Source organism: Carcharhinus amblyrhynchos, chromosome 15 (genome assembly GCF_965287045.1).
Source record: "Carcharhinus amblyrhynchos chromosome 15, sCarAmb.v2.hapA, whole genome shotgun sequence".
Lineage (NCBI taxonomy): Eukaryota > Metazoa > Chordata > Chondrichthyes > Carcharhiniformes > Carcharhinidae > Carcharhinus > Carcharhinus amblyrhynchos.
Genome location: NC_137338.1, coordinates 26,612,846 through 26,757,024, shown reverse-complemented (window position 1 = coordinate 26,757,024; position 144,179 = coordinate 26,612,846).

The window sequence follows — 144,179 nt, the reverse complement described above, 5'->3', positions numbered from 1 at the left end:
TGGAGTCGCTGAAAAATTCATACAATCCTTGAAACGCTCGTTGTAGCTGCAAAAGACCAAGATTCATTATCACATCACGTGAAAATTTTTTGATATCTTATAGAAACATGGCACTTGCAACTACCCAAAATTCATCTGCATTGCTACTCTTAAAAAAAAGTTGAGAAATATGTTTGATTAATTGTTGCCTCCAGACACTTTGGAGAGACTAGACCAACAATCCCCAGGTGCTAGATGAGATATGAGAGTAAAACAACACTCATTGCAGTAAGGAGATCGAGTGTTAGCATGTATTGATGCTATGAGCAGGAAATAGATAGCAGCCATAATTAGTACAAATGTATAGCCTGAGCGATGGTGGCTATAGTTACTCCCAGCACCATGTCCTGCAGGGGGTAAGAAAATGCAACAGTAAATTACTCATGCTGATTTTGAAGTTAACATTTATTTATTATTGTAACATGTAGGCTTATATTAATACTGCAATGAAGTTAATGTGAAAATCTCCTAGTCACCACACTCCGGTGTCTGTCTGGGTACACTGAGGGAGAATTCAGTATTGCCAATGCACCTAAACAGCATGTCTTCAAACTGTGGGAGGAAACTGGAACACCCACGCAGCCACAGGGAGAACTTGCAGTCTCTGCACAGACAGTGACCCAAGCCGGGAATCGAACCCGAGTCCCTGGTGCTGAGGCAGCTGTGCTAACCACTGTGCCATGAGCCTGGGAAGCAATTGTCTGGGCTCACTTGCACTAACGGCCTTGCACGTGGAGGTCCTTACTGGTCCCCAGGAATGGGGACCCATGGTCCCCAGGAATGGGAAAACCTGACATGATGGCTTCGCAAGTGGGGCCAGAGGCGACTGAATAACTTCGGTGGTTGGGGACAGAGTTGGGCAATTGGTTGGGGGCTGTAATTGGGGATACATGACGGGGGGGGTCATGAAGAGGGGAACCACGATTGGGGAGTGATTGTGGGTTGGAGAGATGATGTTTGGGGGAGTTGTGGAGCAATAATTTCCCAATGCATTTTGTATTATTGTACTTGGTGCATTAAGCAATCAGGTACCTGCACAATAGTGCCCTCTAGCAGTCAGCTGCCGGCTTCCCAATGTGAATACACTCTGTCCAGTTCCCTAACTGGCGAGAATCACATTTCGCCTCTTCTTTTGTTTAAATGTTATTAAATTAATCTGACAGCTCGCCCAAAAAATGGGTGTGATTCTCTCCTGTTTTTATGCTCATTCAGCACTTAAAATTCTTTTAGAAAAATGGCTCCCCGATAGTTTGAGAGGGAATAGTAGAACTTAGGCCCTTGACAAACTCCAATGTTCACCCAATCACAGAGTCAGTCACAACAGAACAGAATACTAAGATGGAAGATGGCTGCCAATATATTTCCTCAATAGGTGAAACCCCTTCCTGGGAATAGGCAATTAGGGAACCAAATACGCCATTTGAGCTAATCATGCATTCAATGTAAAACCATGGTGGTGAAATGGTTAACCAGGACCGAATTTCGTTCAAAAGCAGAAGCTTTGTGTCGCACCGGAATGTTGGTGGCTTAAACGCCAACAATATTGAAAGTGCAAAAGTTCAAAACTTTTTGATTTGATAACTGTAGCTACCAACAGTGAACATGAGCTCGCCTTCAGGATGCTTGTAAACAAGTTTTATTTTTAACTGATAATGTAATCAACGTAGATTAAAAATCAGACTGAAAGCAACAGAAGTGTGAAACATTTATTTGGGTCTTGAAGACATTTTAATAATATAATCCCAATTAAACTGAACTGAATTCAACGAGATTTTTAAGCACTCAGTCTGGTTTACCAAGAATGCCAAAGCCTCGACTTTAGATCGTGGGCACGATTTTTCTGGCCTGCTGTGTTGCTTGAGTGGAGGGGGAGGATCGAGGCCAGCGATGGGTAGAGGAGGTTTGGGGCCAGTGATCATGGGGGGGGATTGGTGGGGGCCTGCGATCAGGAAGATTCAGACCTGGCGATTGGGGGGTGGCAGGGTGCATCTAGGCCGGTGATGTCCAGGGAAGTTGTAGGCTGGCGACACTCAGTGGGAGAGGCACATGTCACGCGATCTCCCAGTACACTGGGAAATCGGTGACATGCGCACTGGCTCCCTCAACACTCTGCTGCTTGTCTCTCAGGTGGGATTAGATGCCACCCCATCCTACAGGCTTAAATCTCCTGATGGCCTCTAAGCTGCACAGACCGCCATAAATTAATTTTACTAAAGTCGCCCAGAAAAAGGGCAGGGTAAACTCCCCTATTCCTGCCTCCAGGGCACTTAATTTTTTGGGGGAAATCTCACCCTATCTTTATGAGACACACAAAAAGCAGGCTGTAGTAAAAAAAAGATTGCACAGAATATTTCAGTAGCTTTTTCTGTTACAAATGCAGTCATACTTTTAAGATTTAATGATCACAATATATCAGAGAGCATTTGGTGAGAGGTGGAGGCAATATAGTGAAGGTTCACTAGGTTGGTGTCTTGGATAAAGGGGTTTCCTGTGTATTCTGTGGAATTTAGAAAAATGGGAGGCAACTTCACTGAACCCTAAACAATTTTGATTTCAAGAAGAAATTGGATTTGGTTCTGAGGGTTAAAAGAATCAGGGATATGGGAGGAAGGAGAGGGATCAGGATATTAAATCCAATGATTGGCCATGATCAAGATGAATGACAGAGCAGGCTCAAAGAGCTAAATGGCTTACTCTTACTCCAAGTTTCTACGTTTCCATGTTTTCTGTTCTGCAGAGGTTTGATGGGGTGGATGCTGAGAGATTCCCCTCACAGCTGGGGAATCTAAATCAGTCTCAGGATGAGGAACTGAAATGATGCAGAATTACCTCATTCAAAGGTCTGTTAATCTTTGGAATTCTCTGTCACACGCACCCAGTTTCGCTCAGCAAGTGGCTAAGGTTTGGAATGCACTGCACGTGAGCGTGGTGGAAGCAGGTTCAATTGAAGTACTCTAAAGGGAATTCAATTGTTACCTATAAGGAAACAATTTGCAGGGTCACGGGGAGAAGGCGGAGGAATGGCACTATCTGAATGCTTAGTCGAAGAACCAGTGTAGACACAATGAGCCGAATGGCCTTCGTCTGTGCTGTAGGAATTCTGTGATTGTGTGATTCGTCACAAAATACATTGAAGGCTGGAACAGACAGATTTTTGGTCTCTCAAGGAACCAGCAAGGATCATTGTCTAAATAGCTAAGCCAATTCTTGATGGCATACAGGAATACATTCAACAATCCGGAGTATATAAGCGGCCAGTTTAGATAGATAAACATGATCGGTGCAGGCTCAGAGGGCAGAAGGGTCTGTTCCTGTGCTATACTGTTATTTGTTCTTTACGAGCAAGAAAGTGGAGTGAAGATCAACCATGATTTTGTTGAATTGTGGAGCACTGGTGTAATGGTGTTATTACTGGACTGGTAATCCAGGGGAATGTTCTGGGGACCCAATTTCAAATCCCACAATGGCAGATGGTGAAATCTGAATTCAATAAAAATCTGGAATTAAAAGCCGAACGGTGACCGTGAAACATTGCCGATTGTCTGAAAAACCCATCTGGTACAATGATGACGGGTATCCATCCCTCACTGGTGGTATAGCTATTTGTCAACACTTGCTGATCTTTCTGAAAGACATGGGGTTTAGCCCCATTCTTGCGTTCCAAAATCTATCTTTGTTGTTTCCTCTTAACAATTTCTCTTAGGCGGCTTCAACAAATCAAATGCTGTGCATAGCTGATGTTTTAACATGAGTAATGGTGAACAAACAAAGAACAAATAACAGTATAGCACAGGAACAGGCCCTTCTGCCCTCTGAGCCTGCATGTTTACCTATCTAAACTGGCCACTTATATACTCCAGATTGTCGAATATATTCCTGTATGCCATCAAGAATTGGCTTAGCTGTTTAGACAATGATCCTTGCTCATGTGTTTCCTTCAACGAATGCTTCATTGTCTGAATAAACCTTTCAGCCTGCCTAACTGTGACAGGGTGATAAGGGGTGGATCGGGTAGTTTGATTGCGTGCTCCTTTAGAGCATTTGTGATCATTTCTTGCAAAATGAATTGTGGCTGATTGTCGCTCACAAGTTGTTCAGAGTAACAGAATCTTGAAGGAATCTCACCCAGTCTTTCTATTGTTCTCTTCAAGGACATAATCTTCATAGTGGCAGATTTAAGCCATTTCGGGTGCGCGTCTAACACAATGAGAAACATATGCCCTACAAATGGTCTGGCATCATCTATATGAACACTTTGCCAAGGCCCCTCTGGTCACGATGTGGAGGTGCCGGCATCGGACTGGGGTAAACACAGTAAGAAGTCTCACAAGTCTCACCTGACGAAGGAACAGCCAGTCCCGAAAGCTAGTGGTGTTTGCCACAAATAAACCTGTTGGACTTTAACCTGGTGTTGTGAGACTTTACTCTGATCACACCCAGGGCTCTAATGGTATTGATGGCAGCAAGTTTCGGACTTTTGTACAAGCTGAACAAATAGGCGTCCACTCCTCGATTTTGCTATTGAGCCCTGGCCACCAAAAATAGCTGCTGGCTATCTCCTTCATCCTTACTGGTCTAGCGTACATGTGATTCCAGATGCACAGCAGTGTAGTTGTTTCTTAAATGTCCTTGAGAATGGGCAATAAATGTTGACCCAGCCAGTGATGCCCACGTCCCATGATCAAACAGAACAGGCTGGACGGGCCACGCGGTCTATTCCTGCTCCTAATTCTTGCGTTCTTGAGCTGTGTGATTCAGTGGGTATATTGTACAGCTTCTCTGCCGATCAGACAGTATTTCTTAAGCTTGAAACATCTGCCTACAGGATACGGCTTTCACCTGGCAGAGTGGTGAAGGGTTACACCAAGATCTCCCTCAAGCTCAGGTCTCTAGCACTATTCTGCTTACATCTTACATCTTTTCCACTCTCTCACACATTCACTCACTCACAGCCGTGCCATTCACCACAAAACCACTTCACACAATATATCACGAGTCTGGTGTACTTAGTAAGCACTATGTGAAAGTCTGCTTTGCAGACAGAATTATAATCCATGTCTCTCTATCTCCTGTTTTCAGAGGCCTGAAAGAACACTTTCCAGCATGAGTGATCTATAAAGCCATTACCTCATAGCTTGCTTATTTCTTCAGTTGCACTGTCTAGAGATTCACAGACCTCACAAGAATCTGCACATAAAAAGGAGATTGTTATCTAAGCACGGGAGTCACTTTAGTTTATCCAGGCTACTCAACAAGGTCAGGATATTGGTCCAGGGAAGCCAATGAGGCACATTGTGAAGGAAGACTTTTCAATACTGCAATTTGCCATGGTGTACATTTAACAAGCCCAGGGTCACTTGCCCTCAGTGAAATAGCCGTTGGTGTAGTCCTCAGTCTTATTGACATATCACCCATTAATGCCCTAACAGCTATTGAAGCGGCCCTGGGCTCCAGTGTACCAGAGTCTCTCTTGCCTTAATTGAATATAACCAAGGTGCAATCCTTGAAGCTCCTTTCCACAAGGTTCACTGTCTCCCTAGGTGTGCTCATGCTTTCTGTGGTCACATTGAGAGCATTTTCGGCATCAGCGGGACAGTTAAAAGGTGGCACAGTGGCACAGTCGTTGGCACTGCTGCCTCACAGCACCTGGGACCTGGGTTCGATTCCCAGCTGGGGTCACTGTCTGTGTGGAATCTGCATGTTGGCCCCATGCCTGTATGGGTTTCTTCCGGTTTCCTCTCACAATCCGAAAGGTACGCCGGATGGGTACATTGACCATGCTAAATTCTCCCTCAGTGTGCCTAAACAGGCGCCGGTGTGTGGTGACTGGGGGATTTTCATAACAATTTCATTGCAGTGTTAACGTAAGCCTATTTGTGACACTAATGAATAAACTTTAGACTGTTTTTACACTCTTCACTGAGCTATCACATTCCACCCTTTGTAAACTTGGTGTCATTGAAATTCTCCTGCATATAGTCTGACCTGCCCCAAGTCACCTCTGTAGCGACTGACATATCGATTTTAAAATTCTTATAATTGTTTGCAAATTTCTCAATGGTTCCTTATCTCTCCCCCGTCTGTATCTTTGTAATCACCCCTAGTCACAGCCCTTTCACATATCAGTGCTCCATTAATTCTGGCCTCTTGAGCAACTACTATTTTAATGGGCCTATTTTCCCATTTTGATTCGAAGTGCTGGGTGGACTTGAAACTGGGAGTGTTTCAGATCCGACTTTTCGAACCGTTCTCAGGTGCCCCCACATGTACTCTGCCTGCAAAATATCAGTGATTCCGAATCATGCTGCACAGGCTGTAGGTGGGGCTTAACATGCCCGAAACCCTGCAGCTCCGCTGAGCACCTCCGACTGCACATGCACAGAAAAAAAAGATAGAATTCTGTTCCCCTGCCGCATTCCTTCCAAGCTGGATAATGCCTCCCCTTGGCTCCCACAGACATTGCTCCACTCCCACATTACTGGCCCCCTCAACCCCAGATCAATCGTGTGCCCCTTCTTTCCCCTCCCCCCCACCACTGATATCAAGCAGAGTGGCACCTTAATGCCTTTCACCCCCACTGATCGCAGGCAGAGTGGCAGCAGACCCACCTTCCCCGTCTCAAACTCCACCCATCTCAAACAGTGGGCCGTTGGACACTTGACACTTACCTCCTCACTAACTGGAGCACCCGAATCGGTGTCATATGGAACATGTCTGTTTCACGCCGATTCTGGATAGGCGAACGCAGTGGTAAAGGGGGAAGTGTTGGTAAAATTGGGCCTGCAGCCCATTAAGTGAATTTAAATGCATGCAAATACATTTCAATGGCTGTTGCGCCTGTTTCAGGTGCGGTTCCGGTAAAGGGGGAATGGATGGCAGGCATGGATCATGCTATTTGTCTCACAGCCAACTCTACCAAGTTTTCGCGCCCGAAAACGGGCACAACGCAAAGGAAAAATCAGGCCCAATGTCTCCACCATTGGTGGCAGCATTTCCAGCTAGACGGTAAACTCTGAACTTCCTTCCCTAAACCTTTCCACCCTTCCATCTCTATCCCTCCATCTCTTCCTTTAAGACAATCCTTAAAACCTTGTATTTGACAAAGTTTTGGTCACCTGTCCTGGTATCCCCTACGTGACTCCGTGTCATGTATTGTTTTCCAAAGAAGCAACTTGGGACTATTGTGTTAAAGGCCCTTTATAAATGCAGGTTGTTGTTGTTGACTGTTTTTCAGTTTGTATCTCAGTCTGCTGTGAAAGCGTACAATCAGCTGTTAATAGGGGAACCGGAGAAATACCTGTGTCCTTGCACCATGGTAGGAAAAGTGAGCACTTCTAATGGCCATTTAGAGCTTGCACACTTGTCTCCTAATCGGAAGGGAATCTTTCAAGGCTTAGCTGTTCTTTCATTTTAAAGGCAAATTACTGAAGATGCTGGAATCTGAAACAAAAATAGAAAATGCTGGAGAATCTCAGCAGGTCTGACAGCATCTGTGGAGACAGGGTAGAGCCAAAACGTCAAGTCTGACACAAAACCAGACTGGCCCACGGCAGGGAGTTTTCCTGCCACAGGAATCATAGCAGGCGGTGGGGGTGGGAGAGGAGGTGATGCAAAGGTCCATTAAACTTGGCTGGAATATTCTGTGTTTTTGCCATAAAATCCCACCCGATAAAGCAGCAAGCAAGAATCGCGGCTTCCAGTTTCAAAGAAAGCTGGGTCAAGTTGCATCGTGGAGTCAGTCAATGTGAGCATGACACTTTAGTTCAATAGTTTCACATTTTTCAGGCTGGTGCAGGCGGCATCAATGGAATATCTTGCCAGTGCACCCAACATTTAATCTCCTTTTCCTACTCAGGCAGAGTGATTGAGCTGCCTCATGCCACTGTTCAGCTTGTTTGGAATAGAAAAGCCTTCATCTCTATCAGAATGAACTGAAGGGTGTTAAATTCTTTCGGAGTACCTTTGAGAACTCATTCCACACCCAGGTGTCAGGGAACACAGCTTACTCACTCCCACACTCCAAACTATAACTCCCCTCTCGGGGCGGTTCCCGGGCAGATCACCCCACACCCCGGGTCACCCCAATTTGTGGGAGGGAACTGGAGCACCCGGAGGAAACCCACGCAGGCACGTGGGAAACGTGCAGACTTCACAAGCTGGGAATTGAAGCGGGATCCCTGACGCTGTGAGGCAGCAACGCTAATCACTGTGCCACCCCTGGTCAAGTGTACAGGTAACAATGCCATGGATCCTGATTTCAACAACAGGCGAGTTAAATCAGGGGCAGTGTTACAGACACTGAGTTGAGCAGCCTTTCTGACAGTGAGGGTATGTGGTCAGAAACTCATCTCAGGGTCAAATATAGCACAAACTTCGGAACAGACAGGTTCAGCCTCAGACAGTCCCCAGAGAGAGGGAAGGAAACTAAGCTCACTAACCATGATCAAAACGAGTGGCGAGAGCAGGTTCAAAGGGCTGAATAGCCTAACCCTGCTTCTAGTTTCTATGTTAAGTGAATGCACTTGTAACTTCCTGTCTCCTCTCCCACACCACCACTCTTAATCTCGACTCTCACTTATTCTAACCCTGCCTCAACTGAATATAAGACAAACTGATGAAAGATTAAGCAAGAATGCTATTGCCAAGAAGGAGGCTATCACACGTCCTAGCTTCCAGACATACAGGACATGTTCTAAATATGAAATGGACACAGTTGCTAGTTTTATGGGTGGCATGGTGGCACCATGGTTAGCATTGCTGCCTCAACGCCAGGGACCCGGGCTCAATTCCCAGCCTTGGCTGACTGTTTGTGTGGAGTTGCACGTTCTTCCCATGTCTGCGTGGGTTTCCTATGGGTGCTCTGGTTTCCTCTCACACTCCAAAGATGTATGAAATCGGTAGATTGACCATGCTAAATTGCCCCTTAGTGTCAGAGGAATCACAAAGAATAAAGAACAATTACAGCACAGGAACAGGCCCTTCAGCCCTCCAAGCCTGCACCAACCCTGCTGCCTGACTTAACTAAAGCCCCCTATCTTTCCAGGGATCATATCCCTCTAAAGAACGAAGATAAAATTAGTGGGTAAAATACTTGGTGTTATGGGGATAGAGCCTAAGTGGGATTGTTGTTGATGCAGGTTCGACGGGCCGAATGGCTTCCTCCTACACTGTAGGGATTCAATGATCTTATTCTCAGAGCTCTATGGCTATCACTGATGTGTTTGAGACTCTTTACTCTAATAGTTCATAAGTCAGGAGATACCACTTTCCACTCGCACTGTTTGGTCAGTTCATCGCAGAAAGTATTTACAGAGCATTTAGTGTCTGCGGTCTCATCAGTGGCATCGAGGAGATGGTGTTGTGTTTTTTTTTTGTAGGTTAGCGGTTCAGGAAGGTTAGGAATGATCAATACGCAGTATCACTATCTGCTCTCATCCAATTACTCTGAATATAGAATCCCATACCGGATAACTCCACAATCAGATTTTAACTGAATATTCATCAGTGGGATTAGCCATAAGGTTAAGTGTTTAGTATTTACACCTTTTGGAAGTTTGCAAACCTCTGGAACGAGGGAGAGAAAGAAAAGCAAACTGCTGCAAACATAACAGGAAATATGAAAACTGAAGAGTGAGATCATTAGTCCTATTTACCTAGCCTCTCAGTGGTGTTAATTCTTGTGGGATGGATAGAATTTCACTGAGTTTTTGCTTTCCACTGCGTATAATGAAATCACCATGAAATGCTTTCACCCCTCTGCTGCACTTTTTGCTCTATGTCCTGGTTTCGATATCAAGCCTATTTTTCGACCACAGTTCCTGTTTTAAGAATGCGCAAAGCTGAAACCTTAAAAAAAAGAGACCTAGTTTGTATTTAACGTTCCCTGGCTTGTGATAAAGACGACTTTCTTTTTGTTTCTGCCACATTTGCATTCTGCTTGCAGAGCAAAGAAGAATCGTTATTCATTTTCTCTTTTGATTTGCATCAGCCCAAGGAAGGCAAGTACAAATGACGGAACCAAATGCAAATGTCTTCTTAGAAATGCATTAAAAAAAATTGACACTGACCAACGCTCTTGATTTTTAACACTTTAATTAAATCTTTTAAGGGATTTGTATTGGGGAATTTGATGGTTTTTCATCAACAATTTTCTCACCTGTTGTGACATATAAAATTGTTTTCCATTCATTCTTTCTTTATTAAATGCACATATTGGCTATTATTTCTTCTGACATTTATTAAAGTTAATTTATTAGGGTCATGAGCAGGCTTACATTTACACTGCAATGAAGCTACTGTGAAAATCCCCTAGTCCCCACACTCTGGTGCCTGTTCGAGTATGCTGAGGGAGAATTTAACATAGCCAAATGCACCTAACCAGCACGTCTTTCAGACTGTGGGAGGAAACCGAAGCACCCGGAGGGAACCCACGCAGACACGAGGAGAACGTGCGGACTCCACACTGACAGTGACCCAAGCCAGAAACCCGAACCTGGGTCCCTGGCACTGTGAATCAGCAGTGCTAATCACTGTGCCACTGTGCTGCCCAGTAATATTTATTAGTGATTTTTCATCTGTTTTGCCAATGCCATTTTTCATTTGCTTTTCAGGCGATGAAGAGTAACACAGAGAACTTTGCATTTTCCCCAAATATCTAATCCCCATCTGATCCACATTTCTCCACAGCCATTGTGCTACAACTGTCGACATCTGATTATCCCACTGTTATGATGGCTACAGGGAATCGCCAATAGATCTCCCCATGGACCTCTTACAGTACGAGCTCTCCTATTAAGCGATTGGAGGATCACCCAACAGAGGAGGAATGGGGTCAGGCAGGGGGATGGGGGGAACGGGTTTGAAAGCAGCTGTCCCTACCCTGGCAGCCAAAGGAGTCCTGGGATTGACCTGTGTACCGTAGCTGCAGAAGGAATGCTTTATGCACTATGGAAATAAAGGATGTTGGTGATGGGGGACTGGCCTTGTGAGAGTATTATATCTGTGCAGCAATAAATTACATTTATATAGCACCTTTAAAAATATCTCTAGGTGCTTCATGGGAGTGTTAGAATCATAGAATCCCTACAATGCAGAAGGAGACCATTTGGCCCATCAAGCCAACACCAACAACAATCCCACCTTGGCCCTATCCCCATGTACTTATCCTGCTAATCTCCCTGATACTAAAGGGTAATTTAGCATGGTCAATCAACCTAACCCGCACGTCTTTGGACTGTGGGAGGAAACTGGAGCACCCAGAGGAAAGCCAGGCAGACACAAGGAGGACATGCAAATTCCACACTGACAGTCATCCAAGGCTGGAATCGAACCCGGCCCCCCAGCGCTGAGGCAGCAGTGCTAACCACTGCGCCATTGTCCAGCTTTGTTGTCAAAAAAAAAGTTGACGCTAAGCCACCTGAGGAACTGTTGGGACAGTTAACCAAACACTTGGTCAAAGAAGTAGGTTTTAAGGAGTGCATCTGTGGTAGAGATGGACAGAAGTTGAGGGAGGAACTTTAAGACCTGTTTTGATCTAGTCTCAGTTGGAACATACTGGAGGCAACCAATTAACTGGCAACTCCACTGCACTCATCAGAAATGCAGCAAACAAACTCTTATTAGTTGAGTACTGTCTTCAACTGGAGCCATAGCACCTGTTGTACATTTTACCAGAGGAACTCAGCACCATTTGCAACCATGTACATTTTCCAGCATGATCTATTGAACAACAGTGGCTGATTTTGTGTCTTCTTAGTCCAAGACATGGAGGTGAATTGTTACACTCCCTTATTTCTGCCTGACTGAGTGGAGGTAGGTCATTGCAGACTGAGAATCGAACCCTGGAACCTCCCGGTCTATGTGGCAAGAAGAAAAAGATCATTGAACCATTGAGACAAAGAACGAAAAACAGTACAGTGCAGGAACAGGCCCTTCGGCCCTCCAAGCCTGTGCCGATCATGATGCCTGCCTAAACTAAAACCATATGCGCTTACGGAGTCCGTATTCTTCCATTCCCATCCTATTCATTTATTCATCTAGTTGCGCCTTAAATGCCGCTATCGTACCTGCTCCCACCACCTTCCCAGGCATCATGTTCCAGATATTCACCACTCTCTATGTCAAAAAACCTCCCTCGCACATCTCCTCTAAACTTTTCCCTGCTCACCTTAAACTTACGTCCTCTAGGAAACAGCATCTGACTATCCGCTCTGTCCATGCCACTCATAATCTTGGAAACCTTGCAGACATTGGTGATCTTCATCAGATTTTAATTTGGCTAATATTTTGACTTGTCAAAATTTGAACAGGTTGTCATTAGACTTTTGGTCGCAACTCCCAGCTTGAGGCACCACCTTGTGCTAAAAGCATACTCAAGTAAACTCTCGAGGAATTTGCAAGTAATGGTTTCTGATTTAACTCGAACTTAGAACCCCGATACAACTGATGAAACCGCATCTGACAACTATTTCCTTCAGTTGCTGTTGGAGTAACCAAGTTGCGTCTCCTGGTAGCTAAAAGAAAAAAATGTCTCAGCTAGAAAGATAAACTCAGAACAGAAAGAACCATTGATCAGAATCAAAAAAACAGCTGGTGCAAAGACCAGTGACTTCTCAATGATTGAAAAGTGCTGACTTTGTTATGAGCTGCTTTCAATCATTAAATGGTGTCAGTTGGGGTAGTGTTGCACCTTCAGATGTGTTGGCTTACAGACAAGACATCAAACCAAGACTGCCCTGTCAGCTGCATGTCAAAAGAGTCTGCTATTTCAATGAAAAACAGGGGACTTCTCCCTATATATATTGATTGAAATAACTCCCACGAGGCCGCTGTCCTTTCACCAAATCCAGACTTATTTACAAAAGTAATACTCAGACAGGTACTTCCCAGTTTCAAGTGTACATGCAGAGTGTCAGTAATCTGGATACTGCACATTATATATAGTTCTGCAGAGCTCCCGGATTGGACAGCATTAACTGCCTCAATCAGGGAGCTCATATTCAAACCTGTAGATCTCATTAAAGTCATTACATTTATTATTTAACCAACATCACAATCAAATGGGATAAAGGGTGAACTAGCTAGATGGATTCAGAACTGGCTTGGCCATAGAAGACAGAGGGTAGTGGTGGAAAAGTGTTTTTCTGAATGAAGGTCTACAACTAGTTGTGTTCTGCAGGAATTAGTGCTGGGACCTCTGCTGTTTCTATTATATATATGGAAGAAAATGTAGCTGGTCTGATTAACAAGTTTGCGGATGATACTAAGATTGCAGGAGTAGCGGACAATGATGAAGATTCTCAGGGAATACAGCGGGTTATCGATAGGTAGGAAAATTGGGTGGAGAAATGGCAAATGGAATTTAATCCAGACAAATGCAAGCTGATGAATTTTGGTGGATTCAATTCATGCGGGAGCTACAAAATAAATCATCAGGAACATAGACAGACAGAGAGATCTGGGAGTACAGGTCCTCAGATCCTTAAAAGAGGCAGCACAGGTAGAAAAGCTGGTAAAGAAAGCATATGGCATGCTTGCCTTCATCGAATGGGGCATTGAGTATAAAAGTAAGCAAATTATGTTACTGTTACATAAAACATTGGTTAGGCCACATTTGGAATATTGTGTACAATTCTGGTCGTCACACTATCAAAAGGATGTGGAGGCTTTGGAGACAGTACAGAAAAGGTTTACCAGGATGTCGCCTGATATGGACATAGCTATGAAAAGAGATTGAATAAACTGGGACTGTTCTCCCTGGAAAGATGGAGGCTGAGAGGCGTCCTGATAGAAGCTTATAAATTAAGAGGGGCATAAATAAGGTGAACAGTTGGAAGATTTTTCCCAGGGCAGAAATGACTAATATAAGGGGGTACAAGTTCAGGGAAAGGGGGGAAAGGCTCAGTGGAGATGTGCAGGGGAAGTTTTTTTATGATGTGGATGTGCCAGCGTTGGACTGGGGTAAACACAGTAAAAAGTCTGACAACACCAGGTTTTAACCGATTTATTTGTTAGTAAACTCACAAGCTTTCGAGGGGACTGCCTCTTCGTCAGGTGAATGGAGAGTTCTGGCCTCGGACAGAGCATATAAAACACAGACAGTTTACAGATTACTGATTAGAATGCGAATCTTTACACCTAACCTGTTGTTCAAGTCCTAAAGTGGCTGACAGTGTGAGTGGAAGGAGCACTGATCACAGGTTTAAGAAATGTGTATTGTCTCCAGACAGTACAGTGAGTGAGGTTTTGCAAACCCAGGCAAGTCACAGGGGTTACAGATAGTGCGACATGAACCCAAGATCCCTGTTGAGACCGTCCTCATATGTGCGGAACTTGGCTATCAGTCTCTGCTCAGCGACTCTGCGCTGTCGTGTGTCGTGAAGGCCGCTACGACAACGGATGAATGAACATCGCTCGACAATCACCAGGCAAGACTGTTCCCTTCCTGTTGGCGAACACTTCAGTGGTCACGGGCATTCAGCCTCTGACCTTCGGGTAAGCATTCTCCAAGACGGCCCTCACGACACACGACAGCGCAGAGTCGCTGAGCAGAGACTGATAGCCAAGTTCCGCACACATGAGGACGGTCTCAACAGGGATCTTGGGTTCATGTCGCACTATCTGTAACCCCCATGACTTGCCTGGGTTTGCAAAACCTCACTTACTGTACTGTCTGGAGACAATACACATCTCTGTAACCTGTGATCAGTGCTCCTTCCACTCACATTGTCGGCCACTTTAGGACTTGAACAACAGGTCAGGTGTAAAGATTCGCATTCTAATCAGTAATCTGTAAACTGTCTGTATTTTATATGCTCTGTCTGAGGCTAGAACTCTCCATTCACCTGACGAAGAGGCAGTCCCCTCGAAAGCTTGTGAGTATATTATCAAATAAATCGGTTGGACGAAAACCCGGTGTTGTCAGACTTTTTACGAAGTTTTTTTACACAGAGGGTGGTGGGAGCCTGGAATGAACTGTCAAGTAAGGTGGTTGAAGCAGACACTAGAGATATTTAAGACTTATCTGGATTGATACATGAATAGACGGGGTGAGGGATACATGCGGTTGGTCTAGATAGGACAACGTGATCGACGCAGGCTTGGTGGGCCGAAGGGCCTGTTCCTGTGCTGTACTGTTCTTTGTTCTTTATCCTAAATGATGGAAACAGATTTATCTGGCCAGAATTCATAAAATCGTAGAATCCCTATAGTGCAGAGGGAGGCCATTCTTCCCATTGAGCCTGCACTGACAACAATCCCACCCAGGCCCTGGAGGAAACCCATGCAGGACGGGGAAACGTGCAAACTCCATACAGTTAACTGAGACCAGAATTGAACCCGGGTTCCTGGCACTGTGAGGCAGTAGTGCTAACCACTGTGCCACTATGCCACCCCAATAGCATTTGTATTTGTGGAGTCTTGCTGTGCATGTTACGTTTCGCTGCATTTTCTGCATTAAAACAGTAACTGCATTTCATAAGCACTTCATTGGCTGCAATTGGGGTGACATAGTGGCACAGTGGTTAGCACTACTGCCTCACAGTGCCAGGAACCCGGGTTCAATTCTGGTCTCAGTTAACTGTATGGAGTTTGCACGTTTCCCCGTCCTGCATGGGTTTCCTCCAGGGCCTGGATGGGATTGTTGTCAGTGCAGGCTCAATGGGAAGAAAGGCCTCCCTCTGCACTATAGGGATTCTATGATTTTATGAATTCTGGCCAGATAAATCTGTTTCCATCATTTAGAATAAAGAACAAAGAACAGTACAACACAGGATCAGGCCCTTCAGCCCACCAAGCCTGCGTCGATCACGTTGTCCTATCTAGACCAACCGCACGTACCCCTCACCTCGTCTATTCATGAGTCGATCCAGATAAGTCTTAAATATGTGGACCATCCCGGGGTTGTGAAAGGCAAAATCCTGCAATACTGAAGAATGCTTTGCGCTGACACTGGCAGTGAGGATTACAATGACCAAGACATGCACACTATTTGAAGACCAATACTTACTGATGCTGATGGAATGGGACTTCACTGCAGCAGACAAAAGCTGAGATGGTGGCGCTGTGCCGAGGAAGAGTAATGAGGGGTAGACAGCTGCAGGAGGGGAAAGATGGGAATGTGAGATCTCCAACACCTTATAACAAATAACTAACACACTTTGTGTTAAAGTAAGAGGGTCTGTAAATTAGAATGGAGAGAGTTTCATAATGACAGGAGGATTCGTTATGAGTTTGCCGATTGTTATTCATCCGAGTCAGTGGGTAAAATCAGAGAGTGTATGTTGCAATCATGTTCTCGATGGCGATTAGCCACATGCATGAGATCAACACTTTAACCAGAAAAGGCTGTCTGTAGTTCCGTTAATCATTATACAGAACCTGTGTCTGTGTGTGAACAAAATAACATTTAAACAAATGTAAAAAAAAGGGAACCATGGTCAGAGATGACGGCTGGTTCCAACTTTTAGTGTATTCATCTATGGTAACCAAATGGTCTTCCTGTTAATGTTAAACTCCAAGTGAAGACTACCTGTGCAAAGGGGCGAATTTTCCCATTCTGTCTGCTGAGGGGCAGACCATGGAAAGGTCTGTTGACCTCGGGGGGGATTTTCCGGTTTCAGGGTGAGTGCGACCGGAAAATTTTGCCCAACGTGTCAGAAAACACACTGCATATTGAACTAATCAATCAATGAGCTTTTCATAGATCCAACTGCTAAAGTATTTACATGGATAAATAGCAGTTATTTTTAAAGGGAATACATGCTGCTTTGTGTAAGTATTTGCATGGCATTCATTTCAGAACACAGTTAAATCTATTCGAAATATCATTGAAACACCTGATCTTAAGCTGAATTCAGACTTCCCTTTTGTTTTCTTGGAAGAGGTAAATATAGACAATATCTCACCATTATTTAGATTGAGGTTAGACAAGGGACACATTTGACTGATCATTAGCCTAACAGCAAAAAAGATTCTAATTACAACAGGTTTATTGGAACAACATGTAATTTTCATACCTCACGGTCTTTTTTCCTTTTGAGTTAATTATTTTACAATTGAGAGGTAGTACTATATTGATTTCATAACATAAGAACATAAGAAATAGGAGCAGGAGTAGGCCATCTAGCCCTTCGAGCCTGCCCCGCCATTCAATAAGATCATGGCTGATCTGTCGTGGCTCAGTTCCACTTTCCCGCCCTCTCCCCATAACCCTTAATCCCCTCTCTTATCAAAAACCCATCAACCCGTGTCTTAAAAACATTTAGCGAGGCAGCCTCCACCACTTCAACGGGCAGAGATTTCCAGAGATTCACCACCCTTTGAGTGAAGAAGTTCCTCCTCAACTCCGTTCTAAACCACCCCCCCCTTTATCATGAGGCTGTGCCTCCTAGTCCTACTGTCCTTTCTGAGTGGGAAGAGTCTCTCCACCTCTATCCTATCCATCCCATTCATCATCTTATATGTCTCAATGAGATCTCCCCTCATTCTTCTAAACTCTAACGAGTACAAGCCTAGTTTATTCAGCCTCTCCTCATAGCTCAACCCCCTCAACTCCGGCATCAGCCTAGTAAACCTCCTCTGCACTCCCTCCAAGGCCAAAATATCCTTTCCAATTGGTCTTGCAGTGATTAAGTTGAGCAGCAAACATCCTGGCCTAGATGTTGTTTGACACCCAACCTGCTGGGGAGCACTGGCTGTGGGGAGCAACATTTGTATTGGAAGGTCCATTGGATATTGGCCTTCAGGCCTGTGAACTGCAGAGAGCCCCAGACAGCTCCTTAGAGAGTTTACCCAACCCCTAGTTGCTAGCTTATCCAACAGTGTCATTGGCAGTGACCATCAGGTAAGGTGGTGAGAGAAAGGGAGGGAACAATGGGGATGGAGAGGGCTAAATGGGAGAGGCAATCAGGACAACATAAGCAATTCAGCCCCTCCACCATTCGTCAACCATCCATGGCTGATCTCACCTCAGCCTCACTTCATTATTGTCAGATGTATTGATATACAGTGAGAAGTATTGTTTTCTATGCACGCTAGAGGTATCATGTACATAGTGGGAGAAAGACACTAATAAATAAACTAAACTAATAGGATAATTTTGTAAATAAAGGGAATCTGGTGAAGGGACACCGGCCTCTGAGGAGTTATTTCACAAGGAACAAGAGTGAAGGAGTCCCACCAGCTATGGAAAGTGAGGAAGGCGGTATTGTCACTAACTGGCAATCTGGGGACCTGATTTGAATGCCAACATGGCAGCTGAAATGTGAATTCAATAAAAACCTGGAATTAAAAGTCTAATGATGACTGTGAAACCATTGATGATTGTTGTAAAACCCATCTGTTCATTAACACCTTTTAGAGATGGAAATCTGCCGTCCTCACCTGGTCTGCCCTACATGTGACTCCAGACCTACAGCAATGTGGTTGATTCTCAAAACACTCTCTCAAATTGCCGAGCAATTTCCAATCCCTGCTTTCTATTGGTTAGCCAATCCTCTGTCCAAGCTAATATATTACTCCCTGCCCGGTGGGATCTTACCTTGTGTATTAACCTTTTGTGCAGCACCTTATCTTGAAGTCGAGATACACAACACCCACTGAATCCCCATTATCCACTTTGCTTGTTACATCTTCGAATTTCACAATAACTTCATTGCAGTGTTGATGGAAGCCTACTTGTTGAAGAGCAATAAATGCTAGCCTAACTGTCAATGGATGAATAATATGAAAGATTTGATGAAGAAAGTAAGAAAATAAAAGGTAGAAAGGAAATGTCATATTTTTAAGTCTCCAAGAAGAATTTACTAGATGCAAGAATGAGAATGAAAAGTTTAAATAGTTTCCCTGTTAGGTCAGAGAGGTTTTTTAAAGTTTATTTATTAGTCACAAGTAGGCTTCCATCAACACTGCAATGAAGTTATTGTGAAATTCCCCTAGTCGCCACACTCCGGCGCCTATTTAGGTACACTGAGGGAGAATTTAGCATGGCCAATGCACCAGACCAGCACATTTTTGGAGATTGATAGACATTGCATGAGCAATTATCACATCATTAAAAGGGCATGTGCTTTCATAATTACCTTAATCACCAGCCTAAACATTCTGTGTTGAGTTTAATGGCCAATTAATATGCAAATCCAGCAGTTATTAAAAATACCAAGGAGATTAATGGTGAGATGCAGTTCTTGCAAAGAATAAAGCAGGGTTGTGTAAATTGATTCACAATCCCTGTAAGTTTTCAATTTATTTCATATCGTTTAATTTTTTGAATTTGCTGGGCAATTTGCACATTACTCATGTCACTAACGTACTATCATTCATCCAGTAAAATTCAGCTCATTATTACAAAATCTAATGGTATATGACAAGATAAAGTAAAACTTATTTATTAGTCACAAGTAGGCTTACATTAACACTGCAATGAAGTTACTGTGAAAATCCCCGAGTCCCCATAGTCGAGCGCCTGTTTGGATACACTGAGAGAAAATTTAACACGGCCAATTCACCTACCCAGCACATCTTTCCAACTGAGGGAAGAAACAGAGTACCTGGAGTAAACCCACACAGACACGGGGAGAACATGCAGATTCCACACAGACAGTGACCAAGCCAGGAATCAAACCCAGGTCCCTGGCGCTGTGAGGCGACAGTGCTAACCACTGTGCCACCATGCTGCAAGTAAACCTTTTAATAAAAAAGGTCAAAAACTGCATGATGTTGACCTGGGTGTGGCCAAATGATTTGTACAAAAACTCTTTATTTAACCAGCAAATAAAGGTGCAGGAAAGACTACATTGAAAATAAATTATGATACCACCATGCTTTAGCAAGTTGTCAGGATTTTGTGCCATTGAACTATGCTTTGGAATATTCACAAACTGAGCAAAGAACATTCATGAAGTCTAATGTGGAATTGTGGTCAACGCTCTGAGAAATCCATTGAAGACACACCAACTACCTGACACCAGAAACATCCATGGAATGATCATCTTACACCCTGTCTAGTCCAGAATTCCCTCTCCACTGAGGTTAAATCTATACACTCATTATTCCAAGTAAACATTGCATTCCAAATCTCTCACCTTACCTGTCAAATTGGCATGGTGGCACAGTGGTTAGCAATGCTGCCGCACAGCGCCAGGAACACTGGTTCAATTCCAGCCTCGGGTGATTGTGTGGAGTCTGCACATTCTCCCCATGTCTATTTTGGTTTCCTCCGGGTGCCTGCTTTCTTCTCACACTCCAAAGGTGTGCAGGTTAGGTGGATTGGCTGAATTGCCTCTTTATGTCCAAAAGTTAGGGGATTAGCGGGGTAAATATGTGCGGCAGAGGGAATGGGGCAGTGGGTGGCCCTGAGTAAGATGCTCTGTCCGAGAGTTGGTGCAGATTTGATCTGCTGAATCTCCTCCTTCTGCACTGTGGGGTTTCTATGAAATGTGTAGTTATCTGGTTAGGGAATGTGCACCACATTTGATCGAGTCAGCAATAGCGATGCCTGGTGCTACCCTATAATCCTGTTGCCATTTGCCAAATGAGCTGGTAATAAGGACCCAGTCCATTGGTCAAGTATTAATGTGAATGTGAGAGGAGACCCATTTTCATGCTGTTAAGATAAATAAGACATAATTCGGGTTGGATTTGATATCGATTTCAAACAGGTCCAAGTGTTTTTTTTTATTCATTCTTGGACATGGGCATCACTGGCTGGCCAGCATTTATTGTCCATCCCTAGTTGCCCTTGTTCAGAGACCAGTTGAAAGTCAACAACATTGTTAAGGCTCTGGGGTCACATGTATATAAGACCAGGTAAAGATGGCAAATTTTCTTCTCTAAAAGACCAGCTAGATTTTTCTGAGAATTGACAATGTTTTCATGATCATCAGTAGATTCTTAATTCTAGATTTATTTTTATTGAACTCAAATTTCACCATCTGCCATGGTGGGATTTGTACAAAGAACAAAGAACAACCCGGCACAAGAAACAGGCCCTTCGGCCCAACGAGCCCACGCCACCATTTTAAAGCATTTTCCTACACCTACACCTACTCAGGTCACCAGAATATTAGTTGAGTTTCTTGATTAATAGTCTAATGGTAATACCGCTAGGCTATCACCTCCCCATTTGTATTTCTTCAACATGCATATACACAAAGATTTAGACAAATCCCAATAATTGGGCTACCATTTATGAAAATCATATGCTGGAATTTTACCACCTCGCCCATTGGAGGCTCATAACATCCCACCCAAGGCTAATGGAGAATGCCGTTCTGCGAGCCTTGATATCGGGGCGAACATGCCAGTAAAATTCCACCCCTAAGTTCCACATTACAGAAACTGGTCCATTGGCATTGGTGCCAGCCATCAAGCACCTATCTATTCCAATTATCATTTGTAAAAACTTTAATTATTTGTGTCACAAATAAGCTTACATAAACACTGCAATGAAATTACTGTGAAAGTCCCTGAGTTGCCACACTGCGGCGCCTGTTCAGGTACACTGAGGGAGAATTTAGCATAGCCAATGCATCTAACCAGCATGTCTTTCGGACTGTGGGAGGAAACAAGTGCACCTGGAGGAAACCCACGCAGACATGGGGAGAATGTGCAAACTTCATAAAGACAGTGATGCAAGGCAGGAATTGAATCCGGGTCCCTGGCACTGGGAGGCAGCAGTGCTAACCATTGTGCCACTGTGTTGCCCGCGAATTATTGAGGAGGGACAGGTGCTGCCAAAGTCAGCGTGGTCTGAACCATGGCTAACGTCAAGGCTTTGAAACTAACGGCAGAGCAGAAAACTCAGAACACTTTTTTAAAAAGAGGTTTCGCTTCATCCTTCATCCTTTTTCTAAATGCTTTCAATGTGTTCCAATCCATCTTCTAGATAAGAACTGACTTGTTAGTTGGGTGCACGGAAGCTGTTCGTCCATCAGTATTCTTTAGCTGCGAGTGTCAGCAGGAAAGCATCAGTGCCAAGTGCCATTCTGTTCCCTTACCCACTATCCCTGCACCAGGTCTCAGCCATGGCCACTGGGTAGCAATCAGGAGCAGGAACTCAGGCTGATTTTCTCTTCCTTACCCCTGGGGCATGGAAGCCAGCTACAGCACAGAGAGGCTGAGATCAATTAACGTTGCACAGAACAAGGTTCCTTTCTAGGAATTCCTTATCAATTCCCTTACATTTAATCAGCAGGAAAGCAGTGTAGGCAAGAGGTTAAAATGAATATATAATAGTACGTTTTGTTATTTTTCAAATCTGAGGGACGCCAATTTAAGATAAATTTAAGAACCAAAGGGGACATGAGAAGAATTCTTTCATATAGCGGAGTTGTTTTGATCTGTCGTGCAATATTTGAGGGGCCTGGGAGAGGGAATGCATGAAAGCAGGTTCCATCGTAACTGTCAAGAGGGAATTGGATATTTGAAAGGGAAGGAAAAAAGAAGCATGCCTATGGGGGGAGAGTAGGGGGGAGTTGGACTAACTTTTGCGAAGAACTGGCACAGTTATGTGGAGCTGAATGGCTTCCTCAGTGTTGAATGTTTCCATGATGCTGATATTCACAGGAAGGTTGGGAAGAGAAGGGGAATGAGGACATGCAGTTGTGGGATAGAAACCTGTGGATATGGAAGTGGGTGGGAGGGCCGGGGAGGGGTGACAAATGGAGAGGAGGGTTTGGGGTGGGGCCCTGACTGACAATTTTATGGGAGAGGACCAAAGAGATCTCAGCTTGAGCAGTTCAGCAACCAGGAGAGAGGGGTTCAGGGGGAAATCACTAGGTGCTAAAGGATTAGAGTCAGTCTGTCGGTCGGACAAATAAGGGGACAAGGAGAGTGCTCTACTTAGCCTCCATGACTCTCTCCTGCCCATTGTTGGGTGAGGAGTTTCAAATCTCCATCTTATTAACACGCCAGGAGTTGGCTTTAAAGGAAACTTGCTTTTATTGCACAAAATAACATAAACAAAAATCACAACTGCATGGTGAATTCAACAGGTCCCAATCGGGACCAAAAGATAATGGACCCACTCAGGGTCCTGCTTTACACAGAGCTCAATATACAAGCTCCACCTGGTTGGTCAGTTAGTGATTCCCCATGCAAGGCCTGAGGGTTATCACACACCTCCACGAGTTTAGCCGTATTTAACCACTTGATGGAACATCTATGAGAGATTGCATACTATCTTCATCAATGAATACTTAGGTACCTTCAATTTAACTTAATGATGGAAAATAACAGCTGGAAGGTTCATGGGGTATCAGGTGAGTGTACTATGTGGTGGAAGGTCTGTGTGTATTCAGGAACTGAAAAGTGACTGGACAGGAAAGGAGTAATTCTTGAATACTAGTGAACAGCTCATTGAACCAGCTGGAAAACCGTGTTATGGAGTCTGTGTAGTAAGTTGTCGCTTGGTCTTCTGACCAAGAGAATTTGATTAGAAAATAGTAGAAAGGCACCAAATATATACCTCATTTTGCATGCTTGTCTGAGAGTCCAGGGATGCGTAGGTTAGAGGGATTAGTGGGTATAATATGTAGAGATATGGGGGTAGAGACTGGGTGGAATTGGGTTCGGTGCAGACTCGATGGGCCAAAGGGCCTCTTTCTGCACTGTAGGATTCTATGATTCAATGATTCTAGACCCTCAGAGGAGCCAATAGCCTAGTAGCGTTGTCGCTGGACTATTAATCCAGAAACTGAACTAATGTCCTGGGACCCAGGTTCTGATCGCACCATGGCAGATGGCGGAATTTGAGTTCAATAAAAAAATCTGGGAATACGAATCTACTGATGACCATAAAACCATTGCTGATTGCCAGAAAAACACATCTGGTTCGCTAATGTCTTTTGGGGAGGAAATCTGCTGTCCTTACTTGGTCTGACCCACATGTAACTCCAGAGCCATAGCAATGTGGTTGACTCTCAACTTGCCCTTCAAGGGCAACTAGCGATGGGTAATAAATGCTGGCCAGCCAGCAATGCCGTGTCCCATGAATGAATAAAAAGCTTCGATGAAGAGACTCCGGTGATAAAGAAAAGGGATAACCAGCCATGGATAACTAAGGAAATAAAGGAGAGTGTTAAATTAAAAGCCGATGCACACGGAGTGGCCAAAACTAGTGGGGAATTAGGAGATTGGGAAAGCTTAAAAAAAACAACAAAGAACGACTAAGAAAGCAATAAAGAAAGGAAAGATAGATTATGAAACTAAACTAGCACAAAATATAAAAACCGATAGTAAAAGTTTTTACAAATATATAAAAAGGAAAAGAGTGGCTAAAGTAAATGTTGAACTCTTAGAAGATGAGAAGGGGGATTTAATAATGGGAAATGGGGAAATGGATGAGGCCTTAAACAAGATTTTTGTGTCGGCCTCCACAGTAGAGGACACATTAACGGTCATGGGGCTATAGGGGGTGAGGACCTAAAACGATTACTGTTACCAAAGAGGTAGTGCTTGGTAGGCTAATGGGACTAAAGGTAGACAAGTCCCCGGGCCCGGATGGAATGCATCCCAGGGTACTAAAAGAAATGGCAGAAGTAATAGCATATGCATTAGTTATAATTTATCAAAATTCGCCAGACTCTGGGGAGGTGCCAGCTGATTGGAAAACAATTAATGTTATGCCACTGTTTAAAAAAGGGGGTAGACGAAAGGCGGGTAACTACAGGCCAGTTAGTTTAACATCCATAGTTGGGAAAATGCTGGAATCCATCATTAAAGAAGAAATAGCAGGAACCTGGAAAAGAATGGTTCAATCAAGCAGACACAGCATGGATTCATGGAGGGAAAGTCGTGTTTGACGAATTTACTGGATTTTTATGAAGATGTAACGAGTGCGGTTGACAGAGGGGAACCGGTGGTTGTGGTGTTTTTAGATTTCCAGAAGGCGTTCGATAAGGTGCCTCACAAAATGTTGCTGCAAAAGATTAAGGTACATGGAGTTGGGGGTAAAGTGTTAGCTTGGGTTGAGGATTGGCTATCTAACGGGAAGCAGGAAGTTGGAATAAATGGGTGCTTTTCCAGTTGGCAGTTGGTGACTAGTGGAGTGCCGCAAGGATCGGTGCTGGGGCCTCAACTGTTTACCATATACATAGACGATCTGGAGGAGGGGACCGAGTGTAGGGTAACAAAGTTTACTGATGACACGAAGATGAGTGGGAAAGCGAATTACATGGAGGATGCAGAAAGTCTGCAGAAAGATTTAGATAGGCTAAGTGAGTGGGTGAGGATCTGGCAGATGGAGTATAATGTTGGCAAGTGTGAGGCTATCCACTTTGGAAGGAATAATAGTAAAATGGACTATTATTTAAATGGTGAAAAGCTGCAGCATGCTACTGTGCAGAGGGACCTGGGGGTCCTTGTGCATGAATTGCAAAAACTCAGTTTGTAGGTGCAGCAGGTGATCAAGAAGGCAAATGGAATGTTGGCCTTTATCGCGAGGGGGATGGAATATAAAAGCAGGGAGGTCTTGCTGCAATTGTACAAGGTACTAGTCAGGCTGCGACTGGAGTACTGTGTGCAATTTTGGTCCCTTATTTGTGAAAGGATATATTGGCCTTGGAGGGAGTGCAGAGAAAGTTCACCAGGTTGATACCAGAGATGAGGGGGTTAGCTTATGAGAACATAAGAACATAAGAACATAAGAAATAGGAGCAGGAGTAGGCCTTCTAGCCCTTCGAGCCTGCCCCGCCATTCAATAAGATCATGGCTGATCTGTCGTGGCTCAGTTCCACTTTCCCGCCCTCTCCCCATAACCCTTAATCCCCTCGCTTATCAAAAACAGAAATGAGGAGGAATTTCTTCAGCCAGAGAGTGCTGAATCTATGGAACTCTTTGCCGCAGAAGGCTGTGGAGGGCCAGGCCATTGAGTGTCTTTAAGACAGGGATAGATAGGTTCTTGATTAATAAGGGGATCAGAGGTTATGGGGAAAAAGCAGGAGAATGGAGATGAGAAAAGTATCAGCCAGGATTGAATGGCAGAGCAGACTCGGTGGGCTGAGTGGTCCAATTCTGCTCCTATGTCTTATAGTCTTATGAACACCTCAGTAATTTGTCATTGTGGCCCTGAAGTAAGGAGGAAAGGATGTTACATATAGTAGGGATAGTTGGTCCCTTTTAGGAGAAAGATTGTGCGGTCACCCCAGGACATCATCAGGCCTTCCGCTTGTTACTGTGGATAGTCGAGAGATTGAGTAGATTGGGCCTGTACTCGTTGGAGTTTAGAAAGCTGAGGGGAGATCTTATAGAGACATATAAGACTATGAAGGGGCTAGACAGGGTAGAGGCAGAGAGAGTGTTTCCACTTAGAAAGGAAACAAGAACTAGAGGGCACAGCCTCAAAATAAGGGGAAGTCAATTTAGAACAGAGTTGAGGAGGAACTTCTTCTCTCAGAGGGTAGTGAATCTTTGGAATTCTCTGCCCATTGAAGCAGTGGAGGCTACCTCGTTAAATGTGTTTAAGTCACAGATAGATAGATTTCTGATCAATAAGGGAATTAAGGGTTTTGGGGAGCAGGCGGGTAAGTGGAACTGAAGCACTTTCAGATCAGCCATGATCTTATTGAATGGCGGGGCAGGCTCGAGGGGCTAGATGGCCTACTCCTGGTCCTATTTCTTACGTTCTTATGTTCTTATGACTCTGTTCTGTCTCCACATTTGCTGTCAGACTTTCTGAGATTTTCCAGCTTCTGGAGTTTTAAATGGTTTCAGACACCAGCTAATTGCCCATTGAAAGTTGAAAGTTCTCAGTCAATTCGCGCTCACTTCTTACATAGGAATTCCAGAGGCTCCCCCAGTGCATCCTCCTGATGTGTGACCCCCTGCTGCCCCTCTCACATCTCCCCAGGAATGGAATATCTGGGCCACTGTGAGACTGGGTTAAAAAGTCGCTGACAATCACACGGTGCTTACTCTTGGGTTTCCCTCCTGCTATCAGACCCAACATCCACCAACAAACTTGTCAACAACTGAAACCATCCCAACATATTTTATTAAAATAATGGATACACATGCAGAGAAAGCTGAACAATCCTGAAATAAAGATTTAATACATAAAACAAATATCAACTAAAAAGCAACTAGAACACAGTGCATTGCAGACAACATCTGCACAAATGCTTGTTGACTGCTTTACAAATTAAGTTAAATGTACACTTTGCACTATTATGCTAAAGGCATTTCCTACAATTACAAATGACTTAAATTATCACTTGCTTCTTCACTGTGTAATATACAGTGAAGAGGATTTAATCAGTATGTGTGGTCCAAGTTTTTGGGATTGCTATTCCTTAGGGCCTACAGTTCTGTGCATTGACCTGCTTTGAGCAGGTAGGTTAGAATACAGCCAGAACATGCTGAGCTGCTACTGGTGAAAGGGGCTAGGACATCAATACTGGATCAAGATGCAAGTGCCAAAGACTCTTAAAGTGTTGTCAATTACCCTCAGCAGGGGGCAACTGGAGCCAGTCCATGGAGATACTCAGACCCTGGATATAATATTGGAGGTTCCTCTGAATTATGAAAAGGAGACCAATCCTTTGTTAGAGTTAAGGCGCCTCCTCATAAAGTGCAGCTTTACAGTAGCCTGGCTAAAAAATTATTCATTCAAAGAATTATTCATTCATTCACTGGCCAGGGCAGCATTTACTGCTCATTCCTAATTGCCCTTTAGAAGTTGGCGGTGAGTTGCCTTCATGAACCGTTGCATTCCTCGTGGTGTAAGTAACCCATAGTTAGGGAAGGAGTTCCAGGATTTTGACCCAGCAACAGCGAAGGAACAGCGATATATTTCAAGACAGGCTGTTGAGTGACAAGGAGGGGAACTCCCGTATGTTGTGCTCCCCTGTATCTACTATTCTTGTCCTTCTAGATGGTACTGGTTGTGATTTTGGAAGCTGCAGTCTAAGAATGCTATCATAATAAATAATCTTACTGGTATCCAAATGGTTGCCAAGTTAAATGTCCTCACTTTTGCTTGGTACCATAATCTTGCCTTAGAATGCATCTCAGCAACTGTTCACTGCAAGCCCATGGAGAATGTACAGCATTATGACAAATGTTCAGGTACTTTCATCCCTATCTCTTTCCCATATATGCTCAAACAAAGTGGCTGAGATATTGTTTTCTATTCTTTTGTTTCTCCCTGGAGATTACATAGAGAGGAACAAAAGAACAAAGAACAATATTTTAACTACTTGACAAAATGCTTCAGAAAAATCCTTTACGGCCTTCCCAAAGGCATATGCTACCAACATCTGTTTACAGGAGAAGACTACCCATAACAGGTGGCAATGAATGTAGAACAGATGATGCTTGCTTCGGATAAAATCTTTTCCTCATTGGGAGGAGAATGCACTGGAGATTCTGGGTCTGGCAATAGAAGAGGGAGTGGGGTGAGAGTGAGGTCAGAAGCGTTCCCAGGTCTCATGGCTAGTGTTATTTGTAATTCTTTATCACCTAACTCACTCATTTGTCCATTCCCTCACATAAAACACACAAAATACTGCAACCTAAGATATTAAAATGTCTTGCCATGAAAATTGTGTTTCAGTGTATCTTACTCCCAATATTCTCGCATATGATTGTCTTCTGTTTCTCTGTATGTCCATTGTGAGGAAGTGTCAAAGATCAGTATCTACTCTTGACCTCAAACTTCACCGCATCTCGTGCATCCACTCTTACACAAGGACCAGCTGATTTAACAGGTTAAGTAACTGAGACATCCCTTGACTCCCAGAAAGCAGATTGCATTTCCTGACTTCACTCCTCCTCACTTGTGTTCTCTGCACTTCCACTAACTAATGCTAAATGCTAACTAATGACAACTTCCTTTAGTCCTGACCCTCAAACTTTTAAAACTTAATTTTCACTTGTCTTCCATCCTATCTCCAATCTCTTATTTAGTTCTTTTTCTGCCCTTTCCCCTTTCACTCGCTTAAAACCAGAATCCCTGAACTCTAGATGATGCCAGAGCGTGCCGACTTCTTGTGAGCTGATCCCAGCACACCCCCTCATTCTATGCTTTTAAAACTCTACTCTAGCTCTTATAACCTCTCTAAAAATGCTCGATTTCAATGTCTCATAGATTTGACAACCCTGAAGCCCTGCAGCCATCAGGCTTTTGAATGGACCTACCTTATTTTAAGTTGATCTTTCTCTACAACCTAGCTATGACTGTAACACTACATTCCACACCCTCTCCTTTCCTCCTCCCCTATGTGCTCTATGAACAGTATGCTTTGTCTGCACAGCACACAAGAAATGGTACTTTTAACTGTACCCCAGTACATGTGACAAAAACAAATCAAATCAAATCAGATCTAATGTTTCCCAGTCCTAATGGAAGGTCATTGAGCGAAACTTTGGGCAGAATTTTACAGCCTTCTTATGGCAGAGGTGGGGCCAGGAAAGCCAGTGGGATGTTCAGTGGGCTTCGGTGGGATTAGAAAATCCTGCTGATGGGCTGGGCTGTAAAATTCCACCCATTAACTCTGTCTCCTGACCACAGATGCTGTCTGACTAGGTGGGTATTTCCAATATTTCTGATTTTACAATGAATAGCCCACCCCAGAACTTTTGCTCCAGTTTTTGATCTCATTCATCATAACTCTGTTAAATGCTAAGTACTCTTTTTACTCATGTTTTGAGAATGACATTCTTTAACCAAATATCCAGCATACAACTGTCCTGCAAAATCTGTGATTCCCTGTGATCAGAATCGCTAATCATGGAGTGGCATGGTTAGCCCAGTGCCAGGGATCCGGATTCAAATCCCAGCATGGGTCCCTCTCTATGTGGCATTCTCCCCATGTCAGTGTAGGTTTCCTCCCACAGTCAAAAGACGTGCTAGTTAAGTGCATTGGCCATGCTAGATTCTCCCTCAATGTATCTGAGCAGATGCTGGAGTGCAGCAACTAGGGGGTTTTCACAGTAACTTCATTGCAGTGTTAATGTAAGCCTACTTGTATCTAATAATAAATATTGAATGAATCAAATTTTGTTCTTAACCCATAGGATTCCATCATATTTCTTGATAGATTTAGAATAATATTTTGCAATTCTATCAGTTTTACTGTGAAAATCAAAAACTAGTGATCTTAACAATACTTCATGTTTACATGATATTTTTTAACATTCAGACCTCACTGTGCTCCTTCTCTCAAATTCTCAGAACTTCATGCTATCAGCCTCAATCTAGATCAATTCAAATGTCAGTGAATATGAGATACCTAAGATATTGTAGATCATTATAAAGCTTATTTATTAGCGTCACAAGTAGGCTTACATCAACACTGCAATGAAATTACTGTGAAAATCCTCTAGCCGCCACACTCTGACATTTGTTCAGGCACACTGAGGGAGAATTTAGCATGGCCAATGCGTCTAACCAGCACATCTTTCCAACTGTGGGAGGAAACCGGAGCACCCGGAGGAAACCCACGCAGACATGGGGGAACATGCAGACTTCACACAGACACCCAAGCCAGGAACTGAACCCTGGCACTGTGAGGCAGCAGTGCCAACCATTGTGCCACTGTTGTACCACTACACATTTTGCAGAAAGTAAACACAATGTAAATCACAAATTCTGCAATGAACTCTTGTAAAATATTGCACAGAAAGTATTAACAGCAATTAATAATGTGAACCACTGAACCATGACCGGCTTCACTTATTCTGTTTAGCCGTTCCTTTAACTTTACTCGTAAATGATATACAATCCTGGTGCAAAATCTCATAAATGTCCACCTTGTTTATATCAGGGGAGGTTAGCTCGAATGTATAAGAACTTATTAATGTTATCAATGGCATGATGGAGAGTATTGACTCTGTGAGCATTTGTTAACAAATTTAAAGTTGGCTTCTCTGAATCTGGGCATCGCCTTATCGGATTGAGATACTGAGTGAGGCAAAGCAGTTCTTCCCATGCAGCAGCAGGGAGGGGGAGAATGGATTAGCTGCTCTTAGAGGTGGGATTAGGGAAGGTCAGCGGGGAAGGTGGAAACCTGCCCTATTAGCTGTGGAGAAGAGAAAGTTAAGATTATTATACTTAATGTGCTCTAAGCAAACTGTTTGAGACAGAACTATAGAGCGATGCCTTGAAAATATTTTGAATATTAGGTAACTGAAACTTGTCCATCTGCCAGGTGGGAGTTAAAATCCACACTCTGGCCAAACCTCTTTTCAGTGTGTGTGAGTTCCTGCTTAGGACGGTATTTGACTTGGATATGGAAAAGTTAGTGCTTTTTGTTACTTGTCACCTTGGCTTGTTTCCAAGCAGGTCATCACTCATCTACATAAAACCAATTAGGCCTTAGTGAGACAAGCTATCTTGTGATATGATCACACATACATTTAGACTACATTTCAGCCTGAATGGGAGTTGGTGAACTCCTTGGCTGAAGCTTGTATCAGAGGAATCCCTACAGTACAGAAGGAGGCCATTTGGCCCATAAATCTCCGACAGAGCATCTTACCCAGATCTTATCACCGTAACCTACGTACTTAACCTGCTAATCCCTCTAACTTACACATCTTGGGACATGAAGGGGTAATTTAGCATAACCAACCCACCTAACCTGCACATCTTTGGAGTACCTCTAGAGCATCGGTTAGGCCACAGCTGGAGTGCCATGTGCAGTTCTAATTACCTAACTACAGGAAGGATGTGTTTATACTAGAGGAGGTACGTAAGAGATTCATCAGGATATTGCCTGGGATGGAGCATTTGAGCTATAAGGAGAGACTATTTAAGCTTGAATTGTTTTCTCTAGAGCAGAGAAGACTGAGGGAGGACATGATTGAGGTGTATAAGATTATGACAGGCATGAATAGGGTGAATAGGAAGCAGCTGTTCTCCTTGGTTGAGGATTCAATCACGTGGAGGTATAGTTTTAGGGTAAGGAGCAGAGATTCAATGGGAGTTTGAAGGGAAAAAAAATTATCGCAAATGTGGGGTAGGAATGCACTGCCTGGGAAGATGGAGAAAACCAAAAAATTTACAACTTAGTTGGATAGACATTTGAAATATCATGACATTCAAGGATGTGGGATAAGCACTGGAAAATGGGAATAGTGCACTTTTAATGGTAGCTGCTGTTGGTGCAGACTTGATGGGCCAAAGGGTCTTTTCTGTACTGTACCACTCTATGACAATGACAAGTGATGAAGGAGAAATGGGAAAGACATATTCAGCATTAATGTGGCCATCTGCAATTCAATGCTGATATACAATAATTAATCAATTATCAAGGCCTTAAAAATAGTCCAAGGGACAGTGTTGGTTTAGCGCTATTTTAGATCAATTCTTGCAGTTTCTTCACTAGTCGGTAATGACATCCATAATGATGCGAGAAGCCTTTCTCCCAGTTTGTACCAAAAATGGAAATGATGTAAGCTTCTTTGAGCTGTTGTCTTTGCCCAATTCCTGCATGTCTTACATTATTGAATGTCTTACATTACTGAACAATCTGATGTTGGGCAATATCACAGCTTTTCCTCCTTGTTCAAAGTTATCTATTCATGCCTGACCAATCGTTCTGCTGGATGATAATTCAGGATTACCTCAGTCACAACAAATCATTCTTCACGTGCATCGCTTACAATCAAGAGTCAACCTGACTGACATACGGCACTGGCCAAGATATATTTCTGGAGATGCTGGGACACCCACTTGGCAAAAACAGTTTCCTCATGATCTTAATCAGCAAAGAGGAAGGTGGAGACTTGTTCAACCTCCTTCAAGCACGCCTGCAGATTTTTTAAAAAATTCATCAGAGGGACATGGACCTCACTGGCTGGGCCAGCATTTATTGCCCATTCCTAAGGTGATGGTAGGTTTCCTCCTTGAACTGTGGAAATCCATGTGGTGTAGGTGTACCTACACCCAAAATGCTGTCAGGGAGGGAATTCCAGGATTTTGACCCAATGACAGTGAAGGAACGACAAAATATTTCTAAGTGACTGAGTGACCTGGAGAGGAACTTCCAAGTGGTGATGTTCCCAGGAATTTGTTGCTCTTCTCTTTCTAAACGGTAGTGGTTGTGGGTTTGAAAGGTGCTGTCTAAGGAGCCTCGAAGAGTTCCTGTGGTGCATCTTGTAGATGGTATATTCTGCTGCTACTGCACATGGTGGTGGAGGGAGTGAATGGAAGGGGTAGCAATCAAGCAGGCTGCTTTTTCTTGGAAACTTTCCTGAAAGTTTCTTTAGTGTGATTGGAATTGCAACCATCCAGGCAAGTGGAGAGTGTTCCATCACACACATGACTTTTGCTTTATGGATGGTGGATAGGCTTTGGGCAGTCAGAAGATGAGTTTATTGCCACAGGATTCCTAGCCTCTGACCTGCTCTTGCAGCCACGGTATTTTATGGTTAGTCCTGTTAAGTTTCTGGTCACTAGGGACAGAATCCGCCAATCTTATCTGCTCTGGCCTACATGTGACTCCAGACCCACAGCAGTGAGATTGACTATGAACTGCCTCCCTGAAATGGTGTAGCAAGCCACTCAGCTCCAGGGGAAATTAGGTATGAGCATCAAGAATAACATATTGAAAACAATTGCAATATCCCCACACCTCCCTGATAGGTGTCATACAATCACTGGATTCGCTCCTTTAATGTGATGAAAATCACCACAACGATCTAGGGCTGGTATTTCGTGTCGTAAGGACACAGGTAATGATTTGATTTACGGTCCTGTTATGAAACTTGGGCTTGGTGACCCAGAAAGGAAATGAACGGAACTGGACTCTGACTCCCGCAGGTAGTGAAATGTTTCCTCAAGATTTTTCAAACTTTGTAATCTTGTCTTGGCAGTAATTTCACTGCTGGCCTGGACCCCACACTCCACTAATACTTTTCAGGTTGCAATGCTTCAACACTCAGCAAATTAGGGTGGATTTACTTCAGAAAAGAGCGTTTTGGAAAACAACATGGAAGTAATTTGAAACCAAGCATAATCCCAACAAGACTGTTGGGAGGAAAATCGTGACTTTCGTTTCCAGTTTGCAGCTTTGGGAGGCAACAAAGAAACTGAAGCTTTGTTGAAAAATTAAAATAGGACAGACTGTGAGGATGAACATGGGGATACGTCACAACCAGCTCCAGAGACCACAGGGTAAGTCAACGTTGGTAAACTCGCCAACATTTCCTCATGAAAGACCACTAATTAAAGTTGAAGCTGTGGGGATTCCATGTTAGTCTTACGTTTGAATAAGAAGTTAGCAGAAGGGTTGAAAACAAAAGGTACTGACTAGGCGCGTAATGTCACAATCGGAGGAAATATTAAGTGGGGTGCTCCAGGGCTCAGTCGTGGGCCCACTGCTGTTTCTAATTTCCATCAATGAATTCAACAAGTTAGCCTAAACTTGTCACACCTGCAGACAATACTAAGAGAAGTCATTGAACTGAAGGAAGTAGTACAGACCATACAGAATGAGTCATCTGACTGGGCACAGCAATGGCAGGTGAAATTGCAATTAAACTGATCATTGTTTCAGAGGGAGGAATCAGTGACATCGATCGTGGAATCTTGGGGTCAAACTGAGGTTAATGGCAGTTCAAGGGGACAGTTAAAGGGGGTGAGTGAGAGTACATCGCTGGTGACTGAAGGGCCTCTTAGTTTTTTCTGGATGGAAAGTGGGTGCAAATCTTAGTTTTGGGCAAGACAAGGATGGGCAACGTGATGGTGGCTCGGATGGATCTGTCTGGGTGGAGGGGTGGGGGCCTGTCACCGGCTGATGGTGGGGCTTCCAAGGCCGATTGCCTCTTTGTCCAGCTCACTAAATGCTGGCTGGGAGAATGGTCATTGGGTTATTGAGTGGGATGGAGCTGCTGGCCAACTCAACTGCACGACTCAAGGGCAACCCCAACTTTTCCTGTCAAGGGAAAGATGTTTGAATAGAATATGCAACCCAGGACAAGGGAATAGCATGCAAGGGAGGCTTCTCGCAAATGCCTTGCAAGTTCAGTGGCAGAGTTCAATGCCTAGATTCAGGGTGGGCAGAACTCCTGCCTCGGGTGGCCCCTTGAATTTTGAGGGTGCATTTAGACGTTAACATTAACTGAAGAAATAAAAGCTGAGATATCAGTTTTGTGCAAATTTATGTACAGGAATGCAGTAACCATGATGAATAAAGAGCTCATCCATGCCACCAGAGTGAACTCAGAATTCCTTAATTGGACTTTGTTGGCCATTGCGTTTAGGTGGTTCCCTGATTCTCCCTGCAGGAATGGAGGTTGCCTGCTGACCACTGTATGCTCTTGTCACTGGTGATTTTGGTTGATATCTTCTGAAGGCTCGAAGCCTGGGAGGCCTGGGCTTTGTATCGGTCTCCTGCTCTGGGACAGCTGCACCCTAATTGGTTCCTCAGGGGGGGTGGGAGGGGGTGGGGAGAGAGAGTGGAGAGAGCTGGTAGGGTATTCGGCAGAAAGGGCTTGGAATGTTTGGACACCTTTGGAGAGCCCAGAGTGGAGGTCCTGCTGGTGACCACCTGGCATCCAGAGGACCCCTCCCAGAGCATTTGATAGAAAATGGCACCTAGAGAGAAGTCAAAGTGCCCCTCATGACCACTGAAAAAAACTCACCCATGGCTATAGCGATCTAGTGTAGGTCTGTGCGCATCTCCAGCAGAAACTGAGCATTCTGCTGGACCAGGTTGCCCACAGCATCCACCATCCTTTCCCTTGGGGCCTCCATGCACTCACATCTTGATGCCACGGTACAATAGAGCAGGCAGAAGAACTCCTTCGCCTCACGTGCCACCCAGTTGAAGGCCCCTGGCACCCTGGCCTCTCGCTCCATCTCTGGCATCCTGTCTAGGCCAACACCCAGAGGCTTATCATCAGCTTTGGACATAACAGGGACCTTTTCCCCGGGCCACCCTCCTAGCGCTGGTGAGCTTGGATTTCCCTGTCCATGCAGTGAGACCTGCCTAAGCTAGATCTAAACCTAAGGAAGGTGATAGCATAGTGGTATTATCACTAGGCTATTAATCCAGAAACTCAACTAATGTCCTGGGGATCCAGGTTCTATTCCTGCCATGGCAGATGGCGGGATTTAGAATTCAATAAAAAACATCTGGAACTACAATCTACTGATGACGATGTAACTATTGCCAATGTTGGAAAACTCATCTCAGTCACTATTGTCCTTTAGGAAAGGAAATCTGCAGTCCTTACCTGGTCTGGCCTACACGTGACTCCAGAGCCACAGCAATGTGGTTGACTCTCAATTGCCCTCAGGCAACTAGCGATGGGCAATAAATGCTGGCCAGCCGTGACACCCATGTCCCACAAATTAATAATTTTAAAAACCTACCATATTTGTGCCTTTGAGCTGGTGGAGGGTGCAGTGGCAGCTGTGATGGCTCTACAGGTAAGGATTTATCACCCTCATCATCCTCCTGTCTCCTCTTTGGGTTGGAGCTGTTTTGGACTCAGGTTCAGGGTCTCACCCTCTTACTGCTCACACCGGTGATGGAAAGAGGATAGTTGCCCTCTCTGCTAACGTATCCTCCCTCAAAACATTTGAGCCCTCGGTGTCGGATCAGGGGCCCACACTCGACTCCCTACCTGCAGACTGCAGGGACTGCACTGGGGCAATGAGGCAGAACCCAGAAGATTAATGTTTTATAAATGGGCAGCGCAGATGATGGCCTTGCCACTGAGGCCTAGCCCCTAGTTCCATTCAGTGAGGTAACTACGGGGAGTAAAAGGGGCGCTTATCAGGGCTGTGCAGATGAGATCATTTATCCCTTTCCTGCACTGCAGGGTGGTCCTCCTATGCATGGATTTGGCCCTCACCACCTTGGCGTCTGCCTCCCATGCACTGGTGGAAAAACAGATGGGCCTCTTCCTCCCATTCCTTGGGTAAAGTATGTCCCTTCTCTCCTCCAGTGAGTTTAAAAGTGAGACCAGCAACGCTGAACCTTGAGGCTGGTGCTGTTTGGCTCCTACCTGCCTTTTTCAATTCAAATTCCAGTGTGCGCGATGCATTTTCCCACTCAGCTCTGGGACACAAAACACTCACATTTCCTGCCCTGCCACAGAACTTAGGTCTCAAGAGGATGGTTCCAGCCAGTGTGTGTGACCACTGGCTTCTATACATTAATCAGGCACCCACCAGAAATAGCTGGGTATTCTTGACTCAGTTGGTTAAAATGGCAGACAGATGTTCCTGGCAGCACTGCAGTTAAAATGGCATGATGTGGAGATGCCATCATTGGACTGGGGTAAACACAGTAAGAAGTCTCACAACACCAGGTTAAAGCCCAACAGGTTTATTTGGTAACAAAAGCCACTAGCTTTCGGAGTGCTGGGTGCCCCTTCATCAGGTGAGTGGGAGTTCTAATCACAAACACGGCATATAAAGTCACAAACTCAATTTACAGAATAATGATTGGGTCTTTACAGGTAATCAAGTCTTAAAGGTGCAGACAATGTGAGTGGAGAGAGCGTTAAGCACAGGTTAAAGAGATGTGTATTGCCTCCAGACAGGACAGTAAGTGAGATTTTGCAAGTCCAGTCAAGTCGTGGGAGTTACAGACAGTGTGACATGAACCCAAGATCCTGGTTGAGGCCGTCCTCATGTGTGGGGAACTTGGTTATCAGTCTCTGTGGTTAGTCTCTGAGACTGATAGTCAAGTTCTGCACACATGAGGACGGCCTCAACCAGGATCTTGGGTTCATGTCACACTGTCTGTAACTCCCACGACTTGACTGGACTTGCAAAATCTCACTTACTGTCCTGTCTGGAGGCAATACACATCTCTTTAACCTGTGCTTAACGCTATCTCCACTCACATTGTCTGCACCTTTAAGACTTGATTACCTGTAAAGACCCAATCATTATTCTGTAAATTGAGTTTGTGACTTTATATGCCGTGTTTGTGATTAGAACTCCCACTCACCTGATGAAGGGGCACCCAGCACTCCGAAAGCTAGTGGCTTTTGTTACCAAATAAACCTGTTGGGCTTTAACCTGGTGTTGTGAGGCTTCTTACTGTGTTAAAATGGCAGACAGATGTTCCTGACACCGCTATAGTTAAAATGGTAGACAGTGAGTTCCCAGCTGTAACAGAGTGGCAGAACTATTTTTGCAGTTTGTGTAGATAGAATTAAAATTTATTCCTCGGGAATGTAAAAAGAGTCACAAAAGTTATGCCATATTCTCACTTTAACCTGCCTGAGTAGATTCAGGGAGCTAAGCTTCAAATTAATAAGAGTTAATTAACGACAGGACAGATATCAGGCTTCACAGAAACTGGTTAACATTTGGAATTGACAGCCACACTGAGAAACGATGAGGTAGTGAAACAGAATTTTCCCCCAAAATGAATCACATTTCCCTTTTTAATGTTCACTTTTCACCGATGCCATGTTTAATGAGTGTCTCCATAACAGTGGCACCCTAATCAGTGCCACAGACTAAACCACAAAGGTGACAGAGAAAGTTCATTCACAGGTTCGAAGCGGATCACATGATCTGGCCAGGGACCTCTGCTTCATGCTGATTACAGTGTTTGTGGCTGAGTTCTGGGAAGACTCTAACCACAGTTGTGATAATGGTGCGTTAAAGCTGGCCTGTGCTTATCATCCCTTCGATCATCTTGACTTCTTCCTGAGCATTTAGGCACGTACAGCTACCATTCCGGATCTTCAAAGAAGGGCACATTGCTGCGAGAATATGAATGGGTTTGACAATTATTAACTGACTAAATAGAGCTGCAACTTAAGTTTTAAGTTTATTTATTATTAGTGTCACAGGTAGGCTTACATTAACACTGTTATAGTGAAAATACCTTAGTCACCACACTCGGGTGCCTGTTCAGGTAGACTGAGGGAGAATTTAGCATGGCCAATGCACCTAACCAGCAAAACTTTCAGACGGTAGAAATTGGAGCACCCAGAGAAAACATACGCAGATACATGCAGAATGTGCAGGTTCCACACAGACAGTCACCCAAGCTGGGAATCAAACCTGGGTACCTGGCGTTGTGAGGCAGCAGTGCTAACCACTGTGCCACCATGTTGCCCTACATTAATGATGAGACAGAATTTGCTGGCAAAATAATGGGCACCTTTAACCATTTTTAATGTGCTAATCATCCAACAGCGTGCGGTGAAGGAGAGATGCTCCATGTGTGAAGAATTACCACAAATTACTGGGCCAATTTAATTTTTTTTGTTTGCTTTCCTTTTTCTCCTTTTTTCTCTCACTTCAATCTTCCTTCCTCACCCACTTCACCCAAGCCAGTCTTCCCCTTCCATTTTCATGTTTTCATAAACCTAAAACTGTTGTCTGGAAAGCCACATCAGTGTCAGGATGAAGGGGGAGACACCATCACTTCATCGAACACTTGCTGGGCAGCTCAGTGGCGCAGTAGTTAGCACTGCTGCCTCACAGCACCAGGGACCCGAACTCGATTCCCAGCTCAGGCCACTGTCTGTGTGGAGTTTGCATGTTCTCCCCGTATCTGCGTGGGTTTCTTCCAGGTGCTCCGGTTTCCTCCCACAGTCTGAAAGACGTGCTGGTTAAGTTAATGATACATCCACGTTGTGATGGGAAAATTGTTTCAGTGGAAGCAGAGCCTCACAATCTGCCCTCTCACAATGCAACCAGTTACACAGGGCCCACGATAACTCTTTCTCCTGTTCCTCCTCATCCTCTTCCCAACATGGCATCCATGTCTTGAAGGTAATGACTGCATGTTCAAAGTACTAGGAGGAAACCCACGGAGACACTGGGAGAACATGCAAATTCCACACAGTCACCCAAGGCCAGAGGTGAACCTGGGTCCCTGGTACTGTGAGGCAGCAGTATCACCCAGGTTTGAAGCCACATTGTGGTGTGCCCCAATATCCTCCAGGGGGACACCTTCTAGTTGCACCGGACTAGGGTCAGTATCCTAACTCTGTGTCTGTGTTTTAAATTAACATACACACATGATGAGGGTGATTTCCCCTAGCCTGTTGTGCTGATCTAACAGCGCCAGCAAGCCAGGAGACATAAGTGAAGGCCATGGAGCAGGCTTCCCGCTGAGCGCGTCACGACCTCCACACGTCTCCAGCTGCCGGAATTCCAGAAATCGGCAAGGAGCTGATTAAAATATTTAAATTAGAATTTGCACTTCATTACTGGGCCTGGGACTGAAGCTGGCCTCTTCCTCCCACCTGGTGTCATTCACTCCAGTGAGGTGTCAAACAGGCCTACACTAATGGGAAGCTGGCGGTCCGACCCCGCTGGAGTGAAGGGGGGCTATGGAGAGCCCCCAGGAGGTCAGGGATAAGGGGGGGGTGCCCCTGCACATTGCCAGATTGGCAGTGCCAGCCTGGCACCCTAGCACTGCCCAATGGTTGTGGTGAGGGGGCCTGCTGCCACTCTGCAGCCAGGATCGTAATTGGACCTGGCCATTGGGATGGGGGGTGGGGTTTGGCCTGCCAGCGGGTGGCAGGGGTGGGGGGTGGTGGGAGAAGGGTGGAGGAGTGAACGGGCGATCGAGACTGCGAGAGGTGGAGGGGGTGTGAGATCGAGGCAGGCTGTGAGGGGACAGGGGGGTTGTGTGTTGGGGCAGGCCCAGACATATCCAGGAGGCCAGCAATCAGAGGTTGGTTGGGGGGGGCGGTGGTCGCACAGCCAGTGATGCTGGGTCGTGGGGTTGGCCAGTGATCGGGAGACTGGCAGTGTGGGGCTACTATATGTGTGCCGATCTCCGCTATGACAGATTGACGCATGCACAGCGACTCGCTCAACGCCATGCTGCCGGCCCCTCCAACGGGAATAGGCCCTGCCCCCTGATTTTCATTCTGATTCACTGTGGTGCCTTCTGCAGTGCACAGAGTGCGGGAGATTCATTTTGAAATGCCCACTGAGAAAAAACCAACGGGATTTACTCCAATCCTCACGCAAGTTCGGCGCTTAGAATTTTTTTGGGAGAATCCCACCCGATGTATTTCCAGTGTGAATACTCCCTAGGATTTGGAGCAGTAATTATTTTGAATGTACTTGGAGATATTAAACCCATTTGAATGCCTACAGTAATAGCAGATATCTTTCAGACAGGTACAGATTGGCTGTTGTTGTGAGGTTTGATTACCACACCCCCACAGCAGACACTATCATCCCTCTTGCTGCAATGTTATAGGCATCCTGCCAGGTGATATATGAAAGAAACATTAATATATGTTCCTCATGTTAATTTAAGGGACAGGACGTGCAGCAGCCTGATAATAACTGTCTAGACATACATTGGCTGGGGAAACAATGTTGACCCCTTTGTTTCCAGATGGGCTGCATCGGCTCTGGTACAGGAACTCCTTAAGAAATTTAAGCAGTATAAATTTTGTTGTCGTTGTATGTACCATTGGCCTTGTTATTATTTCCGGGGTTGCAGTTACTGTGTTCCTAACACTGAGGAGTTTTTCATCTCAGTTAATTCACAGAAAAAAAGCTTGTTCTAAAGTGGAAATCAATCTTTGAATGACAAAGTGTTGAGTGCAGTTGCTGATAATCAGACAGTCATTCAAGAGGTTAATGGCAAGGAGAGGAAACAGTTGCTTGTTGTTCGACAGGTAGGGTTGTTGGGACTGAATGAGGTATAAATTAAACAACAGCGAAAAGCCACTAAGCTACTGAAAGGAAAGGAAAAAAATGAGTAAATCCCTGTGAGTGGTCCTGAGAGGGACTCTACAAGGCTCTTTAGCTGCCCAACGTTAACAATAAGGCTTATGTACTTACTGGATGGGTGTCTCTCTCACTGCCTGAGAATGCAGCAAGACACTCGCACTGACTCTGAGGAGGAAGGCCCCTCCATGTCTACCGCCCATCAGCCCTTCCTCCTGACTCAGTATCCCGGAAGACAACATACTGCCCCATCCAAGATGCACCGGTCAAGCTGAGACCGGGCAGCTCTTGCACTTGGCAGTACCACGGAGGAAGCTTATGCCAGGACAACACCCAGAGTACCAGGATAGCGAAGCGGCCAAGGAGGAGAAAGTCGGGCTGGGGGGTGACAGGGAGAAGCAGGTGAGTGGTGGGGGAGGGGTGGGTAACAGTAGCAAGGCTGTCAGTGGCCCCACCCTATCTCATATCCATGCCCTTGATCGTGTATGGATTACTGCAGATCAAGAGACCCCCAAGCTGACGTGCAGAGTTTTGGCAGTTGTTCAGGCTGCAAGTTGGGAAGATTGCAGAGGAGGTAGGAAGAGGCCCTCAAGAGGTTGTTAACTGGCCACTTAAGGGGCTCAAGTGGAGTCAAGATGGAATGGTGAACCATGGGTCTTCCTGCACAGAACTGACTCCCAGTGGAGACGGGAATGTGGTGAGTTTCACTCCCATTGTAAACCTGCCAAATGTTCAGGCCTGGCCATCACTTTTCTTGCCTGTTGGCAGGAGTAGAAAATTCCAGCCATTGCCTAATATGGCCTAATATAGGAAATGATCTAATAAAGTCAACCTAATCGCAGGAAGCCATTAAGAGATGGACTTCAAAAATTTGGTCAAAGCTAAAAGCAAATTATTACAGATGCTGGAATCTGAAACAAAAACAAAAAATGCTAGAAAATCTCAGCAGGTCTGACAGAATCTGAGACAGAATAGTGCCAATGTTTCACATCTGGATGACCCTTCATCAGAGTTGAAGAAAACTGGAAATAGGATGAGATTTATATTTTTGTCGGGGAGTAGGGGTGGGGGGAGAGAGAGGCAGGGACAGAGCAATAGGAACTGCGTAGAGGGTAAGCGATAGGTGAGGACTAGGGAGAGATTGACAAAGATGTCATGGGCAAAAGGACAAAAGTTCTGTAAATGGTGGTGGTCATGGCTAAGAAGGGTGCTGATTGCGGCACATTGAGAGATCAGAAAGGAAGAACCAAATGTGTTGAAGGACAACCTGGGACAGGTACAGATGGCCCCAGTAGGGTGGGGTAGGTGGTCATGGCTATTTGGCCATGGCCAGAATGCACCTGAAGTACAGGAGAGCAAATTGTTGTCACAATGGAGACTGGCAGAGATGGGGCAAAATCACCTGGGTGTGTCGCACATAAATTCAACATTGGCTCAGCTTTTGTTTTCTTGCCTGGTTCACGGCTGATCAAATTAGTGAGTTTAATCCGCTTATTAAACTGAATGGTTAACCTGAGCTGTGGTTACTCACCTCAGCATTCTAACCCATAGCAAAGTATTTTCCCAAAGAGACCATCAACCATAGTATAGATGACAATGTCTTTAACTGATTACTATTGTCAATATTGGCATAAATAAATGAAAGCTCAGGACAAATTCAATTCAATAAAAGTATTGCATTACAGAGAAACCCTGAGACCCTGAGCTTGTGATCATTGGCAATGGAGATGAATATTTGTGGCATTAACTGGCTGATTCTTGCATATTAACTTTATCCCATTATATGTTGCAGAACGGCACAACTGAACCAGAAAAATAATTACTTGAAATTTTAATGTTGCCTGTTTCTATAGCGATAGTAGGAAGTCCACTGGTGTTGATTATTGTGGTGTTAATTAGATAGTCACTGTGGAATTTGAACTTCTGATGAGTTAATTTGCTGCACCCAAGCCCTTCCATTGAGCTCGGTGTTGAGACTTCAGCAAGATATGTGATACTTATCAGAATATTTGCCCTGGAAATACTAAACTCTTTAATCTCCAGTGTAACACTGATTAACAGTGTAACTGAACCCACCATCCCAGTTGAACCACAATTACCCGCCCACCACTATTCGCCCTACAACCATCACCCCGCAACCTACCAGACACTCCACCAACCTGATTGTTTACACAACCGACATCTCCACAACCTGGCTGCCCAGCTCCAACCCAACCACACATCCCCAAACTGTGACCTGCTGATCCACCCACCCACTAACTCATCCACTCAATTCCCTACTCACCCCTCACTCATACATGCACCCAATCGTGTACAGACTCACTCGCACACTCACTCACACACTCCCTCATTCATGCAGTTACTCACTTACGCACCCTCTCGTTCATAGAACCATTCACTCACACAGCCATGCATTCACTCACGTAATGGAATAGGACTTGAACCCATAACCTTGTGATTCAGGGGGCAAGGGATGCCTTAGGGTTGGCTGTATTCCAAATACAGTTTTAAAGAAGTAGGATATGTCTCCTCAGTGTATAGATTTGTCACATTAGATGAGTCATATTCCAGTCGAAACGTAATTAATTTTCTCTCTCCACAGATGTTACCCGATCTGCTGAATATTTCCAGCATTTTGTGTTTTTGTTTTTGACCTCCTGCATCCGCAGTATTTTATTTTTATTTACAGTTTTAATGAATCACTAACAAGCAAGGGATTCATTCTTCTGGTAGTACTACTTTAATGGGTCTGGGGAAGGAGGGGATAGGTGGAGATGGAATGGACGCCCTGTTCAGTAGCATTGATGCCAAAGGCTAGATTTTTTAAAATAAAAAATGTTTATTTCTTTATGGTAACAATGGTGGACTTGAACACTGCCTGTAACTCTCTCTGGAGGTATTTTCCACAGGTATCGATACTTTTAAAGTTGTGGTCCACAATAGCTCACATGTTAAAATACCTTTACATCCCTAGATAGCTGATAAATGACATCTCTTGAATAATGATTTCATACTTTTACCTATAATAGTGATAAAGCTTTCACGTGGCACGTCACCTGCGCTTTGCATTCGCAGTTCATGGATTTGCACATTTCATCTCACAAATCTTGGGTAGAATTTTCCCATTCCATCCATCCCAGGAATCATAGCGGGCGGGACAGAACCATGCAGAGGTCCATTAACCTCAGGCGGGATGCTCTAGCCTTGGGGTGAACACAGCCGGAAAGATTGGCTCAGCGATTGCCTGGAATCCAAGAGGGAGAGGAGGTGTGAGGAATCTGATAGCATTCAAGAATCATAGAATTCCTACAATGCAGGATGTTATTCAGCCCATCAGGTGTGCACCAACCACAATCCCACCCAGGCCCCATTCCCATAAACCCACATATTTACCCTGCTAATCCCATTGACACTAAGGATCAATTTAGTGTGGCCAGTCAACCTAATCCACACATCTTTGGACTGTGGGAGGAAACTGGAGCATCCAGAGGAAACCCGTGCAGGAGAATGTGCAAACTCCACAAGACAGTGACCCAAGCCAGGAATTGAACCCGCGTCCCTGGCCCTGTGAGGCAGCAGTTCTAACCACTGTGCCACTGTGCCTATGGATTAATCATGGAGGACTTCATCATGGAGGAAACATGCAGAAAATTTCAACTTCCTGAGCAACTATTTATGATTGTGTGAATAAAAGGTGGACAGATCAAGGGCCAAGCGGACTTTCTCAATCAAACATGTAAATAATCAACACCAAGGAAAAGAAAAAGATTGTCTTTCAAAAGGTTTCTTGATTAAAACTAAAACGAAGTGCATTTTTTAAATCTCACTTATTTTATTGTTGTAATGGTATTTAATATTTTGTCAAGCTCTGTACCTCAGATCTTTCTGTGAAATTTTTAATGTACTTTGCCAAAGTCCAGTAGATACTTTGCCTTCATCATTTTGGGCAGAAATGAGAATGGTTTTGATTGCTGTAAGTACCTATATTGTTTTACAGGAAGTTTTTTTTACTAAATCATTTGGTTGCAACAGCTTCAAAGGTTGATGCTGTGATCTGCTGATACCAGTGAGGTGCTGCGTCTATATAGGATGTGGTTCGGAGACCGGGGCCTAGCTATATCTTTCCCATACATCCTGCAATTACTGTCCCCCACTGAGAGAGCGCAATCACAGAATGATGTCTCAGTGGATTCAATTACAGGATTGAATGCATTTGAGTACAGGAATACAATTGTTTTATGGCAACTGTATAAGGCATTGATGAGGCCACACCAAGAATATTGTGTGTAGTTTTGGTGTACTTATCTGAAGAGCAATGTCCTTGCTATGGAGGGAGTACAGTGAATGTTTACCAGGCTGATTCCTCGTCTGTCATATGAGGAGAGACTAAGTTAGTTAGGATTATCTTCATTGGAGTTTAGCGGAGTGAGAGGGGATCTCATACAAACAAATAAAGTTCTAACAGGATTAGACAGAGCAGATTAAGAAAGAATGTTCTCGATGATGGAGGAGTCCTGAACTATGGGGTCATTGTTTTTTTTATTAGTGTCACAAGTAGGCTTACATTAATACTGCAATGAAATTACTGTGAAAATCCCCTGCCACCCTTTTCGAACTGAGGGGAGGACAAATTTCTTCACCCAAAGAGTGGTGAATCTGTGGAATTCATTACCTTAGAAAGTAGTTGAGAGGCCAAGAAACTGATTTCCAAGAAGAAATTAGATACAGCTTTTGGGGCTAAAGAGATCGAGGGATATGGGGGGAAGGGGAACAGGATATTGAATTTGATTATTATAATGAATGGCAGAGTAGGCTAAAAGGGCCAAATGGCCTACTCCTGCTTCTAGTTTCTATGTTTCTGAGCTTAGTGAGTGAACTTTGAGTTCATAAACAACAGAGAAACTGTTCCAATCGGTACCTGTATGACTGCAAAATTTACTCTTGAAGAGTTTCATGTTGTGTCAACAACAACTCCTTATATTTGTATAGCACCTTTAGCATGCCAGGACATCCCAAGATGCTTCAGAGGAGCGTTATAAAACAAAATGTGACAGCCAGAAACACAAGGATAAGTGATCCTTAGATCCATAGAACCTTTGATAAAAGATCCTTAGAATAAATGATCCGAAGTTTGGACAAAGAGGTAAATAATGTTTTAAAGGAGGTCAAGAGATGGAAAGGCATAGGGAGGAAATTCCACAGCTTGGGGTCCAGGCAACTAAAGGCTTGGTCACCAATGGTGAAGCAATTCACGTGGGATTTGAGCAAGAGGCCAGAATTAGATCAATGTGAATGCCTCAGAGGGTTGTGAAAATAGGTTACAGAGTTAGAGGGGGGGTGAAGTCATGAAGTAATCTGAATTATGGAACTATTCAATGCTTGCACAATGTTGTGTCCATGCAGGCTCTGTACAAGAATAACTCAGCTGGTCCGATGTAGCATCAACTTGAAAATGCTGGGGAAAGCAAGGATGACAATTTTAAAATAAAAATCTTGCTTGGGCAGGGACCAATGTAGGGTCAGCGAGCTCAGAGGTGAGAGGTGAGCCGGACCTGCTAGAGTTAAGACACAGGCAGCGGAGTTCTGGATGAAGTTTACAAAGGGTAGAATGTGGGAGACCAGCAAAGGGAGCATTGGAATAGTCAAGTCTCAAGGTAAAGGAGCCATGAATGAGGGATTCAGCAGCAGAGGAGCTGATGGGGCAAAGCTGAACAATGTTAGAGAGATTGAAATAGGTTATCTTAGTGATATAGCACTATGTCAACAGAAGCTCATCACAAGGTCAAACATATCACTGTTCCACCACTCTCACTGCAACAAAATCCTTGAACTGTCTCCCCAACAGCAATGTGAGTGTACCCATACCACATGATCTGTAGTGGTTCAAGAAAGTAGCACATCACCACCCTCTTCAGGGTAATTAGGGATTGGCAATAAATGCTGGCCTAGATAGCAAAACCCACACCCCTTCAATGGATGAGAAAGAGAACTGGGGAAAAACTCTCCACTGGTTGGACTCATACTGAGCACAAAGGAAGATGGTTGTGGTTGTCGAAGGTCAATCATGTCAACCCAAGACATCACTGCAGGGGTTACTCAAGGTAGAGACACAACCATCTTCAGTTGCTCCATCAATGACCTTTCCTCCATTATAAGGTCTGTCATATGATTGCACAATATTCAGTAACATTCACCATTCCTCATACATCAGTTATATAAATAGCGTGGCCACAAGAGCAGGTCAGAGGCTGGAAATTGTACAGAGAGTGACTCACTTAATTACCGCCGTCTTAGTTGGCTGTATGCGCAGCCATTGATTATTTTGTACAATGAATGTGGTAACCTCACTTAGCCATCAGACAAACATTTCTTCATAGCTTTAAACAGAAGTGAATAAAACTAACATTTTTGAAATGTCAGAAAATATGCTCTAAAACATTTTAAGAGTTGAGACCATCTTAACACAGATGAAAATGGAGAGTTGTGAATAATGCGATTGTTGATATAAAATTGTTGGACTCTGTGGGCCCGATTTTACCATGTGGGGTGAGTAGTGCAATCCACAATCCTTGCCAGTTCCCCCTTTACCTTACGGGGGAGAGGGGTCCGCTGCCACTCTGTGTGAGATCAGTGAGGGGGGAGGGGGGTCCACTGCCAATCTGCCTGAGATCAGTGAGAGGGAAGGGGGACCGCGATCAGTCTGCACGGCAGAGGGGATGGGGGGGGATAAAGGGGTCAGTAATGTTGTGGGGGTGGGGCAATGTCTGTGGGAGCCGGGGGGAGGCATTATCCAGCCCAGGGAGGATGTGGCAGGGGAGTTGCATTCTGTCATTTATTTATCTGCACATGCGCAGTTGGAAGTACCGATCGGAGCTGTAGGATTTCGGGTGTGTTAAGCCCTGCCCACAGCCTTGTGCAGTGTGATTTGGAATCACTGATATTTTTGCAAGCAGATTGCGTATGGGGACACCTGAGAATGGGTCTGAGAGTCAGATCTGAAACACTCCGCCCAGCACTTAGAATCAAACTGATAAAATAGGGCCCTGTGACTGTATTAAGTCTCCTGTTCAATAATGTTGATGTAGGGGACAAAAACACATAATTTTATATAAGGTTGAAGAGAATATAGATTTTGTTGCTCAACGAATCAGAGCATTGCTTTGCCCTTGTAAGGAAAGATAACACCCCAATATTTACAGAATTGGGTGGGGGGTGGGAAGGGGGGGAGCTGGAATCTGAAATTTGCTGAAAACCTGGGACAATGGCAACAAAGATGTCGATATGCCGGCATTGGACTGGGGTAAACACAGTAAGAAATCTCACAACACCAGGTTAAAGTCCAACAGGTTTATTTGATAGTAAATGCCACAATCTTTTGGAACACTGTTCCTTCGTCAGGTGAGTCTCAATACATCTCGGAGTACATGGACGAAACTTACGCAGACATGGGGAGAACGCGTAGACTCCACACAGACAGTGACCAAGTCAGGGAACGAATCCAGGTCCCTGACGTTGTGAAGTGGCAACTAACCACTGTGCCACTGTGATATTGGCATTAATTGCCAGTCTTATTCAAAAGAGACCATCAGGATTCACTGGTGCTGAGGTTGTTAGTCACTAGGGGCATTTTGAATTTCTGATTTCAATCTTTCCCAAAAAAATCCTTAAAATTTATCATGAGCTGTTAGTGGCATTTTAAATATACTGTACTGTACATTCCTAGAGAATTAATTGTATCGGTAATCCTCTACAGTACAGTCACTCTTGGGCACATAGAGATTAACAAGTAGACAAAAACTTTATTTGAAAGTATAAATTATTCAGTGTATATTTCATGCAATTACGAGTTGTTGTGAGTGAGCTCAAGGCTGCAATTCAGTCCCAGGTTTGTTCTGCTGCTGTACAGCACTCAACTGAATAATGGCATAATGGTACTAAACTGCATTGTGTCATATTCCAAGCTGCCCAATGCTTGCATTTAAATATTGGAACATGCTCCTGTATTATCGAAAGCATGAGTGTCTATCTTATATTGCTGTTGTTTCTCTTCCCGCACCACATTGTACACAAGGCAGGTTCTCATCTGTTCCCATAGTGAGGATTTTCCTGCAACAGGTTGCTAGCCTGTCGCCAGAGGCTTATAGTTTTAGGAGCACCAGTCTGCATCAAGCATGGCTGACCAGGAGCCTCTCCCACTCTTACTGCTAGCCATTGGTGCATTGGAGGGATTACGCAAATTGATACTTAACCTGTTGGCCACACCTTCCTTAGCTGTCAAGTCCTGAGGTGGAATTCAAAACCAAAGTGTTAGCAGTAATATATTGTTGAAAGCAGGGATCCAGATTTTCGCAATCTCTGATAAACGACTGAAAACTTTACACAGAAATCAAGAGAGTCATTTCAACTTCCCTGTTGGAAAACCCACAGGATCAGGTGCTATATCGGATTTGCACCGTGTGCTTGCCCCCTGACGATGCTCCCCGTTAAAGTAAAGTTTGTTTATTAGCCACAAGTAAGGCTTACATTAACGTTGCAATGAAGTTACTATGAAATTCACCTAGATGCCAGTCAGCACCTGTTCGGGTCAATGCATCTAACCAGCATGTCTTTCAGACTGTGGGAGGAAACTGGAGCACCCGGAAGGGACTCACGCAGACACGGGGAGAATGTACAAACTCCACACAGACAGTGACCCAAGCCAAAAATTGAACCTGGGTCCCTGACACTGTGAGATAACGGCGCTGACCACTGTGCCTCCATGCCACCCGCAATTCTAAACTCTAACCCAAAGGATAGGTTAGGGTTAAATTGCTTTCTGTGTCCTTGAAGCATTTGCATGTCAACTATTCAAAGTCCAAACTTATTCTAGAATAATTTCCAAAATTAGAATCTAAATTTAAAAAGATCATCTTGGTGAAAATCTTATCCTCCCAGTTTCATTCTTAAAAGATTTCTGTCTTGTGTCAGCTTGTGAACTCTCTGCACTTGATAGTTGTGGCTGTGTTGATGCAAACTGCATGAACTCCCCAAGATTCCTTCACTTCAGTATAACCAGAGATTAATCTACATCACTTGCAAAGAAAGATGTGTTTGAGAAAGATCATAATACAACAAGTCTGCAGAGATGGGAATGTAAAGCAAAACTGTCCAGGCTGTAGAGTATTTCACCTGTTGGGCAGAGGGGCAACTGATATTCTAAAATGAGGGAGCAACTCACCTATGGTTGTTACTGTAACCAATAAGGATAGTTCAGAAACAGAAAATTCTGGAAAATCTCAGCAGATCTGATAGCATCTGTGGAGAGAGAACAGAGCCAATGTTTCGAGTCTGGTTGAATCTTTGGCAGAGATTTGCCAGCATCTTCCTTTTTTTTTCAGATGCCAGCACCCATTGTAAGTTGCTTTTATCTGAGAATACTTGGCTCTTTGATGCATCAAGTTCCCCTATTGGCTAAATAGTCACAGCTCGTGGCTGCAAGGGGGATCCAAACACATTTTAAATTTTACAACACAACATTCCCAAATTCTTCCCATGGAAACATCATCAGGAAGTGTAGTGGGGGATGAAATTTCTAGGTACCCAGCTGACCAACAACCTGTCCTGGTCCTCTCATGCAGACGCTATAGTTAAGAAAGCCCACTAATACACCTACTTTCTCAGAAGACTAAGGAAATTCGGCATGTCTGCTATGGCTCTCACCAACTTGTAAAGATGTACCATAGAAGATATTCTTACTGGTTGTATCACTCTTGGTATGACTCCTGCTCTGTCCAAGACTGCAAGAAGCTACAAAGGATTGTAAATGAAGTCCAGTCCATCATGCAAACCAGCCTCCCTCGACTGACTCAATCTACATTTCCCACTGCCTCAGAAAAGCAGCATTATTAAAGCACCCCAGATATACTCTCTTCCACCTTCTTCTGTCGGGAAAAAGATATAAAAGCCTGAGGTCAAGTAGCAACCGACTCAAGAACAGCTTCATCCCTGCTGCCATCAGGCTTTTGAATGGAACTACCTTGCATTAAGTTGATCTTTCTCTATACCCTTACAGTAACTGTAATACCACATTCTATACTCTCTCCTTTCCTTCTCTATGAATGATCTGCTTTGTAACCCTACATTCTATACTCTCTTCTTTCCTTCTCTATGAATGGTATGCTTTGTCTGTATAGCATACAAGAAACAATACTTTTCACTGTATCCCAATGCATATGACAATAATAAATCAAATGAAATCAGAATCAAAAGTCAAAATTCCCAAAATGTGGAAGTGCCATCAGTTTCTCAATAGTGCCAGACTCCAGTCTATGCAGGGAAAGAAGAGGGGGTTTGCATTAAACAATGGGAAATAGTGAAAGTAAAATTATATAAAATTTCTGATGTTGGAGATGGGAAATCTGTTCTCTGAAAACCAAAAGAGATCAAAAGAGATAGTTCCTTCTGGTTGCAGTTTCATCTGAGACTCATAGACAATACAGGAACTAAAGGAACACTGGGAATTCCAGATCTCTTGACGAAACCACAGGAAATTTTGCCAACACATCAATTGACAGCGGATAATCCCAAAAAGCTAACAACTGACAGAGTGGAACTGGGAATCCCACATCATTTTCATCTTATCTAAAGATTTTATTTAGATTTTAATCTATCAACAACGGATACCCATCAGGCCTAAGAATGCAGGGTAAGTAATAGAGCAAAATAAGTAGATTTAATACAGTGCTGCATGTATTAGGAGAGATCAGAAAACAGAAGGGATGGCATGGTGGTACAGTGGTTAGCACTACTGCCTCATATCGCCAGGGGCCTGGATTTAATTCCTGTCTTGGGTGACTGTCCGTGTGGAGTTTGCACATTCGCCCTGTGTCTGTGTGGGTTTTCTCTAGGTGCTCTGGTTGCATCCCACAGTCCAAAGATGTGCAGGTTAGGTGGATTAGCCATGGTAGATTGTCCCTCAGTGTCAGGGGGATTAGCAGAGTGAACACAAGGAGTTATGAGGATAGGGCCTGGATGGGATAGTTGTCAGAGCAGGCTCGATGGGCCGAATGGCCTCTCTCTGCACTGTAGGATTCTATGAGAATCAAATGGCAGACCCCCAGAGTGAGGGTTGAGACCTGAGAGTCGAGGTTTCTGCCTGGTGATATTGCAACAACCTCAACCAAGTGGCTTTTGCCATCTCTTGGTTAGGCCACTGGATCAATTGAGCACAAGCCACTATCAAGTCATTCCCAATCTAGCAGAGTGAAAAAGGCTGACAGATGCCACCCACAAACTGAACTGTTTCTGCTGTTACCTAAACGCCCAGCACCATTTCTGGCACTCTGTTTGAAATCTGCTGCCATCTTGGTCTCATGCAAATCACCATTCCCAACACTTACCCCACCCCCCCCGATGTCTGGCCCTCTCCCATCCCCATCCACCACCTTCCCCCCAGCCTTGTTACGTAAAGAAGTACAGGGCAAGTGTTTTGCATGGGCGGGGGCAGGAAGAAATGGCTTAAAAGAAAAGTTATGATGATTATTGTTGAAGTTCAAGAACAAGAATTCAATCATATATTCAGAATGAGGAAGAATTGTGTATTTCTGAGAGACAGAACTCCATTGCTCTACTGAGGAGCCAAGTTCATGTTCCCAGGAAAAAAATGGAATTCTTCCATAAACAGTTGCCTAGCAAATAAGTTAATCCGGTGAGTTTGTGATTGGTCTTAGATATTGGAGTCCAGCGCAAGTGAGTCTTTTATTGCCTGCGAAGTGTTCAGACAGGCACCGTGAACACTGCCTGCATCTTCAGTTCAGGTTGACTGCACTCTCTGTCAGGACAGTAAGACTTTACACCAGTCTCCTGTCCCCTGGTGCCGCACTTTTCACGTTTTTCACTATCTCGGCCCTGTCATCACTGCTCCCTTTTGGCTCATTTGTGTAGGATGAATCCTCCTGAAATCAGCGATGGAGAAATGCACTGTGACAAGCCTCCCATACCTAGGACGTTTCTGCCAGGCCGCCCTGTCACAACGGCTACACAGCGTAAAATCCTATGTGAGGATGAACAAAACTGAGTCCAAGGAGAGATGAAAAAATGTCACTCTGCCGAATTAGGCTCTGCTAGTTATTTTTTCTGTGCCGCGTTTGGGTCTGGATCACTTAGGGAAAATGGCCGCCACCAGTGAGTACAATGAGTATAACCATAGCTACTTACATATACCTGCAAAAAGCCACACTATTTACCTTTTAAATACTTGCCCCAGTTGTTTCTTAGCTTAGTAACAACAGCTAATAACTCTTATTTCGTAAATTTTAAACACATCTCTATGAAAAAACAAAGGAAGCAAATTTAAAATAACTTCTACATATAAAGGTGTGGGGTGGGATTTTACGGCCTTGTTCAAGCGAGATTGGAAATTCACGCCCGAGGTCAACAGAGATTTCCGATATTGGATCCGCTCCAATTCCGGTGATTTCAGTTCATCAGCTTTTTACTTTAGAACCATAGAGTCCCAACAGTACAGAAGGGGGCCATTTGGCCCGTCAAGCCTGTACTGACAACAATCCCACCCAGGCCCTATCTCTGTAAACTCACGTATTTATCCTGCTAATCCCCCTGACCCTCAGGGATAATTTAACATGACCAATCGATCTTTGGACTGTGGGAGGAAGCCGGAGCACCCAGACGAAACCCACGCAGGCATGGGCAGAATATGGGAAGGGCCTGAGTAAGATGTTCTGTCAGAGAGTCAGTGCAGGCTCGATGGGTTGAATAGTTTCTTGTGCACTGTAGAGATTCTATGATATGATTCTGATGGCAGTGCCGGGCTTGAGCACGTCTTTCAATTTTTTTCTCTACAAAATTTACATTCAGTTTATAATATGTAACATTAAGACCTCACAACATTCATCACCTCAGAAACTATGTCAACAAGAAATCGAATGTTGTTGCCCAGTAGCTAAGGCGATGGACTAGATATCCATTGGTTCCCCAGTGCAGATTCGAATCCAGCCGACTATGTGCTTCTTTCTAGGGTGGCATGGTAGCGCAGTGGTTAGCACTGATTCTTCACAGCACCAGGGACCTGTGTTCGATTCCTGGCTTGGGGCACTGTCTGTGCGGAGTTTGCACATTCTCCCCGTGTCTGCATGGGTTTCCTCCAGGTGATCCCATGTCTTCCCACATACTGAAAGGCATGCTAGTTAAATGCATTGACCCAAACAGGTGCCAGACTATGTCGACTAGGGAAATTTCGAAGTAACTTCATTGCAGTGTTAACGTAAGCCTTATTTGTGACTAACAAATAAAAACAAGACTCTCCCCTTCACTTTTCCCTTGAGTTTGTTGTGGAGTTGTTTATTTCCATCTCCAAGTAATGTTTAGCTTAAGGGTTTAACTTTTAAATGAGAATGCGATAAAAATTTGGAGGGATGTAAAAAGTCCATGTATGAAATATATTTCCAGACATTTACTTCCGCACACTTCCTCAGGCTTTTATTTGAACAGAAGGCCCGGGATGATAAATATTCAATGATACCATTTTCTATCCAGTTAAATACATTTGTGAATAATCTTATCTGCAAAAAGTTCATTAAAAAATTATAAATGATTGACTTGAAGCCATTGTAAGAAATTTATATTGACCAATAATGGCCAATAATCAATTCCTTGATGACAGCTCATGAATGTATTCATGATTCAGGAGCTGTAATGTGCATTATCTGTAATCAAGTGATTTCTAGAAAGTGCTTGATGGTTTAAAGCTCTGGCTTGCCTTGCTTCAAACTCCACCCAATGATCATTCCAAAATGACATCTCCTGTACAACGGGTGTAATCTTACTGGCAATGTTATCACACAAAAGGCTTGCTATTTTTGTGAAAAAGAAATCTGTTTGCGATTTCAATGGCGGCATCAAGCCTTTGAAATAAACCTGCTGAAATCGAGCAGATTGACATTGGATATAAGCATGTTGTATGTTTCTAAGATGATGTCAGCATGAGTCTTCGAATAACTTTAAAGGTCATTGCAGCTCATGAGGCAGGTTTTCCTTATTTGGGCATGGGAAGCTTCAAATTACCCCATTGGAGAATCATAGAATCCCTACCATGCAGAAGGAGGCCATTTGGCCCATCGAGCCTGCACTGACAACAATCCCACTCAGGCCCTATCCCTGTCACCCAACAAATTTACCATGCTGATCCCCCTTAAAGGGTAACTTAGCATGGCTAATCAAACCTAACCCGCACATGAGAAGAAACCGGAGCACGCAGAGGAAACCCACGCTGACACGGGGAGAATGCGCAAAGTCCACACAGACAGCAATCCAAGGCAGGAATTGAACCCAGGCCCCTGGCGCTGTGAGGCAGCAGTGCTAACCACTTGTGCCACTGTGCTGCCCAGAACTCGGGAGAAAACCAATTCAAGAGAAATGAAAACATGTAATAAAGCCCAGTGGAGTTTATGTCCATTTAAATGAATGGTTAATGATAAATCGTGCAGATTGAGTAATGAATGTGTGACCCAACTTCTTTTGCTTCATGGAATCTTCCAGAATGATTACTTAACAGTGCCATCCTTTGTTCAGTGGTGATGTCAGTAACACACTTACTTCTGAGTCTGGATGTTGTGGATTCAGTCCCCATTTTGTCGAATTGTTCACATAATCTGACACTCCAGAGTACAATTAAGGAAGTGCTGCACTGTCGGGGGGTGTCATCTGTTTGCTGAGAGATTAAACGTCCATCCTCTCAGCAAAGTGTAAGAGAACTCACAATGAAGAGCAAGGTCATCCTCTCCAGTCTCCTGGCCAATACTTATCCCTCAAGCAACTTCAGTAAAACCGATTATCTGGTTATTAAGAGTAAGTAAAATACCTTGCAGATCAAACATTATCTGTGGAGAGAGAGAGACAGAGATAATGCCTGAAATATTGTGCAAAATTCTCCCATTTTGAGATGAAATGCCAGGGTGCGGTTGGGAATGTGGAGTGTTTCCCACTGTGCAGACTGGCGGGAGAACATGTCAAATCTTACTGCCCCGACCTCATTGATTACGGAATGGGGTGTCTTACACCATATTCAGTGGCGGGGCAGATCTGGAGGGCAGGTAGTCCGCCATTCAGGTATCATATTGAAAAGGTGCCAGCCCACTATTGAAGAAAGGAGGTGGTCTTCCTGGAAATGAACATGGACCTGTGGGAGCACTGAGCAACAGAAGATGGAACTCCTGGGAATGAAGGTGGATCTTCAGGAAGATTATGTGGCTGGAAGATGGACCCTATCCAGGACACTAAATCTGGAAAATCCACCTGCAACTGCACCCTCTCCCTACCTCCACCCCCACCCACTGATGTGGTGTTCTGGGGTCCAGGTTTGTGGACTGCCTCTATCTCAAACTCTGGAGGCTGCCCCAGGCATTGCTCAGATGAATCCTGGAAGCCGCACACCATGTTGCTCCAAATGTGTTTCACACCGGTGTGGCGTCCCACCAGCATCGTGGAAATTCTGGTGTGGGTAGGTGACTTGGTGGGGGAGAGGGAGCGTTCAGGACTTCACCTGCATCCCATTAATGGGTTACAAATGTGGTTCACAATGACCTCTGGTGGGTTTTCCAACACATCATGGCGGGTACCAGTGAAAAACCCCATTGTAAATTCATGCCAGCATGATTACTGGCTTTCCAGCCATTTTCTCCCCCCCACCATCCCCCTCTCCCATGTCCGCCATTGAACACACAGGCAGGAGCTTGGGAGAATTCCACCAATTAACTCCCCAGATGCTGCCTGATCAAATGAGTGTTTTCATCATTTTTTTTCTGTTTCAGATTTCCAGCAGCATTTTTCTTTTGTGTTACTCTCATTGCGATTTGCTTTATGAATCACATTAGCACAAGAATGTTTTGAAGTATGGCTGAACCATGATTTTGCCAGTGGATAATCTATCCTAATGCATTTGAGGTAAAACTGCTTTGAAAGGTAAATTACAAAAGTTGTTGCCCACTTCACATGTCATGTTTATGGCATAAGTTGTATCTGTTTTTATTACAGTGACCGATGATAGTGATTTGATTTGTAAAGGTAAATGACCATTAAATAATGTGGATATCGAGTTTTTACTTCTGATAAAAGGAAAGGAACAGCATTTTGAAAATGGAAAGTCTTTTCATATGCACGAGAGTAGGCTCGATATAGTATTATGTGCATTTGGAAGGCTAAACCAGTTTGAAATCCATATAGTATTCCAAAAGGTTCCATTGCTTTCCTTTCCTTCCTTGAAGGTCGGCCATTTGTTTAGCTGTTTCAAAGGATTGATAAATGGCTGAGCTTCTGGCTTCTTCAAAGGTGCGGATGGGTTCTCCTCAGAATATTTATGAAATGTGATTTGAATGATTGGCTATCTTTCCAACCACTAATGGATAGTGCTCAGGAGGGTTTATTTTAAACACAGTTGTTCACAAAAATGTCATTATGAATGCTTGGCTACCTTTAAAACCAACATTTGATTATCCTCAGCAAGGGAATGTGAACTTATTTATTTTGACAACTTAATAGGCTTCTGAAGAGGATGATTTCTTTCAATGTCTCTTCAAGCAATGCTTTGTTTATTTTGACAGATTTCTGAGCTTCTGAAGAGGATAATTCCTGTGGTACTTTCTCAAGGAATGGCTGCTTATTTTAACAGATGTATGAACTTTTGAAGTAGATAATTGTTTTTTTTTTACCTGGCTATCAAGTGATATCTGTTCATTTTAACAGATTAATGAGCTTTTGAAGATTTGCAAATGTTATCATGGAGCTGGTGTTATTTTCCTTTACAGTAGAGAATAGCTGGAAGGAAGGGACAGTGGAGGGGGAGTGAGGAGGTAAGTGAGATGAGGAGATAAGGTGAGTGAGAGGGTGTGAGGAGATGAGGAGGGGTAGTCACAAAGGGCGGCAAGTGGAGAGGTGATAACAATTGGGGAGGTGCTCATACTAATTTTCAGAACTAGATCAATGTCTCCTCAGATGGATGTAGGCCTTTTAGCCTGGTCACATTGTCATCAGCTCACCTCCGTCTCCACTGCCCCTTTCTATCAGATTGAAAATCCCACCAGTTGGCACCCCCCAGGCAGCAAGTAGGATTGTGGCGCAGTGATATTTCCTGACTTCTGCCTAAAACAGACCTATGACATTTCATCAGAACCAAAATTACTTTATTGACTGCAAAATGCCTTCAGAAAGTCCTTAGATCACATAAGGCATTAAATAAAGTTATTTCTAATTCTAATATCCAATTTCTAAAGAGGAAGACCTGTCCTAGTCCTTTTATTGAGAAATTGCAACGGAAGGAGAAATGGATTAATTGTTAATGTTAATGAGATCTGGTCATTCTAATTATTAATATAGCCCTGAATCACATTATCTTATAATTTAGGAGTGACACAGTGGTTAGCACTGCTGCCTCGCAGTGCCAGGGACCTGGGATCGATTTCCGGCTTGCGTCACTGCCTGCACATTCTCCCTGCGTCAATACGGGTTTCCTTCGAGTGCTCCAATTTCCTCCCACAATCTGAAAGAATTGCTGATTAGGTGCTAAATTCTTCCTCAGTGTACCTGAGCAGGTGCCGGAGTGTGGTGACTAAGGGATTTTCGCATCGCAATAGTAATGTCAGCCTACTTGTGACACTAATAATGAAACTTTAAAAATGTAAACCTTTTAAGTATTGGATGGTAAACAAAGTAGAGGCAAAATCTACCTCATTGCTGGTTACAGAATACTACAGGGGTAATTTTGAGCTTGCATTAGCCGTTAGCGTAAATGGTGACAGAGGTCCAGACTCCAGTGGAAGTCAGAAAATGAGAATCCCGCTGACAGGAATTGTTGTGTGCAAAGATTTCAGAGAGAAAGGGCAAAAGAGACTAGATCACAGAATGAGACCTCATTAAAGGCTGCCATTATCGACCTATTCTTAACTATTAGTCCAATTATGTTTGTACCCCTTGTATAATTTGACAATACTTGCACCCAAAGGGTGTTATCATCCAAACCTTGAAGGCATTCGTACTGATTTGCCCTCAAGAATGTTATCATTGAATTTATCAACTCTTAACTCAGCTCCCATGTCATTTCAATAGGCTATAATTTGTGTTTTGATATAACTCTGCTAAGTAACCCTAAATCTCTCACACACCAGGACATGACTTTTTGGGAAAAGTGTGTTTTTCAAACCTTTCCCTAAGCACCCCTGTGCCAGCTGCCTCCTGCGTATTATGTATGCATAATATCAAACACTTGACAGATATAATTGCTATGTTTGTATAATGTGGGAGCTAAATTAGACTCCCAAATGAATTCTGAACGACAGTTTGTCTTCATTCAGACTGTGGTTTATGTGCACTACATGACCTTCTGAAGTGGTTGCACGCACAACAACAGCGTCAAATGTAGTGGGTGTTCTAAGTGAAACTACTACCTGATGTCTAACCACACCATTTGTGTAAATGAAGATTATTCTGCATAAGCACAGCTAGCTCGATTTCAATCCTCTCTGGACCATTCCTTCTTTTCACTTATGAATGGATAAGAGCAGGGTAAGATTGGAGGGTGAAGGGTAAGTATGAAAGCATTCATACAATGTCTATGTAAGACAACATGGCACATATATTGAATTATAGAATCCGTACAGTGCAGGAGGAGGCCACTCGGCCCATCGAGTCTGCACCAGCAATGATCCCAACCAGGCTCTATCCCCATGGCCCTACTTATTTACACTATTAACCCTGATACTAGGGTTCAGCGCTATGGAGCTTGCCCATATCCAAGGGATTGGTCCTCAATGTGATCCATTGATATCTGCCATGCCTGTGCAGACAGCTTACCTAATGGCAGTAATCAATTTACGCCCATCATCTTTGTTGTTACCAGATCTCAGATAATCCTGTGAGAGGGTTGAGGGTAGAAGCAATAGATTGCAATGACTGTGAGATCAGCTAACAATCTTTTCCTTCTTGTTCCATAGAAAGGTTTTTTCCCAAAAAAAAAACCTCTTGGTTATGATATCCTTTTTCCACACACTGCAAAGAAAAAGTCCATTGCCCAATTTTTGGTGGAACAGTGGTTAGTACTGCTTCGTCACAGCACAAGAGATCTGGGTTCAATTACTGCCTCAGACGGCCATCAGTGTGGAATTTACATGTTCTCCTTGTGTGTCTGCGTGGGTTTCCTCTAGGTGCTCTGGTTTCCACCCACAATCCAAAGATGTGTATGTTAGGCGGGTTGGCCATACTAAACTGTCCCTTTTTATCAGGGGATTATCAGGGTAAATATATGGGGTTACAGGAATAGGACCTGGGTGGGATTGTTGTTGGTGCAGGCTCAATGGCCCACATGGCCTCCTTCTGCACAGCAGGGATTCTAACTTACCAGAATCAATACCTTCCTCAATAGACTCACTGCAATTGATTTTTGTGTAACTTGGGCAAAGATTAGATGCAGTAAGGACATTTCTATTATTTTCTGAGCCTGCTGCTTCAGAAAGAATTGATAAAATGCCTGTAATAATGGAATTCAATGATGAAGTAACTATGACCTGTGAAATAAATCAGTGGCTAAGTTGTCGCTGTAGTAATAAGTCTCCAATGGATTTTTTTTTCCTTTTTTTGAATTGTCCCATGGGATGATGATGCAAGGAATGGGGAGACGGTGATTTAGTGGTTTGTTACTGGACTAGAGATCCAGGGTAATGCTCTGGGGACCGGGTTCAAGCCCCACCATGGCAGATGTTGAAATTTGAATTCAATCAAATTTTGATGACCATGAAATCATTGTCAATGATTGTAAAAACCCATCTGGTTCACTCATAACCGTTGGGGAAGGAAACCTGTCATCCTAACCTGGTCTGACCTACATGTGACTCCAGATCCGTAGGAGTGCAGCTGACTCTTAAATGCCCTCTGGGATGGGCAATAAATGCCATCAGCCAGCGTCGTCCACATCCCATGAATGGATTAAAAAAATGTAGCAATGTTTGACTTTTTTCTATCACCTCATTCCTCTATCCTATTTACAGGATGCAATTCAGTAATAACTGCATCAAATGTGTCCATGTAGTTCATGCCAGTATTTATGCTCTGTAAATGCCTCCTCCTAACCTCTGAAGTACCCGTATCTCTGCAGTTTGTTTTATGCTTCTCATCCCCAGCCGTTTAGAAGGCAGACATTGCAGATTCAGGCCACTACAAGGAAATTCAAATTACTGTAAAGCGTATCTGGCTGAGAGACACTGTACCAATGATCACTGGTGAACAAAATTAACTTCACTGTTCACACAGCGCTCCTTCAAATCTAGTCGATATTGGAAACATATAGCCTACATCATTCAAATCAGCCTGCCTTATGAAAGAATCTCACACTAGTGAGCACTCAATAAGTGGAATTTTGATAGTCTGTAGGCCATCAACAGTTTAGAGTATTTATCCAGTGAATAGACCAGGCAGGTAGCTGATTTATCCAGCATCCAATCTGCTGAGGTAGGTAATCTCAGCCAGGTCAGCCACAAGGGATGCAGTTGGTCTATGCATCCATTGGTTACAAAGAAATAATTGACCAATGCTCACTTCCCTAATCATATATATGAACAAGGGACAGGGATAGGCACCTCAAACCTGCTCCATCATTTAACAAAATCATGGCTGATCTGAGAGTAATCTCAAATCTGCATCCCATCCAGCCCCAATACCCATCACCTTCTTGTTTACCAAGAATCTATCCACCTCTGCCTTAAAAATATTCAAAGGCTGTGCTTCTGTTTACGAAGAGAGTCTCACGACCCTGTGAAAGAAAGAAAGAATTTTGCCAAACCTCCTTTTTAAATTGGTGATCTCTTATTTTTAAAAAGTGACCCCTGGTTCTAGATTTTCTCACAAGAGGAGACATCCTCTCCTCATCTTTGATTCATTGATCCTGTGTCAGGTGACGATGGAATCTTGCCAAGATATGATGCCTGCTGTGTTGAATAGCACGCCGTCAAAGATAAAACAGAAATATTGGTCATTTAGATGAGGTAATATACAGTGCCTGAAGCCTTTGGAGCTGTGCTCCAGCAAAGAGATAACAGCTTCAAAATGGTAAGGAAACTTCCCCTCAATGTCAACAAAATGAAGGAGATTGTCATTGACTTCAGGAAGCATAGAGGAAAACATCCCCCGGCCAAAAAAACAGGGACAAAGTAGAAAGGGTCAAGAGCTTCAGGTTTTTAGGTATCCAGACCTCTAACAATCTGTTCTGGTCCCCCCATGCTGACACTATAGTTAAGAAAGCCCACCAATGCCTCTACTTTCTAAGAAGACTAAGGAAATTTGCATGACCACTGCGGCTCTCACCAATTTTTACAGGTGTACCATAGAAAGTATTCTTTCTGGTTGAATTATAGTTTGGTCTGGCTCTTTTTGCACCCAAGGCTGCAAGAAACTACAAAAGGTCGTGAATATAGCCCAATCCATCACGCAAACCAGCCTCTCATCCATTAACTCTGACTACACATCCCGCTGCCTCAGCAAAGCAGCCAGAATTATTAAGGACCCCATGCACCCCAGACATTCACTGTCCCACCTTCTTCCATCGGGAAAAAGATACAAAAGTCTGAGTCATATACCAACAGACTGAAGAACAGCATCTCCCCTGCTGCCATCAGACCATTGCACCTACCTTGCATTAAGTTGAACTTTCTCTACATCTTAGCTATGACTGTAAACTACATTCTGCACCCTCTCAGTTTCTTCCCAATGAATGGTATGCTTTGCCTGTGTAGTGCACAATAACATTTTTCACTGTATACTAATACACGTGACAATAATAAATCAAATCAAATCAAAGAAACCAGTGAAACATATTTTAAACCTAACTTAGAATGATGCAAGGTCACATCGGGGTGAATTTTACTGTCCCGCCTGCCACTGGAATTAGAGTGGGCAAGGGGCAGACCATGAAAAAGTTTTGTTAACCTCGGGCAGGATAATCCAGTTTTGGGGTGAGTGACACTGAAAACTCTTGCCCACTATGTCCATCAGTGTTTGAAAAGACATAGTTGAGGCCATCACAAAAGTAACAAGTATATGGAGTTAATGATAAAGAGCAAGCTTCACTGGAAGCATCTCACGCCATGCAACCTATCTCTTTTCCAGTGAAGACCTAGATATCGGGTAATGAAAGGTTAGATGGGTGAGTGTTGACATAGATGATCAAATATTGTATGAAGTAATTTGTTTCAGTTATAACATCATAGAGTCACGACAGAGACCATTCAGCCCATCAAACCTGCACCAATAACAGTCCCACCCAGGCCCCATTCCTGTAATCCCATGTATTTACCCCACTAATCCCACAACACTAAGAGGTCGTTAAGTATGGTCAATCATGCTCAAACCCATGCAGACCATGTTTGGGGCATGCTCAAGACTGATTAATGCTTAACAGATCCCATTATTATTGTTTTTCCCTCATCTCAATATTATAGTCTTTCTGATTAAGAGCTAATTATGGTAATTTACTGTTAATTGATAGCAGTTATAATCAGTCTTATAATCGGGACATGGGCATGCTGAGGTTGGAGTTCCAACTGTCCAGTTCCATTTCATTTGGACTGTTCCAGTTGGTGGAGGGAGTGGATTAGCCTCACTTTAGCCCTGGGCTGATTTCCTTACATGAGGAGGGATGTAGCTTCATTGGAAGCAGTTCAGAGGAGGTTCACTAGATTGATTCCAGAGATGAGGGGTTTGTCTTACGAAGAGAGATTGGGCAAAAAAACAAAAAATGGGCGGCACAGTGGTACAGTGGTTAGCACCGCTGCCTCAAAGCTCCAGGGACCTGGGATTGGTTCCCAGCTTGGGTCACTGTCTGTGTAGAGTTTGCACATTCTTCCTGTGTCTGTGTGGGTTTCTTCCAGGTGCTCCAGTTTCCTCCCACACTTCAATTTTGTGCGGGTTAGGTTGATTGGCCATGCTAAATTGCTCATACTGTCCTGGAATGTATAGGTAAGATAGATTAGTTGGTAAATGTGTGGCGATAGGGCTTGGGGTGGAATTGTTGTCGGTGCAGTCTCAATGGGCCAAATGGCCTCCTTCCACACAATAGTGTTTCTATGATTCTAACTGCAGGTTCAAGAACTGAAGGGACTGCATACTAAAATTGTGAGCCCTGCCTCCCTCCCTCCCCACACTCTTTAAAACTGCAGTGAAGGCAGCGGGGGCAACTATTCATCATGCAGAATATTCCTCCAGTGCTGAGTCACAGTGGCGCCTGCTTTAGAAGGGCTTTGCCATTGCATAACATTTGGGTGGGAATGTGATGTTTCATATAGTTCCACTATATGAAGAAATAGACTACTTTATAATTGCAGCCCCTGAACTAGTCTGGGTTCATCTGTCAAAGTTACAAATCTCTATTGTGTTCTTTTAGCATAACGCAACATACATAATAGCACCAAGATTGTGACTTATTTTGGACAATGAATCAAACATGGTTATCAGTATGGAGACATGTGTATATATTATCCAACATTCCCCTTTACCGGTCAGAGAAACTGGCAGTGGAATTTTACCAAGATTTGTCAGGGTGCCAGGTGAACAGCCAAGTTTTCACACCAGATATTCTGGCCCCTACACACGAAAAATCTGGAAATCAGTCTGGCAGGGCTGGGCCTGATAGACCACCATCTTTAAAGGGAACCAGATCAGCGCTAAAAATAAACTCCCTCACACTCCTCCACAGACACAGAGGAGTTTCCACAAACAACAGGGGGGGATTTCCCCTCCCACTACCACCACCACCACAGAAGTATCAGGAGCACTCTGCTTCCCACCATTACACGCATAAAGGATCACCCCACCACAGGCCTCTGCAGAGGGTCCACTCCTGGCACTGCCAATCTGGCAAAGGGCATGTCCCTCTCCCCAGTAGGACTACTCTGACCGTGGCGCTCTTAACGGGATCCCCGTGACTGATTCCTTTTCTAGCAGGGGTGGGGAAAATCGCAAGACGAGATGTCACCAGCGCGAATCTCATTTTTCCAACTCTTGTGGGAGTTTGGGCCCGCATTGCAATTAATGCTGTCGGCAAGTGGGGGCTCAAAATTGTTCCCTGTATCGCCACCTTTCCACAGCCCAGTCAATCCAGTTCATTTCAGTAGGCAACAACGTCTATTTCATTTCAATGTCTATCTGGATTCACCATGTGAAACACGCAGGGCGGAATTTTCCCTTTCGGCCGCAGAGTGTGACAGTGGGCGGGTAAAGCATAGAATCATACAGTACAAAAGGAGGCCAATCAGCCCATCAAGTCTGCACTGACCACAATCCCACTCAGGCCCTGTCCTCATAACCCATGCATTTTCCCTAGCTAGTCCACCTGACACTAAGGAGCAATTTAGCCTGGCCAATCCACCTAACACACACATCTTTGGACTGTGGGAGGAAACTGAAGCAGCTGGAGGAAACCCAAGCAGACATGGGGAAAATGTGCAAACTCCACACAGAGAGTGATCTAAGCCAGGAATTGAACCGGGGTACCTGGCACTATGAGACAGCAGTACTAACCCATTGTGCCACCGTGCCACCCAAGCAGCTTTGGAGCTACTAGCCACAGTGATGACTGTCTCTGCTGTATGCTTGGGACTTAATCGAAACAAATTGAAGGGATGGATCGCATGAAATCATGCTGTCCCACCAGCAAATTCATTTCTTAAAGGTCAGGTCACCCTTTCTAAAGGACACTCCAGTGCACAAATGTGAAAATAGAACAACCCCCACACATACTTCCCCCCCCCGCAACACCCATCCTCAAGCAACATACCTCTGGCACTGCCCCCTGCACGTTCCCCTGAGCACTTCCTCCCAGCACTGCCCAGGCAGTGCCATAGAGCAGTGCCAGGGGACATTACTCGGAACTGCCCAGACATGACTCTCTCCTGCTGAGTAATGCACATACTTCAATCTCACTGGCCGATCTGCCCGCCAGGTCTACGCCATGGGAGACCAGTCATAATTCATGTCAACACGGGGGATTGGATAGTCTAGTTTCATCAGGTCAGAAGTGGGAATGTTTGCCGATGATTGCACAATGTTCAGCATCATTTGTGGCTTCTCAGGTACTAAAGCAGTCCATGCTCAAATGCAACAAGATCTGCACAATCTCCAGACTTGGGTAGACAAGTGACAAGTAATATTTATGCCACATAAGTGCCAGGCAACGACCATTACCAATAAGAGACCCTCTAACCACCACCCCTTGATGTTCAATGTGTTATGATCACTGAATCCCACACTGTCAACATCCTTGGGTTACCATTGACCAGAAATTTAATGGCCTCACCACATAAACACAGTGGCTAAAAGAGTAGGTGAGAGGCTTTGGATACTGCGGCAAGTAACTCACCTCCTGACTCCCCAAAGCCTATCCACCATCTACAAGGCACAAGTCAGGAGTGTGATGGAATCCTCTCCAAAAACCTGGATGGGTGCAGCTCCAACAACATTCAAGAACTTGACACCATCCAGGACAAAACAGCCCACTGGACTGGCACCACATCCACAAACATGCACTCCCTCTTGTTCAGTAGCAGCAGTCTGTAGTTTCTACAAGATGCATTGCAGCAAGTCACCAAAGGTCGTTAGATCACGCCTTCCAAACTCACAACCACTTCCAGCTAGAAGGACAAGGGCAGCGGATACATGGGAATATCATCTGCAAGTTCCCCTCCAAGCCACTGACCATCCTGACTTGGAAATATATCGCAATTCCTTTGCAGCTGCTGGATCAAAATCCTGGAATTCCCTCCCTAACGGCACCCACAGCACGAGGACTGCAGCGATTCAAGGAAGCAGCTCACCATCTCAAGGGCAGCTAGGGATGGACAATAACTGTTGGCCAGCCAGCGACGTCCGTGTCCCATGAATGAATAATAAAAAAAACTTAGAGGCCTATCAATCGGATTCAAATTTATTAAAATGGTGTCTGGCTATGTTTACACCAGCGTGAAACACAATTTAGATATTTCCCGTTACCAATCCCGCCTGACAAAAATAGGGCCAGAAAATTCACCCTTTTGAGACATTACAACATTTCGGGCAGAGTTTTACGGCCCTTTCCACTGGCAGGATTTTCTGGTCCTGCTGAAGTCAGTAAAAGTCTCAGCACTTTTTGTGGCCCTGCCCTGCTATGACAGATTCATTTAAATTCCACCTCACGAGGAAGTGCTGTGTAACTGCAATGTTTTACTGTGGTCCTATTAAGCTGAATGTCTTTTCAAGCATTGTCATAGTTCGAGCTCCATTCATCCTTCTGGGCTGAAAGCTTATCTCAGTGAAAGTTACAGCATCAGTATCAATGTCCATCAAAATATTAAGGATTTTTTTTTAAGTTACACATCCTATTTTTTTTTTTGAATTTTGGAAAACTTTTGATTGAATAGTGGGTGTTGAGCTTTTCACTGATGCAGGAAAGAATCTTACGTGTGAGAGTACTCAGCCTGACAGTGTGAGAGAGAGGGATTAATAAATTAACAGTTTGCTGAAAGAACATGGAACCTATCAAATTGTCTCTTCCAGAGGGTTACATAGAAATGACACTCATACATTTTTCTGAGTTATTTTATGTAATTCTAGAGAAGAGAAATTTATTCTGACTCTTGAAGTAACTGAGTGAAATAATATTTCATATTACAACTACTGCCTTGAACTTACACTGTGGGATACTCATGTGCTTAAGTTGCTCAACTGAAATTCCTCTCTCTGTTTTTTTTAGCAAAACCATTAACCCAAAATGGGTTTAAACTGTCACTAATGCGGCAAAGAGGAGGCTTCATAGAATCTCTACAGTGCAGAAGGAGGCCATTCAGCCCATCAAATCTGCACCAATCACAATCCCATCCAGGCCCTTTTCCTGTAACCCCACATATTTACCCTGCCAATTGTTGATTAGCACAGTAGCACAATGGTTAGCACTGCTGCTTCATAGTGCCAGGGATCTGGGTTCCATTCCTAACTTGGGTCATTGCCTGTGTGGAGTTTGCACAATCTCCCTGTCTCTGCATGGATTTCCTCTGAGTGCTCTGCATCTAACTGGCACATTCTGAAAGATGTGGCGGTTAGGTGCATTGACCTGAACAGGTGCTGGAGTGTGGCAACCAGGGGTATTTCACAGTAACTTCATTGCAGTGTAACTCGTTAGAGTTTAGAAGAATGAGGGGAGATCTCATTGAGACGTATAAGATGATGAATGGGATGGATAGGATAGAGGTGGAGAGACTCTTCCCGCTCAAAAAAGACAGTAGGACTAGGGGGCACAGCCTCAAGATAAAGGGGAGGCGGTTTAGAACGGAGTTGAGGAGGAACTTCTTCACTCAAAGGGTGGTGAATCTCTGGAATTCTCTGCCCATTGAAGTGGTGGAGGCTGCCTCGCTAAATATTTTTAAGAAGCGGGTTGATGGGTTCTTGATAAGAGAGGGGATTAAGGGTTATGGGGAGAGGGCGGGAAAGTGGAACTGAGCTACAACAGATCAGCCATGATCTTATTGAATGGCGGGGCAGGCTCGAAGGGCTAGATGGCCTACTCCTGCTCCTATTTCTTATGTTCTTAAATGTAAGCCTTACTTATGACTAATAAATGAGCTTTAACTTTAATCTCCCTGACACTAAGGAGCAATTTAGTATGGCCAATCCACCAAACATGCACATCTTTGGACTGTGGGAGGAAACCGGAGCACCCAGAGGAAACCCACACAGACATAGGAGAACGTGCAGACTCCACACAGACAGTGATCCGAGGCTGGAATTGAACCTGGGTCCCTGGCGCTATGAGACAGCAATGCTAACCACTGTACCACGGTGCTGCCTGCTTCAGGGTGAACCAGTTTCATGCAATGGAGACTTGTGTCCCAATGTAATTTTGTCGCTAGCTTTACTTAGCCTTAACAAGGTGGAAGTAGAAATTGTTGATGGGTATGCAACGGGCAATTTCTTTCTGAAGTTAGGATTACAACACAATGTTGGAACAGTGAGGCAATGGTTCTCAATGCTGTCACTGACACTGATGTTTTCTACTCTTGTAATAGCAGCTCTGTAAATCCTCATACAAACAACTCATTTTCAGATCCATTCTTCTGAAACAAGCAGAGGAAACTGAGGTTGGGTGGCCAAATTGGCAAATGGTTCCTCTTCACAGCATTCAGATCCCTCGTATTATCATAGAACGAGTGCAAGTTGCCACTTTGAAATTGGTCCAAGCTGTGGGCCGAGCTGGTCGCATGTGTGGTGCTTGTAACAAACGCTGGAATTCTACCGCCCCGCCCGCCATGGAATCGAAACGGGCAAGGGGCAGACAGTGGAAATGTCCATTTACCTCGGGGAAGGATTTTCTGGTCTCGGGTCGAGGGAGGCCATAAAATCCCGCCCAAAAGTCTCAGAATTGATACATTGCGGTGTTACTGTGCTACACAATGCTACAAATATTTTCATGAAGTGTTGGTGGGAACCCAGCCAATATTGCAGCAACAATTTATCATTCCGTTTCTATAAAACCTCCAACACTGGATGATTAAAAACATATAGAACATTTAGTGTACTCACAAGACATAAAACAATCATTAAGTGTGTACTTCTGAGTGGCTGTTGGCAAATTGGCAGCCTAAATAAATCAAAGTTTAACATTTCCAGCTACAATACACATGTAATTTTACTATAATAGTAATAAAATGTCAAAAGCCCTGCAGATGTTTTGTTCACCAGGCAAAGAGTTTAAGTACTATAGGCTAAACTGCCAATGACCCTATATTGATGCTGCCTCTGGTATTATTATACAGATGAAGCGTGAAACAGGAAGCAGACCTTCCGCAGGGAAATGAGCAATGAGTTTTTACAGTAAGTGTCAAGTTGTTTCAAAAGTTGCAATAAATCATTACGACGTATGCCAACATTATGTCCGACTTTTATTTTTCTTCCATTTATGTTGACAGATATTCTTGAATGTCTTCCTACCACCACCACACCCCCACCCCCATCCCCATCTCCAAAATCCTTAATTCTCCACATACTAGTTGCCACTTCCCAAGTTGGGATCATGTCTTACTCAGCCAGGTCTTGCCAAATAACACTCTGCAACTGTGATCCAGCAGGGGATATGAGCTCTATGCCAATGGGCTGACCCAACCATTATCTATCCCCTCTCACCAGCTGGGAGCAGATCAGCTCTGAATAATATTTTGACTCAGAGAGCTGCTGACATTTTCCAGAATGCACAGGCAGGCTGGTGCATGGGCAAACCAGGTTAATGAATTTCTTTAGATGTTTGCCTCTCTTAATTGCAAACATCAGTGATAATTGTGCAAAAAAAGGACAAAGGATTGCAGCCTCCCCCAGCCACCCCCCACCAAGCCAGACTGAGTAGGAATTTGATGCTCATGAGAATGATGGAAAAAGGAACAATGATTCTAAAAGGAAATTGGATCGACACTTGAAGGAAATAGATTTGCAAGGCCATGGGGATACAGGAGTGGAATGGGACTGACTGGATTGTCCTACTGAGAGCAGGCAAGATCATAAGATTGCAACAACACAAGGGATCGGAGTAGACCATATGCCCATTGAGCCTGATCACCATTCAATATGTTCATGGTTGACCTTGGACCATTGACTCAACTTTCCCATCCTGCTCCCTAATAGGATTATATGGGGTAGATTCAGATGGTAGGAGAGTCTAGAACTAGGGGTCATATTTCGAGGATAAGGGGTGAACCTTTTAGGACTGAAGTGAAATTTTTTCACCCAGAGGATGGTGAATGTGTGGAAGTCACTACCACAGAAAGTAGTTGAGGCCAAAACATTTTGTGATTTCAAGAAGAAATTAGATATAGCTCTTCGGGTTAAAGGGATCAAGGGATATACGGGGTAGGCAGGATCAGAATATTGAATTTGGTGATCAGCCATGATCAAAATGAATGGCAGAGTAGACTGAATGGACTAGTCCTTCTTCTACTTTCTATGTTTTTAATCATAGAATCGTAGAATCCTACAGTGCAGAAAGAGGCCATTCAACCTATCAAGTCTACACGGGCCACAATCCCACCCAGGCCCTATCCTCATCACCCCATGTATTTATTCAAAACGGCACAGTGGTTAGCATTGTTGCCTCATAGCACCAGGGATCTGGGTTCGATTCCTGGCTTGGATCACTGTCTGTGTGGAGTTTTTCCCTCTGGTACTGTGGGTTTCCTCTGGGTGCTCCAGTTTCCTCCCATGATCTGAAAGATGTGCTGGTCAGATACATTGACCCGAACAGGCACTGGAATGTGACAACTAGGGGAATTTCACAGTAATTCATTGCAGTGTTAACGTAAGCCTTACTTGTAACTAATAAATAAACTTTTACTCCCCCTGACACCAGAGTCATAGAGTCATAGATGCTTACAGCATGGAAACAGGCCCTTCGGACCAACTTATCCATGCCACCCTTTTTTTATTAACCACTAAACTAGTCCCAATTGCCTGTATTTGACCCACTTCTCTTGATACCCATCTTACTCATGTAACTGTCTAAATGCTTTTTAAAAGACAAAATTTCACCCACCTCTACTACTACCTCTGGCAGCTCATTCCAGACACTCACCACCTTCTGTGTGAAAAAATTGTGCCTCTGGACCCTTCTGTATCTCTTCCCTCTCACCTTAATTCTATGCCCTCTAGTTTTAGACTGCCCTACCTTTGGGAAGGCTGATCTCTGCCCCTCATTATTTTACAGACCTCTATAAGATCACCCCTCAGCCTCCTACCCTCCAGGGAAAAATATCCCAGTACATCCAGACTCTCTTTTATAATTCAAACCACCAAGTCAGGGTAGCATCCTAGTAAATGTTTTCTGCACTCTTTCTTTTCATAATAATTTAATAGGGTGACCAGAGCTGTACACAGCATTCCAAATGGGCCTTATCAATGTGTTGTACAACTTCAACAAGACATCTCAACTCCTGTATTCAATGTTCTAACCAATGAAATCAAGCATGCCAAATGCCTTCTTCACCATTCTGTCCACAGGTGACTCCCCTTTCTAGGAGCTATGAACATGTACCCCTAGCTCTTTTTGTTCTATAATTCTCCTCAATGCCCTACTATTAACTGAGTAAAAATGCCCTGGTTTGATCTACCAAACGCACCACCTCGCATTTATCTAAATTAAACTCCTTCTGCCAAACATCAGTCCACTGGCCCAATTGATCAAGATCCCATTGCAATCCGAGATAACCTTCTTCACTGTTAACTATACTACCAATCTTGGTGTATCTGCAAACTTATTAGCCATGCTTCTTAAATTCTCAGCCAAATCATTAATATAAATGACAAATAACAGTGAACCCGGCACTGATCCCTGAGGAACAGCACTGGTCACAGACCTTGAGTTTGAAAAACAACTCTCCATAACCACCTGCCTTCTGTCATCAAGCCAATTTTGTATCCAACTGGCTACTTCACCCTGGATCCCATGAGATTTTACCTTATGCAATGCCTTGCTAACGTTCAAGTGGACAACATCAACTTCACTACCCTCAGCTACCTTCTTAGTTGCCCCTTTAAAAAACTCACACAAATTTGTGTGACATGATTTTCCACTCACAAAGCCATGCTGACTGACTAAAGGTCAATTTAGCATGGCCAATCCACCTAGCCTGCATATCTTTGGACTGTGGAAGGAAACCAGAGCACCTATAGGAAACCCATGCAGGCACAGGGAAAATACGAAAACTCCACATAGACAGTGACCCAAGCCAGGAATTGAACCCTGGTCCCTGGCATTGTGAGGCTGCAGTGTTAATCAATGTGCCACAGCGCCACCCACAAAATGTTTATGTTTCTACATCCCTACATTTGCTGGGAGACAATATTCCTAGCTTTAAATATATTCAATGATGGAGTATCTGCAACCCTCAGATTAGCTACAACCCACAGTCAGCCAAGTTAACCTCTCAAGACCCTTCAGAACCTTGCACGTTTCAGTGAGGTCACCTCTCATTCTTCTAGAGCACATTCAAAGGTGTGCGGGTTACGTGCATTGATGCCAAATTGGCCCTAGTTTCAGGGGGGACTAGCAGGGTAAGCATGTGGGTTATATGGATAGGGTGGGATTGTTGTCAGTGCAGACTCGATGGGCCAAATAGCCTCCTTCTATTCTGTAGGGATTCTATGATTCTATCTTATGAGCCCAATTTACTCAGCCTCTCATCATGGGGCAACCCTCTCATTTTAGGGGCCATCTAGCAAACCTCTGCTGTACTGCCTCCAGTACAAGTATATCCCGTCTTAAATATGGAATGTGCTGAATGGCTTCCTTCAGTAAGTGTAATGAGTCTATAATCAGGAACTGAGGAACATGCTTGCTTGGATTTTCTGTGTATCCGTGGGCTGGATGGTGGGAAACACGTGATCTGGTCATTGATATGCATTCCTGGTGATTGTGAGAATATGATCCTGAAAAACTGTGTGCGTTCAACTTCTGGAACCCCTTACCTCTCACATTCTTTCCTTCCTCTAATAGTCTTCAGACTTTTCAGTCTGCAGCTTGCCGTAACTAACTATAATGATCTTGATTTACTTCTCTCAACCTTGTGATGTCCTGCAGTATTGAGCCTTGTCCTTCATATCAGTTCCTCAATTAAAAACAACTCCAGGATGATGTGAAGGAAATCAAAACATGAAAGAGGCTCTCAGGCCGTCTGAATATCATGTAATAAAGATGACAACCCTCCAAGGTTATTGGTATCAAGTAACATCCTGGAACCTGGCATTCCATTAATTGATGCAACTGGGAGATGACTTACTTCCAATAAATACTGTCAGACTTCCAAGGACTAGATAAGCCAAAAGTTTGGATAGTTTAAAATTAGCTAGATGAAAATCGTTCCGGTGTTGTATCAGCCAGGAACACACAGAGGTTCGAATTTGCTGTTGATTGTCCACCATAACTGACATGAAAATTCCAAAGAAATAGCATTTGGGTTTCCATATTTAAGGCAGCACATTCCTGTATTGGAACCCACTTGCCAATCAACCAGCACTCTCTTTTCGGACATTATCAATTGTGGCTTTCTCCTCATACTGTGTAATGTCCTGAACGGTGCAAGACCGAAAGTTTCGACATGTCTCTCTTTTTAACAATACTCTTTCTGTTCTAGCAATCAATTAAAAGCATTGGCTTGTTATAAAACCAGACTTGTCCTGTAGAAGTCAAAGCTTATTAGTACACAGTATGAAGTGCACACACACACATATAACAGACACGCACACACACACACACACACACACACACACGGAGCAATTCTCCCAAAAGTGCTGAATTGGAGGGAAAACTGTTCTAGATCATGACTGTTTCTTCAGTGCAACTTCAGACTCGAATCTCCCCACTCTGTGCAATGCAGAGATCACAATTGTGATTATTACTAAAAACCCAGGGGGCGAAGTCTATTCACACCGGAGTTTGACAGTTCTGGAACTCTGCGCATGCGAGGTGCCCTCGATCTATCAGTCTCGCCATTTACTGGACAGCTCGATCACTGGCCAGCCCGGGACCGCTTCAGTGCTGCCCCCCCAGGTCCACCACCCTCTTCACTGCCTGATTGAGGCCCCTGCAAGCATTTCAGGGCCAGCCACGACCACCCCCCATCCAGGAGTGCCCCAATGTCCAGCCCCTACACGTAAGACATAAGAAATAGGAGCAGGAGTAGGCCATCTGGCCCTTCGAGCCTGCCCCGCCATTCAATAAGATCATGGCTGATCTGAAGTGGCTCAGTTCCACTTTCCTGCTTTCTCCCCATAACCCTTAATTTCCCTGTCTATCAAAAACCCATCTACCCATGACTCAAATATATTTAGCGAGGCAGCCTCCACCACTTCAATGGGCAGAGAATTCCAGAGATTCACCACCCTTTGAGTGAAGAAGTTCCCCTTCAACTCCGTTCTAAACTGCACCCCCCACTAATCCTGCTATCCTTTCTAAGCGGGAAGAATCTCTCCACCTCTACCCTATCCATCCCCTTCATCATCTTATACGTCTCTATAAGATCCCCCCTCATCCTTCTAAACTCCAACGAGTACAGACCCAGTCTATTTAGTCTATCTTCATAGTCCAACCCCCTCATCTCCGGTATCAGCCTAGTAAACCTCCTCTGCACTCCCTCCAAGGCCAAAATATCCTTGTGCAAGTGCGGCAACCAAAACTGCACACGGTTCTCCAGCTGCAGCCTCACCAGTACCCTATACAGTTGCAGCAAGACCTCCCTACTTTTATATTCTATCCCCCTCGCTATAAAGGCCAACATTCCATTTGCCTTCTTGATCACCTGCTGCACCTGCAGACTGGGTTTCCCGAATATTGGGAGCTACACTAAACCCCACTGGAGTGAAATACTGCCGGACCTGATAGCAACATTTAAAATACATTTAAAACAGATTGAAATCACTTACTTCTCTTCCCACTAGTTTCCGGTGTAGTCCCAACTGCACCTGCTCTCTGACTGTGGGAGACGCATGTGCAAATCCCACGAAATGGCCGACACACGAGAAATGGCCCCCTCTTTTTCTGACAGCTTTTGCAAAAATGGTGACACAGAAAATTTTGCGAGGGTTAAATGAGAATCTTGCTCCAAAATTTTAAGTACACCTTCCAATTGAGGGTCAGAAAACAGCATTCTCCATTGTTCTCAGGTGGCATCATCTGAACCTTGCTCAGGCCTCCAGGTAAAACTCCGCCCTTGGCCGCGAGATCTTGTAATGTGGTTTACAGCATGGAAACAGGCCCTTCGGCCCAACTTGTCCATGCTGCCCCTTTTCTCAACACCTAACCTAGTCTCACTGCTGATGTAACAGGGTTCCCATATTTAAATCTCTTTTAATAAATTTACGTCAACTTGAAGGCCTTCCCCATCCTATGATTCCCCCACATTAAGAGCTCCCCCCTCACCAGCATGAGATGACATCGGCAAGGTTTACAACTGCTTTTGCAAAACGTGAAGCGGTCAGGGGTCACACAGGTAAGCATAGTCCCCAGAGGGAGAAGGACATGCCCAAGCAATGCCCTGGCAAACTGTCACTGGCAGTGCTGGGGTGTGCCCTCCATGGAGATCCATCAGGAGGAGGTGTTCCCCTTGTGCATGAGAGTGTTTGCCTCAGTTCTTGTGGGAAAATTCCCTGTATCCATTGGAGGTGGGATGGGGGGGAGGGGGGGTGCGTGGAGGCAGATGTTGAATATCATTTTAATGCAGATCAAGGCGCCCTTTAAAAACGACATCCCGATCTCTGTGAAGCCAACGTTACCAGCTCAGTCAGGCCCAACCCTGCCAGCGTGAAGGCAAGAAAACGTGACCCAGATATTCTGTTTCCAGTGCCAGAGACTCTAGAGAGAAAGCTGCACAGAGTGCCAAATTCCACCCACAGTCAAGCGTGGGGCCGGATTTTCTGGTCACCCAGTGGTGGCAGTGGAAGTGCCAGTGGGATCTTCTGGTCCCACTGATGTCAAGTGTGTTTTGTGTAACTTGCCCATCCCACCAGCAGGTTGAGCTGGAAAGTCTCACGAGTGGTATTTTCTAAAACCAGAAACCATCATGTGACCGCTTTGTAAACAGTCCAGCTTCTTTAAAACTGCTTAATTACCTTTTCTTGTAAAGTGCTGCCTGTTCCAGGAGCAACACAGCCAGAGTCCTTGGCCTATAACTTCCGAGTTCCACAGCATCACATTTGGGAACTATCCTAATGATGCACTGAGCAATCCTTCCAGGAAGTTCCCACATAAGGATTTACCTGACAATTGTCCAGGACCAAGTGACAGAAGCAACTTCCAATGGTTCTGTCAGTTTTACCCCGATAGTTAATCCAAAACTGTCAGAAGGAGAAACAAACACTTCTAAATCCGAAGCAACCCAGATCCAGACTTGTACAGGGCCGCTTGCACGCACACGACCACCCCCCCAGCGGATCGCCCACACCACCCTCACCCTTGACCTGACAGACTCTCGCTTTCCTGGTCTGACCCAACCTCCACAGTCACCCTCCACCCTCGACTCCTGTCTGACAAAATCATCCCCCCCCAGTCAACCTAACCCGACTCCTCCCCGACTACTCCCGGTTCCAACCCTCCCCCCCCCGAACCAACCCAACTTGACCCGACCCTCCCCCTCCACTCCCACTCTGATGTGACCTCTCAATCCCCTGGTGTGAACTGAACTCCCTTTCCCCTCTCGGTCCAACCCCTCTCCTTTCTGGTCCAACCACACCACTGCACAATTCCCCCACCCCCACCACACACTCTCCTCCCCACTTGCCCAATTAATCTTTAATGGCCAATCTTGTTGTTGGACAGTGTTCAGAGCAGGTCACATTTCACCATTTTGTCCTAATTTAAACAGACAGTCACAAAACCTATCTGGAACATTGGGGAAATTTGGAGTATGTTTTTATTGTAATATTACATTGCAATGGGGACTTCCATGGACACTGCAAGCAATTTTAAAATAAATGGAATGTAGGGAAGAAGTTGTTCCTCATCGTATTCTTTTTCTGAATGGACAATAGGGGAATTTGGACCAATTTAAGATATATCGATCTGGATGCCACCATATTGACAACGGCTGCTTAATGGATGGCAATCTACAACAAACGTTAGGCCCCTTGCAAGTAAATAGTGATCCTTCGTATGGTTTGCTTCATTTATGCAAAGACTTCTTTGTAAATTATTTCTGCCAATGCAATTGCACTTAAATGCTAAGTTTAAAAAACTAACTCTGCTTGACCATATTTTAAAATGCAGAAGGCATGCTGGGTTAGTTAGAAAATTGACTACATTTTTGAAAAGTACGATGCCAGCAAAACAGGCTTTTTATAAGCCAAACAAAGTTTTTCATAAACAACATCCAGGCCAGGCTAGTTTCTCAAAGTTAGATGTAGTATATGCCAAACAATTTTGATAACAAAATAATGAATCACATATATTGTAGTTTCAGTTCTATGCCTTCAGTTTAGTTCAGTCTGTTTTGGAGCTCTGTTTTGATCAGTAGACTGGCAGAAGACATCTGTTTCTTTCTCTCTCTCTCTAGCCTTTTTCTCTTTCTGTTCACTTTTGTAATGATTTAATTTTAAGTTGTTTTCACTAAAAGAAATTCATTGTACCAGTGCCATCTTCACCTATTCAAAGGAATGAATGGACCTTACAGTAAATAAGAGGCCAATTGCCTGCTTTCCGTATCATTGCAGACATTTGTCTGGATTCAGAGGTGGAGATGCCAGGCCTAAACCAATCAGGATTCTTCAGAAGATATTGTGGCCTAGGCAATGGCTGCAACCAACAAGTAAGTTACAACTTTTTGTTACAGTTATATAGCATTCTGGAGGAGCTGGCAGGAGCAGGAATGTGCTCTGCATCCTCAAGTTCAGCTCCCCACCTCCCCTGATCGTCACTGCTCAAACCCCTCTCTTAACATGCTCCAGTATTTTATATAGCAGATGTCAATAAGGCCTGAGGACCTAATATCTCTTATATGCACTGTTGTCAGGCTGCTGGTTATGAACCCAAAACAGGAAGCAACCAATTTCCATATCTATTTCATTTTTTTAATAACAGCAAACTCCCCGGCATAATCATGCACTGCATTGGAACCTATGACATCCTACAGCAGTGTTGAACAGTTGTTACTTGGATGTCATGGGTTGGCTAGTGTTCTATACCCTGGCTGACCCCTGCACCTTATCTGAACGATTAATAATTCATGATAGTAATGGTACATGATCTTCTAAGAGCCTAAATGATGTATCTCTGTTGACTCATGTTGGCTTCGGCCACTCAAGGGTCCGCCCCAGCCCAAATGAAATTAATTTGCAATAATGAATGGCACCCAGGGAATGAAATGGCCTTCAGCCCACGAGTGCTTATCAAGCTGGAGGTTTACCTCATGTTTATCAGTTGACAGTCACTTCCCACACTCATACCACCGAGGTCAGAATCTGATGGCTACCCACAACCCTGTGGTTTTATCTCTTCCGAATGGCTTTGGTTACAGAACAGCAGCAATCACGGACTGGATGCTGCCTTTCCTTCTCCGAAAACAGCTCCCAGCATCATAATGAGTTCACAACTCTCGGATTCACTGTGAAATATTCAAATGATGACTGGCCATTAAAGCAGTGCAATCACTGTGACTAATTGAGTACTTCAGGTAGGGGTGAAGTCTTGGGTGACTTGATCAGATACAATACCTGCCAGTGCGATAAGTAGGACAGGCCCATCAACTCAAAGCACAATCACTGAAAGGGTTGATGAAGAATTTCAAACACATTTCCTCTCATAATCTGCAAATGGATTTTAACACGTGTCGCTGGATATACTTTGAAATATGGAGTGGAGAACTTGCATTTGATTCATCAGTGTTCCATGTAAGTAGGGCATATTTCAATATACACATATATATAATATTTCTCTGCTTTGTAAATGATTAATTTCCTATTTTGGTATGTATCTGTGGTGATGTCACTGAAGTAGGCCTTGCTTTATAACGCATGACCCTTCCTGCTCCGATCATAATCACAAGATGCTTGGGGTGGAGACATTCTTCTCACTTTTCTTACATGAACCTTCCCAAATATGTTGCAATTTCTCAGCCCCACAATTTGTTAGAATCATAGGATCCCTACAATGCAGAAGCAAGCCATTCGGCCCATTGAGTCTGCACCAGTCACAATCCTACCCAGCTCCTATCCCTGTAGCCCCATATATTTCCCCTCCTAGTCCCCCTGATGCTAAGGCCCTGATTTAACTAGCACGCCTGCCCTGAGCGGGCAAGGCCTGTAGAACGGCATTCTCCATTGCCCTCAGGCACAACCTTACAAACCTCCAGCGGGCCTAAGGGCCAATTAAGCATGGCCAATCAACTTAACCTGCACATCTTTGGACTGTGGGAGGAATCCAAAGCATGTGGAGGAAACCCACGCAGACACAAAGAGAATGTGCAAACTCCATACAGACAGTCAACCAAGGCAGGTATTCAACTCTGGTGCTGTGAGACAACAGTGCAAACCGCTGTGCCACCTCATTTAGGCTTGTAACTGCTTGGTTCCCACCAAAGGAATTAGGAGGTATCCTAAAGATTCACTGGGGAATTTCCTTTCTGAAATTCCCAGGTAAGCATGAACTTTCACTGGACTATTTAAATTGTTAACTTCAGATGGGTCTGCCAGTGTCATGCTAATAGTTACTCTGAAAAAGGCAGAAAAAATAAAACCTCTTCTATCATCAACGGAGCTATTTTCCACAATCAGACCAATCCTCACATGGATCTCCCCCTGTACCCACACCCCACATTCCCACCCCCATAGGACACTCATCCACCATCTCCCCCCACTAAGCGCCTAACCAATGGTATTTCTTAGTCCTGACCCCTCCACCTGCACAGGATTTCCCACACTACCCTGTCCCCCCCACCCCACCCCGCACTTCCTGTGCGACCCCCTTAACTGACTACTGCCCCAATCTGACCTGACCATCCCAATCCAACCTGGTCAGATCCCTCATGTGCAACCTGGCCCAACCCACCCCAATCTGACAAACTGACCTGACCCCCAAGTCCCATCCATGTCATCCCTTGATTCTCCCCCTATTCTATGTGCAACCTTGCCACCCACCACCCCCAAGTCCATTCCTCCCCAATCTTGCTGTCTAACCCCACCCCAAATCCCATCCATTTGCTGTACTGTACTGTCAACCTAAATTATGGTCTGAATTTTTACGAGAGGACAAGTGCTCTTTGGGATGGTTAAAAGTAGATATGAATGTGCATATTAAGTGAATGAACTCATTATAACTGACAAATGGATCTGTCATAGGGAACTGTCAAACTGTCAAATGATTTAAATCTCGTACTCTTCAAATATTTGAAAATGTCTGCAATTTTTAAAAAAAAATCAGTACTTGTTATTTCACTCTGTCTTTTAAGATAAACCTGAGGGCTGGCATTATCAGATTAGCGTTACATGACTGATTTCACTACTTATCATTTTCATAGTGAGCTGCTGATCACCTCACAGTTTGATTGACAATTCCAAGTTTTCATATCCTCTAAAGCAGGACTACAAACACAAACCTTTGCTCTTGTAAGGGATTAAATGAAGTTAAATCTAATGAAAGGTATTTTATCAATCAGTGTTATTTTTGAAATAGTGAATACATCATTAATTGCTGAAGAACTTTATTTAATCTCAGCCTGAGTCCTGAGGCTTGCCCATCATAGATATTCATGAATTGGCATAGAAGTGTAAAGGTATAGGACAGTGAGTATATTTATCTAAATGATGAGAAATTGTGGAATTCTAAGTTGCAGAAAGATTTGGAAGATCTCTAGTGTATAAACTACACTATGCAGGTGCAGCAAGTGATTAGGAAAGATAATAGAAAGTTATAATTTATTGCAAGGGGAGTTGAGTAGGGAGAATATTCACATCTGGAATATAGTATATTGGTTTCCCTATTTAAGGTCAGGTGCAGATATTTTGCTAACAGTTCAGAGAAGGCTTACTGAACAAGTTTAAAAAAATAAAAGGCAACTTGATTGAAAGATATAAGATGCAGAAGGGACTTCACAAGGTGGACATGAAGAGGTCGTTTCTTCTTGTGGCTGAAACTAGAATTAGGGGTCAACATTTAAAGTGGCAGCATGGTGGCACAGTGGTTAGCATTGCTGCCTCACAGTGCCAGGGACCAGGTTCAATTCCTGCCTTGGTTAACCATCTGTGTGGAGGCTGCACATTCTCCCCATGCCTGCGTGGGCTTCCCACATTAAACATTAGTGGCTGATCAACAGAAAGTTAACCTTAGTTTTGTTGTTAATACTTATCCTCTGTAGAGTCATTTGGGGTCAATTCAACTTTGTGCCATAAAGTAAAATGGTAATCTTGGATTAGATGTAATTCACAAGCAAGAACAATGACTAACTTGCAGCTCATTTGATTTTACATTTTACCATTTTACATTATCGTCCAAATTCAACATTATCACTGCAGATTCTTTCTGGACTATAATAAGACCATATGATATTGTCAGCACGGTGGCATAGTGGCGAGCACATCTGCCTCACAGAGTCAGGGGCCCAGGTTCAATTCCGGCCTCAATTAACTGTTTGTGTGGAGTTTGCATAGTCTCCGTGTGTCTGCATGGGTTTCCCCCGGTGCTCCAGTTTCCTCCCACAGTCCAAAGATGTGCAGATTAGGTTGATTGGCCATGCTAAATTGACCCTTGATGTCAGGAGGATCTGGTGGGTAAATACGTGGGGTTACGGTGAAAGGACATTACCTGTGTGGGATTATTGTTGGCTCGATGGGCCAAATGGCCTCCTTCTATGAAGATAAGAGGTGGCTGATTTAAGACAGAGATGAGGAAATTTTTTCTCTCAAAGAGTTGTTCATTTTTGGAAATGTTCTTCCTCGAGGGTTGGTTGAGACAAATCTTTGAATATCATTAAGTTGATTGATTCTCGATAAGCAAGGGGGTGAAATCTTAACGGGGGGTAGGCATGAGTATGAAAATTATATCAGCAATGATCTTAGCGAATGGCAGAGCAGGCTGAAGGGGCCAAATGACCTGCTCCTAATTCATTTGTTTTGTATGACACAGAGGATCTAGGGCAACCATTGAGGGAAAAAACATATTTGTGGTGGATCTGCAGATGAGTTAGGCTGAGCAGTTAATACAGTTAACACCTTTCCAAGTGAGAAGGACCTGTCTGAATGGGTTCATACAACTGGTTCCTTTCTCTGGTCTGTACAGGTTCCTTCTTGCTGTAGCTGCAAACATTACTTCCCCAAGCCTTCCGTGATGCCTGGGTGTAGGCAATAGTGCAGCATAGTTATCTGCAGTCTTAGTTATCCTGTTTGGCTGGATTGCAGGTCCCACTAGGTCATTTTAGCATTGTTCAATATACCAGCTTTATAGCGAATCTAACTGCAGCTTGTTCTTTGTTATAGTCATTTTCAGCTGGTGCCCTTGGACACTGAAGAGATGTCAGCCAAAGCTATCAAGAGTATTTTTGATTGCCCAGGCATTGCCCTACTACTTTCTTCTGTGAGTCAAACATTGGTTATCCAATGTGCTCCTTCAAAATAGACGCATCATTACTGCTGCCTTTAAAATGGGTATTGATCTGTGTAATCTGGTGCTAATGGTCACAAAGGACCTGAACACTCATAGACTGGATTTTTCTTCCCAATTAATGATAGTAGTACCATTGTGCATAGGAGAAAAGAGGGTCACAACCTGTAACCTCTGAACCTCCATAAATCCACTCTGTAAGATTGCATAGTTCTCTCATCGCTGTTGCAGTTTGTCCAATGCTTAAACAAATAAAGTCTTCTTGAATTTCTTCATACATCCATGTAGAGTTTATCAGAGAACCATGCAGTGCAGTACAGAAGGGGACTATTCAGCCCATCGAGTCTGCACTTATCCCCATAATTCCATGTACTTTATCCTATTAATCACTCTGACACGAAGGGGCAATTTAGCATGGCCAATCAACCTAACTAGCGCACCTTTGGACTGTGGGAGGAAACCAGAGCAACTGGAGGAAACCCATGCAGACGCGGGGAGAATGTTCAAACTCCACACAGTCAGCCGAGGCTGAAATTGAAGCTGGGTCCCTGGTGCAGTCAGGAAGCAATGCCAACCACTGTGCCACAGTGCTGCCTATGCTGCTGATGTGCTAATGAAATGATCCAAAAGCATTAAAGCTAAGGGCATTTGTGGCCTTGGGCCTAGTGTTGCCAGTAGAACAGATTAGTTTAGGACAAATCAGAATGTGTGTCACAAATTTAGGTAATGGCCTTGCAGTGTTATCATTTGACTGAGAAACTTAGCTAATGCTCAGGGGAGCTGGGATCGAATCCCGTCATGGCGGGCGGTGGAAATTGAATTCAGTACAAAATATCTGGAATTAAGAATCTACTGGTGACCAGGAAATCATTGCATATGGTCGAAAAAGTCCATCTGGTTCACTCATGTCTTTTAGGGAAAGAAATCTGCCATTCTTACCTGGTCTGGCCTACATGTGACTCCAGAGCCACAACAATGTGGTTGGCTCTCAAATGCCCCTCTGGCAACAAGGAATGGGTAATAAATGCCAGCCAGTCAATGACACCCATGTCCCATGAATGAATTAAAAAAAGCTCTTGTCCTTGCCTGCACTGTGAATTGGAATCGCCACCAGACAACACCTCTGACAACTCGTGCCTTTGTATGTGGATGTGAAGGTGCCTGTGCACAGGCAGGCATCAATTCTAGTACAGCTTAGTCAGCCTGGGAGCAATCCATTGACCCTCATCTTCCTGCACAAAGCAAAGGAGGAATCCCATGAGAAAACACATTTACAGGCCTTACAACAAAAGAGGTGACCGTGCCACTTAACACCTCACATGCCTGTTGAGAAATTGACAGGATTGGGTGCAATGCTGTTTTTATACTCTACTCAAATTTCCTCTCAATTAAAGTGACAGAATAATATCAGGCAGCGTGTAACACCAAATATTCACATGGCCCCATGACTTTCCTGCAAACGAGGTTAAAATCATCCTAAAATATCCTGAAAATGGCAGAAAAGAGAAATAGAGTTAAAAATTATCCCATGTAGAACTGCTTGAAAATGACATGGGACTGGAAGATCTTTGTGGTGGTAATTGATGCTATTAACTATACAGAGTGGGCAGCCTCATATGTTTTTGTTGTGCCTGCTATTTAATGTGACATGCATCATTCATATGTACTGCGATTTGCCTGTTAAAACATGGTTATATTATATAAATTTTGGTTTGACTATTATGGTAAAAGTTATAAAAAAGGTGAAATCTTGTCCAAATAAAAGTAAACTACTGCGGATGCTGGAAGCTGAAACCAAAAGAGAAAGTGCTGGAAAATCTCAGCAGGTCTGGCAGCGTCTGTAAGGAGAGAAAAGATCTGATGTTTCGAATTCAGATGAGCCTTTGTCAAAGGCAAAGAAAGTGGGAGATATTTATTCTGCAGGGTGAGGGAATGAAAGATGAGTCATAGCCACAGAAACCAGGGGAAAAGGCTGCAAATGGCTTCCACAGAGACAATAAAGGTTGTGAAAGGTCAAATGACCCGGACGCTAAAATCACCTGTGACAGAAGATGTGTGAGGAGGGGGGGGGAATGGGTGGGAGAGAGGTAAAATTTAGAAAAAGGGGGAAAGAGGAAGCAAAGGGAAAAAAGGTAAAGAAAGGGGGATAAAATAAGGGGAACGAGTGGGGGAAAAATGAAGAAATACAAGAAAGAAATAAAAGATAGAGAACGGCAAGAAATTAAATAAAATTAAAACAAAGGGGTCAAGGTGGGGTGGAGCTAATCATCAGAAGTTGTTGAATTCGATGTTGAGACCGGAAGGCTGTAAAGCATCAACATCAAAATTTTGTCCATTGATTTTCATTGGGGTCATTATTTTTTAATTCATTCGTGGGACATGGTCATCGCTGGCTGGCCAGCATTTATTGCCCATCCCTAGTTGTCCTTGAGAAGGTGGTGGTGAGCTGCCTTCTTGAACCTGCTGCAGGCCATGTGCTGTGGGTTGACCGTTAGGGAGGGAATTCCAGGATCTTGACCCAGCAACTGCAAAAGAACGGTGACATATTTCCAAGTCTGGTGAGTGGCTTGGAGGGGAACTTGCAGGTGGTGGTGTTCCCATGTATCTGCTGCCCTTGTCCTTCTAGATGGAAGCGGTCATAGGTTTGGAAGTTGCTGCCTAAGGATCTTTGGTGAATTGCTGCAGTGCATCTTATAGTACACACTGCTGCTGCAGAGTGTCGGTGGTGGATGTTTGTGGATGTGATGCCAATCAAGCGGGCTGCTTTGTCCTGGATGGTGTCAAGCTTCTTGAGTATTCTTGGAGCTGCACCCATCCAAGCAAATGGGGAATAAATTTGTCTTTTGGTTGTTTGAGGGCCACAGGGATCATAATTGTACCTCGTACATGGGTTTCTTCAATGATAATAATGGGGCAGTTTGCACTGCTCATGCAGGGAGAAGCCCATAGTTCTTCATGCCCATTCTGCTTTGAAACAGCTACTGGAAATAATCTTTAACCTTTGGACTTAAAAAGCGCTGACCAATCATCAAATAGAGGCCTCTTTAACTCCACTATTGTAAACAGCTCATTCCCTAGCATCTATGGGCATCCATTTTTTACAGGCAAATTGATGAAGTGGCACATTTGCCAGAGTAGATAAAAGATATCACTGTGGCCTCCCCTGTGTGCATCTGCTGTCAAACAGTTGGAACTAACCTGGAATACTAAAAACAGTCTTTTTTATTCGTTCATAAGATGCGGGTGCCACTGGCCAGGCCAACATTTATTGCCCATCACTGAGGGCATTTAAAAATCAACTGCATTGCTGGGGAATCTGGAGTCACATGCAAATGAGACTTGGTAAGGCTGGCAGATTTCCTTCCCTGAAGGACATTAGTGAACCAGATGGGTTTTTATGACAGTCGACAATGGTTTCTTGGGCATCATTAGAGTTTTAATTCCAGACACTTAGTGACTTCAAATGTCAACATCTACTATGGTGGGATTTGAACCCAGGTCCTCAGAGCACTACCCTGGGTCTCTGGATTACTAGTCCAACAACAATACCACTATGCCACTGCCTCCTCTCCAGCTCATGAAGTTGAAGATGACACTAAACGAACCAAGAGTGGTCAGTATCTTGACCTACTCCTGTTCGACATGTCTATTTGCTTCTCCTTAGTGTTTAGCTAAAGTTAACAATGAGAACCAGATTTTGATAGATCTGCATCTAGGATAAGCTATTGCATACTTTAGCTTCTTCCTAAGATTGTCTGGGAACAGTCCCAAGGCTGATTGATTACAGAAAAGTTTCGGAACATAACAAAAATGTAAAAAATGCTCAGCAGACAGTGATCTGATCCACTGCCGTATGACTGTTACTGATTAGTGACGATGAAACTAACACAAGATGAGGAAAACAAGTAACCAATATGCTGTTGAAATTACCATATATAATTTGCTGCTTTTAATGAGTGCTCCTTTAAATTGATACACTATGCATTTAGCAGAAGTTTTGACTTCTCTTTAGTGACCTGGTTTCTTATGCCAATTATTTCTTGCTTAAGGATGTCTATTTATTTGCAAGGCTGGACTTGTGTGTTTTAGGTACCGCCAGAATGTTGTCTATTTGTATCGTATGGGCGGCTGTATGACTTCCCTTCTACTAACCCAGTAGACCAAACTTCCTCTGAAGTTCCCCTGTCTAGTCTAAACTTGTATCTTTCTCTCGTTTATTTCCAATCTCCCACCAAGACCTATGCAGGTTCATCTTGACAACCAGCTCACCTCTTCATTGTCACCCAGTGGGCGGGATAGGAACGGGTTGAAAGTGCTCACACTTGATTCCCTTCTTATCTATCCACAGAATCACACGCAGTTACCTCTGGAATCCCCTTAAAGGAAATACCCTTAGGCGTTTTCTGATCCAGGTGTTGATCCTTGCTGCTACTATTTGGAATCACAATGTCAGTTTACATATATACACTGACCACATCCAGTTTTACCCCATTGCTCACCCTCTGACCCACTCTACTGTCTCAGCATTGTCTGATCGCTGGATACAAAGAACAAAGAAAAGTGCAGCACAGGAACAGGCCTTCCAGATCTCCAAGCACTTGCCAGTCATGATGCCCGAACTAAAAAAAACCATCTGCCCTTACTGTCTGTACCCCTCTATTCCCTCCCTATTCATCTACCCTTCCTGCTGCCTCTTTAGTGGTGCTTATGTGCCTGCTTCACCGTCTCCTCTGACAGCACGTTCCAGGTACTCATCACAGTCTGCGTGAAAAACTGTCCCCACACATCTTCCTTAATCTTCCCCCCACTCACTTTGAACCTGATACTTCCACCCTAGGAAAAAGCCTCTAACTATCCACCCTGCTTATGCCTCTCATAATTTTGTAGACCTCTATCTGGCCTCCCCTCAGCCTTGTTTTTCCCGTGAAAACAATCCTAATTTATTCAACCTCTCCTCATAGCCAACATCCTTGAGACCAGGCAACATCCTGGTGAACCTTCTTTGCACGCTTTCCAAAGTTTCCACGTCCTTATGGTAGTATGGTGATCAGAACAGCATACAACACTCCAAATGTGGCCTATCAAGCATGATTAGAAATTTTCTCCAAGTAAATTTCAGGAAAATTAAAGCCACTGGGTGGGATTTTCTGGCCCATCTCACCAGCAGGATCTCTAGTCCCATCAAAGGTGACCATCCCTCCCGCCACCGCCAAGCCCTCATCTGCCACCATCCCATGGTGGGTTCCCTGGCAGTGGGATGGGCGAAATGTGCAATTCAGCCCAGATATCGGCGGGGCAGGATGATCCCATCAGCGACTAATGACAAACTGCCTCTGCCACCACACATCACACTGTGGGGGTGCTGGAAAATCTTGTCATTGTCTTCACTCCTTGACACAAAATTTCATCCCAGCAACCAATTCCATCCCTCACCAGACTGTTTGCATCCTTGGTATCATATCTGTCACTGAAATGAGCTTTGAACCATAATTCCATGCCATTCCAAGTCCATCTATTCTATTTAGTACGTCACTTTGCTCTGGCCCAGTTCATCTTCAATTGAAACCTTCATTTCCTCCTTTATTATGAATAGATCTGACTGTTCCAACATGTCCCTGGCTGATCTCCCACACTCTACACTCCCTAAACTTGAGGTCACACAAAACTTTGCTGCCTATGTTCTAACTCTTTCCAAATCCTGTTCTCCACTGTGTTGACCTATACTGGCTTCTGATTAAGCAACTCCTTAGGGTGAGAAGTGATACATTTCATACAACGGAGTGGCGCAGCGCCTAGCACTGCTGCCTCATAGTGCCATGGACCAAGGTTCGAGTGGGGCCTCGGGTAATTACATGGAGTTGCACATTCTCCCCATATCTGTGTGGGTTTCCTCCGGGTGCACTGGTTTCCTCCCACACTCCAAAGATGTGCAGGTTTTGGCGGATTGGCCATGCTAAATTATCCTTTAGTGTACCAAGATGTATAGGCTAGGGGGAATAGCAGGGTAAATGTGTGAAGTGACAGGGATAGGGCAGGGGATGGGCCAGTGTGAGATGTGCTTGTCAGAGAGCCGATTTGATGGGCCGAATGGCCTCCTTCTGCTCTGTAGGGATCCTATGATTCTGCATGTGTTCAGTGTGTGAGAGTGTCTTCTGATGGCAGAGCTTGGGTGGATACCAATGGCAGTTCAGCCTTACCCTAACTCTGCACCGTTCAGTAAATAGTGAAATACTGTGAATCAGCCAAGTCCCCTTTATACTATTCCATTTGAGAAAAATATGATGGTACCTTGTCCACATAATCACATCTCATTCGCAGAAACTGCTCTTTATTTTCCTCCTCTCTATTGTCTTGCTTTAAATTGCTCTAATTATCTCCTTCCACTCGACTGCGCCTTACCAATGATTAAAAAGAAAACATAATTAAAATTTGAGTCAACTGTCAAACCACAGCAGCTGCGAAGGCTGCAGACAAAAAAGAATCTGAAAAAAAAACAAACTTCTTGTAGGCAATCTAAAATTAGAGTCGTGTAACCTCCTATTTGAACTGAGCTCAGTCCTGACTTGCACTGTGCTCAGGCATTCGTGGTAACCATCACGTCAGCCACAACCACGGTCATTCTTTTGCTCGCTCACCTACAGAGACGTGTCGCCAAGAAATGACTGCTGGTGACATGAGTGGACAAGTTCTTCCCATACGGGCACAGCATTCCTCTACCTGTCATTGCAGTGCAGGTAGTAAACAGTTCAAAACTAATCAGTCACCCCTGTGCTGAAAAGCTGAGGGAAGATTTTCAAATACAAGGACACGTGGATTAAGAGCAGGAGTAGGCCATCAGGCCTAGCGGGCCTGTTCCACTATTGTATATGATTGTGGCTGCTCTGATTATGGCCTTAAGCCCACTTTCTTGTCTGGCATGACATTAACCTCATTTGGGTGGTGCGGTGGCACAGTGGTTAGCACTGCTGCCTCACAGCAGCAGGGACCTGGGTTCTATTCCCAACTTGGGTCGCTGACTGCATGGAGTTAGCACGTTCTCCCTGTGTACGTGTGGGTTTCCTCCGGGTGCTCCGGTTTCCTCTCACAGTCCAAAGATGTGCAGATTAGGTTGATTGGCCATGCTAATTGGACCCTAGTTTGGGGGGGGATGGTAAATATGTGGGGTTACAGGGATAGGGTGGGATTGTTGTCAGTGCAGATTTGATCGGCCAAGCAGCCTCCTTCTATGTGGGTTTCCACTGAGTTCTCCGGGTTCCTCCCACATTCTGAAAGACATGCTGGTTAGGTGCATTGACCCGAACAGGCACCAGAGAATGGCAACTAGGGGAATTTCATAGTAACTTCATTCCCATGTTTACTTGCGACTAACAAATAAACTTTTAAACTTTTTTCTGTACTGTAGGGAATCTATGATTAACCTGAAGTACCATTATGTCCAACTTCCTCCCAACAAATATCCCAGAGGATTTGTGTGGTGGATTAGATGAAACAGCAGTGTTCTTGGCTACAATTTAGTCACAGAATCATAGAATCCCTACAGCATAGAAAGAGGTCATTCGGCCTATCAAGGTTACACTGACAACAATCTCACCCCGGCCCCATCTCCATAACCCCATATACATGCTCTGCAAATCCTCCTGACACTGAGGGGCAACTTAGCATGGCCAATCCACCTAACCCACACATCTTTGGACTGTGGGAGGAAACCAGAGCATTGGAGGAAACCCAAGCAGACATGGGGAGAATGTGCAAACTCCTCGCGGACAGACAGCCGAGTCCGAATTGAACCCTGGGGATCCCTGGCACTGTGAGGCAGAGTGCTAACCACTGTGCCATGATGCCACCCAGTCCATGAGCTACTAGCATTCAAAAGCATCAACTTGCATTTTGACAACAACTTTAACATAGTAAACCAACCAGCCTTTATGTCTCACAGGAGCATATCAAACAAAATATTGCACCCTGCTGCATAAGGAGACATTCAGACAGACAACAAAGAGTTTGGTCAAAGTGGTACACTTTAAAGAACTAGGTTCACATGTGGAGAATGGTTTGTTGGGCACAGAACTTGGGGTCTGCCAGTAATCTTTAGCATTGTCTCCAAGAATGAAGGGTTTGTCATATGAGGAATGGTTGAGGAGTTTAGAAGGATGAGGGGGGATCTAACTGAAACTTACAGAGTACTGAGTGGCCTACATAACATGGAGGTGGAGAGGATGTTTCCACTAGTGGGAGATGTTAGAACTCATAGGCACAACCTCAAAGTGAAAGGATGCTCCTTTAAAACTGAGATAAGGAGGAATTTCTTCATTGTCATTGCCACAGAGGGTAGCTATTGCCATTGAATGTCTTTAAAACAGAGATGAATAGGTTTTGACCAATAAGGGGATCAAGGGTTATGGGAAGGAGACAAGAGAATGGGGATGAGAATCATATCAGCTAAGATTGAATGGCGGAGCAGACTCAATGGACCAAGTGCCCTAATTCTGCTCCTATATCATAGAATCTACAGTGCAGAAGGAGGCCATTTGCCCATTACATCTTGCACCGACCATAATCTCCCCAGGCTCTATTCCCATAACCCTTCATATTTACCCTATTAATCCCCCTAACACTAGGATTAATTTAGTATGGCCAATCAACCTAACCTGCGCATCTTTGGACTGTGGGACAAAACCGGAGCACCTGGAGGAAACCCATGCAGACATACAGAGAATGTGTAAACTCCACACAGACAGTAACTTGAGGCCAGAACTGAACCTGGGTCCCAGGCGCTGTGAGGCATCAGTGATAACCATTGTGCCACCATGCTACCCACATCTTATGGTCTTATTATACTCCAGAAAGAATCTGTGGTGATAATGTTGAATTTGGACAATAATATGAAATGGAAGATATCAAATGAGCTGCAAGTTAGTCATTGTTTTTGCTCATTTATAACAGGTAATCCAAAATTACCATTTTACTTCATGACACAAAGTTAAAATGAACCCAAATGACTCTACAGGGGGTAAGTATTAGCACCAAAACTAAGATTAGCTTTCTGTTAATCAGCCACTAATGTTTAATAACTTAATGAGCAGAAGATCGAAGTGCTATGATTGACCTTGCTTCTCCAGCAGTTTCCTTAATGAGTCTTGTTTAACATTGACAGCATACTCAGGCACTTGTCCATTTTATAGTTTCTGAGATAGATGTTTCCAATAAACGCGTGTGCTTTTATTTTCGATTTTTGAAGGGAATTAACTTATGTTTGAATATTATGGCTCTTAGCTACACTGTAGAAAGCATTTTTTCTGGTTGTATCACAGCTTGGTATGGCTCCTGCTCTGCCCAAGACCACAAGAAACTACAAAAGGTCATGAATGTAGCCCAATCCATCACGCAAACCAGCCTCCCGTCCATTGACTCTGTCTGAACTTCCTGCTGCCTCGGCAAAGCAGCCAGCATAATTAAGAACCCCACGCACCCTAGACATTCTATCTCCCACCTTCTTCCATTGGGAAAAAGATACAAATGTCTGAAGTCACGTACCAACTGACTCAAGAACAGCTTCTTCCCTGTTGCTGTCAAACTTTTGAATGGACCTACCTTATATTAAATTGATCTTTCTCTACACCCTAGGTATAACTGTACCACTACATTCTGCATTCTGTTGCTTCCTTCTCTATGAACAGTATGCTTTGTCTGTATAGTGTGTAAGAAACAATACTTTTCACTGTATGATAATATGTGACAATAATAAATCAAATCAAATTGAATATTAAGGCTCTTTTTCATTTAATTTGAGGGGAATCTCAAAACTACAATGAAAGGGTTTGCCTCAAGTTATTTCAGCCCCATTCCTTATACTGAAACTTCCATGTTAAAATATGTATTTTCTTACATAAATATGAAACAACAGGGAATGGTATCGATGTCCGCCTTCATTCAGGGAACAGAAAGTGCTGGAAATTCTCAGCATGTGTGGAGAGAGAATAGAGCCAACCTGCTGAGATTTTCCAGCATTTTCTGTTTTTGCTTCAGATTCCAGTATCCGCAGTATTTTGCCTTTAAACACAAAGGACACATTTTTTGGAGACATTTTCCTCATGAAACAATGTAAACACAGTATTGAGACAGACAACAGCATAGTTCACCCCAAGGTTTCCTTTATCAGATAAGGACCAAGCAGCACATTCAAGACCATGGGCCAACTGCTGGTAAATGAGATTAGCTGAGAGGTCAGATGGTTCTCGTGTATCTGTGCAGACTTAATGGGCCAAAGGGCATCTTGTGCACTGTGTGATCCTACGGTGCAATAGAATTGCATCCAGATGAAACCATTAAGCCATTTGTGGCCCTGATCCCTGTCAGATTCCTAAAGCCACCGTAATTCACTTTGAGTGTGGTACATGGAGCACCTGCAGGTGGAAAATATTGAGTTCTTTAGCCAAAGCTTTGGTTACGCTGCAGGTGATTTAATAAATTAAATATTTTTCTTCCAGATTTTATAAAATAGTTCCACTCTGATGAAGAGCCATCCATACTTGAAACATTAGCTCCGTTCTTCACAGATGCTGACAGACCTGTTGAGGTATTCCAGCATTTTCCATTTTTGTGTCAGATTCCAGCAGAAGTTTGCTTTCACTTTATAAGGCGGTGTTTTGCTGATAGATTTGTTAAACTAGTTGAACTGATCATCTATTTTTTACATATACCTTGAGATCCGAAGCAAATCTTATTATCGGGGGTGCTTGGGCATCCTTTTCAACAAGGGTTGCTAAGGCACAAATCATAGAATCATAGTATAATAAATTCCTACAGTTCAGAAAAAGCCATTTAACCTATCGAGTCTGCATCGACTCTCTGATAGAGCATCTTTCCCAGATTCTCTCCCTCACCCTATCCCTGTAATCTCACACATTGACCAAAGATGGCTCCACAAGTCACATGATGTCTGGTATAAATTGGCCACTTTTCTAGCAAGCTCCTATATGCATTGCACTGTGGACCATGTTGCATGGAATTTCACACCTGGGAAGGGGAGGTGGAGTGACAAAGTCTACTACAATAAAGGGACTATTGAAAGGAAGGTATTAAAAATGCAAATATATGGATTTTAATCAACTGTAATTCTGTCAAGACAATGAGGTATTATTAGTTAGTCAGGATAAACACCCATCAGATAATCAAATCCCCTGTGGAGGATGAAATAATCCCAATACCTGTTTGTTTCTACAGCCTTAAAATGTGTCAAAGGTTTCTGAGTTGAAACTTGTTCTACGACAATGACTACCAGGGGTGGTATGATGTCACAGAGGTTAACACTGCTGCCTCACAGCACTGGGGACCCAAGTTCTATTCCAGCCTCGAGTGACTGTGTGGAGTTTGCACATTGTCTCCCTGTCCGTATGGGTTTCCTCCAGGTGCTCCAGTCCCCTCCCACAGTCCAATGATGTGCAGGTTAGGGTTAAGAAAACCAGGACTGTATATACATGGGGTTCAGGGGATAGGGCCTTGGTGGGATTGCTGACAGTACAGGCTCAATGGGTCAAATGGCCTCCTTCTGCACTGAAGAGAGACTATGATCCTATACCACAAAAATGAAAATTGAGTCCATTTGGAATGTACTTCTATAGCAAGGTTTTAAGAACAGATTTTGCCAAGCCAGAGTTAGGGAGAAAATGTCACTGGAGGGGTCTGGAAAAACAGCTAACAGGAACAGTCAGAAACCTTTCTCTCTTTTAAGTTAAGCAAAGCACTATCTCCTAACAGTCCAAAAATCATGCGCAGAAAGAGGGTGGAATTCTCCCCTTTCTGGGAGTAAGTTTCCTGGTGGGTACCGAGATGGTTAGAGTTTCCCAGGGCAATGGGAAATCATACCATATCATCTGACTCCCTCACCTCATTGATTATGCACCCAGGGGTTTAGCATTGTTTTCTGTGGCAGAGCGAGTATGATGTGACATGCCCAACCATCATACCTGGTTGCGATATTGAAAAGGTGCCCAACTTCACTAAGCCACCATTGGGGAAAGAAGATGGGGCACCGGGAAAGAAAGAAAGATCTGCAGGAACACTCTGAGATTGGAAGATGGACCTTCTCAATGACAATGAAGCTGGAAGATCCACCTCAACCATTTTCCCCACTCCCTCTGCTGCGGTGTTGCAGGATCCAGGGTAGTTCGCAGCCTCCAGATGTTCAATTTTGTAAGCTTAGGGATAATATTGCTGAAGAAAATCTATTCCTTTATTACTGTAATATTAATGAGCATCTCAGCTGCAAAATGTGCGTACTAAAAACAATCAAGCCTTCTCATGGAGAGAAAGTCTTTGCTTTCTCTGAACATGACAGTGATGTAACAATAAAGTGGAACACAGTTTGAAGGCACAAATTTCAGCATCACACTATCTGGTGCTACATCAACTTAACTGACAGCAGGTTAGGCAGTTTTTATATAGGCCAGAATTCTCCAATGTCAGATGCCCCTCCGCTGCTACCAGTGAGAACGAAGAATTTAGCGCTCAGCCAAAGCTCCATTTGCTGCAACAGGACCGGAGAATCTCAGCCACAAGTAGGGTCGGAGAATTCCGGCCCTAGTAAAGTTACAAAGAACAAAGAAAATCACAGCACAAGAGCAGGCCCTTCGGTCCTCCAAGCCTACATTGAACATGCTGCCCATGTGAACCAAAACACCTACCCTCCTGGGGACCATATCCTACTATTCCCATCCGTTACTTAGAAGATTAAAGGCAGAACTTGTTCGATGATAGTGAAGAAATGAGTGGCACGGTGGCACAGTAGTTTGCACTTTCACTTCACTAAGCTAAGGATCTCGATTTGATACTGGCCTTCAGTGACTGCCTGTAAGGAGCCTGCACATTGTCCTTGTGTCTGCATAGGTTTCCTCTGGATGTTCCAGTTTCCTCCCACATTCTAAAGTTGCGCAGGTTACGTTGATTGGCCATGCTATATTGCCCATTAGAGCCGGGGGGATTAGCAGGGTGGGATCGGGCCTGGGTGGGATTATTGTCGATGCAGGATCAGTCAGCCTAATGGCCTCTTTCTGCACTGGAGGGATTCTATGATTCCATTAAATTAAAAACACTGAACAGAAAGCTAATTAATTTAAGAAGGACACTTGTCCAAAAAACAGAGGTAGTTTTAAAATGATCTGTTCTTGCATTAATAAATATTTGAAATAAGATATAGATTTAAGTTTACTTAAGACTGTAGAAGTTATGTTCTTTTAAGCCAGGGTTCCATTCCCCACCCAGTTATAACATCATCTGGGATTGTAGCACATCAAGAAAGACCATCCTGAATTCATGCAGCACCTTGATCACGTAGGATTGCAGCCAGTGAAATAATTCTTAAGTTGTTGCCCTGTCAAAATGTAGGAAGTGCAGCAGCTAATTTCCAGCAAGATCCCACAAAAATGAAATGTGATAATGACCAGGCAATGTGTTTTTTGGAATGTTGAAAGGATGAATATTGGCTGTGGGACCATGTTGACTCCCCCCTGTTCTTCTTCAAAATTGTGCCATGGGATCTTTTACATCTACCTATGAGAGCAAAGGTGGTTTTATCTTAAGATCTTTACATGATGGGTCATTCAGCACTCACTCAGTACTGTTTTGGAATGTCAGCCCTGTTTTTTATGCTCAGATCTCTCAGAAGGACTTGAATCTACAATCTCCTGACTCAGAAGCACGGCTAAGCATGTGATAGAATATTCCTTTGAAAACATATATGTAATTGTAATTGCTTAATGGTACATATAAGCACTAATGGCAACGGCTTAATGATATTATCACGAGATTATCATTCCAGAAACTCAGCTTATGTTCAGGTTTGAAATCCGCTATGCAGCTGGAGAAATTTGATTTCAATTAAAAAAATCTGGAATTAAGAATCTATTGATGGCCATGAAGCCATTGCCGATGTTGGAAAAACCCGTCTGGTTCACTAATGTCCTTTAGGGGAGGAAATCTGCCATCCTTACCTGGTCTGGCCTACTTGCCATTTCAGAGCCATAGCAACATGGTTGATTCTCAACTGCTCTGTGAAGAAGGGCAACTAGAGATGGGCAATAATTGTTGGCCAGTCAATATCCCACAAATGAATAAAAAAAGAAAAATAAATAAATTTGAGTAATCTATGCTTTGTGATGGTTCTAAGATTGCCCATTCATTGATTAGCTCCCTTTTTTTCTCTGCAAAATCTGACAACATTTCCTAAAGTTTGGGGTCTGTATGGGTATTAACAAGAGCTCAAGGTTAAAGTGGTTAATTACATCCAAAAGGCTTGAAAACCTCAAAACTCCTAAACTATTGATCTCCTGGCATTAACAGAAAGTGCAAATTGATGATGCATAGTAAATTTAAAAATGGAAGATAGCAAGTGGAGCAGAAGTCTAACCATGATACATCTCACATTGCTGCAGTGAGAGGTGGCATAGTTGGAGATTTGGGCCCTGGGTTGTCCCAAGTTATTTTCTCCAGGCTTTGGCTGGTGTTTTAGGGGCACCAATTCAGGAGGAATGGCTGAGACAGTTCCCCACATTGCCGTCTGCACAGTTTTGATCCTATCTTCTCCTGAATGGGCTGCAGCATCAGAGGAAGTGTTTAATTACTGGGCTTGAGCCATACAAGCGTCCAATTCCAGAGATAGAGTTGTTTCTATGGATGTTGGGTGAAAAAGCCTCCCCCATTTTAGAAAAATGATTTATTTTGAAAGACCTGATATCATGTGCATGCACTGACCTAACAAAGCAAATGAGTTCAAGAAAATCCGAGAGTAGTAAGGAAGCAAGCTGCATGAGGACTGACACTGATCCCGATTGAGTGTAAGTTCTGGATCCAGCAACTTTTACAGACGTTCCAAATTTACCTGCTGGGCTGCCTGTGACAGGGTTTGGGAGACTAATGGTAAATTTCAGGAGACTCATGACAATCTGCGCCAACCTTTCCCAGAACTCTCCAATAAGGTTTCTGCCCCTGCCACTGTAGGAAATGGCCCTTATCAGAGCCAAACATGACACCCCTGTGATAAAGATAAAAACTGTCCCACTCTTTCCTCCTCCAAGGTTGGGATTTTCCAGCCCCAGAATGGAACCAGAAATTCCTGGCTGTGATACCCCCCATGACTTGCATGGGGAATCATTGATTGACCACCCTATAGGGAAGTTATGAGTTGAATATGAGCTCCCTGCGGATTAGTAATCACCAGGTGGAGATCAAATACCGAGCCCTGTATAAAGAGGAAAAGGCAGAGCAGTGGGTTCACAAAGATAAACTCTTTCAACACACTGACATACATGTTGACGTACCCTTAATAAGCTGGTGGCCTGTTTGGCACTGCATAATTCCATGCAACTGCAAGACAGTGGTTGTTAGCACTGGTGCCTCTCAGCACCAGGGACCCAGGCCCAATCCTCAGGTCACTGTCCGAGTGGCGTTTGCACTTTCTCCCCGTGCCTGCATGGTTTTCCTCCAGGTGCTCCGGTTTCCTCCCACACTCCAAACATTTACAGGTTAGGTTGATTGGCCATGATAAATTGCCCCTTAATGTCAGGGGGAATTAGAAGGGTAAATATGTGGGGTTACAGGGATAGGACCTGGGTGGGATTGTTGTTGGTGCAGCCTCGAAGGGCCAAAGACCTCCTTCTACACTATAGATTCTATAAACCCCGCTTAGTATAAATTCTTCAGCAGTTTGAGTAGTGCAAAGCATTTAGCTCATGGGAAATTTAGGATGAACTCCAACTTTATACATATTTACAGTTGGCACAAAGGATAATTTCCCAGAATAAAATTTAGACATTGAGCAGGGTTTTCCAATCACGCCCACCCAAGACTAGAAATTCCTGCCTGAGGTCAATGGACTTCTAAGTAGCCAACAAATTTTCCATCCAGCCATAACAATTCCCTCAGTGGGCGGGACGGAAATTATGCTCCTACACCTTTCGTCTTTCAGCACATTTTATTTCCATGTGTTCAAACGTTTATTTATTAGTATCACAAGTAGGTTTACATTAACGTTGCAATGAAGTTACTATGAAAATCCCTTAGTCACCACACTCTGTCGCCTGTTTGGCTACACCGAGGGAGAATTTAGCGTGGCTGATCCACCTAACCAGCATGTCATTGGAGGAAACTGGAGCAACCGGAAAAAATCAGCGTAGACACCGGGAGAACGTGTAGATTCCATACAGGCTGTGACCCAAGCTGGGAATCGAACCCAGGTACTGTGAGGCAGCAGCGTTAACCACTGTGCCCATATATATATCTATTTACAATTTTATAAATGTAAGAAATAGTAAGTTCCCCTTATCAATGCCCCAGCAAAGATGCAGCTCCTAAAACTAATTGCTTGGCGACGCGTAAATGTTTGACATTAACTTGAATTTGCCATCTGATTCATCAAACTGATTGTATGGCGCTATTAACAATGATGCAAATACATATTCAAATCACACAGCAAGTGCACTGTGCCACCACACCACCAGATAAGGAAAGAACTCTTTCACAATATGGAAACTCTCATATTCAGTTTCCAGAGATACGTGATTTCAGTTAAGCACATTTGAAAATTGGCAGGAAATGCTTTTTGAAGTCATTCATTCTATGTAAGAAATCATCCTAAAGAGGGAGGGGGTGGAGGGGTGAGGAGGGGGTGGGCTTGTGAAATCCTAGCCTTTTGCTTATCCCCACTGAGCAATTCCAGCTTACCACGATACCTCTGTATAGACAGAATGCCCATTAGTGGTATTCCCAAGCTCGCGCTATGGTATTAAACATCTCTGCATTTTGCACAGTGATCTGTCCCTGCATGTCAGTTAAATCAGAGACATATAGATTTAAATATATAGATATGTATATATTATTTATATATTGTGGACTTAGGTCATATTGGTGCAATACTGTGAATGCTCCAAGTTATTTCATAGATCCATAGAGGCTTTGTTTTGGCCAAAGGGAATTTGGGAATCAGCTTAACTGTGTGAATGTTTTGGAAAAGTGTTAGATTTACTACAGCAAAGGTTTGTACACAGTTTAATCAGTCAAAAGTGAACAACAGTGCCAAATTTTGCATTGTAAGTAGTTTGAAATGGACAATCTTTGTGTGGAACCATTAAGGTTTATAGAAAACAAAGGGTCGTGAACAAAGCCCCGTCTATCACTCAAACCAGCCTCCCATTTATTGACTCTTTCCACTCTTACTGCTGCCTTGGCAAAGCAGCTAGCATAATTAAGGACTCTGGACATACCCTGTTCCACCTTCTTCTGTTGAAAAAGAGATACAAAAGTCCGAGGACACGTACCAACCAAAACAAGAAGTTTCTTAAAGTTATTTATTAGTCACAAGTAGGCTTACATTAACACTGCAATGAAGTTACTGTGAAAATCCCCTTGTTGCCACGCTCTGGCACCTGTTTGGATACACTGAGGGAGAATTTAGCATGGCCAATGCACCCAACCAGCACGTCTTTCAGACTTCTTCCCTGCTGCAATCAGGCTTTTGAATGGACCTGCCTCGCATTAAGTTGATCTGTCTCTACACCCTAGCTATGTCTATAACATTACATTCTGCACCCTCTCCTTTCCTTCTTTATCTGTGCAGTGCACAAGAAACAACACTTTTAACAGTATGCTAATACAGGCGGCAATAGTAAATCAAATTAAATCAAATCAGGAAGTCTCGAATCAATATAGCATCTTTCTCTCCCCCTGACATTTACAGACAATGAGATAATGTTTAAGTATAGTCACTATGGTGATATAGAAAGCACAGCAGTGAATTTACACACAGCAAGCTTCCATGGCTAGCAGTGAAGTAAATGGCCAGATAATCTACTTTAGGTGTTGCTGAGACATGACTGTTGCTTCTGGCACTGCGGAAAAATCCTATTTCTTGAAATAGTCCATCTAAAAGAGCAGAGGTGCATTAACATCTTGGCTGAAAGACAATGGGTCAGGTTCTTCAGTCCTGCTGCAACGAATGGAGATTTTTTTAAAGTATTCACAAGTAAGGTTTACATTAACACTGCAATGAAGTTACTGTGAAATTCCACTAGTGACCACAATCCCACACCTGTTCAGGTCAATGCACCTAACCAGCACATCTTTAGACTGCAGGAGGAAACCAGAGCACCCGGAGTTATCCCACGCAGACACAGGGAGAATGTGCAAACTCCACACAGACAGTCACCCAAGCTGGGAATCGAACCTGGATTCCTGGCGTTGAGAGACAGCAGTGCTAATCACTATGCCACCATGCCACCCCAAGTTCCCTGTTCTCACTGACAGCAGTGGCAGATTATGTACAGCTGGAGAGTTGTGACCAGTGACTCTGACAAAGACTTTGACCGTTCAGCAATCTCTCTTGGTGCTGTGTTGCTGTGCCAACCATCATTAACGCCCACGTCTCTGGAGTGCGACTTTGGATCCAGAACTTTTTGAACTTGGGTGAGAGCGTTATCAATGAGGTAAGGCTAAGAGCTGTCACAAAAGGAGGTCATTTGACCGACTGGGTGATAACCCCAGGGCAGGCAAGGAATTGTGAAACTAAAAGTAAAGATCCTAATTTTACACCAATCCGCCCATTTCCAGATTTAAGGCAGGCAGGTTGGGGACAGGCAACCAATCTGCTTTCAGTAGTGACTCCTTAATATATTTTTAAAAATTAACTTTTATATTTAAGACCTGAAAGCTGGGATTCCAGGGCCTTAAGAAACTCAGTGGCTAAGAGAGGAATGAAGCTCGATATCTATAATTGAAACACCCACATCAACATCAACCTGAGTGTTAGCAGCCAAAGAAATGGGAGGCGGTGGCCTAGTGGTATGGCAGATGGTGGAATTTGAATTCAAAAAATATATTTGGAATTAAGAATCTACTGATGATTGTGAAACCATCATCGATTGTCAGAAAAACCCACCTTGTTCACTAATGCCCTTTAGGGAAGGAAATCTGCCATCCTTATCTGGTCTGGCCTATGTGTGACTCCAGAGCCACAGCAAGGTGGTTGACTCTCAACTGCCCTCCAAGGGAGACTAGGGATGGGCAATAAATGTTGGCCAACCAGTGACATCCATGTCCCACGAATGAAAAAAAATACTGTGGCTACATGGGCAGTTCAGAGACTCCTGAGTCCCCATAGTCTGTCCATCATGAGGCACAAGTCAGAAGGATGATGAAATACTCTCCATTTGCTCGAAAGAGTGCAGCTCCAAAAACATCATCCAGGACACATCAGTCTAATTGATTGTTTCCAATCAACACTGTAAACATTCCATATCCAGCGCAACCTGACTGCATGCCACAAAAACACTGCAACAGCTCACCAAGGCTTCCTTGGCAGTAACTTCTAAACCTGTGAAAACTACCAACATGAGGGACAAACACAGCAGGTGCACTGAAACATCCACTACCTGCAAGTTCCCTTTCAAGTCAAGCATCATCTTGACTTAGAAATATATTGCCATTCCTTCACTGCCACTGGGTCAAAATCTCAATGACCAATCCCTTCTCAATGACTAATTCCTTCCAAACAAGTGATACCTGTCCAATGACTGCCTTGCTGACTGATGATTTGCTGGCCTGGAAATAGAACATTTTAAAATTTAAATTTCTTTTAAGTTTGAAAGGACTTCCAGGAAATCTTTTCTTTTCATAAAATATTGTGGATGCTGGAATCTGAAACAAAAACAGAAAATGTTAGAAATCTCAGCAGGTCTGACAGCATCTGTGGGGAGAGAATAGAGCCAATGTTTTGAGTCTAGATGATCCTTTGCCAGAACACTAATCAGTTTGAGTTTGCTAAGTACTTCCCCACCTCCAGTTAACTCATGCTCTTCCCATCTCTCTGAGGAATTCATCTGTTCCCTAGAACAACAGAACTAATCCCACTGGCCCTTGTTTTTTCCGGTCTTCCTTGGCTTCAAATTGTATCAAAATTTCCCTTAAAAGAAGCAAAAGTCTCTGCCTGACCTCTTCCCATTGCCTAATGAGTAATGTATCTTCTGAGTAGAGCAATTCTTTCTACAGCACTCTCAAAAACAATTCCTGCGTTCGGCACCCCAACCAGAGAAATTGCTTTGCTAAATTCATCTTACTAAAAAGCTTTCACCATTTAAAAATAAAATTCTGCTCATTCCTCTCAACTCTACAAGATAAACAGTCCCAAATCTCACCAAATAACTATAGTTTCCCATTCCTGATATTATCTGGGTGAATCTGCACTGTCCACTGTCTTTGGCTTAATCTCCTCTCTAAAATGGGATACCTAAAATGACACATCATACTCCGACTAGCCTAAACGATGTAATTTTATAAACATCTCGTTGATTCTTATCTCTTCTACTGTTCTGATTTTAACCCTATACTTCCAGCAGACATTAGGTGGGCAGATTGCTAAAATATGTGTAGTGTTCTCATCAGAGAATTGTAATGGTGCAAAAAGAGGCCATTTGGCCCATCATGTTTGCATTCCAAATCAGTATCATAGCTTAGTGCCCTGCCTTTTCGTCTTACCCCTGCACATCGCTTCTGTTCAAGTAATCATCCAATGCCCCCTTGAATGCTTCAATTGAACGTGCCTCCACCACACTTACAGATAGAGCATACCAGACCTAAACAACTCATTGGTGGGGCAGGGGTGACATTTTCTGCTTGTGTCCACCATGGGTGACAGTGGTGACACTGGTGGAAAATCACGCAAGACCGCAGGAACGAGAACCTCAATGGTAAGTTCTTATTCTCTGATTTCCCACCACCCCCCCGCCAATGACATAACAAGGTTCCCATTCAAAAAGTTTTCATCTATTTTAATAAATTTACATATGATTAATTGGTTTCCCTGCCGTATGTTCCCCTGTCATAAATAAATCCCGATTAGCCGACATGACATCACGTTAGTGAGGTTTACAACAGGGTATTTTAAAACGTGAAACAGTCGAGGGGAACCCACCAGGGTTGTAAAGGTAAGTATAGCCCCTGAGAGGGGAGGGATATACCATTCGCAGGTTTGGAAGTTACTGTCTAGGAAGCCTTGGTGAGTTTTTGCAGTGTTTCTGTTGCATACAGTCAGTACGCTGGCACTGTCCCCTAGTACCGTCAAACTGGCAGCGCTACCCTGAGATCACTAACCTGGTATTCCACCCTGCTCCTGGTAGCACCAGGTGTCCTTTAGGTAGCACCATTGGGTGCGAGGGCTCTGTTTACGTATGTGGGGGAGTTTGTCCCAGTATTTGTGGTGGTGGAGGGGGGGAGGTGGATGTTTGCCCAGGTGCTTGTGTGGAAAGAGATGGGGATGACTCTTTTCTCCATGTGGGCGAGGGGAAGTTTTGTTTTGACGCACATCGGGGCGTCCTTTAAAAATGGTCTCTGCTCTCCTTGGAGCCAACATTTCCAGCTCTATCAGGCCCCACCCATCAACATGATGGGAAAAGCCCTAGATTTTCAGTGCTCGGAGTGGAGAGAAAAGTCAAGTGTGCAGCTGGAAAGCTACATACCGGTTTTCTCACCTCAGTCAGCACAGAATGCAAAACTCTGCACATTGTGTGAAGAAACCTTTTCTCACATCATAGTTGCTCCTTTCACAAATCACTTGAAATCTGTGCCTCTCGTCCTTGATTCTTTTATGAGTGGGAACAGATTCTCCCTCTCTACTCTATCTTCATGATTTTGAACATCTCTATCAAATCTCCTCTTAGCCTTCTTGTATCATAGGAGATCAGTTCCAACCTGTCCAATCTATCCTCTATACATTCCTACTATGCTCCTATTGCCTGAAGACTCACCTGCATGTCAGAGCTCTGAATCTGGCTAGCTGCTGCCTGCAATGGTATGCCCATTCCTTCGCCTGCTAGCAATTCCTGCAGGGAGACCGACTCCGCTCAAACAGATAAAGCTGAGAAACCCCAGATTATTTCCCTGCAGCACAGTTGCCCAGCGGTTAGCACTGCTGCCTTGCAGTGCCAGGGACCCAGGTTCAATTCCGAGCTTGGGGCACTGCCTATAGAGAGTTTGCACATTCTCCCCATGTCTTCATGGGTTTCCTCCCAGTACTCCAGTTTCCTACCACAGTCTGAAAGATGTGCTGGTTAGGTGCATTGACCATGCTAAATTCTCCCTCAATGTACCCGAACAGGCGCTGGAGTATGGCGACTTGGGAATTTTCACAGTAACTTCATTGCAATGTTAATGTAAGCCTACTTGTGACTAATAAACATTTTCCCCCTCTGTCCTTCGCTGGCATAACACCTGCAGGAACTAAAGTCTGGTCTACTGTAAGAGAAAGTTGGATGTGACGTTTTTACAATGAAATGTTAAAAATCACCTTTCATCCATACTTGCAACCTCTTTCTCTGAAACCTTCCCACCTGCAAAGCTTTCTCCTACCCACTGAAACAGCCTTGAAATTAACCTGTTCATCTGCAGCTCCTCTCATTTCCCCTGACTTCCTGATTAGGTGCTTTGTGGCTTTTTGCTACGTGAAACATGCGATTAAAATGACACTGTTGTTTACTTAGAAATTACAATTTGAGAGACCCTAAGAATGGGGTGGAACTTTTTGGACCCGCATGTGGCAAGCATCGTCATGGGAGAGGACAGTTTGGCCAGCATGTTTTTCTATCCCATCCATGAAGTGCCTACCGATGGCAGGATTGGAAATCCTGGACACAATTATTAGTCATGTCTGTGAAATGTCATTGGGAAATTTCCACTGATATCTTTGGTATTTCTGATTTAACCATGCTTATCAGGTAAAGTGTCAAATGAGTGTAAAAAACAGTAGAATTTCAGACAAAAATTCAAAATCTTATGACACTTAGAAAAGAAATGAGGCAAAGTTTGATTCTTGTCAGTACGGGAAGTAGATGGAGTCTATTCATGCTGGGAAGCCGGTTGCTACTGCTAGAGGGCATTATAGCGCATGTGCCGTGATCTCCCACTGCACTATGTACGTACTGCATTGGGAGATTGTCACTCTCCACTCCCCAGACAATGCCTCCCCCACTCAATCCCCCATTCACCCAGCTCCCCTGATCTCCGCCTCCTGGATTACCACCCCCATTCATGGCCCCATCTGGTCGCTGTCCGCCCCAACCGCTGCACCTGTTCATCCCCGCCCCCTAATCGATCGCCGACCTGCCTCACCCCCGGTTGATCGCTGCACAGGCAATCCCCGATTGCAGAGAGCACGGCCCCACATCTGCCTCCCCTTAGGCCCTGCCACCCCCCCCTCCCATTTAAGGCCCTCCTCCCCTTAGCACTGCCCGGGTGGACACAAAGTTAGGCTGGCACTGCCCAAATGATTGTATCCCAGGCTCACCAATAATATGGAAATTAGATGATAAATATTTAAATTAGATTATAAATACTTATTATCAGCCTCACATCCTTCTCGGACACAAGGCTGATTATGCTGGCTCAACAGGGCCAGTAATATTGTGAGAGGCGGCAAATTGGGCACAAACCCGTTTTTTCACCTCTTGGGTGACCTTACCAGCTCCCCACGCCGATCAACCTGCGTAATGAGCCAATAAGATCACCGCCAAAGTCTTTCAACCAAAGAGAAATGATCTAATGGGGCTGCTTTTCAATATAAGAGAGGTAGCAAATGGGTTTGGGCGCAATTTGAAAATTGCGTTCCCTGAGGGAGGCTCTGGGATCCGGCTGCCTCTGGGAAAGCCTGTGATTTTCAATGCTTTTGTCCTTTATGCTCCTTCTCAAGGAGCTTGTTCAGGGGCTGCCTGGAGCAGAAAGGGATTTTCTATGGTTTTTTTTGGATAAATATGAACAGTCTGCTGTGTGTTAGTGCACTATATCAGGTTTTATCTTTAGCCTCCTGGCATTTTCATGAGCTCCCTGTCCTCCCCGGCAAGGCAGTGACAACCTCCAAAATGGCTGCCGTCTGCCTTTGCAGCTGATGCCAGGCAGGAAGCTCCGCCTCCTGAATGTGCTTGATGCCTTTAATTGGGCGCTGAATTCACCCCCTGGCCAATTAGAGCCACAAGAATGCAAAAATGGCATCATGACGGCGACGAGATTCGGGCACAGGGCTGGCATCCAGAATTCATCAAGGCAACAAAGTTCAAACCCCATTTGAAAACGTGGCCCAATAGATTAAATTTCTTTTCCCAAATCATATTCCTCTTTGTTCTTCCTCATTGCCCATCTTGTCTGAAACTACACTGAGAGACGTGCTGGTTAGGTGCATTGGCCCTGCTAAATTCTCCTTCAGTGTACCCGAACAGACGCCGGCCAGAGTCTGGCAGCTACGGGATTTCCACACTAATTTCATTGCAGTGTTAATGTAGGCCTACTCGCGGCACTGATAAATAAAATTTCAAAAACTTCTTTACCTAGAGAGTGTTTCGCATATGGATGTCACAATCACAGGGAGCAGTTGGGGTAATTGGCATAGATATGTTTAAAGAGGAACATGAGGGAGAATGGAATAGAAGTATTTGCTGACAGGATGGAAGAGAGATTTGTGGAAGTTTGTGTGGGGTATTAACACAAGCCAGTAGAGGTGAATGGCGTGTTTTTCCGCCATGCATTCCATGTAATTCTACACAAAACCACAAGTTACGCCGTTGAACTCTGCATCAAAATTTGTCTTATTTGTTTCCACAGGGTTTTTATGTTGGATGATTCATTTTGAACTTTCTCCTGAACTTTATTTAGCTCTTAACGATAATGAGCTGAGGCTTCTGGGAATCATGTTGGGATTGCACCCATCGGGGTCCTTCAGCACTCACCTCAGCGGAATTTTATGAAATCAGTGGGAAGGCAGCATATTTGCATGGGATTGGTGGCAGTCACTGAGACCTTTAATCCCTGTCTGCCCCATGTGACCAGAACTATCAAAAGTTAGCGGGGGGAGTTCGTGGGAAGGCAAAGGAATGTCTGGTAAGTGGGAAGCTTTCAAAAGTGTGTTAACCAGGGTTCACTTTTAGAGTGACGGGCAAGGCTGGTTGAAGTAGGGAACTCTGGATGACTTAGGATATCGAGGCCTTGGTCAAGAATAAGAAGGAGGCACATGACATGCGTAGGCAGCTGGGATCAAATAGATCCCTTGAAGTGTGCAGAGGGTTGGGAGTAGAGATAAGAGAGAAATCAGGAGGCCAAAAGGGGACATGAGATTGTGTTGGCAGATAAGGCAAAGGAGAATCTAAAGAGCTTCTACAAATACATGAAGGGTAAAAGAGTAACCAGGGAGAGAGAAAGAGCCTCTTAAGAATCAACAAGATCATCTATGTGCAGATCCACAAGAGATGGTGAAATCCTAAATGAATATTTCTCATCAGTATTTAGTTTAGAGAAAATCATGGAGATTAGGGAACTTGGGGAAATAAATAGTGACGTATTGAGGAGTGTACATATTACAGAGAAGGAGGTGCTGGATGTCTTAAAGTGCATCAAGGTAGTAAATCCGTGGGACCTGATGAAGTATATCCCAGGACATTGTGGGAGGCTAGGGAAGAATTTGCGGGTCCCCTAGCAGAGATACTTCAATCATCGACAGCCACAGGTGAGGTGCCCGCAGATTGGAGGGTGACAATTGTTGTGCCTTTGTTTAAAAGGGGCTTCAGAGAAAAGTCTGGGAGCTACAGGCCGGTGAGTCTCACATCTGTAGTGGGTAAGTTGTTAGAAGGTATTCTGAGAGATAGGATCTACAGGTATTTAGAGATGCAAGGACTGATTAAGGACAGTCAGCTTGGTTTTCTGAGTGGAAAATCATGTCTCACAAATATGATTGAGTTTTTTGAAGGGGTAACGAAGAAGGTAGATGAGGGCAGTGCAGTTGGTGTTGTCTACATGGATTTTAGCAAGGCCTTTGGCAAGGTACCACATGGTAGGTTGTTGCATAAGGTTACTTCTCATGAGATCCAGGGTGAGGGAGCTAAATGAAAATTGGCTTGATGGCAGAAGACAGAATGTGATTGTAGAGGGTTGTTTTTCAAACTAGAGGCCTGTGACCAGCCGTGTGCCTCAGGGATTGGTGCTGGATCCACTGTTATTATCATTTAAATTAATGATTTGGATGTGAAAATAGGGGACATGATTAGTAAGTTTGCAGGTGACACCAGGATTGGTGACATAGTGGACACTGAAGAAAATTATCTCCGATTGCAGCGGGATCTTGATCAATTGGGCCAGTGGGCTGACAAATGGCAGATGGAGTTTAATTTAGATAAATGTGAGGTGATGCATTTTGGTAGATTGAACCAGGGCAGGACTTACTCAATGGTAATGGTTAATGGTAGGGCATTGGGGAGTGTGAGAGAACAAAGAGACCGAGGGGTACATGCTCATAGCTCCTTGAAAGTGGAGCCACAGGTGGAAGAGTGGTGAAGAAGGCATTCAGCATGCTTGGTTTCATTTGTCAGAACATTGAATGCAGGAGTTGGGACAACTTGTTGAAGTTATACAAGACATTGGTAAGGCCGCACTTGGAATACTGTGTAAAGTTCTAGTCATCCTATTTTAGAAAGGGTTTTATTAAACTAGAAAGAGTGCAGAAAAGATTTACTAGGATGCTACCAGGACTTGATGGTTTGAGTTATAAGGAGAGAATGGATAGACTGGGGCTTTTTTCCCTGAAGCGTTGGAGGCTTAGGGGTGATCTTATAGAAGTCTATAAAATTATGAGGGGCATAGATCAACTAGATAGCCAATACCTTTTCCCAAATTTAGGGGAGTCTAAAAATAGAATGCAGAGGTTTAAAGTGAGAGAGGAGCGATAGAAAAGGGTCCAGAGGGGCAATTCTTTCACACAGAGTGTGAGTGTCTGGAACAAACTGCCAAAGGTAGTACTGGAAGCAGGTATAATTTTGTCTTTTAAAAAGCGTTTAGACAGTTACATGGGTAAGATGGGTATAGAGGGATATGGGCTAAATGCGGGCAATCAGGACTAGCTTAGTGATTAAAAAAAAGGTGGCATGGATAAGTTGGGCCGAAGGCCTGTTTCATGTTGTAAACCTCTATGACTCTAAATCTAGTCATTCAATGGGCCATCGAGAAGCATTGACACCTTCAGAGCTGGCACTGCTCAGAACAGCCCATTTGCTCCTGCTGTTTGTGGGGCCCACATGTCTCACCGTGTTAGCAGCAACTTTAGCACAAGTTAGCCAAGACCAGAAAGCCCCAGCTTGGAGAAACTCACCCCTGTCCCCACCTCAGACCATCATCTGCCTTATAAAGATTGGGTGGAAATTCTACACTTTACCGGGCCCTTTGGAAAATGTGAAATGGGAGAGAATTGACATAACCACCACTCCCATGGCTGTTCTATTCAAGTCATGATGAAAATCTTGGAACTGGGGCAAATATAATTTGGTAGTGGCTTCCTCTAATTGTCTCCTGGTATATAAGGCTCTCAGACCTCTTATGGGAGTAAATTACACCCTAAGCCTGACAACATAGCTATGTTTTAATGGAGGCTGTGCACCTTCCTGAAGCCGGGGATCTGGATAACATGACCACAGGAATGTGTCTATCAGTAACCTGGGAAGGCGATCAAAGCCTTGAATTTCTGCACGGAGCTGATATCTGCCAAAGTGATCGGACTGATGTGTGTCAGAGTATCAAGCAGGTGACTGAGGAGTTGCAAGTGATGAAAGAGTTCACCCCAGTTAACGGCGCTGAAAATACTGTGGGACACACTGACCTCCACAGGGGAATCCATGCACCGGGGTTTGACCTGAGAAAATTGTTCCTCACAGGAGGTCCGTCCTTTCACCATGGCACAGAAAATGTCGTTTGAATACCTTGTGATTTTCACCTTTAAAACTACCCCTAATTTTGTGAGCATTCTGTTAGCTCTAAAAATTATCTTCACTGAATCTCCAAATCTCTCTTCCACTCTGTCAACATATATTTCTATTCTGCTCCTGCCTCTTGTTTCTCTTTAAATGCATCTATGGCAATTGCTTATAAAGTCCTAACAGGGCTTGACAGGGTAGGTGCAAGATGAAATCTTCTGGATGGTTGGGGTGTCCAGAACCAGGAGTCACAGTCTGAGGAGATGAGGAGAAACTTCTTCACCCAGAGAGTGGTCAGCCTGTGGAATTTGCTACCACAGAAAGTAGCTGAGACCAAAACATTGGGTGTTTTCAAGAGGCAGTTAGATATAGTACTTGAGATGAAGAGGATCAAAGGATATGGGGAGAAGGGTGGATCAGCCTTTTGAGTTGGATTATAGAGCCCCAATCATAATGAATGGTGGAGCGAGCTCAAAGGGCGGAATGACCTCCTCTTGCTCCTCTTCTCATAGAATCATCGTTGCAGAAGGAGGCCATTCAGTTCATTGAGTCAGCACCGATAACAATCCCACCCATACCCTAGCCCCGTAACCCCACACATTTACCCTGTTAGTCCCCTGTTAGGGGCAATTCATCAAGGCCAATCAACCTGACTCGCACATCTTTGAACTGAGGGAGGAAACAGAAAAGAGGTACGGACTGTTAAAGAACTGTCTGAGGCAGGACACATACATGCATACTGTCATGGAACTGTCGAACCATTCTGATGAATTTCTCAGAAAGGCAGGGCTAAACCATTACCTTCCAATGGCTCTCTGGCTGACTATGTCAAAGGTCTGTGGCCGGATAAACAGATATGGTGCTGAAGTCCAGGTTCAATTCTTGACATTTCTCCAGGGACTGTCTAAACACCATGTCAGTGGTTCCTTGTCCTCCTCTGAAACATCACTCTAGCAGCAGATGCTGGTTGAAATGTTATACTGAGGGTTCAGAATATTCTGGTGAAGATTCCTATGATCTTGCAGGCAATGGAGAAGAGCGAGATTCCTCTACAACTGACCCTACAACATTATTGAGTTCCTTTACACTTGTATAGGTGGATAATCTATGGATTCTTACATGATTCCATACTCCCACATATTTGATTTGATTTGTTTTATTATTGTCACATGTTTTAGGATTGTGTAAAATGTATTGTTTCTTGCATGCTATACAGACAAAGCATACCATTCATAGAGAAGGAAAGGAAAGAGTGCAGAATTTGGTGTTACAGTCATAGCTAGGGTGGAGAGAAAAGTCAGCTTAATATATGGGAGGTTCATTTAGAAGTCTGAGACAACAGGGAAGAAGTTGTTCCTGAGTTGGTTGGTATTTGATCTCAGGCTTTTATATCTTTTTCCTGGTGGAAGAGAGTACGTCGGGGGTGCGTAGAGTCCATGATTATAATGTCTGCTTTTCTGAGGCAATAGAAAGTGTAGACCGAGTCAATGGATGGGAGGTTTTTTTGCATGATGGATTGAGCTATGTTCACAACCCTTTTTAATTTCTTGCGGTTTTTAATCAGAGGGATAGTCATACCAAGCTGTGATACAACCAGAAAGAATGCTTTCTATGGTGCTTCTGTTAACATTTGTGAGAGCTGCAGTGGACATGCCGAACATATGCAAGAAGAGTGCAGTGAGCTCCTTGAACAGGCATTGGCCTCCATTGTTGTAGATCTCAGCTGGGATAGCCTCAGCCCCTGGAATTTTGTTGTTAGGCGTGTTGCACTGGTCATTTCTAAGAACCTGGGAGAATCATCTAGAGAGTAGATCATGGCAATGTGTGGCAGCTCTGCTAATTGTTTCATTTTTTTAGAATCCCCACAGTACAGAAGGAGGGCATTCAGCTCATGGAGTCTGCACCGACAGCAATCTTACAGGGGCCATATCCCCACGTATTTATCCTGTTAGTTCCCCTGACACTAAGAGCCCAATTTTACCATCAAGTTCTGCCCGTTTTCAGGTGCAAAAACTTGGTAAAGTCTGGTGTGAGGCGAGTAGCACAATCAGCGTTTGTCTCCATGCCAGATCCCCTTTACCAAGGCCCAAAAATGGCCGCAATCAGGACCGCATCTGAAACAGGCATGGTGGCCATTTAAATGCATTTGCCATCCAGAATTGGCGCAAAACAGACATTCTCCACAAAAGTCCGATTTGGACGCTCCAGTTAGTGAGGAGGTAAGTGCTGAGCATCTGACGGCTCTCCGCTTGAGATTGGCGGGGGGGAAGGGGGAAGGGGAGTCTGCTGCCACTCTGCCTGTGATCAGTGGGAGGAGAGAGGGAGTCCGCTGCCACTCTGTCTGAGATCGGTGGGGGAGAGAGGGGGTACGCTGCCACTCTGTCTGAGATCGGTGGGGGAGAGAGGGAGTCCGCTGCCACTCTGTCTGAGATCGGTGGGGGAGAGAGGGGGTACGCTGCCACTCTGCCTGAGATCGGTGGGGGAGAGAGGGGGTACGCTGCCACTCTGTCTGAGATCGGTGGGGGAGAGAGGGGGTACGCTGCCACTCTGTCTGAGATCGGTGGGGGAGAGAGGGGGTACGCTGCCACTCTGTCTGAGATCGGTGGGGGAGAGAGGGGTACACTGCCACTCTGCCTGAGATTGGTGGGGGAGAGAGGGGGTACGCCGCCACTCTGCCTGAGATCGGTGGGGGAGAGAGGGGGTACACTGCCATTCTGCCTGAGATCACTCTGGGTGGCAGAGGGGCTGAGGGGATAAGGAAGTCAGTAATGTTGGGGAGGTGGGGCAATTGTCTGTGGGGACCAGGGGGAGGCATAATCCGGCCTCTGATATTTTATCAGGCAGAGTGCTTATGGGGGTACCTCAGAATGGGTCTAAAAGTCAGATCTGAAACACTCCCAATTTCAAGTCTGCCCAGCACTTAGAATCAAAATGGTAAAATATGGCCCTAAGTGTCAATTTAGCATGGCCAATCAATCTAACTTGCACGTCTTTGGGGTGTGGGAGGATCCCAGAGGAAACCCAAGTAGACACAGGGAGAACATACAAATTCCACACAGACAGTTACCCAAGACTAAAATTGACCCCACATCCCTGACTGTATGAGGCAGCAATGCTAACCGTCAGACCACACTGCAGCTTAATAGGTGAAGGTCGATGAAGGATGTGGTTAAAGTGCTCTGTCCATCTTTTTAGAATGTGGGCTTCTTTTGTGAGCAGCATTGACCTATTGACACCAAGGATTGCCGACGAACAGTAGACTGGTGCTTGTAGATGAATTTCAGAGCATCGTAAAATCTTTTCCAGTGGCCTGTATGAAACTGGCATGTAAGTACATACTCAAAGAACATATTAGAAATTCAAACTTGAGTTTCTGACATGCCATACTGGGAGGAAAGGCTCACAACTGACTGTGCAGAATCAGAAAGTTATTCTCAATAGCCCCACTTTACTTGCATGAACTATCACCATAATGAAAATGATTCACCAATTGTTCTGGCCTCATGTGTACATAGACAGCGCCTGTTAAACTGAATCAATTAAACAAAGCATGGAAGTGAAAACTTGTTGATCGTATGATAAATAATGAGGCACATTGTGGACTGATGCTGGAAGTTGAAAAGTGTTTTCAGTTACAGCTGAGGTTGCTGACACTGAAGAAAGTGTTTGGTAACTGTGTCCTTCTGTTACCTTTGGCTGCAGCTAGACAACGAGGGATTACAGTCTGTCAACAAAGCCTGAAGCATCATTCCATTTCATCACTGCAGATAATAGTAGCAGGATAAATTCCCACTACAGCTGCAATACTTGCATGAATAGTAAGATGTCTCACAGCATCAGGTTAAAGTTCAACAGGTTTATTTAGAATCACGAGCTTTCAGAGCACTGCCCCTTCATCAGGTGAGCAGTGCTCTGAAAGCTCGTGATTCCAAATAAACCTGTTTGACTTCAATCTGGAGTTGTGAGGCGTCTTACTGTGCCCACCCCAGCACAGCATCTCCACATCACGGCTTGTGTGAATGATATGGAGCTACGATTATGATGCAGATGCTATTGCACAGAATGTTCCAGCACAGAAAGAGGCCATTCAGCCCATCAAGCTCATGGCAGCTCTCTGCAAGAGAGATTTAGCAAGTCCCACTCACCCTCCCTCTCCCTGTAACCCTGAAAATTATTTTCTCTTCAGGTGATTATCCACTTCCTTTTTGAAAGCTTTGGTTGAATCTATCTCTACTCTCAGGCAGTTCACAACTAGTCACTGAGTAAAAAAGGTCTTTCTTCATGTTGGTATTTGGTTCTTTTACCAGCCATCATGAGCTTGATTTTTAGGTTCCACCATGGCCAGATTAGAGGCGAACAGATGAGTTGCCTGTTCGATCCCACGCCTGGTCCGTTTTTGAGGGCCCGCACAGTTTGTTGAGGGTCCATTAAAGGCAATTAAAGACTGCGATCCCTTGAATCAATCTCGTAAGTATTTCCTGCACCCTTTCCAAAGCTTTATATCCTTTCTAAAATATGGTAAGCCAAATCAGTGCTTTATAAAGTTTCATCAACACTTCTTTGTTTTTGGATCCTCTGCTTCCATGTATAAACTCTCGGGTGATGTAGAGATGCTGGCGTTGGACTGGGGTAAACATAGTAAGAAGTCTCACAACACCAGGTTTAAGTCCAACCAATTTATTTGATAGTAAACGCACAAGCTGTCGGAAAAGGTGTTCCTTCGTCAGGTGTGTCAAAGGAACACCATTTCCAAAAGCTTGTGGGATTACTGTCAAATAAACTGGTTGGATTTAAACCTGGCGTTGTGAGACTTCTTATTGTGTAAACCCAGTATCCCATATGTCTTTTTAACCATTTTCTCAAACTCGCCTTCAGCAATTTGTGTATAGATATCCCTGGTTCCTGTAGCCCCTTCAGAATTGTACCCTTCAGTTTATGTGGCCTCTGTCTCCTAACAAAAATATCACTTCTTCATTTTTAAATTTGATTCCCTCCAGACAAATTTCAGCCTCCACAAACATTTTGATTATTTTTTTTCCCTAGGTGCGTCACTTCTGAAACTGGCAATTCCTTTAGGTGCCCAGTGGAATTTCCCTTTCAAAACGGTATCAAACGTCACGTGAGATAATGGACTGACCCTATTTTGAGATTGTTATCACCCATCAGATGATACAAACTTAAATCTATTTTCAAGATTGTCAATGGCAGCAAATAATTCCTCTTGTTCCATCGACAATGGAGCACAATAATATTGCTTCGAACATAATTGTTCAGGAGAGGTGACGTCACTGAAGTCTACAAAATTCTTACAGGGATCACCAAGCAAGGCGCACAAAAGGATGCTTCCCTCAGCTAAAAGCTCTAGAACCAGGAGAATAAGGCTGGAAATTTACTGCCTCGTCCACCCCTGGATTGAGGTCATAAAATACCGCCCCCAAGACTCAGAGTGAGAGGTAAGATGTTTAGGAGCGAGGTGAGGAAGAATTTCTTCAATTGGTGGGTGGTGAATCTTTGGAATTCACCAGCCCAGAGATTCAGTCACTGAGAATATCCAAAGCAGAGATTGATAGATTTCTAGATACCAAAGACACCAAGGGACACAGTGTGGTACGATGGCACTGAATAAGAAAATCAGCCATGATTTGGTTGACTGGGGGAGCAAGCCAAATGACTTATTGACAAGGCAATTACTCTGCCCAAGCTTGTGGGGATATGCAGATGGGAGTGGATATGCTTTTATTTTATACCTAACTTGTTAGAAGGCAGGAAGGGTGATACCCTGTATATATCATGGTATGTTCGACCTCTCCTGTTTGCACCTTCCTACTTGGCTTCCTCTTGCTCCAATTCCTAGGTTTCTCGATTCCTTCCCACCCAACAGCCTGGGTCTACCTCACTCTAAATGCCATCACTCTTCCCCATACGTCTGGCTGCACTACCAGCACTGTCCTCTACTGACTTCTGGCACTGTTCAGACTGTTTGAACTATCAGCCAATCCGGGGAAGGAGGGAGGTGGGGGCGAGGAATGGTGAGGTGCTCCTCCAGAAAACTCAGCCCTACCAATGGAAGGGAAGCTCATTGATGAAGCAGCTGAAGATGGTTAGGCCGAGGACATTACCCTGCCCTGGGGCTGACCTTCTACAACCACATCCATCTTCCTTCACGCCAGGTATGACTCCAGCCAGCAGAGGGTTTTCCTTGCAATTCCCATTGACTCCTGGATGCCACACTGTGCCACACTAGGTCAAATGCGGCTTTGATATCAAGAGCAGTCACTTCTTTTCTCTAAATTATGTGAGTGCAGGATATCTTTTAAATGTTTTATTGTGAGGCCGACTGCCTGTTGGTGGAAAGGTGCAGAAAGCCTGCGCACGCAGCCTCTTGATAAGCTGAGAGTCATCTCCTAGTAGGCAGGTTGGACCAATGTTTGAAATATTTCAAATTTTATTTATCAACAGTGCCCGCTGCTTCTCCCCAAACCAACTAATTCTTGGGGTCCCTGTGTCTCTTAACTGAACTGATTTTACTCTGAAATGTATATTACCCATGTGTTCCTCTTCATACTCCTGCCCCCAACAGCCCCGCTATTATAATTCTTGCGGCATATACACGTAACACCCAGTATAGAAATCAAGGATGGGATTCTGTGGCCTCTCCTCAGTGGCATGAGGTGATGCACCATTGGTTGGTAGTGGGATCTTCTGGTGCACCTCTGTCAATGGGAGCTCTCACTGAAGCACCCCATGCCACCAGGAAACCTGCAGCCACTGCCGGGACCAGGGAATCCCGCCCGTGTGAAGAGCTGAAGGATTCTGGCTCATATTCATTCACTGGTTTACTTTGAGGAATCGCCCAGCGCCCATAGTCAGTGGAGCCAACCAAGAGTGTGCTAGATGCATAGTGGAGACAAGGGGTTGCCCAAAGTAGACACACTTGCATACTTCCCCTCAGTCTTGAGCAGCAGGAACCATGTCCCTGAGAATGCCAGAGAAAGCATATGAACATACAAACAGATAAATTAGGAGCAGGACCCCCTCAGGCCTGTTCTGTCGTGCAATGAAATCATGGCCAAATTGAGTGTAACAGCAACCCCATATTCCTGCCTATGCCCAAAAACTTTTTACCCCTCTTGCCTATCAAGAATCTATCTAGGTCTGTTTTAAAAATATTCAAAGATTCTGCTATTGCCGCCTTCTGGGTGGCACAGTGGCGCAGTGGTTAGCACTGGGGCTTCATAGTTCCAGGGGACCCAGGTTTGATTCCTGGCTTGGGTCACCATCTATGCAGAGTCTGCATGAGTATTTTTTGGGTGCTCACATAGTCTGAAAGAGGTGCTGGTTAGGTGCATTGGCTACGCTAAATTCTCCCTCAGTGTACCTGAATAGGTGCCAAAATGTGGTGGCTAGGGGATTTTCACACTAACTTCATTGCAGTGTTAATGTCAGCCTACTTGTGACACTAATAAAAAAACTTTAAACTTTTGAGGAAGAGAATTCCAGAGACTCATAACCCCTGAGAGAAAAATCTTCTCATCTCTGTCTTAAATGAGCAACCCCTTTATTTTTAAATAGTGACCCCTAGTTCTAGATCTTCCCACAAGAGGGAACATCCTCTCCACATTGACTCTGTCAAAACCCTTCAGAATCTTAAAGGTTTCAATCAAGTTGCCTCTTACTTTTCTAAGCTCCAACAGATACAAGCCGAGCTTGTCCGACCGGTCCTCACAGTCAGCCTATTCCTGGTATTGGTTCAATAAATTTCTGAAATGCTCCTAATACAGTCCAAAGCAAGCAAGACTAAAATAGTAATGACAATAACCTACATTTATATAGTGCCATTGGAATACACAAATGTTCCAAACATTTCACAGAATGGTTATTAAAAACAAATTTGACATAAACCACATAGGATAAATAACTATTAGGATAAGTAACCAAAAGTTTGGTTTAAGCTAAAGAGTGACTTAAAGGTTTAGGATGGGAATTCCAGAGCTTTGGGCCCAAGCCGCTGAAGATATTTGGAAGACTAAGGAAGAAGAGGCTCAATATTCCTCATGTGGGCCCCAGAAGCACGTGGTGGCACAATGGTTAGCACTGCTGCTTCACAGCACCAGGGGCCCAAGTTCGATTCCTGGATTGGGTCACTGTCTGTGTGGAGTTTGCATATTCTCCCTGCGTGCGTGTCCTCTAGGTGCTCTGGTTTCCTCCCACAGTCCAAAGATGTGCTGGTCAGGTGCATTGGTCATGCTAGATTCTCCTTTAGTGTACCTGAGTGTGGTGACTAGGGGATTTTCACAGTAACTTCATTACAGTGTCAGTGTAAGCCTACTTGTGACTAATAAACTTTACTGTACCCCTTCTGGTCCCAGATCCAGGTTACCATTGAAAGAGCTTTCCTCCCCGTCTCAGCCCTGGGAGTAAGATTGGAGTCTGAGCATAATAGAATCCCCACAGTGCAGAAGGAGGCCATTTGGCCCATCAAGCCTGCACCAACAACAATCCTATCCCCATAACCCCACATATTTACCCTGCTAACTCCCCATGACACTAAGGGACAATTTAGCCTGACCAACCAATCTAACCAACACAGTTTTAGACTATAGGATAAAACCAGAGCACCTGAAGGAAACCCCAGCAGACACAGGGAGAATGTGCAAACTCCACATAGACAGTGACCCAAGGCCGGAATTGAACCCTGGCTCCCAGTGCTGTGTGAGGCAGTAGTGTTAATCATTCTGGCACCGTGCCACCCCGATGTCAGCAGAGACCAACTGGTAAATTTAAAACCTGGCCGGGCTTTTGGGTCCTACTCACCTGTTAACAAGAGCGGGTCAAGAGCAGAAGGCAGATAGACAGTGGGATTCAGAGGAGATAATTTGCACAAGACATGTTAAAGTTCTCCCATTGCTCATTGCACCAGCAACTGTGATTTATTATCCTGCTTCCAGTAACTGTCCTGCTATTTTTTCTCTAGTCTGACTCAATCCTTCTGCCATCTTCAAAACCATGAAACACCTTAACTCATTTAATCTCCATTTCTTCCATAAATCTTTTAAAGTCTGAACTTGACTTTAGTTAATGCCCAATCTTTATTTGTCTCATTTACTCTTTTCAATCCTGGCAGTCATGTGCACTATGAACTGTAACCCATTATCCTATGTTATAGAACCATGGAACATTACAGCACAGAAACAGGCCTTTTGGCCCTTCTTGGCTGTGCCGAACCATTTTCCTGCCTAGTCTCACTGACCTGCACCTGGACCATATCCCTCCACACCCCTCTCATCCATGTGCCTGTCCAAGTTTTTCTGAAATGTTAAAAGTGAGCTCACATTTACCACTTCATCTGTCAGCTTATTCCACACTCCCACCACTCTCTGTGTGAAGAATCTCCCCTCCTAATATTCCCTTTAAATTTTCCCCCCTTCACCCTTAACCCATGTCCTCTAGTTTTTTTCTCCCCCAGCCTCAGTGGAAAAAGCCTGTTTGCATTCACTCTATCTATACCCATCATAATTTTATACACCTCTATCAAATCTATCCTCGTTCTTCTACGCTCCAGGGAATAAAGTCCTAACCTATTCAACCTTTCTCTGTAACTCAGTTTCTCAAGTCCCAGCAATATCCTTGTAAACCTTCTCTGCTCGCTTTCAACATTATTAATATCCTCCCTGTAATTAGGTGACCAAAACTGCACACAATACTCTAAGTTTGGCCTCACCGATGTCTTATACAACCTCACCATAACATTCCAACTCTTATACTCAATACTTTGATTTATAAAGGCCAATGTTCCAAAAGTACTCTTTACGACCCTATGTACCTGTGACGCCACTTTTAGGGAATTATGTATCTGTATTCCCAGATCCCTCTGTTCTACTGCACTCTTCAGTGTCCTACCATTTACTTTGTATATTCTACCTTGGTTTGTCCTTCCAAAGTGCAATACCTCACACTTGTCTGCATTAAACTCCATCTGCCATTTTTCAGCCCATTTTTCTAGCTGGTCCAAATCCCTCTGCAAGGTTTGAAAACCTTCCTCACAGTCCACTACAACCTCCAATCTTTGTATCATCAGCAAATTTGCCGATCCAATTTGTCACATTATCATCCAGATCATTGATATAGATGACAAACAACAATAGACCCAGCACTGATCTCTGTGGCACATCACTAGTCATATGTGGAGATGCCGGCGTTGGACTGAGGTAAACACAGTAAGAAGTCTCACAATACCAGGTTAAAGTCACTCCTGTTGGACTTTAACCTGGTGTTGTGAGACTTCTTTCTGTGCACACCAATCGTCACAGGCCTCCACTCAGAGAAACAATCCTCCAGTACCACTCTCTGGCTTCTTCCATTGAGCCAATGTCTAATCCAATTTACTACCTCTCCATGTATACCTAGCGACTGAACCTTCCTAACTAACCTCCTATGTGGGACCTTGTCAAAGGCCTTACTGAAGACCATGTAGACAACATCCACTGCTTTCCCTTCATCCACTTTCCTGGTAACCACCTCAAAAAACTCCAATAGATTGGTCAAACATGACCTACCACGCACAAAGCCATGTTGACTCTCCCTAATAAGTCCCTGTCTATCCAAGTATTTTTAGATCCTATCTCTTAGTACTCCTTCCAATAATTTACCTAATATATAGATATTAAAAAGAATTAGAGATCTGAAAGTGTAGCTCTTCAATGACAGCAACATTTGTACATTCTGCTGCCTGTACTTAGATCTGCGAATGAAAATAATGTGGAATCACAGAGAGTAGGAATCTAGGTGTGTTGAGTTAAGTAAATCTAATACACTTAGCTTCTTATTCCCAGTGATTTCTGATTGCCTTTTCAGGAAAAAAAACTTTCTATTTAAAAGTCTAATAACACTCACAGGATCATAGAATCCTACAGTGCAGGAGGCCCTTCAGCCCATCAAGTCTGCACCAACACACAAAAGGCCCTGACTCAAACACTTAATCCCACTTGCCAGCACTTGGCCCATAGCCTTGAATGCTATGGCGTGCCAAGTACTCATCTAGGGAATTTTGAAAGGATGTGAGGCATCCCGCCTCCACCACCCTGCCAGGCAGCGAATTCCAGACCGTCACCATCCCCTGAGTAAGAAAGTTACTCCCCTCAACCTCCCACCCCTCACTTATATCTTGTGTCCCCTCGTAACTGACCCTTCAACCAAGGGGACCAGCTGCTCCCTTTCCACTCTGTCACTCAGCAGAATGTAGAAAAGTTAACCTAATTTGAAAGCTGCCCTGGGAAGAATCCTAGTCAGACGGAGCCTCCCATGCCTCCTTGTAAATAAAACACCTCTGTTACAGAAATGTGTCCAGACATATTTAACAGTCGATAACCTAGCCGTATAAAGTGGTACAGTGGTGGTACTGCAGGAAGTTGTTAACATTCTGCTCATCAGTTTAATTGCCAGTCATTAATTGCATTCAGCATTACAGCAGCCCCTGTATAATATGAGTGCAGGCAAAATGTACAGCATCAAGTCAATTGTAGTGTCTTGCCATCAGCTCCGGTTTTCACTAGCCTTTGGTTATTTGAATTCCGCACATACCTCGAGGACTTGTAGAACAGTGAGGACTGTTCTACCCACCACAGCCTAAACTGTTCGCCTTTGATACCTAAACAAGTGTGTAAAAATGTTGCTTTGAAGTTGATCTACTAAAGCACTGAAGTACATTGATTAAAGGAGAACTAATTGCAGACAGAGTGTAATATATTTTATTTTGAAGAAACCAACGCTTTTTTTTGGTTTCCCAGACGAGGGACATCATGCTGATTTGCCAACTCCTTCGCTGATTTGTTCGTAAGTTCATCGTCAGTGAACTTCTGGGTTATATCATTTATCGATCCAAAGGTAAATGAGTGTTTTTTTTTACAAACCAAAATTGTACCCCCTTATATTTTGCATATCTAATTTTTTTCACCGCCCTGTCATTTAACTCAAAGTACACTGCAGTAAAGGAGAACAACAGCACTCCCTGCTGGTCAAATGATGCTATTTTGAAGACAGAGAAAGTTACATTCCTCTAGTGCCCTTCACGATCATCAGGCATCTCAAAGCTCTTTACAGCCAATGAAGCATTCAGTTTTTTGAAATGTTGCCTAAGAACAGAGAACATTGAACTGTACAGCACAGGAACTTCGAACCTTCGGCCCACGATGTTGTGCTGAACATGATGCCAAATTTAACTAAACCCTTCCGCCTGCCCTTAGCCCATATCCTTCCATTTCTTGCATATTCATGTGCTTATCTAAAAGTCCCTTAAATACCCCAATGTTATCTGCCTCCACCACCACCTCTAGCAGCGCGTTCCAGACACCTACCACTCACTGCGTGAAAAACTTGTCCCTCACATCTCCTTTGAACTTTCCCTCTTCTCACCTTAAGTGCATGTCCGTTAGTGTTAGACATTTCAGCTCTGGGAAGAAGATTCTGACTGTCGATCCTATCTATGTCTGTCATAATTTTCCAGACATCTATCAGGTCTCCCCTCAGCCTCCGCCGCTCCAGAACAAAACAACCCTAGTTTGTCCACCCTCTCCTTATAGCTCATACCCTCTAATCCAAGCAGCATCCTGGTAAATCTCTTCTGCACCCTCTCTAAAGCCTTCTTGTGATGCAGGGACCAGAATTAATCATCCAGTTTGTGCCCAGCAAATCCCACAGACGGTCATGAGACAATGACCACATCACTCAAACTAATGGGAAAAGGAGGAGAAGTTTTTGTCTTTTTATTCCGCAGGTGGAGGTCCACCTTGTTGTCAAGCGAGGGGCATGCACACGGTGGGTCGTGCGTGGGCTGCTCTTGGAGGTTCCGGGAGTGGCCTAGTACTTCGTGTCGGTGTGTGTGCTTAATCCTGGACCGGTAGACGGGCGCTGCAACAGCTTGGTGACTAGCACTGCTGGCTGTGCAGATACATGGATTTGGGCCTGTGTCTGTGGGAGTTTGCGCATTCTCCCTGTGGTTGCGTGGGTTTCCTCCGGGCACTCCGGTTTCCTCCCACACCCCAAAGATGTGCTCTTAGGCTGATTGGTTTTACCAAATTGACACTATTTCTTCCCTGAATCTGGCTAAGTTAGGGGTTCCATTCGTAGACACGCAGGGTAGAATAGGTGTAGGATGATACGACGGCGCGGGCTCGTTGGGCCGAAGGGCCTGTTTCCCGTGCTGGGTTGTTCTTTGTTCTTTTGATGCGAGGAAAACTCTTTTGACCCGGAGGGTGGTTGGAGTCTGGAACAAACTTCCTGAGACGGTGGCTTTGATCGAGATATTCAAAAGGGAATTGGATTGCTATCTGAAAAGAAAGAAGGTGGAAGGTTACGGGGTAAGACAGGGGAGTAAGACAAAGTAGCACATTCTTTCAGAGTGGGCTGAACGGTCTCCTTCTGCACTGTAAAGACTCTATGATTCACTAATCTGTTTCTGTAATGTAGGTTGAGGGGATAGGTGTACATTCTGCTTCAGTACAGAAGCACCAGCTTTGGTACTCTCCTTTGTCAGTAAGATAGACAAATTTACCACCCAATTAAACTGGAAGGAAAGTCAAAGTGGATAGTTTTTTTTGTCTGCAAGCAGCCCTACTCATTTTGACAGAGATCATCACATTTTCTTTGCTTCAGTCTGCACCTGATTCTTCTCCTTCTGCTTTAGTTGTTCGACATCTCAAACTAATATCCACATTCCTCCCAATATTGATATGGGTACTGCCAGCTAAACTAGGCATGAGCCACCAAGATGGTAGCCCTGATAATGAAATCTTTTAAATGGGGAGCAATCTAAAGATATCAAGTGACGGGACCCTGAGCTATTTCCTTTGGCAGCTTCTTCCATTGTGGGATTATCCATTGTGGGATCGGACCTTCTACCATTAAAAGGATTTGCATTCAGATAGCACTTCACACCACCTCAGGACATCCCAAAGCGTGTTGCAGTTATTGATCTACTTTTCTGAAATGCAGCCACTGGCATAACGGAGAAAAGGCAAGCGCCGGTTTGTGCACAGCAAGATCCCAGAAACAGCAATGCAATAATGAGCTGATAATCCATCTCTTCAGTGTTGGTTGAGGGACTAACGGCGGTTAGGAGAGCTCCCTTGATGGTCCTTGAGCAATCCCAGAGGATCTTTTACATGCAAGTGAGAGGGCAGGTGGGACTGTGGCTTAACCGAATGAGAGATTATTGACTATTAACAGTAAAAGCGCAATAAATCCTGCAGTGCACATTCTGGATTCTTGGTCAAGAACACAGCGACACAGGTTGTGGGAGAATCCTTATAAGGACAACTCTGATTAGCATGGAAGGGATCAGAAATGGATTCAAATTCATTCAGTTGGAATCAGTAGGGAGTTGAGTTATGGCTAATTGAGTTGTGTAAAATCGCTAATCTTTGCTCCCCCAGAACTCAGGCTTTGCTCCAAAACTCCCATTCAACCCTGAGCAGTGCTTGTCAGGGAGGCCCCCACTGTGGTCTCCCCATCTGGGGGATCCCCAAATAGATTTCGACAAATGACCTGCCTTCTAGTACATGTGTTAGCATCCAAGCGGAATGATGTGGAGATTCCTGTTGTCATGTACTGGCTGCTGTAGCCAAATGTGAACACGAAGGAAATATTGCAAAGGTGAATTTTGTCCCAGTGAGGCCAAATAAAAAAGATCTGTGCTATTTTTAATTTGTACGTAAACTAGATCAATCCTCTGCCTTCAGAAAGAGTTAATAATGCACACTATCCAATTGCAATTAGACACAATGTTGATTCTTGGAAAAGTTATCCAAGATTCAAATAGTATTGAGTTCTCAAAGCAGAATTTAAGTTATTGCCATCCAAAAAGGTCCGGTTAAGCAGCTGTAGGTCTTTTTTTTGTTATGAAATTTCAATACCAATGCATGTTGTCTCCCAACAGTCCCATAAATGTGTCTCCCACAAGGCAGCCTGCGTCACTGCCAACATTTAACTACTGGAGAAACATCTTGGCTTACTGGAAATGATTTGCATCAGACCACCAGATCCCGTATTTCAATGAATGCATCAGTTAGCGCAGACAGACACACTGAGCTACTTCTGTGCAAGGGTTGTCGTGCTGGAAGCATGCCTAAGATTTCGACTCCCACTTGCCGAAAGTCAGCAGAAGACGGATGGCTTACTGAGCTGTTGCTGTCGCTGAGTCGTGGTTATTTATATGTTCAGACATTCTTTGTGCTTAGTCACTGACAGCAGAACGAGCAGCCTTTTGAAATATAAATTGGGTTCCAATTTGCCCCAGCCACCTTGATTCGATGCTGCAAAGGCTGAATGTAATCAAATTTGCGTGCCAATTTAAACTGACAGCAATTCAGAAATCACATGGGTGATGGGATGTATTTGGCACGAGCAACATAGAACAGATGAGTAACAAGAGGGGAATATTTTACACAACAGTACTAACATAATTGTGATCATTAGTAAACCACAAAGACTGGTTAGAGACTAATGTTCAAAGAGATGTTGCATGTTTTGAAATCAAATTGTGTTTATGAATCACACCTAACTTGTACCAAACGCAAGTTTCTCATGGTCAACACAGTGCCTTTTCAACATTACCCCTGTGGCCAAACTTTCTGTCGCTGTTACGCGTTCTCTCTTCATGGGAGAAGATGAATGTGTAAAAATTCACTAAAATTCAGGTATTATACTAAGCTGAAGGAGAGTATGAGATAAATTCTTAACACAGGAACTTTGGCTGCTGTTTCATATTTCCCCTAACGAAAAACACTGAGCAACTGGCCAAAATCTCGTTAAGCTGAGGGTCATAGTGAAACAAGTTTGATACAAAGAGCTCGTCAGGGTTTCACTTTATGCTGATGGCATTTTTTACGCTGTGTATTCCAGTGTCGAAAGTACTTGTAGTGACATTCAGACAAGCAGTGGTACAAACTGAGACTTCAGAAAGTGAGTGAGCAATACATGCCTAAGTGCCAACTATAGTGATTTCATGCAACAGTACTCTATGCACTGATTGTCCAAAAGGTTTATCAAGATGTAGAATGGCATAAGTTTCAATAGACCAACCATTGTGAAATACATGCGTAAGCAAAATACTGTGGATATTGGAAATACTAGGGGATTTTCACTGTAATGTCATTACAGTGTAAATGTAAGCCTACTTTTAAATACTCAGGAAGTCTGGCAGCATCTGTGATGTGGAGCAGCCGACATTGAACTGGGGTGGGCACAGTAAGAAGTCTCACAAAACTAAATTAAGGTCCAACAGGATTATTTGGTAGCATGAGCTTTCAGAGGACTGCTCCTTCATCAGGTGAGCGGAGAATTGGGTTCACAAGCAGGGCATGTATACACACAGACTAATTGCAAGATAACGGTTGGAAAGCGAGTTTTAACAAGTAATAGAGTCTTTACACAATGCGAGTGGAGAGAGGGATAACCACAGGTTAAAGAGGCCAGGACAGTTAGTAGGATTTTTGCAAGCCCAGGCCAAATGATGGGGGTTACACATAGTGTGACATGAACCCAAGCATCTGTGGACAGGGATTGCTCATTTATCATAACTGGGATAGCTGGCACTGCTTAACTATTCCATGAGGAGTAGGAAGATAGTTACAGCACCAAAGGAGGCCATTCAGCCCATTGTTTCTGTGCAGGCAAAATTCCATTTTCCAGCTCTTGGTCTGTAGCCCTCTAGGTTACGATACCTCAAGTGTGAGGTAGCCAGGAAGTATGGCACAGAATTCTTACTTGTTTAGAAATTAGTGTCAATCGACATGAGCTGTTACCAGATTGCCCATTCAAAGTATATGAGCTTACTTTAAACTGAACAGAATGAAGTAGAAAAGAGGAAGTCAAAACAAATTAGCAGCTGGAGCTTAGTGACAGCAGCAATTCAACAAGTTATTCGCCACTTGCTGAATCTCTGCAGGTGGAAGCAAATCAAGTTTTTTACAGTGCTGCTCAAAATCAGGAATCTTGTCAAGAAAGCAGGTGAAAAATAATTTTAATCGATTGTACTTGGCACAATAGCCTATTGTGGAGTAACTTACCATAGAGTCATAGGCCAGAGTCTTACTGGCACGCCCATCCCGATTCTGGGGCGAGTGAGGTTCGGAGAATGGTATTCTCCATTGGCCTTGGGTAGGATTGTCCAAACCTAGGGCGGACATGCCAGTAAAATTCCGCCCATAGAGCCATGGAGGTTTACAGCATGGAAACAGGCCCTTTGGCCCAATTTGACCATGGTGCTCAGTTTTTACCACTAAACTAGTCCCAATTGCCCCCGTTTGGCCTATATCGAATGAGATGATATCTATCGGTAGGTTTGGGGGCTGGAAAAGATTACAAAGATAAGGAAGGAATGAAGGGATTTGAAAACAATGATGAGAATTTTTCAATCAAGATGATGCTTAATAAGAGCTAAAATGGACCTGTGAGGAGAAGATGGAGTTAACAGCTAAACAAGACTCGGCACATGTCAGGATTGAACAGCAGAATTTTGGATGAGCTCCCGCTTACGGGCAAGGAGTGTGTTGGAAGAGTTAGGTTAAAAAGTAATAAAGACCTGGATGATGATTTCAGCATGAATGAGTTGAGGTAGGAGCAGAGTTGGGTGATGTTAAGGAGGTGCGAGTAATAGGGTTTAGCGTTAGAGTGGATATGTGGTGAGAAGCTCAACCAAGCATCAGTTTGGAGGTTCCAGAACTCAGTGAAGGAAGAGCCAGTATGAAAAGCTTTAGCTATGACCAAAACTAATCCTTTGAGAGGCTTTACCTTCCCACATTACTGGCCCTACCAACTGCGAAGCCCTTCATTCTCAACTTAGCAGAAGGTGCCAGGGATCACTACCAAGTTGACGATTACCTTTCTGCTTTAGCAGGGCCCACAACCGCCAGTGGGGTTACCAGCTGGCCTGCGCTGTAGGCCCTCAGATTGGGCCCGTCAAGAACCACCCCTCCCCCTCCACCATCCTTAATAGGATAGTGTGTTGTCAGATTACTTTTGATTAATATAATGGAATACTCCTTTATTAGCTCCAGAAGTTTTCTGTGGTAAATAAATAATTCAAGTTGTTGCAGGAAATTGGAAAGTATTTTTAGCACAACTATTTCCACTAATTTTTCTTCTTCTCAACTTGTGGCCACTCTCAGATGCAGTGAATTTCTTCATGACTCACTTATTAACTGCTTGATTCTCTTTCAATAAACTATAAGAATTAAAAGTAAATTTAAGCTACACAATACCTGAAATAACTCCTCAGACACTGGTATCGCTTCACCAGATTCCCTTTTATTGACAAACTCGATTCCACTCCTAAGAGTGACTTCCAATTCAACGTCAGAATCCACAGTGTCAATATTTTGATTTGATTTAATTTATTGTCACATGTATTGTTTCTTGCGCACTATGCAGACAAAGCATATCAAAGAACAAAGAACAAAGAAAAATACAACACAGGAACAGGCCCTTTGGTCCTCCAAGCCTGCGCCAATCATGATGCCTGCCCAAACTAAAACTGTATGCACTTAGAGTCCGTACCCTTCCACTCCTGTCCTATTCATATATTCATCTAGTTGCCACTTAGAAGATGCGATCGTACCTGCTCCCACCAACTCTCTAGGCAGCGCGTTCCAGGTATTCACCACCCTCTGTGTAAAAAACGTGCCTTACACATCTTCTGTAAACTTTCCCCCACGCATCTTAAACCTCTGCCCTTATATACTTGACTTTTCTACCCTAGAGCATCTGACTATCTACTCTTTCCATGCCACTCATAATCTTGTAAACTTCTATCAGGTCACCGCTCAACCTCCATCATCCACTGAGAACAAACCAAATTTATCCAACTTCTCCTCACAGCTAATACCCTCCAGACCAGGCATCATCCTGGTAAACCCGTTCTGTACCCTCTCCAAAGCATCCACATCCTTTTGGTAGAGTGGTGACCAGAATTGTACGCAATATTCTAAATGAGGCCTAACTAATGTTCTGTACAGCTGCAGCATGACCCACCAATTTTTATGCTCAATGTCCTGACTGATGAAGGCAAGTATGCCGTATGCTTTCTTGACTACCTATTCCAGGTGCATTGCCATTTTCAGTGATCGATGGACATGTATGCCCAGATCTCGCTTTCTGTCAATACTCCTCAGGATTCTATCATTTACTATATAATTCCTGCATGCATTGGACCTTCCAAAATGCATTACCTCACACTTGTCCAGATTAAACTCCATTTGCCATTTCTCCGCCCAAGTCTCCAACCAGTCTATATCTTGCTGTATCCTTTGACAATCCTCTTCACTATCCGCAACTCCACCAATTTTTGTGTCGTCTGCAAACTTACTAATCAGACCAGCTACATTTTCCTCTAAATCATTTATATATACTATGAACAGCAAAGGCCCAGTCCAAAGATGTGCAGGTTAGGTTGACTGGCCATGCTAAAATTGCCCTTTAGTGTCCAAAGATGTTTAGGTTAGAGGGATTAGCGGGTAATAGCATGTAGGATATGGGGGTCGGGCCTGGGTGGGATTGTGGTCGGTGCAGACTCAGTGGGCCGAAGGGCCTCTTTCTGCACTGTAGGGTTCTATGGTTCTATGATCCCTGTGGAACACTGCTAGTCACAGCCTTCCTTTTAGAAAAGCACCCCTCTACACCCATTGTCTTCTATTGCCAAACCAGTTCTGTATTCATCTTGCCAGCTATCCTCTGATTCCACGTGATTTCACATTTCATACCAGTCTACCATGGGATACCATGGCTTTACTGAAGTCCATATGTGCAACATCCACTGTCTCTCCCTCACCTATCATCTTCATCACTTCCTCGAAAATCGATCAAATTAGTGAGGCACGACCTCCCCTTCACAAAACCATGTTGTTTATCACGAATCAGTCCATTTGTTTCCAAATGTGAGTAAATCCGATCCCTAAGAATCTTTTCCAATAATTTCCCTAACAGTGACGTAAGGATAACCGGCCGATAATTTCCTTGATTATCCCTACTGCCCTTCTTAAACAATGAAACGACATTGGCTATCCTTCAGTTCTCTGGAACTTCACCAGTAGCCAATGAGGATGCAAGGATTTCTGCCAAAGCCCCAGCAATTTCTGCCCTCGCCTCCCTCAGTATTCTGGGGTTGATCCCATCAAGCCCTTGGAACTTATCTACTTTAATGCTTTTTAAGACACCCAATGCCTCCTTCTTTTTGATATCAACATGACCCAAAATATCTAAGAAACTAAAAGCTTGGAAGGAGTAATAGGAATACAAAGTACCGGGCTAATGATAAGTTACTTGGTAGTGTGGATGAGCAGAGAGATCTCGGTGTCCATGTGCCTCGACCCCTGAAAGTTGGCACCCAGATTGATAGGGTTGTTAAGAAGGCATACGGTGTATTAGCTTTTATTTGTAGAGGGATTGAGTTTTGGAACCACGAGGTCATGTTGCAGCTGTACAAAACTCTGGTGCAGCTGCACTTGGAGTATTGCCTACAGTTCTGGTCGCCACATGATAGGAAGGATATGGAAGCATTGGAAAGGGTGCAGAGGAGATTTACCAGGATGTTGCCTGGTATAATGACTAGGTCTTATGAGGTAAAGGCTGAGGGACTTGAGGCTGTTTTCGTTAGAAATAAGAAGGTTAAGAGGTGACTTCATGGAGGCATATAAGACGATCAGAGGATTAGATAGGGTGGACAGTGTGAACCCTTTTCCTCAGATGGAGGTGGCTAGCATGAAAGGACATAGCTTTAAATTGAAGGGCAATAGATATTGGACAGATGTCAGAGGTAGGTTCTTTACTCAGAGACTAGTAAGAGCGTGGAATGCTCTGCCTGCAACAGTAGTGAATTCACCAATATTAAAGGCATTTAAATGGTCATTGGATAAACATATGGATGGTATTGGAATAGTGTAGGTTAGCTGAGCTTTAGATTGATTTCACAGGTCGGCGCAACATCGAGGGCTGAAGGGTTTGTACTGTGCTGTAATTTTCTATGTTCTATGTTCTATCTACACACCCTAACCTGGGCTCCTCATCCATCAAGTCCCTGTATTTGATGAATACTGATGCAAGGTGTTCAGTTAGTATCTCACCCACTTCCTCTGGTTCCATGCATAGATTTCCTTCACTATCTTGAATGGACCAACTCTTTCCCTGTCTACCCTCTTGCTCTTTACTTATGGAGAAAATCCCTTAGGATTTTCCTTAATCCTGTTTGCCAAGGTCTTTTCATGATCCTTTTTAGTCGTCCTGACACATTCCTTAAGTTCCTTCCCACGATCTTCATATTCTTCAAGGGATTCCTCTGTTCTAAGCCTTACAAATGCTTCCTTTTTCTTTTTGACAAGGTTCATAACATCTCTCATTATTCAGGGTTCCCGATACCTGCCATACTTATCCTTCATCCTGAAAGGTACATACCATTCATAGATAAGGAAAGGAGAAAGTGCAGAATGTGGTGCCATAGTCATAGCTATGGTGTAGACAAAGATCAACTTAATATAAGGTAGATCTACTCAAAAGTCTGATAGCAGCAAGGAAGAAACTGTTCTTTAGTCAGTTGGTATGTGATCTCAGACTTTTGTATCTTTTTCCCAACAGAAGAAGGTGGAAGAGAGTACATCCGGGTTGCATGGGTTCTTTAATGGTCAAACTCTTCAAAAGCCCCATTAATGCTGAGTCCTGCGAGTTAAATTGGCTTTATCGAGTGTTTACAGTGACACTTCTGGCAGGAACTCTTAACTAGTCCTTTATTTTTCCTGATACCTCAGTGGATTATCGCAAGCAAAAAGCAGTGAGACCATAAGACCATAATGGGCAGAGTGGCCTAATTATGCTCCTATGTCTTAAGTCTGCTCCACCATTCAATCATAGCTGATAATTTTCTCATCCCCATTCTCCTGCCTTTTCCCCATGACCCCTGATCCCGTTATTAATCAAGAATCTATCTCTGTCTTAAAGACACTCAATGACCTGGCCTCCACAGCCATCTGTGGCAAAGAGTTCCACAGATTCACCACTCTCTGGCTGAAGAAATTCCTCCTCATCTCTGTTTTAAAAGATTGTCCCTTTAGTCTAAGCTTGTGCCAAGAAGGTTGTTGACAAAGAAGGATCCACGGTTTCAGCAAAAGGAACTGCAATTGGCCTCAATGCTCTGGACTAGGATGGGGAAAACAATTGGTCAGTGTTCCTTTCCTGACAACTATCCAATGATACTTACTGGAAAGTATTGGCAGCAATCTGGTGCTTTACCCAAGTTACCGTTCTTAATGTATTAATCCAGACAGTGAGCATGAACAGACTATTTGATCATGAAGAAGGGCCTCAAGCCAAGGTTAATCTTATTCCCTGTATATAGATCCTTTCCAGGACATACCCCACGTGAATGACCAGGAGCAGGAATCCTCAATCATTATTTTTTTCCCCTCTCTTAAACTGGAAATCTGAAAGCAATTGTAGTTTCCCCACTGGTGTCAGAGCAGAGAATGCAGGAGATTTCTGTTCCATGTGGCTCAGCACTGCAGCCATTGTGGGGATTCTTCCAACAAAGTGTTCAATTTATTTTTCATTGTGCACTAAGGAACAACCGAAATAAATGTAAATGAACCTAACAGATTTAGAGAAACGGGCTTTATTTTTCCAAATTTTGGATGGTAATGTTGAACTAATTTCAACAATTTATGCATTGAGAATTGCACCATCACCACCCATACCATTTGAAGGGAGACTAAGTTAGTTAGGATTGTATTCATCGGAGTTTAGAAAAGTGAGAGGAGATCTCATAGAAATTATGAAATTCTAACAAGGTTAGACAGGGTAGATACAGAAAGAATGTTCCCCACGCTGGGGAAGTGCAGAACTAGGGGCCATAGTTTGAAGATAAGGGTAAATCTTTTCCAACTGAGGTGAGGAGAAATTTCTTCACTGGAAGGTAGTGAGTGTGTGGAATTCACTACCATGGAAAGTAGTTGAGGCTGAAACATTGTGTGATTTCAAGAAGAAATTAGATGTAGCTGTTGGGGCTAAAGGGATCAAGAGATATGGGGGAAGGGGGATTCAGGATATTGAATTTGATGATCAGTCATGATCAAAATGAATGGTGGGGCAGACTCAAAGGGCCAAATGTCCTAGTCCTGCTTCTATCTTCTATGTTTCTAGTAAGAACATGACAAATCCCACAAACAGCTGACTAAGACATTCTTTTGGAAGCTCGTCTGAAGTGCAGAAATCTGCCACTTCAAATGACAGTCATGCAGTATCCAATTGCTGGATATTACTCTATAGCCTGCTGGCGGAAAAGGTCACATAGAATGTCAGCGAGGACAAACTAAAGTCACCACGGTGGATAAAAAGATGATTGTTCCATGTAGTCAAACAATTCTTGAAATTGGACAAATGCATTCTTTGGCATGAACCTCATGTCACCAACCACAGAAGAGTGAACATGTGCACGAGACGTGGTATTGGAGAGAGAGAACAAACTTTCCAAAATTCCAAAGATGCCGCAGGAGCATCAGAAACAGATGAATGATCTCAGACAAATGTCAGTGGGAATATACAACTTTCCAAGCTACTATACAGACATCCAGAGGAGCCAAAAGGCAGCATTAACAAGAAATGTGCGAATAACACCAAAGAATTTCCACATCTTTAAATTTATTTATTAGTCTCACAAGTAGGCTAACGGTAACACTGTAATTACACCACTGTGAAAATCCCCTACTTGCCACTTTCCAATGCCTGTTTGGGTACACTGAGGGAGAATTTAGTATGGCCAATGCACCTAACCAGCGCATCTTTCAGACTGTGGGAGAAAACCTGAACAAACTCATGCAGACACAGGGAGAATGTACAGACAGTGACCCAAGCCAGGAACAGAACCTGGATCCCTTGTTGCTGGGAGGCAGCAGTGCTAACCACTGTGCCACCGAGCCATCCACCTTGAAGATGCTCCCAGTAGATTGGTGATTGAAATGTATTCATTAGCCCCCATCCAGGAAAAGTAGTTTGAAAATGTGCTTTATAATGTTAAATCTCATTTGACTGACAAAAATAAGGTAGTTAATTCACACAAATAAATTCCCATGTCCATTTTCCACAAACACACTTGAATTACCTTAATGAGTCTTTAGTTGTCTTTGTTTGGACTGAGAATTAAATATTATGGTCTGTAGAGTCTCCAGAGGTGATTTGACACTATCCATCCCCACTAAGACTGCAAGCACTTCAGAAAATAGTGAAAAAGTGTTTCTGAGGGCATTGACAAAGAAAGGATGCCATGATTGCGAAAGAATCAATATTGAGCTTTTTATTGTATTTATTCATTCACACGGTGTGAATGTTGCTGGCAAGGACAGCTTTTACCTCCCACCCTGAATTGCCGTTGAGAATGTAGTGGTGAGCTGACTTCTTGAACTGCTGCAGTCCGCCTGACGAAGGTACACCCACAATGCTATTAAACAGGGAGCTCCTGGCATTTGATCTATATTTCCAAGTCAGGATGATATCAATTGTGTTTAATAGTTAATTTAGTAGACATTAAATGGGAATTCATTTGTATTTCTGTAATTTTTTTTATTCATTCATATGAATTGGGCATCTCTGGCTAGGCCAGCATTTATTGCCCATCCCTAGTTGCCCTTGAGAAGATGGTGATGAGTTGCCTCCTTGAATCACTGTAGTCCACATAAGAACATAAGAAATAGGAGCAGGAGTAGGCCATCTAGCCCTTCGAGCCTGCCCCGCCATTCAATAAGATCATGGCTGATCTGTCGTGGCTCAGTTCCACATTCCCGCCCTCTCCCCATAACCCTTAATCCCCTCGCTTATCAAAAACCCATCAACCCGCGTCTTAAAAATATTTAGCGAGGCAGCCTCCACCACTTCAACGGGCAGAGAATTCCAGAGATTCACCACCCTTTGAGTGAAGAAGTTCCTCCTCAACTCCGTTCTAAACCGCTCCCCCTTTATCTTGAGGCTGTGCCCCCTAGTCCTACTATCCTTTCTGAGCGGGAAGAGTCTCTCCACCTCTATCCTATCCATCCCATTCATCATCTTATACGTCTCAATGAGATCTCCCCTCATTCTTCTAAACTCTAACGAGTACAAGCCTAGTTTATTCAGCCTCTCCTCATAGCTCAACCCCCTCAACTCCAGTATCAGCCTAGTAAACCTCCTCTGCACTCCCTCCAAGGCCAAAATATCCTTGTGTAAGTACGGCGACCAAAACTGCACACAGTACTCCAGCTGCGGCCTCACCAATGCCCTATACAGCTGCAGCAAGACCTCCCTACTTTTATATTCAATCCCCCTCGCTATGAAGTTAACCCACAATGGCGCTAGGGAAGAAATTCCAGGGAAATAGGAAGGTAGGTACCAATTCTATCATTCACTATCAGACTTTTTGGAATATAACTAATTGTCATATACAGTATAAGCATAGTGATGTTAGACATAATGCACTTTTAAGATCATACTTTGTGAAAGTGGTCACAAACTCTGTTTAGGTGGCTGCAACTTAACATACGACAGTGGACATTTAAACTGTGGTCAGCTTTTAATTCTATGGCCCATATTGAGTTAATGGATCTGAATAAGGGTCCTTCACAGCCCCCTCTGAAATTTAAATATCTAATTGTGTGAGAATGAACGGGCGTTTGAGAAATATTAAATCTCTAGACTGTTGACTTCCAGTAATACCACCCGAAATGCGGCAGAAAATTCCAGAGAGTGACAGGAATTTTATCCTTCAAGGAGAGGTGTCCGGGTACCAATGTAAAGAAATGAATAAGTCCATTGTAACTGCTTGGAGAGACAGAAGCCACTCAATGCTGGGGAAAGACTTATCCCACCGCCAAAAACCTTCTGGAGTTCCAAGGTTAGAATGGAGTTATCAGTGGAGTCCATCCTCCTCCACAGAATGACCCAGTTTTAGGTACAGTCACTGTAGGAATTCTCCCTGAGCTGCTGGTAGCAGGTGTTAACTTTTAGCTCAGGAATGATTTGACGGGCAGTAAAGTGTTGGCAACTCCCATTGTCCAAGCCCAACCAAGTGGGAAAAGGGAAACCAGGCAGCTACAGGATGGAGTCTTAGGGATTTTTCCTGATTGTGTAGTGACTAGCTACCAAGCCAGGGAGGAAAGTGTAAACAAGAAGGAGCCAGCACACTAGCTGGTGAGCAGGGGGTGTGCGAAGCTGAAATCATCTTTGGAAGCCTTCCTGAAGGGGAAGAGATCCTCAGTGGAACCTCCCTAATTCAAACACAACAGGCAGATCCTGATTTAAATAGCACAGCCTGCCGATCTGTAGTGATGAGGTTTTATAACTAAGAGGGACTAAATTAATGTCTTCATTCTTCTTCATCAATTCCTTGATTGTTTGAATTCTTCTTCTCCATTTAACTGAGGACATCTGGGCCAATTAGTTGCACATATGAAACCATATTCCTGTGCAAAGATGTGTGGAATAAACTGAGTAAACTGGGGACTGTTGTTGTCTGAAACTACAATGTCCGCAATGTCATGTGTCACAATGACTGAATGCCTTCCTCCACCGTGATGCTGATCAACCTGTTCACTTCAACATACCTGGAGAAGTAATCAATTACAATGCCAAATGCTTTACCTGAAAAATCAAGGAAATGGCCTGGATGGAAATATGGAGGGTGATGTAGTTTGTTGTGTTGTTGCCCCTTCACTGCATACACAAGGCAATTCGAGATTTGTTCTATAAAACAACTACTGCCTGGCCATCAGATTGACATGCTGAGCTCTTGCTCAGCGTTTCTCCATCCCCAAGTGACTTTGACATAATTTTTCGGAAAATTTTGTGCTGAGGGTATTAGGGATGACTAAGAAATCACAATGATTGTGAGATATTTACTCTGTTCAAAGTACTGGCGTAGTATTGGATTGTTAGGATTATAATGTGGCCATGCGCTCTGACAATCCTTTCTTATTTGGAAGTATTCATCATCCTGTTGTTGTGTTTGCTTAATTTCTTGTAATTTCTTCTCAGTGACTATAAATGTTTGGTAATGACGGAAGTACACACTTACACTTCCTCAGTGGTATTCAAATCTTCCAACTAGACTAATTTCACTGGTATTCTTGATAGTGCATCTGCTGTAGTCTGACACTTCCCTTGAACATGCTCAGTCACTGTAACATACCTTATTAGCCTGAGTCTGAAACAATGAAACGTAAGTGGTAGTTTTGCAATTTCTTCAAGTTGAGAAGAGTAACCAAAAGCATCTTGTTGGTTTCAATTTGAACCTTAACGCCATCACAGCTACTCACAAGCTCATATGGCTACCAGAGTTTCTTTCTCAATAGTTGCATTTAAAGCATATTGAGTATAGGAACTTATGTTATAGTCATATAAGTCATTGAAGCAACTTGAGTATTGTGTACAATTTTGACCTAACCCTGTTATAGGAAAGACATCGGTAAATTGGAAAGAGTGCAAAGTTGACTTACAAGGATGTTGCCAGGACTGGTGGGCCTGAGTTATAGGGAGAGGTTGGCCAGGCTAGGACTTTATTCCTTGGAAAATAGGGGAATGAGGGATGACCATATTTTGGTGTATAAAATCATAAGGGGCACAGATAGGATGAACGCAATTAGTTTTTTTTCCCCGGGGAACAGGAATTGAAAACTAGAGGGCATAGGTTTAACGGTGGGGGAAAGGTTTAAAAGGGACTTGAGGGGCAACTTCTTCACGCAGATGGTGGTGCGTATTGGAATGAGCTGCCAGAGAAAGTGGTTGAAGCAGGTACAATAGCAATGTTTAAAAAGCACTTGGAAAGGAAATGGATGGGAAAGGTTTAGAGTGATATGGCCCAAATGCAAGCAACAGAGAGTAGCTGGGAGGGCACATGGTCAGCATGGATCAGTTGGGCCGAAGGGCCTGTTTCTGTGACTCTATACCTTTACTCAATGTCTATGAGTGATCCTGATGCATAATAAACTGAATGACTTTTTGAACGTGAAACAAACCTGCATCTAAACCTGTAGGTGACGCACCCACAGCTGCAACTGTTGGCAATTCTGGACCATTGTGTGTTAGATTTTCAAGTGAAATTAGAAGGCCATCTTGTCAAAAATAATTTGCTGGTCCACATTCCAGCACCGTTTTGTCACAACTGCTGTCTCAAAGGCTCATTGGTTTCTGCCAAGTTTGGCAGGAACTTGACTGCTTAGTTCACAATCCCTAGGAGTCTTTGTAACTCTGTGATATTCCAAGAGTGTGGCATATCTCAAATCACCTTGGTTTCTGGGGTCAGATGTTATTCTTGAAGCTGTTCTCCAGGAATTCCGCATTCAATTTTGAGCCTGCTTCCTGTAGAAGTTTGAGAACGGCTCTCACCTAATGACCATGTTCTTCCCTCGAGGAACTGGGTACCAGTATGTCATCCATATGGCGTATTACTCCTTGCATGTGCTCCAGGATCTGAAACATCTCCAGTGCAGAAGTAATTTTGAATGGTAACCTATTAAAACAATAATGGCTGAACGGCAATAAAAAGATGGTTAGCATTTGGATTTTTTTATCTGGAAGCAAGAGCCAAAAGCTACTGGCTGGAATTCTTCAGCTGTTCACAGCCTCACCACTGTCAGTGAGGACAGAGATTTGGCACTCACCAAATCTCCATTCATTACAGAGGGACAGGAAAATCCTGGCTGTGAGCGAGGTCAGAAAATCTGGCCCACTCTTTGCATTTAATTTGGTGAAGAGTGCACTTTTTTTGTTATTCTGGCATGACCTCCATGAATCATCAGATGGGAAAGACATTCCACTGATTTGTTTATTTGAGTCAGGTCCACACAGACGCCATTTGAAATATGAGGCTTTGGTGTGGTGACCATTCCAGAATACCACTTTGTCAATATAGTTACTGGAGAGATTACCCCCAGATGTAACATATGCTCACTTTCCCTCTTGATGTTATTTAAGAGTGGGTGAGTGACTTTCCTCAGTATAAGGAAATAAATTGGCTTGGCATCAACTCTTATGTTTGCATGATATTCTGTTTTCAGCTTTTCTAAGGCTGAAAGTAATGTTAAGAATTAATTCCTGAATGCATTATTAGACTATTCATCAGCAATTTCATCAACCCTGTGAATCAACCGCAATTGTAAGCAATCTTTCCTGCTTGATAATGCTCATTCTTGGTTCTGTATAACATACAGATCATCATCACTGTGCGGTGGCATGGTGGCACAGCGGTTAGCACTGCTGCCTCACAGGGACCTGGATTCGATTCCTGGCTTTGGTCACAGTCTATGCGGAGTCTGCCCGTTCTCCCCCTGTCTCCATGGGTTTCCTCCGGGTGCTCAGGTTTCCTCCCACAATCCAAAAGGTGTGCTGGTTAAGTGCATTGGCCATACTAAATCCTCTTTCAATGTAACCAAGCAGGCATTGGAATGTAGCAACCGGGGTTTTTTTCACAGTTGTTTAATTTCATTGTGAATGCAAGTCTACTTATGACACTAATAAAATAAAATTTATACATGATTCCTTTATTGTTGTATCTTAATTTTGCCAGTTTTTTTGCTTATGAATTTCAATGTGGTCCCTCTTGGACTGTACAATTTGATGGGGTGATGGTTATAATGTGATATTCTAAAGCCCCTTCACTAGTTGAGACTGGCGTATGGTAGTTGCAGTTTTCTGCTGTGCAGGTCATTAATGAATGAAGTCATGTCTTCCCCTGCTGTTCGTTTTCGCATATTCCACTTTGTCTGGTCAATTATACATTTGTTTTAAACACTGAAATACTTATTGAATGATTGGAAGACCTCACATTAAGTGCTTGAAGTCATACCAACTATAGGTCTCACTACTATGTGTAAAGACTCAAGCCAGAAACTCCAAGGTGTTTTATAAAGATAACCTAGACTCTGTGTTTTTATATTTGAATTTGGCACGGGTGAGCATGAGGATTTACGCTCCAGGTATGATTTACAAGGAAGCTTTTATCAGACAAAGTTTATTTAAGACCACAGTTAAAATAAAGTAAAAACGATTGGCCCGAATAATGATCTGGAGGTGGGGCGGGCTGTTAACGCGCAAATAAGTGCAGCGTGCAGGAATGGGACGGCCGTAATTATGGGGGATTTCAATCTGCATATTGATTGGTCGACCCATGTTGGACGCAGTGGGCTTGAGGAGGAGTTCTTGGAATGCTGCCGGGATAGTTTCCTTGAACAGTGTGTGTTGGAGCCAACGAGGGAGCGAGCTATCTTGGATCTGGTGTTATGTAATGAGGCGGGTAGAATTAGGGACCTTGCGGTGAAGGATCCTCTTGGGGAGAGTGATCATTGTATGGTGGAGTTTCTGGTGCAGATGGAGGAGGAGAAAGTGGGTTCCCGGACACGTGTCCTTTGTTTGAACAGAGGGGAGTACGGTAGGATGAGAGAAGAATTGGCGAATGTGGACTGGGGGAGCGCGTTGGAAGGTAGGTCTGCTGAGGAGCAGTGGAGGATCTTTAAGGAGATCTTTCTTGGTGCTCAGCAGAAATTTATTCCGATGGTCAAAAAGGACCGTAGGATGAGAGGTAATAAGCCGTGGATAACAAAGGAGGTGAAGGAAAGTGTTAAATTAAAAGCGGAGGTGTTTAGAGTAGCTAAGAGTAGTGGGCGAGAAGAGGATTGGGAGAGGTTTAAATGTCAACAAAGATTGACAAAGAATTTGATAAAGAAGGGTAGGAGAAACTATGAAGCTGGGCTAGCGCTTAATATAAAAAAGGATAGCAAGAGTTTTTATAAATATATAAAAAGCAAGAGGCTGGCTAGGGTGAACGTTGGACCCTTAGAGGATGAGAAGGGGGACTTAGTGGTAGGGGATGGGGTTATGGCTGAGGTCTTGAATAACTTTTTTGTTTCGGTCTTCACGGAGGAGGATGTGAATAATTTGCTGGGTGTTAGAGATGGAAAAGTGGTAGGACTGGAGGGTCTCAATAACATTATTGTTACTAGAGAGGCGGTGCTCAACAGACTGGAGGGACTGATTGTGGACAAGTCCCCAGGACCGGTTGGAATGCATCCGAGGGTTCTGAAAGAAATGGCGGAGGTGATAGTGGATGCCTTAGTGGTTGGAGTGCAGAGGAGGTTTACTAGGCTGATGCCAGAGTTGAAGGGGTTGAGCTATGAGGAGAGGCTGAATAAATTAGGCTTGTACTCATTAGAGTTTAGAAGAATGAGGGGAGATCTCATTGAGACATATAAGATGATGAATGGGATGGATAGGATAGAGGTGGAGAGACTCTTCCCGCTCAGAAAGGACAGTAGGACTAGGGGGCACAGCCTCAAGATAAAGGGGGGGTGGTTTAGAACGGAGTGAAGGAAGAACTTCTTCACTCAAAGGGTGGTGAATCTCTGGAATTCTCTGCCCGTTGAAGTGGTGGAGGCTGCCTCGCTAAATATTTTTAAGACGCGGGTTGATGGGTTTTTGATAAGAGAGGGGATTAAGGGTTATGGGGAGAGGGCGGGAATATGGAACTGATCCACTTCAGATCAACCATGATCTTATTGAATGGCGGGGCAGGCTCGAAGGGCTGGATGGCCTACTCCTGCTCCTATTTCTTATGTTCTTATGTTCTTATATCTGGATCTCCAGAAGACATTTGACACGGTGCCACACAAAAGGCTGCTGCATAAAATAAAGGTGCACAGTGTTATGGGTAATGCATTAGCATGGATAGAATTGGTTAACTAATAGAAAGCAAACAGTGTGGGTAAATGGGTGTTTTTCTGGTTGGCAATCAGTGACTCGTGGTGTGTCTCAGGGATCAGTGTTAGGACTGCAATTGTTTATGATTTACATGGATGATTTGGAGCTGGGGACCAAGTGTAGTTTGTCAAAATTTGCAGATGACACTAAGATGAGTGGTAGAGCAATGTGTGCAGAGGACACTCAAACTCTGCAAAGGGATAGAGATAGTTTAAGTGAGTGGGCAAGGGTCTGGCAGATGAAGTACAATGTTGATGAATGTGAAGTCATCCAATTTGGTAGGAATAACAGCAAAATGGACTATTATTTAAATGGTAAAAATTGCAATATGCTGCTGTGCAGAGGGGCCTGTGTGTCCTTGTGCATGATGCACAAAAAGTTATATGGAGGTGCAGTAGGTAATTAAGAACGGAATTTTGTCCTTCATTGCTAGAGGGATGTAGTTTAAAACAGCGAGGTTATGTTGCAGCTGTATAATCATAGAATCATAGAACCCTACAGTACAGAAAGAGGCCCTTTGGCCCATCGAGTCTGCACCGAACACAATCCCACCCAGGCCCTACCCCCATATCCCTACATATTATACCCACTAATCCCTCTAAACTATGCATCCCTGGACACTAAGGGGCAATTTCTTAGCACGGCCAATCAACCTAACCCCGCACATCTTTGGACTGTGGGAGGAAACCGGAGTACCCGGAGGAAACCCACACAGACACGAGGAGAATGTGCAAACTCCACACAGACAGTGACCTGAGCCGGGAATCGAACCCAGGACCCTGGAGCTGTGAAGCAGTATAAGGTGCTGGTGGGACCACACTAGGAGTACTGTGTACATTTTTGGTCTTCATACTTTAGAAAGGATAAACTGGCACTGGAGGGGGTG